Source organism: Abramis brama (assembly GCF_963993115.1).
Source record: "Abramis brama genome assembly, chromosome: 13".
NCBI classification, from domain to species: Eukaryota; Metazoa; Chordata; class Actinopteri; order Cypriniformes; family Leuciscidae; genus Abramis; species Abramis brama.
The window spans coordinates 1,541,715-1,685,893 of record NC_139975.1 but is presented as its reverse complement, the minus strand read 5'-3'; the positions used below and the strand labels follow the sequence as shown (position 1 = coordinate 1,685,893).

General features: G+C 41.0%; 5 protein-coding genes and 2 pseudogenes across 10 annotated transcripts in view; 6 read left to right on the top strand and 1 right to left on the bottom strand.

Annotated features, from left to right (window-relative positions):
• Positions 1-3,179, top strand: part of LOC311094652 (E3 ubiquitin-protein ligase TRIM39-like) — a 5,894-nt pseudogene extending 2,715 nt beyond the window's left edge. Inside the window, exons 5-6 of the transcript XR_014609505.1 lie at positions 1-48; positions 1,003-3,179. The exon at positions 1-48 is cut by the window's left edge and continues 71 nt beyond it. The product of XR_014609505.1 is annotated as an E3 ubiquitin-protein ligase TRIM39-like (transcript). The remainder of the gene's footprint in view (positions 49-1,002) is intronic.
• Positions 3,180-16,958: 13,779 nt separating this feature from the next.
• LOC311094824 lies at positions 16,959-37,335 on the top strand (annotated as a pseudogene). Its single transcript, XR_014609504.1, has 13 exons — positions 16,959-17,569; positions 18,210-18,305; positions 18,516-18,765; positions 18,928-19,046; positions 20,026-20,522; positions 24,076-24,643; positions 32,761-32,910; positions 33,218-33,648; positions 34,527-34,622; positions 34,833-35,063; positions 35,141-35,163; positions 35,245-35,363; positions 36,513-37,335. The product of XR_014609504.1 is annotated as an uncharacterized misc_RNA (transcript).
• A 15,783-nt stretch (positions 37,336-53,118) lies between these two features.
• LOC311094653 (E3 ubiquitin-protein ligase TRIM35-like) lies at positions 53,119-60,188 on the top strand. The gene is made up of 6 exons (XM_084132750.1): positions 53,119-54,001; positions 56,102-56,197; positions 57,729-57,959; positions 58,037-58,059; positions 58,141-58,259; positions 59,542-60,188. The coding sequence occupies exons 1-6, from the start codon at positions 53,600-53,602 to the stop codon at positions 60,027-60,029; spliced, it is 1,359 nt and encodes a 452-aa protein (XP_083988876.1). The 5' UTR covers positions 53,119-53,599; the 3' UTR covers positions 60,030-60,188.
• A 12,950-nt stretch (positions 60,189-73,138) lies between these two features.
• On the top strand, positions 73,139-79,085 carry tmem107 (transmembrane protein 107). Of its 2 annotated transcripts, none has more exons than XM_084134046.1 (6): positions 73,139-73,206; positions 75,733-75,827; positions 76,384-76,451; positions 76,719-76,819; positions 77,880-77,976; positions 78,825-79,085. In XM_084134046.1, the coding sequence occupies exons 2-6, from the start codon at positions 75,741-75,743 to the stop codon at positions 78,877-78,879; spliced, it is 408 nt and encodes a 135-aa protein (XP_083990172.1). In that variant the 5' UTR covers positions 73,139-73,206; positions 75,733-75,740; the 3' UTR covers positions 78,880-79,085. The 2 variants fall into 2 exon arrangements, with proteins under 2 accessions (XP_083990172.1, XP_083990173.1); XM_084134047.1 differs by having other exon boundaries at positions 73,154-73,209; positions 75,720-75,827.
• A 418-nt stretch (positions 79,086-79,503) lies between these two features.
• Positions 79,504-85,274, top strand: aurkb (aurora kinase B). Of its 2 annotated transcripts, XM_084132511.1 has the most exons (9): positions 79,504-79,731; positions 80,086-80,124; positions 80,275-80,314; positions 80,539-80,572; positions 80,720-80,908; positions 82,289-82,427; positions 83,014-83,162; positions 83,311-83,485; positions 84,795-85,274. In XM_084132511.1, the coding sequence occupies exons 1-9, from the start codon at positions 79,726-79,728 to the stop codon at positions 84,975-84,977; spliced, it is 954 nt and encodes a 317-aa protein (XP_083988637.1). In that variant the 5' UTR covers positions 79,504-79,725; the 3' UTR covers positions 84,978-85,274. The 2 variants fall into 2 exon arrangements, with proteins under 2 accessions (XP_083988637.1, XP_083988638.1); XM_084132512.1 differs by lacking the exon at positions 80,086-80,124 and having other exon boundaries at positions 79,662-79,731.
• Positions 85,275-94,477: 9,203 nt separating this feature from the next.
• On the bottom strand, positions 94,478-111,894 carry LOC311095434 (uncharacterized protein). Of its 2 annotated transcripts, XM_084133913.1 has the most exons (6): positions 111,613-111,894; positions 106,074-106,139; positions 103,325-104,317; positions 96,119-96,741; positions 95,804-95,964; positions 94,478-95,611 (listed from the first exon to the last, which is right to left on the bottom strand). In XM_084133913.1, the coding sequence occupies exons 3-6, from the start codon at positions 104,304-104,306 to the stop codon at positions 94,723-94,725; spliced, it is 2,655 nt and encodes an 884-aa protein (XP_083990039.1). In that variant the 5' UTR covers positions 104,307-104,317; positions 106,074-106,139; positions 111,613-111,894; the 3' UTR covers positions 94,478-94,722. The 2 variants fall into 2 exon arrangements, with proteins under 2 accessions (XP_083990039.1, XP_083990040.1); XM_084133914.1 differs by lacking the exon at positions 106,074-106,139 and having other exon boundaries at positions 111,613-111,750.
• Positions 111,895-112,503: 609 nt separating this feature from the next.
• On the top strand, positions 112,504-127,688 carry LOC311095435 (uncharacterized protein). The gene is made up of 2 exons (XM_084133915.1): positions 112,504-112,622; positions 125,873-127,688. Exon 2 carries the CDS (start codon positions 125,884-125,886, stop codon positions 126,904-126,906), a length of 1,023 nt encoding a protein of 340 aa, XP_083990041.1. The 5' UTR covers positions 112,504-112,622; positions 125,873-125,883; the 3' UTR covers positions 126,907-127,688.
• The last annotated feature ends 16,491 nt before the right edge of the window (positions 127,689-144,179 follow it).

Below are 144,179 nucleotides of genomic sequence, written 5' to 3'. Positions count from 1 at the left end.
ACCTGCCGTTCAGAGTCTGGAAGAAGATGCAGGACATCGTCCAAAACAGTGAGTCTGACAGCAGGAGATCTGAGCTGGACATGATGGATGGAGAGTTAGAGGCTCTTCATGACAGAGAGAGATAGATTGCATGTTTTAGCAAGATGCTAATATGATTAACATGATGCTAGCATAATTAACATGTTAACATGGTGCTAGCATGATTAGAATGCTGCTACTGCGTTTTAGTTAGCATTATTGACATGTTTCAACACTTAGTTGGTCGCTATTAGCATGTAGCTATTCTGCTAGCATGTGAAGCATGATGGAAGTCCTTTTTGCTAGCATTAGTCAAAGGAGCCAACCACCATGTCTCTACGATGTTCTGTAGCAGAGATATGGGTCTTGCTGAACAGTTGCTAGGGTACTGTGTTTAGTTGCTAGGGAGTGGTTTGGTTACTTCAAAGGCTGCTTGAATGATATAAACCAACCGCAACTCCTCATGACATTCAGATTAGAAGATATCCCTCTTTGGAGTTGGGTTGCTAGGGTGCTCAACACTGGTTGCTAGGGCGTGGCTAGAAAGTGTTAAAGGTGATTCATGATTGTAAGTCAAACACAACAGACAGTCATAATAAACTAATTTAAAACAAAACACAGACTATAAGAGCCATTAAAATGAAGATGATCAGATGCTGAAGATCAGACACACACTTACAGTTCTTCATCATCATCATAAATCTCAGCAGATCTCAGTGATTTACTGTTATTTAACTTTCCCAAAGTATCAGTTTCTCCTGATGGACACAAATGTCTGAATCTCATATTTAATGTTTGTAGTTGATGCCGTTAAACGCTGATGATAAAGCGAGTGTGAAACTAATAACAGCACTGACAGTGATCAGAGGAAAGTGTGTTTGATCAACAGAACGAGTGTCATAACTCATAATAATCTGTGTTGGGTCACTCTCGATCATTATATGAAGATCAGAATAAAAGCTTCTGTTGATTGTGTCTCATCAGCTCCTGTGATTCTGGATCCAAACACTGCAGATTCAGATCTCGTCGTGTCTGATGATCTGACCAGTCTGAGATACAGCGGGATCAACCATCCTCTTCCTGATAATCCAGAGAGATTTGACAGTTATCCCTGTGTTCTGGGTTCAGAGGGCTTTAACTCAGGAACACACTGCTGGGATGTGGAGGTTAAACAGAGTTCAGACTGGAGTCTTGGAGTAACTACAGCATCAATCCAGAGGAAGGGAGGGCGTTTCTTCGACACTGATGTCTGGAGTGTGGAGTATTATCAGTACAGAGTGCCTTTAGGTTCTGGTTTTCCTGTTAATCAGAAGCTTGATCGTGTGAGAGTGAATCTGGACTATGACGGAGGAACGGTGTCGTTCTCTGATCCTGTAACTAACACACATCTACACACATTCACAACCACCTTCACTCACACACTCTTTCCATTCTTCGAGAGTTGTTCTGGCTCTCTGAGGATCTTACCGGTCAATAGTCAGTAAACGTCACTCCTGTAGATCTGGATCTTCCAGCTTTCATCATGTCTCCAATATTTAATCCATATCTCATGAGTAAGAGAGCTGTTGATCTGAGTATCAGTACGCTGGCTGTGATTGGGCCGTGATGATCACATGACTGATATCCAGCACTAGTTTGAGATTATTGTCTGATGAGGTCCTGGAAACCGCTTCATTATACCCGGGAAGGCATCATACAGCTAAACACAACACGACATCTTGTTAAAATGATGAGTAATCTCCATGGTGATGTGTGTCACAAGCTTTGATGTTTTGTACCCCTATATTTAAAAGAAATTCCCCCTAAATATGAGTGTTATAACATGCTTTAAGTGCTCTTTTAAATGCATTTAAATGTGTTTTCAATAGACTCACACACAGATCATGTGAGACGCTTCTGGAAATCAACATCATGATGGCCGAACACCAGTTACCGATAACATTGGCCTTTGCAGTGTTTATTTTGAGGTCAAAGGTCAGCCTGTGTGTCAGAGTAAAGACATTGACAGAATGATACATATGTATTGAATATTTTGGTATAAGACACTACAGAAAACTTCTGTAAAATTTCACTTGAGCTCATTTTTGTTCTTAATAAATTGAAATGCATGTCAGTGCAACTCTGAAAACTGATATTCTTCAAAGTAAAGGTTGCGAAAGGGTTTTTTACAGTGATGCCACAGAAGAACCATTCAGGATTCCCCAAAGAACCTTTAAGTGAACAGTTATAAGAAGAACCATGTTTTTCTAAGCGTAAAAACAAACAAACATTTTAATAGTCTAAAGAACCTTCTTCCATCTTTTGTGCAATGGATGTTAAAGGAGAACTCATGAAGCCATGGATGCCAATACATTACCTTTATATTTATATTTAAGAGTGCATATGTGACCCTGGACCACAAAACCAGTCACATGGGTCAAGTTTCTGAAATTGGGATTTATATCATATCATATCATATCATATAACACTGAATAAATACGCTTTCCATTGATGTATGATTTGTTAGGATAGGACAATATTTGGTCGAGATACGACTATTGAAAATCTGGAATCTGAGGATGCAGAAAAATAGAAACATTGAGAAAATCTCCTTTAAAGTTGTTCATTTATGTTGGCGATTGTGCTGCATTCACTCACACAAATACATGTTTTATATTTACGGTAGGAAATGTACAAAATATCTTCATGGAACATGATCTTCACTTAATATCCTAGTGATTTTTGGCATAAAAGAAAAATCTATAATTTTGACCCATACAGTGTATTGTTGGCTATTGCCACAGATAAACCCGTGCGACTCGAGACTGGAGACGTGATCCAGGGTCACATATAGACACTTACCCTGCTCTTCTTTAAAGGCTCCACACTCTCGGTGAATACGTTCCTCTAGAGTCTTCCTCTCCAAAGCTCTTCAGGAGACTCATGGCACGAGCCGCCATTGTTAAAGGAGATCCTTTCTCAGCGTCAAAGACAATCGAGGGAAACTGGGTTTAGTGTACAAGCAGTCATAAACATAGTTTGTATTTAAACACTTTGCTAATCTGCAATAAAAACTGTATAACTGAATGACAATAATCACCAACTTTGATTCCATGTACACTACAGGCCAAAAGTTTGGACACATTACTATTTTTAATGTTTTTGAAAGAAGTTTCTTCTGCTCATCAAGCCTGCATTTATTTGATCAAAAAAATGTAATATATATTATTACAATTTAAAATAATTGTTTTTTTTATTATACTTTAAATGATCATTTATTTCTGTGATCAAAGCTGCATTTTCAGCATCATTACTCCAGTCGATCACATGATCCTTTAGAAATCACTCTAATATGATGATTCATTATCAAAGTTGGACACAGTTCTGCTACTTAATATATTTTCATAACCTGTGATACTTTTTAGGATACTTTGATGAATAAAAAATAAATAAAAACAGAAGCAAATGTTTTAAAAATAGAAATCATCTGTAACAACAATATCCACTACTGGTCAGTAATTTTTTTTCTTTCTTTTTTTGAAATAAATCAATACTTTTATTCAGCAAGGATGTGTTAAATTGATAAAAAGTGATAGTAAAGAAGATTTATATTATTAGAAAATATTTTTTTATTTTTAATAAATGCAGTTCTTTTTAACCTTTTATTCATCACATATATTAGGCAGCAGAACTGTTTCCAACACTCATAATAAATCAGAATATTAGAATGATTTCTAATAATAATAACCATAAAAATGTACTATAGCTGCCAAATAAAACCAGAGAGAAATGTATTCATAAATCTTTAAAACTATCTAATTAAATCTTGGGCACAAAACAAAAATAAAACCTGGATAATATTGTATATATATATATATATATATATATATATATATATATATATATATATATATATATATGAAGAGTTCAGATGCAAAAGCCTCTAAGTGCCATCTGAAATTTTCTTCTAGAATGATCATTTTTATAAAGCTTGTATATTTAAGTTCAGTAATTTCACTTAAATGACAATTAGTATGTAATTTGCATTGCCATTTAAGTGAACTTAAATATACGAGCCTGATAAAAATGATCATTCTAGAAGAAAATTTCAGATGGCACTTAGAGGCTTTTGCATCTGAACTCTTCATATATATATATATAGGCTACAATGATAAATGAGACACTATAGAGTCTAGACCTTCAAACGTGTTAAATTATACTATCAATTGTTTATGTTTTTTTTTATTTTATTTAGTTTCCCAGCATAAGTTGCCAGAGTAACTGAGTTCAAACTATTTTTTTTTTTTTTTTTGTGATCAATTATTTATTTATTTTCTTACAATCATTATTTACACAATGGAGAGGAAACACCTTCACAAGATAAAGAGAAAACCTTAGGCTGATTACATCATCACTGAAAATAAAACAGAGCGCAATTAAAGTGTTGCTTATTCTGGTGTCTGTTTCTCTTCCCCTCCCCATATCCTACCCATCCCAAACCCACCCTCCAACCCCTAACAAGATTCGCTCAAGGTATTGAACAATTAATAAACAACAACAACGAACAACAACAATTTCCTCACGGACAATGTATGTGGGGGTTCTCTTACGAGAGTTCTCTCGTACTGCGTTTTATCAAAACGCTACGGGAAAAGTCTCTTTTCACGAAACACTGAAGCAAAAATTATCCTTTAATTTTTCATATATGTAAAACGCGTTGCGGCAGCAGCAGACAGCTGAAGCAAGACGGCTTGTCTGCTCATTGGCTGCTCTGCGGCAACTGCATAAGCCTATCGAGCGCAGGCTGATGCAACATCAGACCAATGAGGGCGCTTCGCGCCCTCCTCGCCACTTCCCGCCGAGACGGGCGTGGCTTACCTCTATAAAAGGAGCTCGAGAAGGCTGATTCACTCGATTTTAATCTCTTCAGCGAAGCGCATGCATCGCTGGATCACGGAAGCAGCGTCGTTTGAAGCAAGCACTTCAGCGGGACGAGCCCTCGAAGCCGCTGGCCTACGCCGCCTTCTACAGCCGTACCTGCTGCGCTTTCCGACGCCCATATCCTTTATTGTGCTCTGTTTTGTGTGTGTGTGTGTGAGTGTTCTCGTAGCACTCACCCCCTAAAAGAGCGGCGTCTTTCTAAAGATGCCTAAATCCTGCGGCTCGTGCAGAGCCCCACTCGCCGGGGGAGACGACCACGTCATCTGTGTTTCCTGCCTCGGTGAGGACCATGCAGCGCTCGCGCTCGCTGACGGCGGCTGCCCTCACTGCGAGCTTTTGCCTATGGAGGCTCTGAGGACCCGCCTGGCATCCTTCTCGAAGCCTGCATTCTCCGCCGCGATGCCGCGCCGTAAGAAGCGCCGCTCGCAGCGGGTCCCGGAACCCTCTCCACCCCGACCAAGCTCGCCGGTTCGCCCGCCAGCTTCACCGACCTCCCCCGAATCACTTCCTGATGCTCAGCGCCCGCAGCCTGCCGCCGCTTCATCAGAGGAAGTTGTTTCGGAGGCCGCGTCAGGGGAAAAGGATTCCTGTTCTCTCCTCGCTTCATGCAGTGAGGATTGGGCGAGCTCTGAGGACCTCGCGCCTCCTGCCCGAAAGCCCTCAGTGAGAGCCAGCATCGAGACGGAGCTCATGCGAGTACTCGCATTGGCCGTGGCGAGCCTCGGCCTCGAGTGGTCTGCACCGGAGCCCCCCTCTCGCACCCGGCTCGATGGTAGCTTCCTCCCAGGTGAGCGCAATTCTCCGGAATCTAAGCCCGCTTCTTTTCTTCCTGAGTTACATGAAGAAGTTGCGAAGGCCTGGAACGCGCCCTACTCTGCGCGTACGCGCTCATCTGTGTCGCCTGCATTCTCCTCACTGGACAAGGCGAATGAACGAGGCTACCTCTCTCTGCCGCCGGTGGAACAGGCTATAGCGACCCATCTGTGCCCGCCCTCTGCTGGACGGCGGACTAAACCGGTGTTGCCTTCAAAAGCCTGCCGCATGACGTCGACGCTGCTCGCGCGAATATTCTCCGCCGCTGGGCAAGCCGCGTCAGCGCTACACACCATGGCTACATTACAGATCTTCCAGGGTGATCTCCTCCGTAAATGGGACGAGGTTGGACCTGATGCTGTCTGTATTGCGGATTTGAGGAGTGCTTCGGACCTCACGCTCCGAGCCACCAAAGCTGCCGCACAAGCCATGGGACGCTGTATGGCTTCCGCCACTGTCGCTGAGAGGCACTTATGGCTGACGCTCACGGAGATGGCCGATTCCGAGCGCATCGCGTTTCTCGACGCCCCGCTGTCTTCCGCTGGCCTCTTTGGTTCTTCTCTCTCCGAGTTCGTGGAGAGATTTACCGAAGCCCAGAAAGCGTCTCAAGCCTTCAAGCACTTCCTACCGAAGCGCTCTGGTTCCGCGGCGGGTTGAGACAAACGGACCCCGCGAACCTCACAGCCTCAGCCCCCGCCTTCGGCCTCCTCTTCGCAGCAGCCTCAACAGCGCAGCTCGAGACCCCGCTCTCGATCGAGCGCCCGGCGCCCCGCGCGCGCGCCGCGACCGAGGATTGTGGTGAAACCAGAGGCCCCGAAGAAGTCCTAGCCCGCCTAGGAAAGCGCAGGTGTGTGAGTCCCGTTGCGGCCGGCCTCCCACCCAAGCGCCTCGCTGTCTCAGCCCCAAGCTTCGCGGCTGTCCCAGCGTTTTCTGCAAAGCGCAAGCCTGCACAAGTGCCCGCTTGCCTGCACTCAAAAGCCGTTTTTACGGCTACCCAGATATGTCTCGAAAAGAGTGTGATTTCTGGTGTCCCGGCCACGGCCGATGGTCCTATAAATGTAGTGTCGATGCCCACTCCTCTGTGCCCATCTCTACACATAAGCACAGCCCTGCACTCAGGGCTCGCGCAAATAAAATCGACTCAGGTCGATTGCGCCCCCCACATAGTAAAAGTGCCCACTACTCAGTGCCCACGAACACTATGTCTATCAGATCACAGGCTCTCTGTAAAAACGAGACCTGTGATCGCGCGCGCTGCTTACACAAGCAGCGCGCCCCAAGCAGTAAATGTGCCCGCTCCCAGCCCACATCTACTCGCACACATGAGTCCCATGGGGCTCGCGCAGCTCTCCCTCACTCAGTCAAACACTGTTGTAAGGTCGAGGGCGAGCGCTCCGCCCGCTGTATTAAGCGCGCCCCCCGCCTCAAATGCCGCAGGCATAACGCCTACGTTTGTGAGCCCCGTAGCACCTCTGTCGCACGGCGAACAGAGCGCGCTCTGTATCCGGCCCTTAGCCAACCATGCAGATGCATGGGCAGCGCTTCCAGGGGTTTCGGACTGGGTCTTAGGCATTATAAAGAGAGGCTTCTCGCTACAGTTTTATCGACGCCCTCCGCGCTTCACAGCGCGCGTCGAAACTTCGGTACCGCTGAATGTAGCACACCTACTTCGCGCCGAAATATCAAAACTGATAAGCAAAGGGGCGATAGAGCTTGTTCCCCGAGTTCAAAGCGAACAGGGGATATACAGCAGATACTTTCTAGTCCCCAAAAAGGACGGCGGTATCAGACCCATTCTGGATCTAAGACGACTGAACAGAGTATTAGTGAAACGCCGTTTCAAAATGCTCACAACCAGCAAAATTCTCGCGCATGTTCGCCGAGAAGACTGGTTCATGTCGATAGATCTGAAGGACGCGTATTTTCAAATACAGATAGCGTCACATCACAGGCGATTCTTGAGATTCGCCTTCGAGGGTCAGACATACCAGTATACAGTCCTGCCTTTCGGCTTGTCCCTGGCACCTCGTACTTTTACGAAATGCATGGACGCAGCGCTCGCTCCTCTCAGACTCAGAGGCATGCGAGTGCTGAACTATTTGGACGACTGGTTGATCCTAGCCCAATCACGATCTCAGCTCATAGAGCACAGAGCCATTTTACTCGATCACCTCGAGAATCTTGGTATCACGGTCAATTGGGCGAAGAGTTCACTGAACCCCAGCCAAACGATTCCGTTTCTGGGTATAGTTCTGGACTCACAGTCTATGACAGCGCGGCTGTCGCCACAGCGCGTGCTGAACATTCAGCGCGCGGCGATGTCTTTCCACCGCGGCGCTTTCACCCCGCTCAGAAAATTCCAAAGGATGCTGGGTCTCATGGCCTCAGCATCGTCAGTTCTCCGGCTGGGCTTGCTCCGCATGCGCCCGCTGCAGTTCTGGTTGAAAGCGCGGGTTCCGCGCAGAGCGTGGGTGTCCGGTCATTTACGCCTCAAGGTCGATCAGGACTGTGTCACAGCCCTGGTGCCTTGGATGGCGAACGACTGGTACCAATCAGGTGTAAGCCTGGGGACTTCCTCGAGGGTGAGGATGGTGTCTACGGACGCATCCACCTCGGGATGGGGAGCGCTGCTCGAGGGCAGACCGTCCTTCGGCCTATGGTCGGAACGGGAAAAGCTCCAACACATAAACTGCCTAGAAATGCTGGCAGTGCACAACGCGCTGACGCGTTTTTGTCCCCACATCAAGGACCAACACGTCATAGTCCGTTCGGACAACATGGCAGTGGTGTCCTACATAAATCGCCAGGGCGGTCTGAATTCCAAACCCCTGTACAGGCTGGCGAAACGCCTCCTGCTATGGGCTCAGCACAACCTGCGCTCGCTGAGAGCAGTACATGTGCCCGGGCTGCTGAATGTGGGCCCGGACAGACTGTCCAGGAACAACGTTCCTACGGGCGAATGGTCTCTACACCCACAAACAGTCCGGCTGTTGTGGGAGAGATTCGGCAAAGCGGAGGTGGACCTATTCGCGTCCCGCGAAAACGCTCACTGTCCCGCATTCTTTTCAAAGACCGACAGTGCGCTGTCCCAAAGGTGGCCGCGCTGCCCGCTATACGCTTTTCCCCCCATCTCCCTCCTGCCTCAGGTGTTGGAACGGGTCAGGAAAACGAAATGCCCAGTGCTGCTTGTAGCACCGTTCAGGAAGAACCAGGCATGGTTCCCAGTTCTGATGCAGTTAGCAGACATCGCTCCATGGCCAGTGCCGTTGAGGAGAGATCTCCTTTCGCAGGCCAGGGGCTCGATCTGGCACCCACACCCGGAACTATGGTCCCTTCATGTGTGGGCGCTCAACGGATACCCGTTGGTCTCGCAGAGGGAGTCATGAATACCATCACGGAGGCTAGAGCGCCGTCTACCAGGCGACTCTACGCTTCAAAGTGGTCGGTTTTCTCAGGCTGGTGTACAGCTCGGAGCCTTTCACCCCTCGAATGTGAGGTAACGGAGGTTCTCTCCTTCCTACAAGAGCTGTTGGATAAGGGCAGATCCCCTTCCACGCTCAAAGTGTATGTGGCGGCTATTTCAGCGTTCTCCGGTTCAACGCTGGGTCAGTCACTAGGAAGGAATGATTTAGTCATCCGCTTCCTCAGGGGAGCTAGGAGACTGAATCCACCAAGACCTCCGTCAGTCCCTATGTGGGACCTTTCTACTGTCCTGGTGGCCATGAAAGGTGCCCCTTTCGAGCCTATCCAGTCAATCAGCCTCAAACATTTGTCTTTCAAAACAGTGTTTTTGATGGCTCTCGCTTCAGTGAAGCGCATAGGCAATCTGCACGCGCTCTCCGTGAGCCCGACGTGCTTGGAGTTTGGTCCTAATGACTCTAAAGTCATACTCAAACCTAAGCACGGCTATGTGCCGAAATCCCTCAACACGCCTTTTCGGGCTCAGGTCATTTCCCTGGCTGCCCTGCCGGCGTCGAGTGAGGAAGGGGACTCGAGTTTTCTTTGCCCTGTTAGGGCTTTAAGAACTTATATGTCCCGCTCTGCTGCCTTTAGACAGACAGAGCAGCTCTTTGTCTCGTTCAGCGGACGTTCCAAAGGAACGGCTGTTTCGAAACAAAGTCTATCCAGATGGATAGTTGACGCCATAGCGCTGGCTTATACTGCCAAGGGCATTCAATGCCCGTTGGGAGTCAGAGCGCACTCTACGAGAGGCGTTGCCTCCTCGTGGGCTTGGTCCAGCGGGATTTCCTTACAGGATATATGTACGGCGGCAGGCTGGGCCTCTCCGTCTACATTTATCAGGTTTTATAACCTAGAGGTTCCCGCCTTACAGGCTAAGCTTTTGTCGGTGTAATCTAATTACAGGCGCAATGCGCTACCGACTATACTGGGCAGAACTGTGTAAGACCCACGTTTTCCCACATTAGTGCAGGCTCCCTACCCTGGCTATGTGATGTCATATTCGCGTCTGTGGACATGTCTATATAAGGACGGAGGAAACCCCTCCTGTCTTTAGACCCTCCCTGTGAGGTCATGTTAAGCCTGCGGACGCTACAGTATAGGGAATTAAGGCTTCCCCCCCTTATTCCCTGACTCTGTGTGAGTCTATCTGGTGATTATGCACTGTATGCCTGAAATAGCTTCCGGTGATCAGTGTTTTTATCCCAGCACGCACGGCGTTTTGCAAGGGGTTCCCGTAGCGTTTTGATAAAACGCAGTACGAGAGAACTCTCGTAAGAGAACGTACTCGGTTACTAACGTAACCTCGGTTCTCTCTAGAAGAGGGAACGAGTACTGCGTTCCCTTGCCGTGCGTTTGGTTCACTCTGGTTCGCTTCGGCGATCAAAATCAAGTGAATCAGCCTTCTCGAGCTCCTTTTATAGAGGTAAGCCACGCCCGTCTCGGCGGGAAGTGGCGAGGAGGGCGCAAAGCGCCCTCATTGGTCTGATGTTGCATCAGCCTGCGCTCGATAGGCTTATGCAGTTGCCGCAGAGCAGCCAATGAGCAGACAAGCCGTCTTGCTTCAGCTGTCTGCTGCTGCCGCAACGCGTTTTACATATATGAAAAATTAAAGGATATTTTTTGCTTCAGTGTTTCGTGAAAAGAGACTTTTCCCGTAGCGTTTTGATAAAACGTAGTACTCGTTCCTTCTTCTAGAGAGAACCGAGGTTACGTTAGTAACCGAGTACGTTTCCAACGACAAACTATCATCCTTTTGGCGGCTGTCAACCCAGCCAAAAGAAGACGCCTATTGTTGATAGTAAGCTTTAGAGACGATGTGTCATTAAGGAGAAGCAAGCATGGTGAAGGAGGGATGGGTCCTTTGATAATACTGGACATGATGGATGAAACACTATGCCAAAAACTATTGACCTCTGGACACTGCCACACCATATGATAAAAAGTAGCAATAATATTGTCTGGACAAAAATCACAATATGGGTTATCTCTGAGTTTCATTTGCTGTAATCTTCGCGGGGTTAAGTAAAACCTATGGATTAATCTATAATGTATCATTTGATGATCAGGGTTTCTAGATGATAGAGATATGTTTGACCAAACCACACGCCAATCTGGATCCTGGGAGATGTTAATATCTGTCTTCCAGAGTCTGAAAAATGATAAGGGCTTATATGAAGCTTTAGTTATAAACTTATATATCTCTGAGACAATACCATTAATTTTACCTTTAGTATCAAAGATTACATGAAGGGGGTGATTCCCCAACTCAATACCCCAAGGAACGCCCTGAGCGCGCATTGCTGCACGTAACTGTAAATAAAAATAAAAAGTGCCTGGTAAATTATAAGTTTGCTTTATGAAACAGAATCAACCGACAATAAGTCTGACTAACCAAAATAAGCCTGGCTTGTATTCTAATCTTGTTTTATGGAACAACCCTCAGACCAACAACATGAGAAACACTGGGGTATATTTACACTCAAGGGGAGATTGGTGAACAACACACACCTGGGAACAATCATGAACTAATCAACAAGAAAAGGACTACAAAACATGGAAATAGCAAAAGTCCACACAGGACAGGTATAGTCTAGGGGCTGCACTATGAGCCGGTTTAGGAGGATAGGCAGTTTCAGCGTGTCGGATGCGATAAAGCCTCCTTGCAAATGCATATAAGGCATGGTGTCAGAAGTATAAAGACAAGAGAAAAGCAATATGTCGAAATTTAGCCCACCAGAAAGTTTTAACTTTGATCGTCCAACGGAATGGCCAACGTGGCGGCAGAGGTTTGCGCGCTACAGGACTGCTACAAAACTGAGCAAAGAAGATAAAGAGGTACAGATAAGCACTTTAATATACGCCATGGGCATTGAAGCTGAGAACATTTTCAAATCGTTCACCTTCGCAGCAGAGGAAAGTGCTGAGGATTACGAAACGGTGCTTGGAAAATGTGATGAGTATTTCCTGCCGAAAAAGAAGGTGATACACGAGCGGGCGTGTTTTCACCAGAGAGTGCAGAGGCCCGGGGAAAAGGCGGATGCTACATCAGAGCCCTCTATGAACTCAGTGAGAACTGTGAATTCGGTGCAAGTCGAAACGAACATATAAGAGACAGACTTGTAGTTGGATTTCGGGATAAAGAGCTTTCTAGGAGAATGCAGCTAATGACAGCACTTACACTGGAAACTGCGGTGCAGAAGACGCGGCAGGCCGAGGATGTCGATCAGATCAGCCAGCAGGAGGGGCAGTCAACGAGCAGCGTGCAAGAGGTAGCCTCCCGGCGCTCAAAGGCAGCAGATCGGCCCTGGACGAGAGAGAAACACAAAAGAGCTGGTGAGAAAAGAAGAGAGGATACAGTAAATGAGTGTGGCAGGTGTGGTAAGACAGGACACAAAGACATCAGAAAATGCCCAGCAGCAGATACTGAATGCAGACAATGCAAAAGAAAAGGGCACTGGGCGAGAATGTGCAAATCGAAAACTGTGAGACAAGTGACGGCGAAAGAAGTGGGTGAAGAGAGCTTTACCTGGGCACAGTGAGTAATAACAATGAGTCAGAAGAAGCTAAATGGATTGTGTTGCTTAAGATAGGTGATACTCCAGTTAGTTTTAAGATCGATACGGGAGCGGATGTTACCATAATGAACACTGTGACATATGAAAAGCTTCGCCCAAGATCTCAGCTCCTTCATTCGAACATAGCACTAGACAGCCCAGGCGGATCACTAAATTGCATCGGACAGTTCACTGCAGAAGTGGAGCATAAAGGTGGAAAGTATGCCATTACCGTGTATGTGGTTGCGGGAGGAACTGTCAGTAACCTTCTTAGCCGACAGACAGCTGCTGAGATAAAAATACACCTGAAAGACGGCGCGGAGCCATACGCAGTACATACTGCGCGGAGGGTACCATTACCGCTGCTCCCTAAAGCTACAGCAGAACTACAGAGAATGGAGGAACAAGGTGTTGTGGAAAGAGTCACACAGCCTACAGATTGGTGTGCACCCATGGTACCGGTAATGAAGCCCAATGGTGCTGTCAGAATTTGTGTGGGATTAAATAAACTGAATGACAACATAAAAAGAGAGAGGTACATGCTTCCCACAACAGACGAGATTCTAGCTAAATTAGCAGGAGCAAGCGTCTTTACATCATTAGACGCAGCGTCAGGATTTTGGCAGATACCGTTATGTAATGAGAGCAGCTTGCTGACAACATTCATCACTCCGGTGGGACGCTATTGCTTTAAGAGGCTCCCATTTGGAATCAGCATAGCTCCAGAAATCTTCCAAAGAAAAATGAACAAGCTTTTAATGGACATGGAAGGAGTTTCTGTATACATGGATGATGTGATCGTGTATGGGAAGGATCGGGCAGAGCATGACAAACACCTGGAAAAAGTGCTGAATAGGATGGAAAGTGTGGGCCTCAAATTGAATAAAGATAAGTGCGTATTCAGGAAAGCAGAGTTGAGCTTCTTGGGTCACGTCGTGGATGCACAGGGTGTCAGAGCAGACCCTGAAAAGGTGCGTGCAATAAGTGATCTGCAAGAGCCGAAAAATGTAAATGAGTTGAGGAGGGCGTTAGGCCTCATAAACTACATGGGTAAATACATCCTGGACTTGGCAATGAAGGGAGGTCCTTTGTATGAGCTGCTCAAAAATGGACGTGCATGGACATGGGATCGGCTGCAGAAAAGCGCATTCAACACACTTAAAAGCTCACTCACAATAGCTCCAGTCCTGGCACACTATGATCTGGGAAAAGAAACAGTGGTGTCAGCGGATGCTAGCAGTTACGGTATCGGCGGTGTTTTACTGCAAAAACATGACGTCAGCTGGAAACCGGTCGCGTACTGTTCTAGAAGACTAACTGATTCTGAAACAAGATACGCCCAGATTGAGAAGGAATGCCTTGCAGGCGTATGGGCGAGTGAAAGGTTCCAGAAATACTTAGTGGGCATGGACACATTTAAATTGATCACTGATCACAAGCCGTTAATATCGCTAATCAATAGTAAAGACTTGGACACTGTGCCAGTGAGATGTCAGAGACTCTTGATGAGGCTCATGCGGTTTAATGCGAAAGCGGAGTATGCGCCTGGCAAAAGCTTGGTTGTGGCAGACGCACTGTCGCGAAGCCCACTGAACACTACAGAAGACTTCATGACAGCAGATGTGAGTTGTCACGTGAATACAATCATCAGATGTCTGCCTGTGTCACAGCGTATGCTGACAGAAATAAAAATGGAGACACAAAAGGATGAGCAGCTACAAACTGTGGAGAGATTCGTCACGGAAGGATGGCCGGAATATGCTAAAAGTGTTCCTGATAGTGTACAGAGTTTTTACAAATGGAAAGACTCTTTGTCAGTGAGTGAGGGACTGATTGTGCTGGGGAATCGCAGAGTAATTCCAAAAGCGATGAGACACGAGATGCTTAGCAGAATTCATGACGGACACCAAGGTTTGTAAAAATGCAGGGCACGCGCTCAAGAGACTGTGTGGTGGCCTGGGATTTCTGAGGATCTTAGGCGAAAGATAGAGACATATAAGTTTTGCACAGAAAATAAACGTGTGCAGCGCAAGGAACCTCTCCAGTCAACACCACTGCCGGAACGGCCATGGCAGCGAATAGCCACAGATTTGTGAATGCATAAATCGAAACAATATCTGGTGGTATCTGACTACTATTCGCGCTACTTGGAAATTCTTCTGCTATGTCACAACATCTGAACATGTTATTCAGAGACTCAAAGCGTTATTTGCGAGATTCGGCATACCAGAACAAATTGTTAGCGACAATGGACCGCAGTTCTCCAGTGAAGCCTGGAGAAGCTTTTGTGGTATGTACGATATTCACCACATTACATCGAGTCCGCACAATCCACAAGGTAACGGACATGCGGAACGGGCCGTTCAGACAGCGAAGCGCATTCTGAAACAGGATGACCCGTTGATGGCACTCATGTGTTTCCGAGCCACACCCGCCTCCTCTACAGGGGTCAGCCCAGCGGAATTGCTAATGGGAAGAAAAATCCGTACCACTCTACCCGAAAATCTGAGACCAAAGTGGCCAAACAAATCAAGTGTGAGAGAGAAAGACAAAGCAGCAAAAGAAAAGCAAGCATACTACTTTAACAGACGACATGGTGCGAAGGACTTACCTGTTCTTAGGCCGGGGAATTCAGTCTTGTTAAAGCTGGATGATGAATCTGAATGGACAGGACCCGCTACGGTGCCGGCAGAGAGCACTACTCCACGGTCATATGAAGTTTTCAACGAAAGGGGGAGAGAGAAACGGAGAAATCGCAGGCATCTTCAGTTGCTGCCGGACGGAGTTCCGGGAACTATTGTAAAGACAGTGGAGAGTTCAGAACAGTCACCACGGAAAGTTCAGCTTCAAAGAGACTCTGATTTTTCTGCAGAGACAATTGGAGTAAAACATAAAATCACTAGGTCAGGCCGAGTGAGTAAGCCTGCCGAGCGGTTGGACTTATGAAGAGAGTGATAATATACTGTCGGTAATAAATGTCTTTATTGTGTTATATGGCCAGGCTTGGTTATACCTGAACATAATAAGTAATATTCTGACATTTGATGTGAAGAATTAAGAAACTGACAGGTGATAGCAAAGACAGAGTAAAGTTGTGTTTAAAGAAAATATGTTCTGATAAGTGAGTTCTACAGAGTTAAATACATTGTCATCTTTGTTATGTAAGGTTACTGAAACATGATGTTATAATCATAAGATAAACAGAATTGTAACCTGAAGTATTTGACTAAAAGGGGGAGGTGTCAGGGTATTGTAAATTACCTCTTTAGTTGTGATGTTCTATCCAGCCCACTAGGGGGACTCAATGAGCACTGAATGCTAAAGTGACAGAGACAACGAATAACGGGGTTCCTTATGTAAACAAGCTGAAGACAGTATTGTTGTTCCATGCGGCTCTTCAATAAATATAATAGACACGATTAATGCCTCCTTGCAAATGCATATAAGACAGTCACTCCACTTGTTTCCACTACACAGCAAATGACTTTTAAAGACAAAATCGTCCGGCTTTTAGTAATGCTTATTTAGAATCATAACTTTGTATGATTTAGATATTATTTATGTAATTATTGTACCCTTAATCGATCACACATGTACCATTTTAGTTTATCAATTATTAGTACGCACAGTTTGATTGAATACATACATAAAGGTAATATAAATACGCTTTATAATCAATAGATAAAGCTATAAAATGAGCTTAAATGTTAAATTCTGTCTATACCTTTATCAACTGTATAAACTAACTTCACAACTTTTACTTGCACTGATATAGCAAGACTTTTTCTTTTAGTTGTCCTCTTTCATAGACAGCTATTTTCTTCTTGTTGTGTAGATTTGTTTAAATTCTTTATATTTCTCAATCTCTTAATATTCTGTAGTGAATCGCGCTGCTTCCCTCGTGAGAAATGAACCTCAGTTTCTCTCTTTCTCAGCCTGTGATTGGCTGTTCGCTACTGATGTCACTCCTAAACTCCTAAACTCGGGATCAAAGCCTGAGCTGACAGAGCATGTTGATGAACAACTCATGGTACCAGCTAAGCCAGGCTGGATTGGTTTGGTTTTGTCAACTCATCCTGTAACCCTGAGTTTGTTCATCATGGTACAGGACACTGATGTTGCTCTTAGACTTGTTTCAACACACCTTGATCAGAAGCTCCACCTCTTACAACACTAACCAGGAAGAGGCGGACTTGTTAGTTCTCTTTTCTGCCATACTGACTTTGTCTCGACAAAAGCAATAAAGAATCAGCGATCAGTGGAGTACGAAGGAGAAAACTTTACAGAAGATTTTGAGAAGTTTGTTTCTGATCTTTGTGATTCTCATGGTGATTTGTTTTTTAAACCGTCGTTCAGAAAGTGAAAGTAAAGTTTAGATTGCTGGAGCTCAAACAGTGAAAATGGCTTCACTAAATGTCTCTGCAGAAGAGCTTTCTTGTCCTGTGTGCTGTGAAATCTTCAAGGCTCCTGTTCTTTTATCCTGTAGTCACAGTTTCTGTAAAGAGTGTCTTCAACAGTTCTGGAGAACCAAGGGATCTCGGGAGTGTCCTGTCTGCAGGAGAAGATCCTCAAAATCTGATCCACCAGTTAGTCTTGTGTTAAGAAACTTGTGTGAGTCGTTCCTGAGGGAGAGAAATGAGAGGCGTTCATCCGGGTCTGAGGAGATCTGCAGTTTACACAGTGAGAGACTCAAACTCTTCTGTCTGGAGGACAAACAGCCTGTGTGTATCGTGTGCTTTACTTCACAGAAACACGTCAATCACACAGTCAGACCCATCAGTGAAGTGGTTTCATCACATAAGGTAAGACAAATGTTTCTTGATTCACATGTAAAGACAAGTCATAAAAGTCATTATTCTAATATTTAATAATTTTATTGTTGCTCCTCTATGCCTCGCCTTTCTGAAACGCGTTGATTTTTACAAAGCTCATCGTTCTGAAAAGCGTGGTGAAAAAATTCTGATGAAATTAGTTTTCAGCACGACTTAAATATGCAGTCGGCCCCGTCCGTTTTAGCGGCTGAAAAGCCGTTTGTCTGTAGAGGCGCACAGACGTGAACCAATCAGGCTTCAGTATTCAGTGTTGATCTGATTGAACCGCTGCAGTGATCAGGACTGGATGTGTTTAGTCCAGCTGATCTACATTATAAATGCAGTTTCATAGATCTGAGGAATTAGTAACTACGGGGGCAAATACATTTTCACGCCGGCCCAGTTGGTATTGGAGAACTTTTTTTGTTTCAATAAATAACATTGTCATTTACAAACTGTACTTTGTGTTTACTCAGGTTGCAATTTCTGAATCAGTTTAGTATGAGATGTGCACAAAAACTGAAGAAATCAGGATGGGGGCAAATACTTTTTCACGGCATTATATGATCGTCACTGTATTGTCTTCTCTTCACTGTAATCTGGAGTTTTATGTATTTTTGTTCAATTCTAGGAGGAGCTCAATACAGCACTGAAGTCCTTACAGGAGAAACTTGAACGCAATGAAGAAATGAAAGCAGAGTTTGAGAAAACAGTTCGACACATCAAGGTGAGGAAACAGAGACGAGAGTCATTTTCATTACAGCCGTTGGATCACTATATACAGTTATGATTTAATATAATGGATTCCAGTTTATTATTTCTGTAAATGACGAGCTTCTGCTTCTGGATCCGTTTTATGTCGGGTATCCGAGTGTATCTTGGATATTAATGGTGTGTGTCGATTGAGATGATTGAAGTGAATGTGCTGTGATTTCAGTCTCAAGCTGAGCACACAGAGCATCAGATTAAACAGCAGTTTGGGAAGCTTCATCAGTTTCTCAGAGATGAAGAAGAAGCTACAGTCACTGCACTGAGGGAGGAAGAGGAGCAGAAGGAGCAGAGGATGAAGGAGAAGCTGGAGGAGATGAACACACACATCTCAGCTCTTTCACACACAATCAAAGACATGGAGGAGATGATGAAAGCCAATGACGTCTGCTTTCTGAAGGTCTGATTTCAGATCATTGGTGGATTGATTGATGATTGATTGAGTTCTTGATGATAAATGGTGTGTTTGTTCTGCAGGAGTTTCCAGGCTCAATGGAAAGGTGAGTGATCTGCTCCTGTCTCTGGTCTCTCTGGTTCTGATCCAAAGCCACTGCAGTTCTGACTCCTGAATGTTCTTCCAGAGTCCAGAGCTCACAGCCGGATCCACAGAAGGCTTCTGGACCTTTGATTCATGTGCCACGATACTTGGGCAACCTGCCGTTCAGAGTCTGGAAGAAGATGCAGGACATCGTCCAAAACAGTGAGTCTGACAGCAGGAGATCTGAGCTGGACATGATGGATGGAGAGTTAGAGGCTCTTCATGACAGAGATAGATAGATTGCATGTTTTAGCAAGATGCTAATATGATTAACATGATGCTAGCATGATTAACAAGTTGTTAACATGATGCTAGCATAATTAACATGTTAACATGGTGCTAACATGATTAGAATGCTGCTACTGCGTTTTAGTTAGCATTATTGACATGTTTCAACACTTAGTTGGTCGCTATTAGCATGTAGCTATTCTGCTAGCATGTGAAGCATGATGGAAGTCCTGTTTGCTAGCATTAGTCAAAGGAGCCAACCACCACGTCTCTACGATGTTCTGGTGCAGAGATATAGGTCTTGCTGAATAGTTGCTAGGGTACTCTGTTTAGTTGCTAGGGAGTGGTTTGGCAGCTGCCAATCATGTTACTTCAAAGGCTGCTTGCCAGTATGAATGATATAAACCAACCGCAACTCCTCATGACATTCAGATTAGAAGATATCCCTCTTTGGATTTGGGTTGCTAGGGTGCTCGACAGTGGTTGCTAGGGCGTGGCTAGGAAGTGTTGAAGCAGACAGTCATAATAAACTAATTTAAAACAAAACACAGACTATAAGAGCCAATAAAATGAAGATGATCAGATGCTGAAGATCAGACACACACTTACAGTTCTTCATCTACAGCAGAAATCTCAACACATCTCAGTGATTTATTATTTTAACTTTCCCAAAGTATCAGTTTCTCTTGATGGACACAAATGTCTGAATCTCATATTTAATGTTTGTAGTTGATGCCGTTAAACGCTGATGATAAAAACGAGTGTGAAACTAATAACAGCGCTGACAGTGATCAGAGGAAAGTGTGTGTGATCAACAGGACGAGTGTCATAACTCATAATAATCTGTGTTGGGTCACTCTTGATCATTATATGAAGATCAGAATAAAAGCTTCTGTTGATTGTGTCTCATCAGCTCCTGTGATTCTGGACCCAAACACTGCGAGTCCAGATCTCGCCCTGTCTGATGATCTGACCAGTGTGAGAAACAGCTGGAACAACCATCCTCTTCCTGATAATCCAGAGAGATTTGACTGTTGTCTCTGTGTTCTGGGTTCAGAGGGTTTTAACTCAGGAACACACTGCTGGGATGTGGAGGTTAAAGAGAGTGAAAACTGGAGTCTTGGAGTAACTACAGCATCAAACCAGAGGAAGGGAGGGGGTTTCTTCAACACTGATGTCTGGAGTGTGCAGTATAATCAGTACGGAGTGATTTTTAGTTCTGGTTTTTGTGTTAATCAGGAGCTTGATCGTGTGAGAGTGAATCTGGACTATGACGGAGGAACGGTGTCGTTCTCTGATCCTGTAACTAACACACATCTACACACATTCACAACCACCTTCACTCACACACTCTTTCCATTCTTCCGGTGTTATTCTGGCTCTCTGAGGATCTTACCGGTCAATAGTCAGTAAACGTCACTCCTGTAGATCTGGATCTTCCAGCTTTCATCAAATCAAATCAAATCAAATCAAGTATATTTGTATAGCGCTTTTCACAATACAGATTGTATCAAAGCAGCTTCACAGTATTAAAATAAAATAATACAACAAAGTTTGTTTCTAGTGGAATTTATTGATTAATAGAATAAAATTAAATATCCCCAAAATATCCCCAACTGAGCAAGCCAAAGGCAACAGTGGCAAGGAACCGAAAAAACTCCATCAAGTGACCTAATGGTGTCCTAAAACTCCATCAGGTGACCTAATGGAGAAAAAAAAACCTTGGGAGAACCCAGGCTCAGTCGGGGGCCAGTTCTCCTCTGGTATTTATGAACTAGAGGCCGGATTGTAGTTTGAAACTGTGAGATTAACAATATTATATGAATGCCTGGCTGAAAAGATGCGTCTTTAATCTAGTTTTAAACTGGGAGAGCGAGTCTGAGCAACAAACAGTATCAGGAAGGCTATTCCAGAGTTTTGGAGCCAAATGTGAAAATGCTCTCCCTCCTTTGGTTGATCTGGATATCCTAGGTATGACCAAAAGCCTTGAATTTATTTATCTTAAAGAGCGCGATGGATTATAGGGTGATAGAAGATCCGCTAAATAGACTGGAGCTAAGCCGTTTAGGGCTTTATAAGTCAGTAGCAATACCTTATAATTAATACGGAACTTTATAGGTAGCCAATGTAGTGATGATAAAATCGGTGTTATATGATCATATTTTCTTGATCTAGTAAGAACTCTAACAGCTGCATTTTGGACTAACTGTAGCTTGTTAATTGAGGATGCAGGACAACCGGCTAATAAAGCATTACAGTAATCTAGTCTCGAGGTCATGAATGCATGAACTAACTTTTCTGCATCAGAAACTGATAGCATGTTACGTAGCTTAGCAATGTTTCTAAGGTGGAAAAAGGCTGTTTTTGTAACATACGAAATATGCTTTTCAAAAGACAGGTTACAGTCGAGTATAACACCCAGGTCTTTTACTGTAGAGGATAAAGTAACAGGACATCCTACGATGTCAAAGTTGTATTGTGAGAGGTTCTGTGGGCGGTTTTTTGAACCGATAAGTATTACCTCTGTCCTGTCTGGATTTAATAAAAGAAAATTACGCGTCATCCAATCTTTTATATCTTTAACACACTCTGTCAATTTGGATAATTTAGCGTTTTCATCCGGCCGTGATGAAATATATATTTGAGTGTCATCAGCATAACAATGGAAACTAATTCCATGTTTCCTTATAATATTTCCAAGTGGCATCATATATATTGAGAATAACAGAGGGCCCAACACAGATCCCTGCAGCACTCCATAGTTTACTGGAGTTATGATCGATTTTTCTCCATTTAAATAGACAAAATGGTAGCGGTCAGATAAGTATGATCTAAACCAGCTTAATGCTTGTCCTTGAACACCAGTATAATTTTGTAGTCGATCTAAGAGTATTGTATGATCTATAGTATCGAACGCAGCACTTAAATCAAGTAAAACTAGTATTGAGATACAGCCTTGGTCAGAAGCTAAGAGTAAATCATTTGTGATTTTAACGAGCGCAGTTTCAGTGCTATGGTGCGGCCTGAATCCTGACTGAAACTTTTCATAGATATCATTTTCTTGCAAGAAAGAGCCCAGTTGAGTGGACACAACTTTTTCTAGTATTTTAGACATAAAAGGTAGATTTGAAATGGGTCTATAATTTGCTAGATTATTATGATCTAATTGTGGTTTCTTAATGAGAGGTTTTATCACTGCCAGTTTAAATGTTCTTGGAACATGACCTAAAGATAAAGACGAGTTAATAATATTGAGGAGAGGCTCTTCCACTACAGGTAACACTTCCTTCAGTAGTTTAGTTGGTATAGGATCTAATAAACATGTTGTTGTTTTAGATGAAGTGATAAGTTTATTTAACTCTTTTTGTTCTATAGTTGTAAAGCACTGTAATTGTTCTTGAAGGGTGATAATTGAGGCTGAATTATAAGGTGCGATTGAGGATTGAACGTTTACAATTGTGGTTCTGATGTTTTCTATTTTCTCAGTGAAGAAGTTCATGAAATCATTACTACTAAACTGTAACAGGATATTTTGTTCGGGTGACGTCTGTTTATTTGTTAGTCTAGCCACGGTGTTAAATAAAAACCTAGGATTGTTTTGGTTGTTTTCTATTAGTTTGCGGAGATGCTCAGCCCTGGCCGCTTTTAGGGCCTTTTTATAACGTGACATACTGTCTTTCCACGCGATTCTAAAGACCTCTAAATTAGTTTGTTTCCATTTACGCTCTAAATTACGGGTTTCTCTCTTTAGAACATGCGTAGTATTATTGTACCATGGTGCTTTAATTTTCTCTCTGACCTTTTTTAATCTAATGGGTGAAACAACATCCAATGTTCTAGAGAGAATGGTGCTCATAGTGCTAGTTAGTTCTTCTAGTTCATCTGTTTGTTTGGGTTCAGGCAGCAGCTGAGACAGATTAGATAAGCAATTTGAGAAATTATCTATGGTGGATGGAAGGATTGTTCTGCCTGGTCGATAACGCGGCACCGCATGACATATTACAGCAGTACGTAATATGCAAGTTACCAAGTAATGGTCAGTGACATCATCACTTTGTGGAATGATATCTATATCGGTTGGATCGGTTCCATATGATATAATTAAATCGAGTGTGTGATTAAGACGATGAGTTGGTCCGGTGACATTTTGCTTGACCCCAAAGGAATTTAATAAATCTATAAACGCAGCCCCTAAAGCATCATTTGAATTATCTACGTGTATGTTAAAATCTCCAACAATTAATGCTTTATCTACATTGACCAATAGATCTGAGAGAAAATCTGCAAACTCTTTTAGGAAATCAGCGTAAGGCCCAGGCGGTCTATATACGGTAGCCAAGGCTAGAGATAATATGGATTTTTTTCTAACATCTAAGAGCGTAACATTTAGTACAAGTATTTCAAACGAAATAAACTTATAACCCGTTTTCTGAGTAACATTGAGAATATCTCTATAGACCGCTGCAACACCGCCGCCACGACCAATCAGACGGGGTTCGTGCTTATAGGAGTATCCAGATGGAGTAGACTCATTTAGACCGAAATAATCATTAGGTTTAAGCCAAGTTTCAGTAAGGCAAAGTACATCGAAGCTATTATCTGTGACTATTTCATTTACAATAACTGCCTTAGGTGTGAGTGATCTAATGTTTAGAAGACCTAGCTTTAGAAATTGTTTTTGATTACTAATAGCAACATTTTCTGGTTTAATAACAATTATATTACCACCATTACAAGATGGCCGCGGCGTGAGTGAACGTGTGTCAAGCTCTACTCAAGCATGCTTATTGCTATCATAGTAGCTTTGTAAGATCTCCTCTTTTTTCTTTTTTGACTGCTTTTCAATACATTGGCGTTAAAGTTTTTCATACAGCCTCACGTTTTCTGTTGTTTGGATTACACGATTGGCGCAATGGATGAGTCACATATCTCACTCCAAACTTTGTGGAATGCCATTACACAGAGTAAGACTGATATGCTGGATCATTTTGATGTAAAAATGGACGTCATTCATAGCAGACTGACTAGTATTCAGAATTCATTAAGTACTTTGGGAGATCAAGTTCATTTGTTAGAGCAACGTGTTGGGGCTAATGAGGACAACGTGCAAGTATGTGTCGATCGGATTCAACAACTGGAGAAAGACAACTCCTACCTGCTGGATAAAGTTGACGATTTGGAGAATCGAAGTCGACGTTCTAATCTCCGCTTTGTTGGAGTTCAAGAGTCATCGGAAGGCAGTGATATTGCCGGATTTATGTCCCGTTTGATTCCACAGCTTTTGGGTCAAGACAACTTTTCCACTCCGTTGATCATTGAATGGGCTCATCGCTCTCCGACAGTTCGTCAAAGCGATAGAGCCAGTCCTAGACCTATTATGATCAAGCTCCTTAATTTCCAGGACAAAGTGAAAATTCTTCGCATTGCGAGGGAGAAAAAGAAGCTTGAGTACAACGGGACACGCGTATATATCTATCCGGACTTCAGCGCTGACCTGATGAAGAAGCGCAGGAGCTTTGATCCTGTTAAACGTAAGCTTCGCGAACTTAATATGAAATACTATCTTAGATATCCTTGCACGTTGTGTGTTTTTGTTGATGGCAAACAGCAGTGTTATAGCTGCCACAAAGATGCTGAAGCTGTCTACATGTCACCTCAGACTTCACCAGAATAATTTATTGACTGTCTGAAGAGAAGCTTGATTTTTCGGATAACCGAAGTTTGTTAGTAGCATAATTATTACTATTGTGTGGAGGTAGTTTTGTGATGTGAAATTCTATTTTGGAGCGTTGGATTCTGTATTACCTCACACAGAGCTACTGTTTGGCATATAGCCTATATTTTTCTTTTGTTTTTTCTTTTCTTTTTTTTTTCTTTTTTTTCTGATTTAATTTTCATTAAGTTACATTCTTTTTATTTATTTTTATTATTATTGCTGTTTGAGTTGAGTTGATGAGACGGTTTTTGACCTATAGGGCCTATTATTTGGTTTACTCACTGGAATGCCCTGGAACATGGTCTCTGGGGCAGCTGGGTTAATCTTGAAGGGTGTCATGTTTTTATGTTTATATGTTTTGTATTTAAATGTCCTGTCTGTTTGTTCTGTTGTGATCAGTTTATTTGATAGTTTTTGCACCCTTGTAATGATTTTTTGGATTCAGTTATTTTTGTTCTTATATTTGACCAGTGACAGTATCATTGTTAGTTATTTTTCAAGATGGATAACGTTAAGGGATTAAAAATCATTCACTTGAATATTAGAAGTCTGGTGTGTAAAATTGATTTACTTCGTGTGTGGGTTGATTTAAATAAGCCTGATATTATCACTCTTTCCGAAACATGGCTCAATAGCAATGTTTCGGATAATGAAATTAACTTAACCAATTATGTTGTTTACAGATCGGATAGGTGCTCCAGGGGTGGAGGTGTGGCTATATATGTTTCTACAGGTCTTGTTTCTGAATTAATTCTACCTTCGATTGATCCTTTATATTTTGAATGTATTTTTGTTAAGGTGGTTTTCCATTTAAATAAATGTATAATCATCGGGAGCATATACAGGCCACCCTCTTCACCAGTGGAGTCCTTTAATTGTCTGATATCCACTATTAATTCAGTTTTTGGTAAAAATGAGCTAATTTTATTAGGCGATTTCAATAAGAATTGGTTGGATATGTCATGTAATAAAGAGAAAAATATATTTAATAATTAAAATCTTACCCAATTAATTACTGAGCCTACTAGAATTACTTCTCGCACACAATCTCTTCTTGATTGGATACTTGTCTCACACCCAAATAGATTTTCAAGGTCTGGTGTGATGTCTGACTGCTTTAGTGATCATTCGATTATATTCTGTGTATGGAAAATTAAAGTACCTAAATTGCCACCAAAATTAATTAAAATCAGACAATATAAAAAACTGAATTTAGATTTATTTATTCATGATCTGATTTCTATTAATTGGAATAGATATCATTTAATTCCTAATGTACAAGAGACGCTTGGGATTTTTTTTATACTGAGTTTATAAATGTTGTAGATAAGCATGCACCTTGGAAAATTGTTAGGGTTAAGGGCAATCATCTTCCTTGGATTCATTCGGAACTTATTAGTCTCTTTAGGCAAAGGGACAAAGCATGGACAACATTTCGTCAGACAAGAAGTGATGCTGATTGGGAAGTCTATAGGCATTTAAGAAATTTGAGCAAAACAAAAACTCGAAATGCAAAGTCTAATTATTATAAAGAATGTCTTTCTTTTCATTATAAAAATCCTAAACAATTCTGGAATAAAATTAAAAGCATTATTAATACATCAAATAAACATTCAGTTAATCAAATTAGAGTTAATAATAATATAATACTTCATGACTCCTTATCTATTGCGCAAGAATTTAACCAGCATTTTTCTTCAGTTTGGTCTACTTTAGTATCTGCCTCTTACTTGAATACTGATATTTGTAATGAGACTGCATCATGTAATAGTTCATTTTCATTTGAGAAGATTGCTCCAATTGATGTTCAGAGTGCTATTGATGAACTAAAAGTGACTAGTGGTGAAGGATTAGATGGAATTGAAAATAGGTATCTTAAATTAACTTCACATATTCTTATGTATCCACTAGCTGATTTATTTAATCTTTCTTTGTCTACATGTGAGTTGCCGGTGATCTGGAAATGTGCACGCATTACTCCGCTTTATAAGGGAGGTGATGTACTTGATATTAATAATTATAGACCAATATCTATTATATGTTCTATATCTAAAGTTTTTGAGAAATTAATTTATAAACAACTTTCAAATTATTTATCTATTAATAATATTCTATCATCATCTCAATCTGGTTTTAGATCTAATCATTCCACAACTACTGCATTACTTAAGTTTACAAATGATGTGTTTTCAGCCTCAGATAATGGAAAGCTCACAGGTGCTATTTTTCTTGATTTGACTAAAGCTTTTGATTTGGTAGATCGTTACTTGCTTTTAGATAAACTTCATGCCATTGGTTGTTCAAAAAATACAATTTTGTGGTTTAATTCATATCTGCACAACAGGAAACAATGCGTTGTCCTAAATGGGAATAAATCTGATTTTCTGATTCAGCAAAGAGATGTGCCTCAAGGTTCAGTTCTGGGACCACTTCTTTTTTCTATTTATGTAAATAATCTACCATTACTTCTTAAAAACTGTCAGGTTCAACTTTATGCGGATGATACTGTCATATATACATGCAATTCTGATCCTATACAAATTCAATTATCTCTTCAATCGGATTTTAATAGTTTACAAAACTGGCTTTTGGCTAACAAATTAGTGCTTAATAAAACCAAGTCATATACTATGATTTTTGGCTCTAGACATACACTTAATTCTAAAACCTGTTCTTGTGTTATATCATGTAATGACGGTACTCCCCTGCATAGAGTTGACACTATTAAATATCTTGGTGTATGGCTTGACTCTAAACTTTCCTTTAAACCACACATTAATCATGTTTTACGAAAAGTCAATGTTGGAATGAGTATTTTGCATCGATCTCGAAATTGCTTCTCTTATAGTGTTCGTAAGAAACTAGTTGTTCAATTAATATTTCCGTTTTTTGATTACTGTGATGTGGTTTATCAGACGGCATTAAAATCTGAACTTGTCTCACTTAATTCAGCATATAATAGAATTTGTAGATTTGTTTTAGGATGTTCTTTTTCCACTCACCACTGTACAATGTATGATGCACTTCAGTGGCCATCTTTGAATGTGAGAAGGCAGACGCACTGGCTCCAATTTATATTTAAATGTATTTACTTTGATTATCCTAGTTATCTACAACAATACTTTGTACTCTTTTCTTCAAACTACCAAGTTAGGCATTCTGTCCAGACTTATTTTCTCGTTCCTCGTGTTAAAAAATCAATTGGTAAGAGAGCATTTATGTTTAAAGCTGTACTAGACTGGAATAATTTACCTGTAGATATTAGATCCATTACTTCTTTTCGGTTGTTCAAACAATCTTTATTATCTTATTTTAAAGTAGATTGCACATGCTATCATTGAAACTGTCGTTGTTGTTATGTGTACTGTTGTCTTTTTTTTTTCTTTTTTTTTTTTGTGGGTGGTGTTTTATTGTTTTATTGTTGTTTGTCTGTTGATGTATTGTTATTTGTAATCTTGTTATGTTCTCTAAGTTGTAACTGTGTTTCATTGTAAGGACCCCCTCGAAAACGAGATGATACATCTCAAGGGGTTAATCCTAATAAATTCTAATTATATTTTTTCTAGATCCTGCAGTAGATTTATTATTTGATCTCACTAAACGAGGAATAGACACAATTTCTATGCAATGTTCTACACTATTTATATCAGTTAATTTGGTGCAGCAGAGACATTTTGGAGATGTTATCTGACAGAAGATCCGATCCGAATCTGCTTGGGTGTAAGCCATCAGCACGGTAAAGCCTAGGACGCTCCCAAAACAGATTCCAATTATTTACAAAGAGCAGTTTCTGCTCATTGCACCATGATATTAACCATTCATTTAGCGCAAATAATCTACTAAACTTTTCATGACCTAGTCGGTACGTGGGAAGCGGTCCTGACACAATGATCGTTATATCAGGCGATGTGCTGCGTACCGTATCGATCAGATTCCTGAAGTCTTTCTTCAGAACCTCTGTCTGGCGCAGCCTGATGTCGGCCCCTCCCGCGTGCAGGACCACAGTTCCGACGCGCTCGTTCAGAATCTCGGGAACGTGAGCAGCGATTTCAGAAACACGAGCACCAGGAAAGCAGTGACTATGCACCTTACTTTTATTTCACGAGTTCACATCTACATATAATTAATACAATGAGTTTATGCGTATTTGGCATGCTGTCCGGCGGGAGGGCTCCGAGCTCGGAGTTAGGCCCGGACCCAAAGTACTCCCCCAGTTGGTAAGTGTAGATGGAACTGGAAGTGTAGATGGAACTGGAAGTGAGGAGATGGGGTGGAGGAGGGATGCTGACAAACTTTCAATGAACAGAGATAGGTCTGCTGTGAATTTATACTCTGTCATTGAGTTGATTACTGATTAATCTCCAGCTGTGCATAATTTGGTTAATTATCTGAACCTGCTCCTCCCGAACTTTGTTAATTAAAACATCATTTAACGTAGCGTGTACGTGTCGAACGATGGAATCACTGATGATCACAGCATCGCGTTCTGTTTCGCGAAGAGGGGAGAAGCGGTTTTGTGTGGATATCTCGAAAACCGGGAGGGTCGGAGAGAGTTTTCTTGGTCTAGACCTGACTCGCTGAGTAACGCACGGAGTAGACGAGGTCGGAGTCAGCGGGTTAGTAACGTTAATCACTGATTTGTGTGCATCGGCGCGTGATGTTTCAAGAGCCGAACGCCGGTCTATCAGCTCGGCTTTTCTCACTAAAAGGTCGTGGATCTGTTTCTCAACAGCTTCCAGCTCAGACTGCAACGCGTGTAGCTCAAATGTATCCTCACCTGCACCAAAAGGTAGACTACTTACATCTGATATATTCGCCATTTTAACAGATGGACAGTAAGTTAAGTTAGCAACGACGCTACCAGTGATGCTATCAATATTAATACTAATTTATGGCTTAAGTCTTGGATATAATCCGTCTTTTTAGTGGTACGGGTGTGGAGTAGACGCACGATAGGCGAAAAAAAATGTTTGTTTATAAATGAGTGCGGAGAAGACGCGTTCAGCCGTGATCCACTGACGTAACCTATAAGAGTATCCAGCGTTGGATCATGTTTCCAATATTTAACCCATATCACATGAGTAAGAGAGCTGTTGATCTGAGTATCAGTACGCTGGCTGTGATTGGGCCGTGATGATCACATGACTGATATCCAGCACTAGTTTGAGATTATTGTCTAATGAGGTCCTGGCAACCGCTTCATTATACCCGGGAAGGCATCATACAGCTAAACACAACATCACATCTTGTTAAAATGATAAGTAATCTCCATGGTTATGTGTGTCACAAGCTTTGATGTTTTGTACCCCTATATTAAAAAAGAAAATCCCCCTAAATATGAGTGTTATAACATGCTTTAAGTGCTCTTTTAAATGCATTTAAATGTATTTTCAATAGACTCACACACAGATCCTGTGAGACGCTTCTGGAAATCAACATCATGATGGCCGAACACCAGTTACCGATAACATTGGCCACTGCATTGTTTATTTTGAGGTCAAAGGTCAGCCTGTGTGTCAGAGTAAAGACATTGACTGAATTATACATATTCATTGAATATTTTGGTATAAGACACTACAGAAAACTTCTGTAAAATTTCGCTTGAGCTCATTTTTGTTCTTAATAAATTGAAATGCATGTCAGTGCAACTCTGAAAACTGATATTCTTCAAAGTAAAGGTTGCGAAAGGGTTTTTTACAGTGATGCCACAGAAGAACCATTCAGGATTCCCCAAAGAACCTTTAAGTGAACAGTTATAAGAAGAACCATGTTTTTCTAAGCGTAAAAACAAACAAACATTTTAATAGTCTAAAGAACCTTCTTCCATCTTTTGTGCAATGGATGTTAAAGGTTCTTCATGAAGCCATGGATGCCAATACATTACCTTTATATTTATATTTAAGAGTGCATATGTGACCCTGGACCACAAAACCAACATGGGTCAAGTTTCTGAAATTGGGATTTATACATCATATAACACTGAATAAATAATTTTTCCATTGATGTATGGTTTGTTATGATAGGACAATACTGTATATGGACATTATCAAAGACTGATGGTGGATGATTTAAATATTGCTCTGTATTTTCCATATATCTCGTGGCGGCCAGTTTAGACCGTGATGATCACAGGTGGGACTATTTTATAAGATAATTTAGCTTTTTCTAATCATGTTCATGATTTGATTGTGTTCATGGAGCAAGTGCCACGAAAGTCACCGAGTTTTGTACCATTCTGATGAGGTAAAAAACATTAAAAAAATTCAAAGTTTAAAGTTTGTAAAAGTTTATAAAGATTTATTGAAGCTATTTAAATTACGTTACATTATTTGAAATTAATGAGAAGTACAAATATATCCATTTTTGCAATGGTAGGCCTTTCGCCACTGAAAGCTGATTGGCTGCTGGCCGTCATGTTTTTTTAAGTATCCGAGCCGAGGATATGTTAAGAAGTTCACCAAAGAAAATGGTCCGTGTACTTTTTGATAGTTTGTTTTTCAATTTGAAATGAGATCAGCAAAAACAAGAAAACGCACCTTTATTCGTTTTTTCCAGAAAAAAAACACACGAAAAAACGAGATTTCGGCTTGATTTTTCGTTGGTTCACGGGTCAAAAACGGATACATGACTTCAAAATTAATTTTGCACATGTGGGCGGTCATGAGACGCCCCTTACAGCTGATTGGTCAAGCAAATCTGAGCCTGTGACGTCATCAGTAGTTCCCCATGTCTGTTCAACAAGAACAAAATAATAGTCCTATGGCTCTGCGTACCGAAGCTGTACATTGGCCACACTCCACCCATTGGCCCTTGCCAATCATGGCCTCCTAATAATCCCCATCCACTGAATTGGCTCTATCAATCTCTCTCCTCTCTCCACCTTATTGTAGGAGATGCCGTTGTACTGTGGCTGCCGTCGCATCATCCAAGTGGATCCAAAAAAACTAACTACGCGCTTGTTTGTAAGCAGGTTGTGAATTATTAACTAGGTTAAGTATTCAATATGGCTGTCACGTGACAAAAGAATGAAGGACTCAGACCCCAAAGATGAACTAATCATTTCCTATTGGTCAGTGTTAGAGGATCTGTGTAACAGCTGAGGCTTAGCCTGACCGTTAGCCTGCCCTGGACCAGGCTAGTTTCCCAGCAGAAGTTGCCAGAGTAACTGAGTTCAAACTATTTTAAGTTTGCTTTATGAAACAGAATCAACTGACGATAAGTCTGACTAACCAAAATAAGCCTGGCTTGTATTCTAATCTTGTTTTATGGAACAACCCTCAGACCAAGAACATGAGAAACACTGGGGTATATTTACACTCAAGGGGAGATTGGCGAACAAGACACACCTGGGAACAATCATGAACTAATCAACAAGAAAAACTACAAAGGACTACAAAACACGGCACAGAACAGGAAATAACAGGACAGGTGTAGTCCAGGGGCCTGTGCTATGAAGCCGGTTTAGGAGGATAGGCAGTGTCAGCGTGTCTGATGCGATAAAGTCACTCCACTTGTTTCCACTACACAGCAAATGACTTTTAAAGACAAAATCGTCCGGCTTTTAGTAATGCTTATTTAGAATCATAACTTTGTATGATTTGGATATTATTTATGTAATTATTGTACCCTTAATCGATCACACATGTACCATTTTAGTTTATCAATTATTATTACGCACAGTTTAATTGAATACATATATAAAGGTAATATAAATACGCTTTATAATCAATAGATAAAGCTATAAAATGAGCTTAAATGTTCAGTTCTCTCTATACCTTTATCAACTGTATAAACTAACTTCACAACTTTTACTTGCACTGATATAGCAAGACTTTTTCTTTTAGTTGTCCTCTTTCATAGACAGCTATTTTCTTCTTGTTGTGTAAATTTGTTTAAATTCTTTATATTTTTCAATCTCTTAATATTCTGTAGTGAATCGCGCTGCTTCTCTCGTGAGAAATGAACCTCAGTTTCCCTCTTTCTCAGCCTGTGATTGGCTGTTCGCTACTGATGTCACTCCTAAACTCCTAAACTCGGGATCAAAGCCTGAGCTGACAGAGCATGTTGATGAACAGCATCATGGTACCAACTAAGCCTGGCTGGATTGGTTTGGTTTTGTCAACTCATCCTGTAACCCTGAGTTTGTTCATCATGGTACAGGACACTGATGTTGCTCTTTGACCTGTTTCAACACACCTTGATCAGAAGCTCCACCTCTTACAACACTAACCAGGAAGAGGCGGACTTGTTATTTCTCTTTTCTGCCATATGGACTTTGTCTCAACAAAAGCAATAAAGAACCAGTGATCAGTGGAGTACGAAGGGGAAAACTTTAGAGGAATTTGAGAAGTTTGTTTCTGATCTTTGTGATTCTAATGGTGATTTATTTTTTTAATTGCTGGAGCTCAAACAGTGAAAATGGCTTCACTAAATGTCTCTGCAGAAGAGCTTTCTTGTCCTGTGTGCTGTGAAATCTTCAAGGCTCCTGTTCTTTTATCCTGTAGTCACAGTGTCTGTAAAGAGTGTCTTCAACAGTTCTGGAGAACCAAGGGATCTCAGGAGTGTCCTGTCTGCAGGAGAAGATCCTCAAAACCTGATCCTCCAGTTAATCTTGTGTTAAAAAACTTGTGCGAGTCGTTCCTGAAGGAGAGAAATGAGAGGCGTTCATCCGGGTCTGAGGAGATCTGCAGTTTACACAGTGAGAAACTCAAACTCTTCTGTCTGGAGGACAAACAGCCTGTGTGTATCGTGTGCAGAGATTCAAAACAACACGACAATCATAAATTCAGACCCATCAGTGAAGTGGTTTCCTCATATAAGGTAAGACAAATGTTTCTTGATTCACACGTAAAGAATCATAACGAGTCATAAACACAGATCCGGTTACTAACGTATCCTCGGTTCCCTGAGATCATGAGCACTGCATCAGTAACTGACGTATGAGGAAAACTTAGTTTTTCCCTGAATACTGAAACCTGATTGGTTTTTGCAACAAATCTCACTCAAATTTGCTCTTTTAAAGAGGTCATGTGACAGTTCTGAAAAGAACATTATTCCGTGTATTTGGTTTAATGCGATAGCCTTACGGGGTTTAAGGTACAAAAAAGTCCTTTTTGTAATATTTAATAATTTTATTGTTGCTCCTCTATGCCTCGCCTTTCTGAAACGCGTTGATTTTTACAAAGCTCATCGTTCTGAAAAGCGTGGTGAAAAAATTCTGATGAAATTAGTTTTCAGCGCGACTTAAATATGCAGTCGGCCCGTCCGTTTTGGCAGCTGAAAAGCCGTTTGTCTGTAGAGGCGCACAGACGTGAACCAATCAGGCTTCAGTGTTCAGTGTTGATCTGATTGAACAGCTGCAGTGATCAGGACTGGATGTGTTTAGTCCAGCTGAACTACATTATAAATGCAGTTTCATAGATCTGAGGAATTAGTAACTACGGGGGCAAATACATTTTCACGCCGGCCCAGTTGGTATTGGAGAACTTTTTTGTTTCAATAAATAACATTGTCATTTACAAACTGTACTTTGTGTTTACTCAGGTTGCAATTTCTGAATCAGTTTAGTATGAGATGTACACAAAAACTGAAGAAATCAGGATGGGGGCAAATACTTTTTCACTGCATTATATGATCGTCACTGTATTGTCTTCTCTTCACTGTAATCTGGAGTTTTATGTGTTTTTGTTCAATTCTAGGAGGAGCTCAATACAGCACTGAAGTCCTTACAGGAGAAACTTCAACACAATGAAGAAATGAAAGCAGAGTTTGAGAAAACAGTTCGACACATCAAGGTGTGGAAACAGAGACAAGAGTCATTTTCATTACAGCTGTTGGATCACTATATACAGTTATGATCTGATATAATGGATTCCAGTTTATTATTTCTGTAAATGACGAGCTTCTGCTTCTGGATCCGTTTTATGTCGGGTATCCGAGTTAATCTTGGATATTAATGATGTGTGTCGATTGAGACGATTGAAGTGAATGTGCTTTGATTTCAGTCTCAAGCTGAGCACACAGAGCGTCAGATTAAACAGCAGTTTGAGAAGCTTCATCAGTTTCTCAGAGATGAAGAAGAAGCTACAGTCACTGCACTGAGGGAGGAAGAGGAGCAGAAGGAGCAGAGGATGAAGGAGAAGCTGGAGGAGATGAACACACACATCTCAGCTCTTTCACACACAATCAAAGACATGGAGGAGATGATGAAAGCCAATGACGTCTGCTTTCTGAAGGTCTGATTTCAGATCATTGGTTGATTGATTGATGATTGATTGAGTTCTTGATGATAAATGGTGTGTTTGTTCTGCAGGAGTTTCCAGGCTCAATGGAAAGGTGAGTGATCTGCTCCTGTCTCTGGTCTCTCTGGTTCTGATCCAAAGCCACTGCAGTTCTGACTCCTGAATGTTCTTCCAGAGTCCAGAGCTCACAGCCGGATCCACAGAAGGCTTCTGGAGCTTTGATTCATGTGCCACGATACTTGGGCAACCTGCCGTTCAGAGTCTGGAAGAAGATGCAGGACATCGTCCAAAACAGTGAGTCTGACAGCAGGAGATCTGAGCTGGACATGATGGATGGGTGGAGAGGCTCTTCATTAGATAGATAGATAGATAGATAGATAGATATATAGATAGATAGATAGATAGATCTAACACAATTAGCATTTTGCTAACATGATGCTAACACATTTATCATGTTGTTAACATGATTAGTATGTTATTAGCATGATGCTAACATTAGTATTTCGCAAACATGCTTTTAACCAAATGTTAACAAGATCAGCATGTTGCTAGCATGATGCTAACACAATCACAATCTTGCTTGCATGTTTTAGCAAGATGCTAATATGATACTAGCATGATTAACAAGTTGTTAACATGTTAGCATTAACATGTTAACATGGTGACATGTTTCAACACTTAGTTAATCGCTATTAGCATGTAGCTATTCTGCTAGCATGTGAAGCATGATGGAAGTCCTGTTTGCTAGCATTAGTCAAAGAAGCCAACCACCATGTCTCTATGATGTTCTGTAGCAGAGATATAGGTCTTGCTGAATAGTTGCTAGGGTACTCTGTTTAGTTGCTAGGGAGTGACTTGACAGCTGCCAATGATGTTACTTCAAAGGCTGCTTGAATGATATAAACCAACCGCAACTCCTCTATGACATTCAGATTAGAAGATATCCCTCTTTGGAGTTGGGTTGCTAGGGTGCTCGACAATGGTTGCTAGGGCGTGGCTAGGAAGTGTTAAAGGTGATTCATGATTGTAAGTCAAACACAACAGACAGTCATAATAAACTAATTTAAATCAAAACACAGACTATAAGAGCCAGTAAAATGAAGATGATCAGATGCTGAAGATCAGACACACACTTACAGTTCTTCATTACAGCAGAAATCTCAACACATCTCAGTGATTTACTGTTATTTAACTTTCCCAAAGGATCAGTTTCTCTTGATGGACACAAATGTCTGAATCTCATATTTAATGTTTGTAGTTGATGCCGTTAAACGCTGATGATAAAAAACGAGTGTGAAACTAATAACAGCATTGACAGTGATCAGAGGAAAGTGTGTGTGATCAACAGGACGAGTGTCATAACTCATAATAATCTGTGTTGGGTCACTCTTGATCATTATATGAAGATCAGAATAAAAGCTTCTGTTGATTGTGTCTCATCAGCTCCTGTGATTCTGGACCCAAACACTGCAGATCCATGTCTCGTCGTGTCTGATGATCTGACCAGTGTGAGAAACAGCGGGAACAACCATCCTCTTCCTGATAATCCAGAGAGATTTGACAGTTATCCCTGTGTTCTGGGTTCAGAGGGCTTTAACTCAGGAACACACTGCTGGGATGTGGAGGTTAAAGAGAGTTCAGCCTGGAGTCTTGGAGTAACTACAGCACCAATCCAGAGGAAGGGAGGGGGTTTCTTCAAGACTGATGTCTGGAGTGTGTGGTATTATCAGTACGGAGTGCTTTTAGGTTCTGGTTTTCGTGTTAAACAGAAGCTTGATCGTGTGAGAGTGAATCTGGACTATGACGGAGGAACGGTGTCGTTCTCTGATCCTGTAGCTAACACACATCTACACACATTCACAACCACCTTCACTCACACACTCTTCCCATTCTTCAGGTGTTGTTATTCTGGCTCTCTGAGGATCTTACCGGTCAATAGTCAGTAAACGTCACTCCTGTAGATCTGGATCTTCCTGCTTTCATCATGTCTCCAGTATTTAACCCATATCACATGAGTAAGAGAGCTGTTGATCTGAGTATCAGTACGCTGGCTGTGATTGGGCCGTGATGATCACATGACTGATATCCAGCACTAGTTTGAGATTATTGTCTGACGAGGTCCTGGCAACCGCTTCATTATACCCGGGAAGGCATCATACAGCTAAACACAACATCACATCTTGTTAAAATGATGAGTAATCTCCATGGTGATGTGTGTCACAAGCTTTGATGTTTTGTACCCCTATATTAAAAAAATAAATCCCCCTAAATATGAGTGTTATAACATGCTTTAAGTGCTCTTTTAAATGCATTTAAATGTATTTTCAATAGACTCACACACAGATCCTGTGAGACGCTTCTGGATATCAACAACATGATGGCCGAACACCAGTTACCGATAACATCAGCCACTGCAGTGTTTAAAGGGATACTCCACTTTTTTTGGAAATAGGCTCATTTTACAACTCCCCCAGAGTTAAACAGTTGAGTTTTACCGTTGTCGAATCCATTCAGCCGATCTCCGGGTCTGGCGGCTATTTCCCAAAAAAGTGGAGTATCCCTTTAAGCTCAGCCTGTGTGTCAGAGTAAAGACATTGACAGAATGATACATATGTATTGAATATTTTGGTATAAGATACTACAGAAAACTTCTGTAAAATTTCGCTTGAGCTCATTTTTGTTCTTAATAAATTGAAATGCATGTCAGTGCAACTCTGAAAACTGATATTCTTCAAAGTAAAGGTTGCGAAAGGGTTTTTTACAGTGATGCCACAGAAGAACCATTCAGGATTCCCCAAAGAACCTTTAAGTGAACAGTTATAAGAAGAACCATGTTTTTCTAAGCGTAAAAACAAACAAACATTTTAATAGTCTAAAGAACCTTCTTCCATCTTTTGTGCAATGGATGTTAAAGGTTCTTCATGAAGCCATGGATGCCAATACATTACCTTTATATTTATATTTAAAGGAGAACTCCGGTCAATTTTTGGTAAATTTGGAGTGCTGTCAATGCAGAGAACAACGACAAAAATCGGTGTTGCCAACACCGTGTTATCCTCTTTTTAAAATTTGCACCCTGTTGACTTCAGTGGGGCAAGTTTTAAACCTGCTTTTAGCCTCTTAACATCCTTGATGTGTCATTACAAGTGCCCAGCCAATGTGAGCGATTCCTTCAGAGTGAACACGGGTGAATCTGACTGCAGTAGATGTGAAAGATATGTATAAAAATGATGTTATTTAAGCCAGCGCAAATACCTGTGTTTACATCCTGTTTTCGGTTGAAGCCCAAAGTAGTCGATTGTCAAGTTCACGCGCATAGGTTTAGTTACCTATGATCACGCGCGTGAACTCGGCAATCGACTACTTTAGGAAATTTCGGCTACAGTAGGAAATTTACTAAATATCTTCATGGAACATGATCTTTACTTAATATCCTAATGATTTTTGGCATAAAAGAAAAATGTATAATTTTGACCCATAATGTATTGTTGGCTATTGCCACAGATAAACCCGTGCGACTCGAGACTGGAGACGTGATCCAGGGTCACATATAGACACTTACTCTGCTCTTCTTAAACGGCTCCACACTCTCGCTGAATACATTCTTCTAGAGTCTTCCTCTCCAAAGCTCTTCAGGAGACTCATGGCACGAGCCACCAGTGTTAAAGGAGATCCTTTCTCAGCGTCAAAGACAATCGAGGGAAACTGGGTTTAGTGTACAAGCAGTCATAAACATAGTTTGTATTTAAACACTTTGCTAATCTGCAATAAAAACTGTATAACTGAATGACAATAATCACCAACTTTGATTCCATATACACTACAGGCCAAAAGTTTGGACACATTATTATTTTTAATGTTTTTTGAAAGAAGTTTCTTCTGCTCATCAAGCCTGCATTTATTTGATAAAAAAAAAAAATGTAATATTGTGATATATTATTACAATTTAAAATAATTGGTTTTCAATTTATTATACTTTAAATTACCATTTATTTCTGTGATCAAAGCTGCATTTTCAGCATCATTACTCCAGTCTATCTCATGATCCTTTAGAAATCACTCTAATATGATGATTCATTATCAGAGTTGGACACAGTTCTGCTGCTTAATATTTTTTCATAACCTGTGATACTTTTTTAGGATACTTTGATGAATAAAAAATAAAAAAATAAAAAAAAATAAAAAAAGAAGCAAATGTTTTAAAAATAGAAATCTTCTGTAACAACAATATCCACTACTGGTCAGTAATTTGGGGTCAGTAATTTTTTTTCTTTCTTTTTTTTAAATAAATCAATACTTTTATTCAGCAAGGATGTGTTACATTGAACAAAAGTGATAGTAAAGAAGATTTATATTATTAGAAAATATTTTTTTATTTTTAATAAATGCAGTTCTTTTTAACCTTTTATTCATCACATATATTAGGCAGCAGAACTGTTTCCAACACTCATAATAAATCAGAATATTAGAATGATTTCTAATAATAATAACCATAAAAATGTACTATAGCTGCCAAATAAAACCAGAGAGAATATTCATAAATCTTTAAAACTATCTAATTAAATCTTGGGCACAAAGCAAAAATAAAACCTGGATAATATTGTATATATATATATATATGAAGAGTTCAGATGCAAAAGCCTCTAAGTGCTATCTGAAATGTTCTTCTAGAATGATCATTTTTTATAAAGCTTGTATATTTAAGTTAAGTAATTTCACTTAAATGACAATTAATAGGTAATTTGCATTGCCATTTAAGTGAAATTATTGAACTTAAATATACGAGCTTGATAAAAATGATCATTCTAGAAGAAAATTTCAGATGGCACTTAGAGGCTTTTGCATCTGAACTCTTCATATATATATATATATAGGCTACAATGATAAATGAGACACTATAGACCTTCAAACGTGTTAAATTATACTATCAATTGTTTATGTTTTTTTTTTTTTTTAGTTTCCCAGCATAAGTTGCCAGAGTAACTGAGTTCAAACTAAGTTTTTTTTTTTTGTGATCAATTATTTATTTATTTTCTTACAATCATTATTTACACAATGGAGAGGAAACACCTTCACAAGATAAAGAGAAAACCTTAGGCTGATTACATCATCACTGAAAATAAAACAGAGCGCAATTAAAGTGTTGCTTATTCTGGTGTCTGTTTCTCTTCCCCTCCCCATATCCTACCCATCCCAAACCCACCCTCCAACCCCTAACAAGATTCACTCAAGGTATTGAACAATTAAGGATTAAGGATTTTTTATTGTCATTCCAAGGCATAGTACATGATCTGAAACGAAATTGGGTACTGAGGTCCGGCTAAAATCACTCGCAATAAATAGCTAGAATACTCATCAATAAATACAATAATATAAGTTAGAAAAATCAAATACAGATAATAATGAATCACACAAACCCAAATATACACTAAAACCCAGAAAATTAGCAGCATGGTAAAGAAAATTAGCAGCATGGTAAACAAATAGCAGTGTAGTTTTTAGGGCAGTAAGTTCAGTTTGCCAGTTCTGGGATTGGCATTATTAAGAAGTCTCACGGCTTCTGGATAGAAGCTGTTTTTGAACCTTGATGTTCTGGTTCTGATACTGCGCAGCCTCCTGCTTGAAGGGAGATGTTCGAATATTCTATTGGCAGGGTGGGTGGGATCTTTCATGATACTTACAGCCCTAGTCCTGCATCTGCTGTTGTGTATGTCTCCGATTGGCGGGAGACTACACCCGATGACTTTCTCGGCAGTCTTTACCACACGCTGTAGGGCCTTCCTATCTGCAACAGAGCAGCTTCCATACCACACTGTGATACAGGATGTTAAGATGCTCTCCACCACACACCTATAAAAAGATGTGAGAACTGTAGTTCCTAAGCCAGCCTGTTTGAGCTTCCTCAGAAAATACAGTCTTTGATGAGCCTTTTTTACCAGGCTACTACAGTTGGGTTTCCACTTGAAGTCATCGTTGATGTGTACTCCTAGATATTTGTAACTGGAGACAACTTCCACCTCAGCCCCCTCAATGAAGATGGGTGGGGGGTGGTACCTATTTGTTTTCCTGAAGTCCACAATCATTTCTTTAGTTTTTTCCACATTGATGCAAAGGTTGTTATCCTTGCACCAGGCCACCATTTGTTCCACCTCTAATCTATAGGCTGCCTCGTCATTCTGAGAGATGAGTCCCATCACAACCGTGTCGTCTGCAAATTTGACAACATGATTACTTGGATGTCTGGCGGAACAGTCATATGTCAGCAGTGTGTACAACATTGGACTCAGTACACAGCCCTGCGGCGAGCCGGTGTTGAGAGCAATGGTGGAAGAAAATGTGTTATGGATTTTGACAGACTGTTTTCTGTTTGTTAAAAAGTCCAGTACCCAGTTACAACAACAACAACAACAACAACAACAACAACAACATAAAAAAAAATGTAAAAAAAAAAAGGAAAGGGGGGAACACACACACACACACACACACCTCTCAACCCTTTTCCATTACCACCCGTCCATCCTTCCTCCATCATTATGATATCCACACAGAGATCCACATAACATCATAGAACACAGAGCAGGACATTGGACATTGCGTATATCAAATAAATATCTCATAATTGAAAGTATCAAGCACGTCCTGAATTCTTCCTTCATATTATAAAGTCCACAGAGGTCAGTACAATATTCTAAATAATAATAAACAAAGCTGAATGAAGTATATGTACAACATAGAGCTAAACATTTAAACATTACACACTGTATACATTAGATGCACATTCCATAATAGAAAAAAAACAAAAAAAAACACCAAAGTTGGACAGCATATATAAAATAAAATCAGATGTAGACAATTAAAGAGAGAGAAAATCCGACCTTATCTACATCATTTCATTTATTTTCTCTAATAGCTCTGACCAACAGTCAATATTAAAGGTTTTGGCATAATGCAAACGTGCTGTAGAGAGCTCTAGCTGAACAATATCCCGGTAAGAAGAGAGCCATTTCCTCACGGACAATGTATGTGGTGGTTTCCAGCGACAAACTATCATCCTTTTGGCGGCTGTCAACCCAGCCAGAAGGAGACGCCTATGATGGTAAGCTTTAGAGACGATGTGTCGTTAAGGAGAAGCAAGCATGGTGAAGGAGGGATGGGTCCTTTGATAATACTGGACATGACGGATGAAACACTATGCCAAAAACTATTGACCTCTGGACACTGCCACACCATATGATAAAAAGTAGCAATAATATTGTCTGGACAAAAATCACAATATGGGTTATCATTTGTTTCATTTGCTGTAATCTTTGCTGGGTTAAGTAAAACCTATGGATTAATCTATAATGTATCATTTGATGATCAGGGTTTCTAGATGATAGAGACATGTTTGACCAAACCACACGCCAATCTGGATCCTGGGAGATGTTAATATTTGTCTTCCAGAGTCTGAAAAATGATAAGGGCTTATATGAAGCTTTAGTTATAAACTTGTATATCTCTGAGACAATACCATTAATTTTACCTTTAGTATCAAAGATTACATGAAGGGGGTGATTCCCCAACTCAATACCCCAAGGAACGCCCTGAGCGCGCATTGCTGCACGTAACTGTAAATAAAAATTAAAACGTGCCTGGTAAATTATAAGTTTGCTTTATGAAACAGAATCAACCGACAATAAGTCTGACTAACCAAAATAAGCCTGGCTTGTATTCTAATCTTGTTTTATGGAGCAACCCTCAGACCAACAACATGAGAAACACTGGGGTATATTTACACTCAAGGGGAGATTGGTGAACAACACACACCTGGGAACAATCATGAACTAATCAACAAGAAAAGGACTACAAAACATGGAAATAGCAAAAGTCCACACAGGACAGGTATAGTCCAGGGGCCTGTGCTATGAGCCGGTTTAGGAGGATAGGCAGTGTCAGCGTGTCGGATGCGATAAAGTCACTGTCAGGGTATTGTAAATTACCTCTTTAGTTGTGATGTTCTATCCAGCCCACTAGGGGGACTCAATGAGCACTGAATGCTAAAGTGACAGAGACAACGAATAACGGGGGTTCCTTATGTAAACAAGCTGAAGACAGTATTGTTGTTCCATGCGGCTCTTCAATAAATATAATAGACACGATTAATGCCTCCTTGCAAATGCATATAAGGCATGGTGTCAGAAGTATAAAGACAAGAGAAAAGCAATATGTCGAAATTTAGCCCACCAGAAAGTTTTAACTTTGATCGTCCAACGGAATGGCCAACGTGGCGGCAGAGGTTTGCGCGCTACAGGACTGCTACAAAACTGAGCAAAGAAGATAAAGAGGTACAGATAAGCACTTTAATATATGCCATGGGCATTTAAGCTGAGAACATTTTCAAATCGTTCACCTTCGCAGCAGAGGAAAGTGCTGAGGATTACGAAACGGTGCTTGGAAAATTTGATGAGTATTTCCTGCCGAAAAAGAAGGTGATACACGAGCGGGCGTGTTTTCACCAGAGAGTGCAGAGGCCCGGGGAAAAGGCGGATGCTACATCAGAGCCCTCTATGAACTCAGTGAGAACTGTGAATTCGGTGCAAGTCGAAACGAACATATAAGAGACAGACTTGTAGTTGGAATTCGGGATAAAGAGCTTTCTAGGAGAATGAAGCTAATGACAGCACTTACACTGGAAACTGCGGTGCAGAAGACGCGGCAGGCCGAGGATGTCGATCAGCAGATCAGCCAGCAGGAGGGACAGTCAACGAGCAGCGTGCAAGAGGTAGCCTCCCGGCCCTGGACGAGAGAGAAACACAAAAGAGCCGGTGAGAAAAGAAGAGAGGATACAGAAAATGAGTGTGGCAGGTGTGGTAAGACAGGACACAAAGACATCAGAAAATGCCCAGCAGCAGATACTGAATGCAGACAATGCAAAAGAAAAGGGCACTGGGTGAGAAAATGACGGCGAAAGAAGTGAGTGAAGAGAGCTTTTACCTGGGCACAGTGAGTAATAACAATGAGTCAGAAGAAGCTAAATGGATTGTGTTGCTTAAGATAGGTGATACTCCAGTTAGTTTTAAGATCGATACGGGAGCGCAATGGTGCTGTCAGAATTTGTGTGGGATTAAATAAACTGAATGACAACATAAAAAGAGAGAGGAACATGCTTCCCACAACAGACGAGATTCTAGCTAAATTAGCAGGAGCAAGCGTCTTTACATCATTAGACGCAGCGTCAGGATTTTGGCAGATACCGTTATGTAATGAGAGCAGCTTGCTGACAACATTCATCACTCCGGTGGGACGCTATTGCTTTAAGAGGCTCCCATTTGGAATCAGCATAGCTCCAGAAATCTTCCAAAGAAACATGAACGAGCTTTTAATGGACATGGAAGGAGTTTCTGTATACATGGATGATGTGATCGTGTACGGGAAGGATCGGGCAGAGCACGACAAACACCTGTAAAAAGTGCTGAATAGGATGGAAAGTGTGGGCCTCAAATTGAATAAAGATAAGTGCGTATTCAGGAAAGCAGAGTTGAGCTTCTTGGGTCACGTCGTGGATGCACAGGGTGTCAGAGCAGACCCTGAAAAGGTGCGTGCAATAAGTGATCTGCAAGAGCCGAAAAATGTAAATGAGTTGAGGAGGGCGTTAGGCCTCATAAACTACATGGGTAAATACATCCCGGACTTGGCAATGAAGGGAGGTCCTTTGTATGAGCTGCTCAAAAATGGACGTGCATGGACATGGGATCGGCTGCAGAAAAGCGCATTCAACACACTTAAAAGCTCACTCACAAAAGCTCCAGTCCTGGCACACTATGATCTGGGAAAAGAAACAGTGGTGTCAGCGGATGCTAGCAGTTACGGTATCGGCTGTGTTTTACTGCAAAAACATGACGACAGCTGGAGACCGGTCGCGTACTGTTCTAGAAGACTAACTGATTCTGAAACAAGATACGCCCAGATTGAGAAGGAATGCTTTGCAGGCGTATGGGCGTGTGAAAGGGTCCAGAAATACTTAGTGGGCATGGACACATTTAAATTGATCACTGATCACAAGCCGTTAATACCACTAATCAATAGTAAAGACTTGGACACTGTGCCAGTGAGATGTCAGAGACTCTTGATGAGGCTCATGCGGTTTAATGCGAAAGCGGAGTATGCGCCTGGCAAAAGCTTGGTTGTGGCAGACGCACTGTCGCGAAGCCCACTGAACACTACAGAAGACTTCATGACAGCAGATGTGAGTTGTCACGTGAATACAATCATCAGATGTCTGCCTGTGTCACAGCGTAAGCTGACAGGAATAAAAATGGAGACACAAAAGGATGAGCAGCTACAAACTGTGGAGAGATTCGTCACGGAAGGATGGCCGGAATATGCTAAAAGTGTTCCTGATAGTGTACAGAGTTTTTACAAATGGAAAGACTCTTTGTCAGTGAGTGAGGGACTGATTGTGCTGGGGAATCGCAGAGTAATTCCAAAAGCGATGAGACACGAGATGCTTAGCAGAATTCATGACGGACACCAAGGTTTGTCCAAATGCAGGGCACGCGCTCAAGAGACTGTGTGGTGGCCTGGGATTTCTGAGGATCTTAGGCGAAAGATAGAGACATGTAAGTTTTGCACTGCGAATAAACGTGTGCAGCGCAAGGAACCTCTCCAGTCAACACCACTGCCGGAACGGCCATGGCAGCGAATAGCCACAGATTTGTGAATGCATAAATCGAAACAATATCTGGTGGTATCTGACTACTATTCGCGCTACTTGGAAATTCTTCTGCTATGTCACAACATCTGAACATGTTATTCAGAGACTCAAAGCGTTATTTGCGAGATTCGGCATGCCAGAACAAATTGTTAGCAACAATGGACCGCAGTTCTCCAGTGAAGCCTGGAGAAGCTTTTGTGGTGTGTACGATATTCACCACATTACATCGAGTCCGCACAATCCACAAGGTAACGGACATGCGAAGCGCATTCTGAAACAGGATGACCCGTTGATGGCACTCATGTGTTTCCGAGCCACACCCGCCTCCTCTACAGGGTCAGCCCAGCGGAATTGCTAATCCGTACCACTCTACCCGAAAATCTGAGACCAAAGTGGCCAAACAAATCAAGTGTGAGAGAGAAAGACAAAGCAGCAAAAGAAAAGCAAGCATACTACTTTAACAGACGACATGGTGCGAAGGACTTACCTGTTCTTAGGCCAGGGAATTCAGTCTTGTTAAAGCTGGATGATGAATCTGAATGGACAGGACCCGCTACGGTGCCGGCAGAGAGCACTACTCCACGGTCATATGAAGTTTTCAACGAAAGGGGGAGAGAGAAACGGAGAAATCGCAGGCATCTTCAGTTGCTGCCGGACGGAGTTCCGGGAACTATTGTAAAGACAGTGGAGAGTTCAGAACAGTCACCACGGAAAGTTCAGCTTCAGAGAGACTCTGATTTTTCTGCAGAGACAATTGGAGTAAAACATAAAATCACTAGGTCAGGCAGAGTGAGTAAGCCTGCGAGCGGTTGGACTTATGAAGAGAGTGATAATATACTGTCGGTAATAAATGTCTTTATTGTGTTATGTGGCCAGGCTTGGTTATACCTGAACATAATAATTAATATTCTGACATTTGATGTGAAGAATTAAGAAACTGACAGGTCATAGCAAAGACAGAGTAAAGTTGTGTTTAAAGAAAATATGTTCTGATAAGTGAGTTCTAGAGAGTTAAATACATTGTCATCTTTGTTATGTAAGGTTACTGAAACATGATGTTATAATCATAAGATAAACAGAATTGTAACCTGAAGTATTTGACTAAAAGGGGGAGGTGTCAGGGTATTGTAAATTACCTCTTTAGTTGTGATGTTCTATCCAGCCCACTAGGGGGACTCAATGAGCACTGAATGCTGAAGTGACAGAGACAACGAATAACGGGGTTCCTTATGTAAACAAGCTGAAGACAGTATTGTTGTTCCATGCGGCTCTTCAATAAATATAATAGACACGATTAATGCCTCCTTGCAAATGCATATAAGACAGTCACTCCACTTGTTTCCACTACACAGCAAATGACTTTTAAAGACAAAATCGTCCGGCTTTTAGTAATGCTTATTTAGAATCATAACTTTGTATGATTTAGATATTATTTATGTAATTATTGTACCCTTAATCGATCACACATGTACCATTTTAGTTTATCAATTATTATTACGCACAGTTTGATTGAATACATACATAAATGTAATATAAATACGCTTTATAATCAATAGATAAAGCTATAAAATGACTACATGTGAGCTTAAATGTTCAATTCTCTGTAGCACTTTGAGATTCTTTTATGAAAAGTGCTTTACAAATAAAATGTATTATTATTATTATTATTAATATTATTAATTCTCTCTATACCTTTATCAACTGTATAAACTAATTTCACAACTTTTACTTGCACTGATATACAGTAAGACTTTTTCTTTTAGTTGTCCTCTTTCATAGACAGCTATTTTCTTCTTGTTGTGTAAATTTGTTTAAATTCTTTATATTTTTCGATTTCTTAAAGGTGCATAACGCAAGTCTCTGAGTTGTTGCAGAACTATGCCCCCCTCTGGCGACAAATGAAACTGCAACACTGCAACTGAACGCGCATGACGTCACGCCCAGTCTCAATTCGGCCCGAATCCCTCTTATTTATTTTACTGTACAGGATTATAGAGGCAATCGCAGTGATCAGAGAAGGGCTCATTCAGCCCATCAGGCAATTGTTTAAGCATGTATGGGTTAGAAAAACGGGTATTTTTAACATGAAAAGTTGCTTAATGCACCTTTAATATTCTGTAGTGAATCTCGCTGCTTCTCTCATGAGAAATGAACCTCAGTTTCCCTCTTTCTCAGCCTGTGATTGGCTGTTCGCTACTGATGTCACTCCTAAACTCCTAAACTCCTAAACTCAGGATCAAAGCCTGAGCTGACAGAGCATGTTGAAGAACAGCATCATGGTACCAACTAAGCCAGGCTGGATTGGGTTGGTTTTGTCAACCCATCCTGTAACCCTGAGTTTGTTCAACTAGTCAAGTCAAGTCATCTTCATTTATATAGCGCTTTTAACAATGTAGATTGTTTCAAAGCAGCTTTACAGAGATAAACGTATAATTTAAGGTAACAGAGATTGTTTTGGCTTTATAGCGGTTCTTTAATAAAGTTATTTTCCAGCGAAAGTTAGTTTTGATTGATTCGCTTCCGTCGCAACGATCATTCGTTATTAAATTAGGGGCCGCTAAGACGACACCATTCTCTCTACACAGACTTTACACGCGAACCTGTGAGAAACGCTGATGGCGTTCACATGCGCATTAAGAACTGGTTCTATAGTTATGTGCGTTTGAATATATGTGCGCAGGTTTGGAATTCCCTACAGACCAAGTCTAAGCAAAGTACTGGTGTTTTTTATTTTTATTTTATTTTATCACTTCGGGGTAGGTACGCGAAACTGCTTTATCTGGAGTGGTAAAGGGATCCTCCATAGGGAGAGACTAGTTGGCACTTCAGCACTGCGTTGTCATCGGGTCCAGGCGAAGGTCCTTCGTCAGATCTGGATACGGCCTGGATCCGGCAGGCTGCGGGAAAACCTCGGGATAAACAAAGACACTAAAATTAGCGTAGATGCCATTCTTCTTATGATGTAACGAGTACATCAGGATTTATGGGAAGTGTTCCTGGTTCCGGCTGACCTGATCTATGCAGCCTAACATTGAGTTATAGAAGTCTATAATGTATTATGTGAATGCTAGGTCAAAGAGATGTGTCTTTAGTCTAGCTTTGAACTGACAGAGTGTGTCTGCTTCCCGGATAATGGTAGGAAGATTGTTCCAAAGTTTTGGTGCTAAATAGGAGAAGGATCTACCGCCAGCAGTCGATTTTGATATTCTAGGTATTATCAACTGGCCGGGATTTTGAGATCGCAATAGACGTGACGGACTATAATGCGTTAAGAGCTCGCTCAAGTACTGCGGAGCTAAACCATTTAGTGCTTTGTAAATAATAAGCAATATTTTAAAATGTATACAATGTTTAATAGGGAGCCAGTGCAGTGTTGACAGAACCGGTCTAATATGGTCATACTTCCTGGTTCTGGAAAGAACTCGAGCTGCTGCGTTTTGGACCAGCTGTAGTTTGTTTATTAAGCGTGCAGGGCAACCACCCAGTAGAGCATTACAGTAATCTAGCCTTGAGCTCATGAACGCATGAACTAATTGTTCCGCATTTGTCAATGAGAGCATATGGCGTAATTTAGATATATTTTTAAGATGGAAAAATGCGGTTTTACAGATACTAGACACATGACTTTCAAATGAAAGATTGGTATCAAAGAGCACACACACACACACACACACACACACACACCCAGGTTCCTAACCGACGACGAAGACTTGCCAGAGCAGCCATCAAGTGTTAGACAGTATTCTAGGTTATTACGTGAGGAAGTTTTTTGTCCAATAATTAGAATCTCTGTTTTTTCAGAATTTAGAAGTAGGAAATTATGAGTCATCCAATTTTTTATATCAGCTATGCATTCCGTTAATTTTGTAAATTGGTAAGTTTCGTTAGGTTTTGAAGAAATATAGAGCTGAGTATCGTCGGCATAACAGTGGAAGCTAATTCCATGTTTCCTAATGATATCTCCTAATGGAAGCATGTACTGTGTGTGTGTGTGTGTGTGTGTGTGTGTGTGTGTGTGTGTGAGGGTAGCATGTACAGAGTGAACAGCAGCGGTCCTAGTACTGAGCCTTGTGGTACGCCATACTGAACTTGCGATCAATGAGGCATCTCTTCATTTACTGCTACAAACTGATAACGGTCAGATAAGTATGATTTAAACCATGCTAGTGCAATTCCACTAATCCCAACATAATTTTCTAGTCTATTTAAAAGAATGTTGTAGTCAATAGTGTCAAATGCAGCACTAAGATCGAGTAACACTAATAGCGAGACACAACCACGATTGGATGATAAGAGCAAATCATTTGTGACTCTAATGGCGCTTTTCCACTGCATGGTACGGCTCGGTACGGTTCGACTCGGCGCGGAACGGTTCGGCTCGCTTCGCTTTTCCACTGCGTGGTACGACTCGACTCAGTACGGCACGGTTCAGCTCGCTTTAGTTCGGTTGCTTTTCCACTGCAGTTAGTACCGCTTCAAAGTGGGTGGGACTGATCGTTATAGTTGCCGTCTCTACTACCATGACATCATCATATTAAATGCGAATTTTTCATTCCGTGTTTCCCCATCCGCTCCTCGGCAACCAACGAGAGGAATGTGCACCTCGTCCACTGACCACGATTCAGCCATTTCTTTTTTGGAAGTTTATACTCTTTTTTTGAAGCAAATACTTTTAAAACAGGCGCTACAGCGTGGCTGTTGTCTACTGGCTATTTAAATCTAGCGGGTTTAGTGTCTCGTGTCGTAAATACAATGACGCTGGTAGAGATGATTCTGTCTGACCAATCAGTGATCTGCAGTGTTTTCACGTCACATTTTAGTATCGGTACGGTACGCTTGGAACCTCAACAGAGGTGGTACCATTTAAAGCGAGCCGAAGCGAGCCGTACCGTACCGTACCATGCAGTGGAAATGCGCCATAAGTGAGCCATACTGAACCAAGCCGTACCATACCATGCAGTGGAAAAGCGCCAAAGCGTGCCGTGCCGAACCGAGCCGTACCGTACCATGCAGTGGAAAAGCGCCATAACGAGAGCAGTCTCAGTACTATGGTACGGTCTAAATCCTGACTGAAAATCCTCACAAATATCATTTCTTTCAAGAAAGGAACACAATCTTGTGAAGATACTGCTTTTTCTAATATCTTTGACAGAAAAGGTAGATTCGAGATCGGCCTGTAATTGACTAATTCTGTAGGATCAAGTTGCGTTTTTTTAACAAGTGGTTTAATCATAGCCAGCTTAAAGTTTTTTGGTACGTATCCTAGAGACAAAGATGAATTAATGATAGTAAGAAGAGGATCTATGACCTCTAGAAGCATCTCTTTCAGTAGCTTAGTCGGTATAGGGTCTAACATACATGTTGTAGATTTAGATGAATTAACGAGTTTGCAAAATTCTTCCTCTCCTATAGCGATAAATGAATCAAATTTTTCCTCAGGGAGACTACAGTGCTCCCCCTGATGCGATACTGTAGTAGACTGTTGCATAGTTATCATTTTGTCCCTGATATTATCAATCTTATTAGTGAAGAAGTTCATAAAGTCATTACTGATGTGTTGCTTGGAAACTTCTGGGCTTGAAGCTTTCTTTTTAGTTAGTTTAGCCACCGTTTCAAATAAATACCTAGGGTTTTGTTTATTTTCTTCTAATAGGGTTGAAAAATAAGCAGATCTAGCAGCTTTTAAAGCCTCTCTGTAAGTAATCGAGCTCTCCTTCCATGAGATGCGAAATACCTCTAGTTTTGTTTTCTTCCAGTTGCGCTCCATTTTTCTGGCTGCCCTCTTAAAGGGATAGTTCACCCAAAAATGAAAATGCTGTCCTCATTTACTCACCCTCATGTTGTTCCAAACCTGTATGACTTTCTTTCTTCTGCTGAACACAAAAGAAGATATTTTGAAGAAAGTCGGTAACCAAACGACTGATGGACCCCATTGACTTCCATAGTAGGAAAAAAAATACTATGGAAGTCAATGGGGACCAGCAACTGTTTAATTACCAACCTTCTTTAAAATATCTTCTTTTGTGTTCAGCAGAAGAAAGGAAGTCATACAAGTTTGGAACAACATGAGGGTGAGTAAATGATGACAGCATTTTCATTTTTGGGTGAACTATCCCTTTAAGGGCCCGAGTGTGCTCGCTGTACCACGGCGTTGGACTATTTTCTTTAATCTTCTTTAAGCACAACGGAGCAACTGTGTCTAAAGTGCTGGAAAAGAGAGAGTTAAAAGTTTCTGTTGCAATATCTAGTTCTTCTAAGCTATCCGGGATGCTGAGATGATGAAACTGATCAGGAAGATTATTAATAAATCAATCTTTAGTAGCAGAAGTGATAGGTCTCACATATTTATAACACGGAGTCGGCTTTGCAGCCTTAGCTAAATGTAATTTACACAAGACTAGATAATGATCTGAGATGTCATCGCTCTGCTGCAGAATTTCAACGGCATCAACATCTATTCCATGTGATAATATTAGATCTAGAGTATGATTACGACAATGAGTAGGTCCTGACACGTGTTGTCTAACTCCAATTGAGTTTACAATGTCTTTAAATGCCAATCCCAATGCATCTTTTTCATTATCGATGTGTATATTAAAATCACCAACAATTAGTACTTTATCTGCAGCCAATATTAATTCTGATAGAAAGTCCGCAAATTCTTTGATAAAGTCTGTATGGTGCCCTGGTGGCCTGTATACAGTAGCCAGCACAAATGTTAAACGTGATTTATCATTCACTATATATTTTTACATTAAGCACCAACACTTCAAAAGAAGTATATTTAAAACTTGATTTCTTAGTGGTTTTGAAAATATTACTATAAATTACAGCAACACCTCCCCCTTTGCGTTTCAGACGAGGCTCATGTTTATAACAGTAATCTTGCGGGGTGGACTCATTTAAAGTAATGTAATCGTTTGGTTTTATCCAGGTTTCTGTCAAACACAGCATATCTAGGTTATTATCTGAAATCATATCATTAACAACGAGTGCTTTTGGAGTAAGCGATCGAATATTCAGCAACCCAAGCTTTAGCATTTGCTCATCTGTATTATAGCTGTTTTTTATTTGTTGAACATCAATTACATTTTTAACCTTAGATGGGTTTAAACGTTTTTTGGATTTCCAAGTTCGGGGAACAGACACAGTCTCTATATGATGATATCTAGGTGAAAGAGTCTCTATGTGATGGGATGTATTTGACCTTGGTGACGAGAGGCCGCTAGCAGACGGTGGGTTTAGCCAGTCTGTCTGCTTCCTGACCTGAGCCCCAGATTGTCATGTTTGAGCTCTAAGACTATGAGCCATATTACTAGAGAGAAGAGCAGCACCATCCCAGTAGGGATGAATACCATCTCTTTTCAACAGGTCAGGTCTGCCCCAAAAACTTTTCCAATTGTCTATGAATTCTATATTATTAAGCGGACACCACTTAGACAGCCAGCGATTCAGTGAACACAATCTACTAACTATCTCATCACTCCTGCGAACAGGAAGGGGGCCAGAGCAAATTACAGTGGTAAAGGCCACTGATGTTGTTCTTTGACCTGTTTCAACACACCTTGATCAGAAGCTTCACCCTCTTACAACACTAACCAGAGAGAGGCGGACTTGTTATTTCTCTTTTCTGCCATATGGACTTTGTCTCAACAAAAGCAATAAAGAATCAGCGATCAGTGGAGTACGAAGGAGAAAACTTTACAGAGGAATTTGAGAAGTTTCTTTCTGAACAAGTTTGTTTCTGATCTTTGTGATTCTCATGGTGATTTGTTTTTTAAACCGTCGTTCAGAAAGTGAAAGTAAAGTTTAGTTTGCTGGAGCTCAAACAGTGAAAATGGCTTCACTAAATGTCTCTGCAGAAGAGCTTTCTTGTCCTGTGTGTCGTGAAATCTTCAATGCTCCTATTCTTTTATCCTGTAGTCACAGTTTCTGTAAAGAGTGTCTTCAACAGTTCTGGAGAATCAAGGGATCTCAGGAGTGTCCTGTCTGCAGGAGAAGATCCTCAAGATCTGATCCTCCAGTTAGTCTTGTGTTAAAAAACTTGTGTGAGTCGTTCCTGAGGGAGAGAAATGAGAGGCGTTCATCCGGGTCTGAGGAGATCTGCAGTTTACACAGTGAGGAACTCGAACTCTTCTGTCTGGAGGACAAACAGCCTGTGTGTATCGTGTGCAGAGATTCAAAACAACATGACAATCATAAATTCAGGCCCATCGGTGAAGTGGGTTCATCAAATAAGGTAAGACAAATGTTTCTTGATTCACATGTAAAGAATCATAACGAGTCATAAACACAGATCGTTCCGGTTACTAACGTATCCTCGGTTCCCTGAGATCATGAGCATTGCATCAGTAACTGACGTATGAGGAAAACTTAGTTTTTCCCTGAATACTGAATCCTGATTGGTTTTTGCAACAAATGTCACTCAAATTTGCTCTTTTAAAGAGGTCATGTGACAGTTCTAAAATTAACATTATTTTGTGTATTTGGTTTAATGCGATAGGCTTATGTGGTTTTAGGTTCAAAAAAGTCATTATTGTAATATTTAATAATTTTATTGTTGCTTCTCTATGCCTCGCCTTTCTGAAACGCGTTGATTTTTACAAAGCTCATCGTTCTGAAAAGCGTGGTGAAAAAATTCTGATGAAATTAGTTTTCAGCTCGACTTAAATATGCAGTCGGCCCCGTCAGTTTTGGCGGCTGAAAAGCTGTTTGTCTGTAGAGGCGCACAGACGTGAACCAATCAGGCTTCAGTATTCAGTGTTGATCTGATTGAACAGGACTGCAGTGATCAGGACTGGATGTGTTAAGTCCAGCCGAACTACATTATAAATGCAGTTTCATAGATTTAAAGGTCCCGTATTATGCCCCTTTTCACAAGATGTAAAATAAGTCTCTGATGTCCCCAGAGTGTGTATGTGAAGTTTTAGCTCAAAATACCCAACACATAATTTTTTACAGCATGTTTAAATTGTCATTTTTTGGGGCTCAGAAAAAGTGTGTGCCCTTTAAATGCAAATGAGCTGCTGCTGGACGGCACAGGGGGCGGAGCTTCATGAGCTCGCGCTCAGTCTCTCAGGACAATCTCATCTCACGGATTGATGATAATATCAGAAACTCTCAGTAACGGTGTTCATTTCGAGTCGGACAATAATGCTTACAGAGTCAGAATGCTGTATAGAGATTGAACAGGTATAGTTTAGTAGTTTAATTACGGTTATAACATATTTGTCATCTGCTTGTATGTATCCATTATTAATAGCCTACAAGTCTGCTGTTTCGGACCAGGTCCGAATGATGATCAAACATATAGTGATGAGTTTAATAAAGTTTATTGTACATCACACAAAAGATGAAGCGTCAGTTTTACTTCAGAAAATCACCGTAAGAGCTGAGTAAACACAGTATAAGAAGTGCGCAAGTACACGAATTTCGGTAGGTTCAACAGGTTCCTTGCCACTGTTGCCTTTGGCTTGCTCAGTTGGGGATATTTTGGGGATATTTAATTTTTATTTTATCAATCAATAAATTCCAGTAGAAACAAAACTTGTTGTATTATTTTAATTTAATACTGTGAAGCTGCTTTGATACAATCTGTATTGTGAAAAGCGCTATACAAATATACTTGACTTGACTTGACTTGACTAGAGTTGAGGAAGCATTTTCTTTAAAAACAAAATAATTCCACCTCGTCTTCAGCGGCTGCCTCAGATTTCGGGAGTAAATAGAGAGAGCTATGTGGATTAATACATCCAGCCACACAACACCTACAACGCTTGGGAGACATTCTCGTCAGTGCAGCAGCTGTGAACTCGATCAGGGCGGGGCTATGTTGAAACGGCAGTGTCTGTCAACACTCGTGGGCGGGGCCTGTGCTTAGTGACGTCACTAAAACAGCATTCTGAAAACAGGTCATTGGGAGACACTGCTGATGATTTATGGGGATTAATAAAAAAGGAGTGAGTGGATTTTTACCACTATTGGCTGGTTGTGTACACACACTGCCAACACACATTTATGTCCAAACAGCATGCAAAAGTGAATTTTGCATAATAGGGGACCTTTAAAGAATTAGTAACTACGGGGGCAAATACATTTTCACGCCGGCCCAGTTGGTATTGGAGAACTTTTTTGTTTCAATAAATAACATTGTCATTTACAAACTGTACTTTGTGTTTACTCAGGTTGCAATTTCTGAATCAATTTAGTATGAGATGTACACAAAAACTGAAGAAATCAGGATGGGGGCAAATATTTTTTCACTGCATTATATGATCGTCACTGTATTGTCTTCTCTTCACTGTAATCTGGAGTTTTATGTATTTTTGTTCAATTCTAGGAGGAGCTCAATACAGCACTGAAGTCCTTACAGGAGAAACTTAAACGCAATGAAGAAATGAAAGGAAAGTTTGAGAAAACAGTTCGACACATCAAGGTGAGGAAACAGAAACGAGAGTCATTTTCATTACAGCTGTTGAATCACTATATACAGTTATGATATGATTCTATGTCGGGTATCTGAGTTTATCTCTAATATTAAAGGGGTCATACAATGGCATTTTTGTACAAGCTAATATGATTCTTTAGGGTATAAATTAAAAGTTTGTAATATACTTTAATTAAAAATTCTCATTAGTATTGTAAGAAAACACTCATTTTACCTGGTCAAAACTAGCTCTGTTTTCAGCACGCCGTTTAAGTGCATGTGTCTTTAAATGATAATAAGCTTTGCTCACCCCGCCCCTCTGTTCTGTGCGTACACCGTTTGTAACACAATAACTCAATAACCATAACGCGGTGTTCGTAATAAATGTGGGATTATGAATTATATTGAGAACGTTGTACATAGAAAACATGCCGTAATGTACCCTGAGTGTAAACAGCCGCATTCATCGTGAAGCGTGCAGCAAACGATTTGCAAAGATTAATATAAATATTAATATAAAGGTTAATAAAACGTTACACTCACTTCTTCTGGAGGTGCAGCAGGAACACGAATAGTTGGTACCGATCCTATTTTCAGGAGCAGCTTCTTAGCAAAAACAGCTTTATACTGACCCTCGTTTGTAAAGCAGTCTGGTGTGTGAAATGATTCTCGCAAACATGAAAGCATTGACGTTGATCGTGGGGAATCCCCGCGTCAATGCTTTGGGAATATTCCATCAAAACATCAAAATGATGCTGTGTTCCTTATTACACCCAAGAACAGCACGCCACAATCGCTTAGACGCCATTCTTCTCCAGCATATCAAAAAAAATCGGTGTTGCCTACACCGTGTTATCCTGTTTTTAAAATTTGCACCCTGTTGACTTCAATGGGGCAAGTTTTAAACTTGCTTGATGTGTCATTACAAGTGCACAGCCAATGTGAGTGATTCCTTCAGAGTGAACACGGTGAATCTGACTGCAGTAGATGTGAAAGATATGAATAAAAATGATGTTAATTCAGCCAGCGCTCATACCTGTATTTTCTTCCTGTTTTCGGCAGAAGTCCACAGTAGTCGATTGTCGAGTTCACGCGCATAGGTTTAGTATCTATGATCACGCGCGTGAACTCGACAATCGACTACTGTGGACTTCTGCCGAAAACAGGAAGAAAATACAGGTATGAGCGCTGGCTGAATTAACATCATTTTTATTCATATCTTTCACATCTACTGCAGTCAGATTCACCGTGTTCACTCTGAAGGAATCGCTCACATTGGCTGTGCACTTGTAATGACACATCAAGGATGTTAAGAGGCTAAAAGCAGGTTTAAAACTTGCCCCATTGAAGTCAACAGGGTGCAAATTTTAAAAACAGGATAACACGGTGTAGGCAACACCGATTTTTGCCGTTGTTCTCTGTACTGACAGCACTCCACATTTACCAAAAAATGAGCTCAATGTTAAAATTGACCGGAGTTCTCCTTTAATGATGTGAAGTGTTGATTGAGATGATTGAAGTGAATGTGATCTGATTTCAGGCTCAAGCTGAGCACACAGAGCGTCAGATTAAACAGCAGTTTGAGAAGCTTCATCAGTTTCTCAGAGATGAAGAAGAAGCTACAGTCACTGCACTGAGGGAGGAAGAGGAGCAGAAGGAGCAGAGGATGAAGGAGAAGCTGGAGGAGATGAACACACACATCTCAGCTCTTTCACACACAATCAAAGACATGGAGGAGATGATGAAAGCCAATGACGTCTGCTTTCTGAAGGTCTGATTTCAGATCATTGGTTGATTGATTGATGATTGATTGAGTTGTTGATGATAAATGGTGTGTTTGTTCTGCAGGAGTTTCCAGGCTCAATGGAAAGGTGAGTGATCTGCTCCTGTCTCTGGTCTCTCTGGTTCTGATCCAAAGCCACTGCAGTTCTGACTCCTGAATGTTCTTCCAGAGTCCAGAGCTCACAGCCGGATCCACAGATGGCTTCTGGAGCTTTGATTCATGTGCCACGATACTTGGGCAACCTGCCGTTCAGAGTCTGGAAGAAGATGCAGGACATCGTCCAAAACAGTGAGTCTGACAGCAGGAGATCTGAGCTGGACATGATGGATGGAGAGTTAGAGGCTCTTCATGACAGAGATAGATAGATAGATAGATAGATAGATAGATAGATGGATGGATGGATGGATGGATAGATAGATAGATAGATAGATGAGTTTGATGTCTGTTAGGAGGTTACAATTAAAAAAAATTAGTCTCAAAATAATAATAATAATAATAATAATAATAATAATAATAACTAGAATGTACATTTCCTGAAGAAAATGTGAGTGGTGCTTGCAGTGGCAAAACTTGAAACTAGGCAGATGCTAACACAATTAGCATTTTGCTAACATGATGCTAACACAATCACACTGTTGCTTGCATGTTTTAGCATGATGCTAATATGAATAACATGATGCTATCATGATTAACAAGTTGTTAACATGATGCTAGCATAATTAACATGTTAACATGGTGCTAACATGATTAGAATGCTGCTACTGCGTTTTAGTTAGCATTATTGACATGTTTCAACACTTAGTTAATCGCTATTAGCATGTAGCTATTCTGCTAGCATGTGAAGCATGATGGAAGTCCTGTTTGCTAGCATTAGTCAAAGGAGCCAACCACCATGTCTCTACGATGTTCTGGTGCAGAGATATAGGTCTTGCTGAACAGTTGCTAGGGTACTCTGTTTAGTTGCTAGGGAGTGGCTTGGCAGCTGTCAATGATGTTACTTCAAAGGCTGCTTGCCAGTATGAATGATATAAACCAACCGCAACTCCTCTATGACATTCAGATTAGAAGATATCCCTCTTTGGAGTTGGGTTGCTAGGGAGCTCGACAATGGTTGCTAGGGCGTGGCTAGGAAGTGTTAAAGGTGATTCATGATTTTAAGTCAAACACAACAGACAGTCATAATAAACTAATTTAAAACAAAACACAGACTATAAGAGCCAGTAAAATGAAGATGATCAGATGCTGAAGATCAGACACACACTTACAGTTCTTCATCTACAGCAGAAATCTCAACACATCTCAGTGATTTATTGTTATTTAACTTTCCCAAAGTATCAGTTTCTCTTGATGGACACAAATGTCTGAATCTCATATTTAATGTTTGTAGTTGATGCCGTTAAACGCTGATGATAAAGCGAGTGTGAAACTAATAACAGCACTGACAGTGATCAGAGGAAAGTGTGTTTGATCAACAGGACGAGTGTCATAACTCATAATAATCTGTGTTGGGTCACTCTTGATCATTATATGAAGATCAGAATAAAAGCTTCTGTTGATTGTTTCTCATCAGCTCCTGTGATTCTGGACCCAAACACTGCGAGTCCACGTCTCATCGTGTCTGATGATCTGACCAGTGTGAGATACAGCTGGATCAGTCAACCTCTTCCTGATAATCCAGAGAGATTTAAGTGGTATTCCTGTGTTCTGGGTTCAGAGGGCTTTAACTCAGGAACACACTGCTGGGATGTGGAGGTTAAAGAGTGTTCAGGCTGGGCTCTTGGAGTAACTACAGCATCAAACCAGAGGAATGCAGGATTCTTCGACACTGATGCCTGGAGTGTGCAGTACAGAGTGCCTTTAGGTTCTGGTTTTCGTGTTAATAAGGATCTTGATCGTGTGAGAGTGAATCTGGACTATGACGGAGGAACGGTGTCGTTCTCTGATCCTGTAACTAACACACATCTACACACATTCACAACCACCTTCACTCACACACTCTTTCCATTCTTCCGGTGTTGTTCTGACTCTCTGAGGATCTTACCGGTCAATATTCAGTAAACGTCACTCCTGTAGATCTGGATCTTCCTGCTTTCATCATGTCTCCAATATTTAAGTCAAGTCAAGTATATTTGTATAGCGCTTTTCACAATACAGATTGTATCAAAGCAGCTTCACAGTATTAAATTAAAATAATACAACAAGGTTTGTTTCTAGTGGAATTTATTGATTGATAAAATTAAAATTAAATATCCCCAAAATATCCCCAACTGAGAAAGCCAAAGGCAACAGTGGCAAGGAACCGAAAAACTCCATCAAGTGACCTAAAGTGACTTTTTTTTGTTTACTCATATCACATGAGTAAGAGAGCTGTTGATCTGAGTATCAGTACGCTGGCTGTGATTGGGCCGTGATGATCACATGACTGATATCCAGCACTAGTTTGAGATTATTGTCTGATGAGGTCCTGGCAACCGCTTCATTATACCCGGGAAGGCATCATACAGCTAAACACAACATCACATCTTGTTAAAATGATGAGTAATCTCCATGGTGATGTGCGTCACAAGCTATGATGTTTTGTACCCCTATATTTAAAAAAAAAGTCCCCCTAAATATGAGTGTTATAACATGCTTTAAGTGCTCTTTTAAATGCATTTAAATGTATTTTCAATAGATTCACACACAGATCCTGTGAGACGCTTCTGGAAAAGACACAGATGGTAAAATAAGCTCTCATTTATATATTCAAGATATCTGAAATATCTTGAGACTTCGACATGAGAAATGAGCTCAGATTAATTGATTAATTGTTCAGTTATGATGTTGTTGTCATGAACCGGTCTCTTCCTTCTGTTTGTTTTCCTTCATTCACACATGCGCACACACATACAGCTGATTCCTATTATCTCAGCGCTCGCGCTGCGCACACACTCAATCATTCCCATTCATGTTTTTCCTTCCTCTCCTCACCCGCAGCTGATACCCATAGTAATCAACACTTACACTGATTATCGTCTCACCTGATCCTTTTTCCCTCTAATTTCCTCAGCTACTTCTAGTCACTGTTTTCTCAGTCTCCTCGTCAGATTATTGTTGAACGTTGAGCTTTCGCTTTGTCTCTTCGTTTCTATCTCATCAGTATTTATTCTCATGAGAGACACCCAGTCTTGTCCTGTCCTGTCCTGTCCTGTCGTGAGTTATATGTTGGAGATTCATCATTGTTCTCTACCCAGTTCACCTACTGTCTGTGGACCGTCACCTTCCAGCCGTCTGTGAGTAGCTTGCACCGGGCTCGGGGACGGAGTTCAGTTGCTGCTCGTCTATCTCCTGGCACTGGAACCACAGCTCCTACCTTCTACCTGTCAAGAATTATTATTTCTGTTAATTACAGATCTGCGTCTGTTGACGGCAGTCTCCTTGTTTGAAGTTACGAAGCGATAAACTTTACTGCTTTACCTCTGCTTTTGGGTCCTCTATATGAACTGTGACAGAATAATCTGACCACGATGGACCCAGCGGGGGAAGGACCATTTCGTGCGGCTATTGAGGTGCAGGGAGTCATGCTGGGCAGGCATGATGCGGAGATTTCTGATACTCGTCGCTCCGTGGAAAGCCTGACTGCTCAGGTTGCTGACTTGACTGCGCGTCTTCACTATCATCTTGAGGCTTCCGTTCCTCGTGGGACTTCAGCTGAACCCAGGATTAACAACCCTCCCAGCTATGCCGGTGAGCCCACACAATGCCGCTCTTTTCTCACTCAATGCAAGGTTGTGTTCTCCCTGCAGCCTACCACCTATGCACAGGATCGAGCACGCATCACCTACGTGATCTCACTACTGACAGTAAGGGCGCGTGAGTGGGGAACCGCCGTCTGGGAGATGGATACCGACCTGACCGATCGTTTGCAGCTGTTTAAAGAGGAGATGATCAAGGTGTTCGACCGCTCTGTACACGGTCAAGAGGCTTCTCGCCTGCTCGCAGTGCTTCAACAGGGAAGACGTTCTGTAGCTGACTACTCTATAGAGTTCCGTACTCTAGCTACCTCGTCTGGCTGGAATGAACCTGCTCTTATTGCTCACTTCCTTGAGGGGCTCAACTCCAACTTTAAGGACGAGATTTATGCCCGCGAGATTCCTGATCAGTTTGATCAGTTGGTGGAGCTGGCAATCCGTCTTGACAAGCGCTTTGAGATGCGTCGTCACGCTCGCGGTCTGAGAGCCGAGCGACCTGTAACTCCGCCCACTCCTTCTGTTCCCGTTCGGAGCAATCATGAAGCTGAGCCAATGCAGCTGGGCGGTATTCGCATCTCGTCGGCTGAACGTCAGCGACGGATAATAAATCATCTCTGCCTCTACTGTGGCTCTGACGGCCACTTTGTATCCTCCTGCTCTGTAAAAGCCAGAGCTCGCCAGTAACTAGGGGAGTTCTGGCGAGCGCAACTACTCTCTTCCCCACGCCCAAAACCAAGACTCGCACTACCCTTCCGGTGACTCTCCGCTGGTCTACCTTTTCTGCTTCTTGTTTGGCTCTCATAGACTCTGGTGCTGAGGCTAGTTTTATTGACGAGAGGTGGGCACGTGAACATGACATCCCTCTAACTGACCTTGAAGACTCCACCTCTGTGTTCGCTCTGGATGGTAGTGTCATTTCTAAGGTTCGTCGCATCACCCGGCCGGTGAGTCTCACCATCTCAGGGAACCATCAAGAGACAATTTCTTTTTTTATTTTTCAATCCCCTTTTACACCTATTGTTTTAGGCCACCCATGGTTAGCTAAACACAATCCCCATATTAATTGGACTAACGGTTCTATCCTTTCTTGGAGTCTATCGTGTCATGTTGATTGTTTGGTGTCTGCTATTCCTCCTGTTTCTTCTGTTTCTGTGTTTCAGGAGGAGGCTGGGGATTTGTCTGGAGTGCCGGGGGAGTACCTCGATCTGCGGGCGGTCTTCAGTCGCTCTCGGGCCACTTCTCTCCCTCCCCATCGACCGTATGATTGCGCTATCGATCTCATTCCTGATACTACTCCTCCTCGCGGTCGGTTGTATTCTTTATCTGCCCCGAACGCGAGGCTTTAGAGAAGTATCTCTCCAAGTCCATTGCGGCTGGTACCATCGTTTCTTCCTCCTCTCCCGCTGGTGCAGGATTTTTTTTGTGAAAAAGAAGGACGGGTCCTTACGTCCCTGCATAGATTATCTGGGGCTGAATGACATCACAATAAAGAACCGCTATCCCTTGCCTCTCATGTCTTCAGCCTTCGAGATCTTGCAGGGGGCGAGAGTTTTCACAAAATTAGATCTATGCAATGCGTACCATTTGGTTCGCATCAAAGAGGGAGATGAATGGAAGACCTTGTTTAACACGCCCCTCGGTCACTTTGAATATCGGGTTCTTCCTTACGGTCTTGTCAACGCCCCAGCGGTCTTTCAGGCTCTCATTAACGATGTCCTGAGAGATATGCTTAACATCTTTGTGTTTGTTTACATTGACGACATACTTATTTTCTCACCCTCTCTCCAAGTGCACGTCTAGCATGTTCGTCGAGTCCTGCAACGTCTCTTAGAGAACCGCCTCTTTGTAAAGGCTGAAAAATGCACGTTCCATTCTCAGTCCGTTACGGGTCTGTCGTTTCCGCCGGTGGGATAAGTATGGACCCTTCCAAGGTCGAAGCCGTCACTGACTGGCCAGTGCCCGATTCCCGTATTGCGCTTCTTAGGCTTTGCTAATTTTTACCGACGATTTATTCGGAATTTTAGTCAAGTGGCTGCTCCACTTACTGCGCTCACCTCGGTCAAGTCCCGTTTCACTTGGACTGAGGCGACCCAGTCTGCGTTCGACCATCTGAAGACCTTATTTACCACCGCTCCTATTCTTATCAATCCTGATATCGAGAGACAATTCATCGTTGAGGTCGACGCGTCGGATGTGGGGGTGGGGGCGGTGCTTTCACAGAACTCACCTTTGGACGATAAGGTTCACCCATGTGCGTTCTTTTCGCATCGTCTCTTATCCACGGAACGCAATTACAACGTAGGTAACCGCGAGTTATTAGCCATTCGGCTGGCGTTAGGTGAGTGGCACCATTGGTTGGAGGGGTCATCGCAGCCGTTCATTGTCTGGACGGATCACAGAAATCTCGAGTATATTCGATCCGCAAAGAGGCTCAACGCTCGTCAGGCTCATTGGGCGCTTTTTTTCTGTCGATTCAATTTCACGATTTCCTATAGACCTGGTTCTAAGAACATCAAACCTGACGCCCTATCTGACGACCTTTTCGGCTCCTCAGAGGACGCCTCAACCAAGGAGAACATTCTCCCCCGGGAGTGTGTGGTTGGGGCTACCCTTTGGGGGGTTGAACGGATAGTTAAACAGGCCCTTAACCGTGCTATTACTCCACGACAGTGTCCGAAGCAATTACTATTCGTTCCCGAACCCATTCGTCCAAATTGGCAGTTCATCCTGGCGTCAGGGGTACGCTTGCCGTCATTCGCCAAAGGTTTTGGTGGCCTACTAGAGAGCGCGATATCTGCCGTTTCGTATCCTCGTGTCCTGTCTGCGCCCAAACTAAATCTGGCAATTCACCTCCTGCCGGCTTACTCCGACCCCTCCCGACTCCGTCACGTCCTTGGTCGCATATAGCCTTAGACTTCGTTACAGGTCTCCCTCCATCCATGGGGAATACGTCATTCTCACTGTGGTGGATCGATTTTTCTAAGGCCGCTCACTTCATTCCACTTCCCAAATTACCCTCCGCTAAGGAGACTGCTCAGTCGGTGGTAAATCATGTCTTCAAACTCCATGGCCTTCCTACTGATGTTGTTTCAGATAGGGGTCTGCAGTTTGCCTCTCAGTTTTGGAGGGAATTCTGCCGACAAATTGGCGCCACTGCCAGTTTGTCGTCAGAATATCATCCCCAAACTAATGGGCAGGCCGAACGGTCTAATCAGATTTTAGGTCATATACTCCGCAGTCTAGCGTTCCAAAATCCTTCGTCCTGGTGCGAACAGTTGCCATGGGCGGAGTATGCGCACAATTCATTACCGTCATCCGCCACGGGGCTATTCCTTTTAATTGTTGCCTCGGCTATCAACCCCCGCTTTTTCTCTCACAGGAGCTCGGGGTTTCCGTTCCGTCGGTAGAGGCATTCATTCAAAGATGCCGTCGCACATGGAAGAGGGTGAGAACTGCCCTCTGTCGTACCAAAGCTCGCTCTCGCCGAGCAGCCAACCGTCGTCGCGTAAAGGCCCCTAGACACACCATTAATCTACCTCTGCAGTCCAGCTCCCGTAAACTCTCGCCTCGGTTCATAGGACCTTTTAAGGTTCTCAACCCCGTTACTGTCAAACTACCTCCTAGTCTTCGGCGCATCCATCCCGTGTTTCACGTGTCTTGCATTAAATCCGTTATTCGGATGCCCGCCCGCCCTGTCCCTCCGCCTCCTGCCTTTGTTGAGGGCTCTCCTATTTATACCGTCCGCAGGCTCCTTGATGTTCGCCCTCGAGGTCGTGGTTTCCAGTATTTGGACGATTGGGAGGGATACGGTCCTGAGGAGAGAAGCTGGATTCCCTCCCGGGACGTCCTGGACCGCTCGCTCATCGAGGACTTTCACCGCACTCGCCAGACTCCACCTTTGGGAGCGCCAGGGGGCGCTCGTTGAAGGGGGGGGTACTGTCATGAACCGGTCTCTTCCTTCTGTTTGTTTTCCTTCATTCACACACGCACACACACATACAGCTGATTCCTATTATCTCAGCGCTCGCGCTGCGCACACCCATTCCCATTCATGTTTTTCCTTCCTCTCCTCACCCGCAGCTGATACCCATAGTAATCAACACTTACACTGATTATCGTCTCACCTGATCCTTTTTTTTCCTCTAATTTCCTCAGCTACTTCTAGTCACTGTTTTCTCAGTCTCCTCGTCAGATTATTGTTGAACGTTGAGCTTTCGCTTTGTCTCTTCGTTTCCATCTCATCAGTATTTATTCTCATGAGAGACACCCAGTCTTGTCTTGTCCTGTCCTGTCCTGTCCTGTCCTGTCCTGTCCTGACGTGAGTTATATGTTGGAGATTCATCATTGTTCTCTACCCAGTTCACCTACTGTCTGTGGACCGTCACCTTCCAGCCGTCTGTGAGTAGCTTGCACCGGGCTTGGGGACGGAGTTCAGTTGCTGCTCGTCTATCTCCTGACACTGGAACCACAGCTCCTACCTTCTACCTGTCAAGAATTATTATTTCTGTTAATTACAGATCTGCGTCTGTTGACGGCAGTCTCCTTGTTTGAAGTTACGAAGCAATAAACTTTACTGCTTTACCTCTGCTTTTGGGTCCTCTATACGAACTGTGACAGTTCTAAGCAAAAAAAAAAAGTTAAAAATATGTATATGCAAATATATATATATATATATATATATATATATATAATGTATATTCAAATTTTGTCAAAACAGTTTTAAAAAATGGTTAAAAAAACATTTTCATTAAATCATATCTTCAGATATATATTTTTTGGACTATTTGACAAATGTTGATATTAAAAGTTTACAGTTTGTACCTGAATCTTTGTTTTTCATAGTGTGATTTTTGAGGAATTGTATTGAATCCAATTAGGGATAAAATTTGACCCGAACCATAAGGGGAGTACACAGAATTCCAACATAACACAAGGGTTAAAGTATAATAAATTGAAAACCAATCATTTTAAATTGTAATAATACATCACAATATTAAATTTTTTTTCTGTATTTTTGATCAAATAAATGCAGGCTTGATGAGCAGAAGAAACTTCTTTCAAAAATATTAAAAATAGTAATGTGTCCAAACTTTTGGCCTGTAGTGTACACTGTAGCTGTGTTATAAACAGGCACTTTGTGTTTGCTTTCTTAAAAAAAAAAAAGAATTTGGTATTGTAAGATTACTAAGTATAGTCATTTTATATAGTGGCTGATGCACACACCGGCCTCTGCCTTTAAGTGTGTCAAATAAAGGTGAAATCGGGTGATCAAAACATCCTTAACCATTTTAAACCCAGACACACTATATTATCATATCCGTTTCTGAGGCTGAAGATGTTCCCATACTTCTCAATCAGCTGGAAAAGTAATTGGATTACTATAAACAAATAGCACATGTGAAAATACAAATATCATGGAAATATGTATTTACTCCAGTTTAACTATATGTATCATATTATTACATTTATTATATATTAAATCTAAATGTTATATGATTATGTCAGTGCCTCGCTGATCTACAGTTACATTAGTGAAGACATTTCCTAGGATGGATAGTGGCCAGGATCCTGGTGGAAAATTTGCTGGATTTTTATTTCTGATCATAATCGGCAGCAGTAAACTATGGAAGCTTGCTTCCGCCACTGAATAATAAATAAATAATAATAACTGCGACTTTTTTTCTCACAATTGCGATATATCAAGTCAGAATTGTGAGAAATAAAGTCGCAATTGCGTGTTATAAAGTCAGAATTGTGAGATATAAACTATTCTGAGGTGTAAAAAAAAAAAAAGGTCCGTCTTTTTTTCTCTTAGAATTGGACTTTATATCTCACAATTGTGAGAAAAGATGTCAGAATTGCGAGATATAAAATCGCAATTGCGAGAAATAAAGTCAGTATTGCGAGATGTAAAACAAGCTTCCATATATGTTTTTGTGACTTCCATATTTTGTGACTTCCATATATGTCAATTGCGACTTTATATCTCGCAATTGCGACTTTATTTCTCAGAATTGCGACTTTATTTCTCACAATTCTGACATCATATCGCAATTCTGAGAAAAAAAAGTCACAATTCTGACTTGATATATTATATCACAATTGTGAGATAAAAAGTCGCAATTATTATTATTTATTTATTATTCAGTGGCGGAAACAAGCTTCCATATCCATAGTATAGACCATGAAGTAGGAGGATTTTTTTATTATAGTGTGAATTATAACAATTACATTTATTTAGGTTTACATTTTTAAAACCCTGTCCTGTCAAACTATTAACCCCCAAAAAAGAAAGAAAGAAAAAACTAAAATAACCGGGGAAAAAACCCCACTCAAAACAAACACAATGTTTCCTTTTACAACCCGAATTCCAGAAAAGTTGGGATGTTTTTTAAAAAAAAATTGAATAAAATGAAAGAAAAAAAAAGACTTTCAAATCACATGAGCCAATATTTTATTCACAATAGAACATAGATAACATAACAAATGTTTAAACTGAGAAATTGTACAATTGTATGCACAGAATGAGCTCATTTCAAATTTGATGGGCAATAAATGGCTGAAAAAGCAAGAAATTTTGAAAAGATTCAGCTGGGAGAACATCCACTATATATCCTAACTAATTAAGTTCATTGATATCAGGTCTATCATCTACAGTGCATAACATCATTCATCAAAAGAAACTGGAGAAGCACTGAGGCTTTCCTCTGAATATTTCGGGATAAGCTTGAAGAGTGTCGAGAACAGCGCCATCTTGAGGCAGGTCACATTCACTGCAGCCATGTTAATGAGCAGCTGTTTAATCCATTCAGCACAAATAAAAGCCTGACAACGCTAAATATTCAGTTTTCTGATCATATAATTCACATATTAAAGTGTGGCAATAAATTAAATGTTACAATTATATTAATACTACTTATAAAAATACCAACAGAATTGCTTGATGCAAGTAAATTTTGGTCTAATTATTTTATGGTTTCTGCTGCTTATGTGTCAGAATATATGAGCATGTAACATAGGCTATAGGCTTATTTATATATATATATATATATATATATATATATATATATATATATATATATATAAATAAGATGACCATTAGATGATATAAATAAGATGACCATTAGATGACAGGCAGACTAGTCTTTGTGAAGGACGCATGAATCAAGCCACGTACAAGGTTGTCCTGGAAGAACACTTGCTTCCTTCTGCTCTGACAATGTTCCCCAACTCCGAGGATTGGGTTTTCCAGCAATGCCACACACACAGCCAGGTCAAGGTGTGGATGGAGGACCACCAGATCAAGACCCTGTCATTGCCAGCCCAATCTCCAGACCTGAACCCCATTGATCAAGAGGAAGATGGATGGTCACTCACAACCCATCAAACACAGCCGAGCTGCCTGAGTTTCTGCACCAGGAGTAGCTTAAAGTCACCCAACATCACTGTGAAAGACTGGTGGAGAGCATGGTTATTCCGAAAATCAGGGTTATTCCCAGAGAATGTGTAATAAGGGGAGAACTTCCACTCTCAGTAAACTTCCGGCTTCTGAACTGGTTGCAGTTCCACTCTGGCTCCACATGAGGGCGCTCACAGGACGAGTGCAGAATGAATGGAGGTCTATGGCGCTATACCCCTCAAAATCCACTTTTCTCAGGATATAATTTGTTTGTCTACTAATTTGAATGTTGTATTCGAAAGGAGATGCAGAGAAATTACACATTGCTGGGTGTTAGATTTTTTAGAGTCACTTATTTGCTTTAAAAAGTCTTTTAAAATGTCAATGACGTCATACACATCGTACGACCAGAGATACTGCTTTACGGCAATCCTTCAGTCACTTTGGTGCTTTCGCGCTCTGCACTTTCTTTCCTCTCGAGGCATCGACAACACAGCTGACACAGGCAAACACACAACACAGCTGACACAGGCAAACACACAACACAGCTGACACAGGCAAACACACAACACAGCTGACACAGGTAAACACACAACACAGCTGACACAGGTAAACACACAACACAGCTGACACAGGCAAACACACAACACAGCTGACACAGGCAAACACACAACACAGCTGACACAGGCAAACACACAACACAGCTGACACAGGCAAACACACAACACAGCTGACACAGGCAAACACACAACACAGCTGACACAGGCAAACACACAACACAGCCGACACAGGCAAACACACAACACAGCCGACACAGGCAAACACACAACACAGCCGACACAGGCAAACACACAACACAGCCGACACAGGCAAACACACAACACAGCCGACACAGGCAAACACACAACACAGCCGACACAGGCAAACACACAACACAGCCGACACAGGCAAACACACAACACAGCCGACACAGGCAAACACACAACACAGCCGACACAGGCAAACACACAACACAGCCGACACAGGCAAACACACAACACAGCCGACACAGGCAAACACACAACACAGCCGACACAGGCAAACACACAACACAGCCGACACAGGCAAACACACAACACAGCCGACACAGGCAAACACACAACACAGCAGACACAGGCAAACACACAACACAGCTGACACAGGTAAACACACAACACAGCAGACACAGGCAAACACACAACACAGCCGACACAGGCAAACACACAACACAGCCGACACAGGCAAACACACAACACAGCAGACACAGGTAAACACACAACACAGCTGACACAGGCAAACACACGTGCTAGAAGAGCTTCTGTTTTGTTGTTTTAAAAGACCATCAAGCATATCTCTGGTCGTAATCAGTCCTTCACTGACCAATCAGCGTTCATTAGCAGAATGCTAGCGTGTTATGGGCAACAACAACTCGACCTGTAAGAATCGAAAGGACATAAGTACTCGTTCATTCAACTTTCGACCTATAACCCATGTTGAACTTGCAAAACCTACAATCAAATCTGAGATTTCTCAACGGCAGTCGGGTGAAAGAGACACATTTAGCCGTCTAGCTCCATAGACTCCCATTCATTCTGCACTCATGGGCGATCGCCCCCAGTGGAGCTCTGGTGGAACTACAACCACAATTCGGTACAATAGGACTTAATAGGGAGTGGGCAGGCTCTCCGTAGACGGGATATGTTAAGAAATTCAACAAAGAAGATGCACACCAATTTTCGACTTCATGGATCACGTGGTTGCAGAGTTATAATGGGCTTTTAGTTGTAACGCCCCCTATTGGTGGAATTGTGTGAAACTTGGTGTGCGTCCTCAGAATGTCCTGTAGTGTTGGTGTGTTAAGTTTCGTTAAGCAGATTTAGGTCAACTCGTAAAAACAACCATTGCCTGACCAATTAATTAACTTGAATTTGCAATGCTTTGACGAATCATAGTTCTTTTGGTGGCTGTTTCCCAGAGCTGTCCCATGATGCTGTGCGCCTACTATGGTGAACATTGGACCAACCGCCTTGGAGGAATTTAAGAAAATAGTTTTTTGGGAAAATTGTATAGGCGGAAATTAAAGGTGCTCTAAGCGATCCCGGGAGACGTTACTTCTTGTTGACATTCGAATTGTTGTCAAACAAAACGGAGGCTAGCTAGACCCTCCCTCTTCCTCATCCCGTCTCCTCCCTCCTCCCTTCCGGCATAAAGGAAAGTCAAAATAGTCACTACAAACAAAGTTAAGCTTTACTGATACTTCATTCAATGTGTAATGTCACCAAGTTAGATAAATGCTTTTATATATTGCAGAACAGAATGCAGAAAAAGAAACATTATCTTAAAATCGTTTCGCCACCTGAGGTTATAACTATAGCTCCCATACAAGGACGCAATAATAACAAGATAACGTTTGTAACAGTATTAGCATTTAATGTCCCATTGAGCTGTGTCCAGGCGTGCTCTTTTGCGCCATCTACTGGTAGATTATAGCGGGTACAATTGTTTATGTTTGGGTTTCTGCCCGAGCCCATTTTGCTGAGACACATGCTGTCTGCAGGCTGTAGCTGCCGGTTAGCTCCACTAAGAATGAAAGAAACGTGAAAATTTGAGATAAAATTATAAAATAAGAGAGAAAGAAGATAGAGAAGAAGATAAAGGATTATTTAGCCCCCTCCGGGATGTCAGCTCACGAGGTTCGTGTTCTTTAAATGTTTTTTCTGTGATTAATGTCTTATCAACGAAGTTGTAACATTGGATAAGAACAAGCTCTGATATCTTGGTTTTTTTTTAATGTTGTTTTCTTTTGTGAGCAGTTCTCACGGGTTGTCAAGACCAGAATAAACCCTGTTTTATGACTCTACATCGTGCGTTCGTTGATCCTTGAGGGTGCTACAACGTTAGCTTCGCGTTTCCCAGTGAGCATAAACAACGGCGGCGTCGTAAACAAATTTAGTCAAAGTTGTCAATAGCCTATAAATGAACATTCAAATTCATAACAAACAGTGGATGAAAACAATCATTCACACAAATTGTCGCCCTACTGTGAATTTGCTTGATCATTTGCAATAGAGATTGATCGCTAGCTGCTAGAAACATGTTGTATTCACCAAAGTTAACGCTGACTGCATAGTTCTAGCTAATGACATCCTTGTGTTGGTTTGGCGAACATGAACGTCAGTTTAGAAGAAAAATGGATTTACCTGTTCTGCAAAAACAGAGCAACTGAATGTCGGATTGGAAGCCGTTCTGCCGGCGGAGTTCTCCCACCTTTCGAAGGTTTTTCCGATGTAAATTCGGGACTTCGCGTGTCCCTCATCCTTGTCCCTCTTCTTTGCAATTTGTTCATCGGAACGTCGTCTCTTTGGTCGTGTGTCGGCCATAATTCAAACTTCCCTCTTCATGCTTCTCTGTTCTCTCTCCTCCACACACCCTTCACGTGAACGCGCACTAACCCCCCCCAAACCCCGCCCTCAAATACTGCTTGTCGGTGATTGGCTGGAACTCTGTTTGTTGTGTTTCGTGGTGCGGGTGAGCCCAGTTTGTTTTTGTTGCCGTTTGTGGAGCCTGTGGTGTCTAGAGAGACCGCGGTTTTTTTACAGTGTGTTCAGGGGACAGGCAGCGAGCGGATAGTGAGGAGATGTTTGCTGGATGTGACAAAAAAATTTTGGCCTAAAAAACGCGTTGCATCACTTACAGCACCTTTAAATCACAGATATACATAACACTGTTGAAGGGTTTGGTTCCCTTAGGATTCAAAAAGTTTGATCCGAAATGTGAATTGCTTTATCATAGCGCCACCTACTGTCGGACGAGCGTGTATGTGTGTGTGTGTGCGTGTGTGTCTGAGTATTTGGTGCACTATTTTGTGTCTCTGTGATTTACGATTTCTGATGCCCATTCATTTTTAAGGCAGAAAAATAAGGAAGAAAATCAGAACAAACACAATAGGGTTCCAGCACCTTCAGTGTGTGTGTGTGTGTGTGTGTGTGTGTGTGCTACTCCTCGTCGGCAGGGGGCGATATGAGCTCAGCATGGAGTTCAGACCGTTGCTGTAGTAACGCTGACATGCGCGTCTGTGGCTGAACATGTGAGTGTAAATAAATCTCTTCTCACTGAAGTTTATCTTCACTAATAAAGCGCAAGGGTCATTTAAATAACTGCAACACACATTCATAAAGTTATGAACAGATTTAGAGCGAGACCGCGACTAGAGGAGAAAGTAATGGACTGTATGATGTTATTGTGTTTGTGTGTGTGAGTTATGGATGTGTTGTTGTTGTTGTTCGTACTGTAGGTGTGTTTATCTGTATGTGTGTGTGTGTGTGTGTGAGTTATGGATGTGTTGTGTTCGTACGGTAGATGTGTTTATGTGTGTGTGTAGTATCGCTGTGTGTGTGTGGGTTATGGATGTGTTGTTGTTGCTCATTCTGTAGGTGTGTTTATCTGTATGTGTGTGTGTGTGTGTGTGTGTGTGTTCATACTGTAGGTGTGTGTGTGTGTTCATACTGTAGGTGAGTGTGTGTGTGTGTGTGTGTTATAACACACACACACACACACACACACACACACACACACACACACACACACACACACACACACTCTAGGTGTGTGTGTGTGTGAGTTATGGCTGTGTTGATTGATTAATTGATTGAAAACTTTATTGAACAACAACAACAATCAACACGAAGTGTTCAAAAGGATAAAAAAACACAAAAAAGCCCAAAGGCTTGTTTCCATTGTGGTCCTTATGATGGAAGATGAGTAACAGTACATGGACTAACAACATTGAGGACAAAGAAGAAAGGGAGCATACAAATAAATAAATAATAATAATACAAATAAAATAATACTGATAAAAACAAAAACAAAAACAAATGAATCAAGGACTAAATTCCCAGATAGACAAACAGACACACAAGCAGATAATACAGTATTCCTACTACTTCAAGGATTTCTATTTCCTTTCTTCTTCTTTTTTCTTTTTTTCCTTTATAAGTTTAATAACCAATTTTTATTGAAGATTTAAAATGATAATATGAAGAGCTCAACAGTTTAAGGTTTGAAGGTGAACTATTCCACAAGACAGCTGCAGAGAATAGGGAAGAGTACTTTCCCACACGGCTCCTAAAGCGGCAGGGCCTGTAACCTGTGGAGCTCCCCCTGGTGCAGTAATTGTGCGTATCACTAATTTTTGAAAAGTAATCACATAAATACTTGGGTGCCAGATTATTTCTTATTTTATAAACTAAACACAGTTTAAGTTGAGAAACCCTCTCCTCCACTCTGATCCACCCAAGACTGGAGAAATGGTCCGCAAGAAGATGAGTTCTAGGGTGTAATTTAAGGATCACTCTGATTAGTTTATTCTGACAGATCTGTAGCTTGTCTTTAAGGCCTTTAGTAATGCCTGTGTAGATGTACAGGCGTAGTCAAGATGACATTGAACAAGCGCATCGGCCAGGATTTTCAAGGTTTTACTATCTAAAAGGCTGGATATTCTTGCTAGGAACTTAGTCCTTTGGCTTACCTTTGAGATGATTTTTCGGGCCATAAGCTCACCTGATAATTTGTTATCTAGTACACAGCCCAAGTAAGTAACTGCTTCCTTGGCTGTAATTTCAACATTACCTACGACTACCCTAAACCCCATAGACTTTTTCAGTTTATCTCTGAACCCAAAAAGAAATGACTCTGTTTTGCTGAGGTGGAGAGACAGCTTGTTGTCTGTTAGCCAAACACTGAGGTTAAGGAGTTCTGAACTAAGCAGCCTTTCCACCTCTGATTTGTCTTTATAAGAGACTAGAATAGCTGAGTCATCTGCAAATAAAAACAAATTACCGTCTATAGCTGACGACATATCATTAACATATAATTAAAAAAAAGAGAGGACCCAAAATAGTCCCCTGGGGAACTCCACAAGTTAATCTAAGAGGTGATGACAAGGTCCCTTCCACATCTACCGCCTGTTCTCTGCCCAGGTATGACCTCACCCACTGAAGAGATGCTGGAGAAAAGCCTAGGGCTTTTAGTTTGTTCAAAAGGACATCATACTGAACCGTATCAAAGGCCTTTTGAAGGTCTATTAACACCGTGCCACAATAATTCCCCTTCTCTACCTCTTTCCTAATGAAGTCTGTAAGATAAAGCAGGCAGGTATCAGTGGAATGGGCCTTTCCAAAACCTGATTGGAAGTCAAATAAAAGATTATGTTCTGCTAAATAACTGTCTATTTGCTCATAAATTATCCTTTCCACAATTTTTTATATTGAACACAAGATAGATACAGGGCGAAAATTTCCAGGATCAGATTTGTGCCCCTTTTTAAATAAAGGTCTCACTCTTGCCACCTTAAATTTACTGGGGAAATTATTTTTTTCAATAGATAAATTAATAAGATAAGTTATGACAGGAGTGATTATTTCAGCAGCATCCTTAAGAAGGATGTTGTTGTTTTTCATACTCTAGGTGTGTGTGTGTGTGTAGTATCGCTGTGTGTGTACTGTAGTATCGCTGTGTGTGTGTGTGTGTGTGTGTGTGTAGTATTGCTGTGTGTGAGTTATGGTTGTCTTGTTGTTGTTTTTCATACTCTATGTGTGTGTGTGTGTGTGTGAAGGCATCGGGATGTCTGTGGTGAAGAGTCTCGTTCCTGCGCGCTTCCTCACACTCTCCGCACACCTGGTCATCATCATCACCATCTTCTGGTCTCGCGTGAGGACACACACACACACACACACACACACACACACACACACACACACACACACACACACACACACACACACACACACACACACACACACACACACACACACACAGCCATGTTTATGTGATTTGTGAGGACATTCCATAGGCGTAATGGTTTTTATACTGTACAAACTGTATATTCTATCCCCTTACACTGCCCCTATCCCTAAACAGGAAACATTCTGCATTTTTACATTAAAAAAAAACACTGCTTAGTATGTTTTTAAAGCCATTTGAAAAATGAGGACCCCCAAAATGTCCTCATAAATCACATATTTTCCAGAGTGTCCTCATTTGCAGGTGTGTTATCATAAAAATGTCCTCAGTTGTCATGAAAACAAGTGCACACACACACACACACACACACACACACACACACACACACACACACACACACACACACAGACAGACAGACACACAAACAAACACAGCTTCTGCTTAGGGAGTAAATTGACAGAACTCAGACAGTGTGTGTGTGTGTGTGTGTGTGTGTGTGTGTGTGTGTGTGTGTGTGTTACAGGAGAATAACATCCAGTCATGTCTGCCTCTGGATTTCACTGAGGAACAGTTCAGAACAGAAGACACACGGTAAAACACTACAGTTCAGAATCACATCTCTATTTGTCAGCTCATATCAATAAAAGTAGAGAAAATATCATAAACAAAAGCATAACGTACAAGAAACGTGTAGAAAAATTAACACAGGAATATAAATATAACACAATGTAGAAAATAGAAGTATATATATATAATGTCAAACAGCTGGTGTTTTTTGCAGGATGTAAGCGTTCAGTCGATCTCTGATGATGCTCTTGTGTGTGTGTGTGTGTGTGTGTGTGTGTGTGTGTGTGTCAGGCTGGTGGTGGCCCTGTCGGTGACTCTGGCTCTGTTCCTCATTGAACTGGCTGGATTTCTGTCGGGAAGCTCCATGTTCAACAGTAATCAGGCGCTTCTGTGTATCCTTACATCAGTCAGTCCAACACCTGAGCAATGAACCGCTTCACTGGACCATTCATCTCTGCTCTGAACGTCTCATCTGATTGGCTGAGGTGTTTCTCTGAACGTCTCATCTGATTGGCTGAGGTGTTTCTCTGATTGGCTGAAGTGTTTCTCTGAATGTCTCATCTGATTGGCTGAGGTGTTTCTCTGTACGTCTCATCTGATTGGCTGAGGTGTTTCTCTGATTGGCTGAAGTGTTTCTCTGAATGTCTCTGATTGGCTGAGGTGTGTCTCTGAATGTCTCTGATTGGCTGAGGTGTTTCTCTGAATGTCTCTGATTGGCTGAAGTGTTTCTCTGAATGTCTCTGATTGGCTGAAGTGTTTCTCTGAATGTCTCTGATTGGCTGAAGTGTTTCTCTGAATGTCTCTGATTGGCTGAGGTGTGTCTCTGAATGTCTCTGATTGGCTGAGGTGTTTCTCTGAATGTCTCTGATTGGCTGAAGTGTTTCTCTGTTTGGCTGAAGTGTTTCTCTGAATGTCTCTGATTGGCTGAAGTGTTTCTCTGAATGTCTCTGATTGGCTGAAGTGTTTCTCTGAATGTCTCTGATTGGCTGAGGTGTGTCTCTGAATGTCTCTGATTGGCTGAGGTGTTTCTCTGAATGTCTCTGATTGGCTGAAGTGTTTCTCTGTTTGGCTGAAGTGTTTCTCTGAATGTCTCTGATTGGCTGAAGTGTTTCTCTGAATGTCTCTGATTGGCTGAAGTGTTTCTCTGAATGTCTCTGATTGGCTGAGGTGTGTCTCTGAATGTCTCTGATTGGCTGAGGTGTTTCTCTGAATGTCTCTGATTGGCTGAAGTGTTTCTCTGATTGGCTGAGGTGTTTCTCTGAATGTCTCTGATTGGCTGAGGTGTTTCTCTGAATGTCTCTGATTGGCTGAGGTGTTTCTCTGAATGTCTCTGATTGGCTGAAGTGTTTCTCTGATTGGCTGAGGTGTTTCTCTGAATGTCTCTGATTGGCTGAATGTTTCTCTGTATGTCTCATCTGATTGGCTGAGGTGTTCTCCTGAACGTCGGCTCAGCTCTGGTCTCTCACTCCAGCGCCTGCGTCAGTTTGTCCTTCTTTGTGTTCCAGCAATGGCCCTGCTGGACCTACTGGATCATATTCAGCCTCTGCAGGTCCGTCTTCTCCTTACACATTTTCATTCATTAGTATTAAAGTGCCCTATTATTCTTGTTCAGATATTCCCTCTCATGCAGTGTGTATTAAAGCTGTTTGTGAATGTAAAAGATGCAGATAAATTTTAGTTTTTGTCTCCCAAAAGAACGAATCGATTCTGAACTGAAACGAGTCGTCAGTAATTCAGTCTCACTTTCTATGTAGGTTTGTAACTAATTAGCATAATGCCAGCCTGTGGTCTTGATTGGCTGAGCAGCGTCTCTTAGCTCCGCCCTCAAACACTGTAGTGTATCTGAGACTGGAAGAGTTTGGTTTGTGTTGTTCATGTGGAGAAGACGCTGTTTTCTGAGATTGATACGGTAAAACACACGTCATCGTTACTGTTCGTATCACTGAGATCAAGAGCTGAGATTCAGATATGATAATGAGCGTTTGCTTTCTGACCAATCAGAGCAGAGCAGCTCTCAGAGAGGCGGGGCTTAGAGAGACTGAAGCGTTTCAGACACTGAGAGGAAAGAGATTATGAGGACATTAAAGTGTTGTTGATCTTTGATGAATGTGAAGCTGTTGTAGGAGAAACTAAACAACATTAGGAGCCTTTAATAGAGTATAATAGGGGCACTTTAAAACCATTTCAAGTATTATATATTAAGCTTTCCTGTAGCTCAAATAGTTTTGACTAACAAGTGTCCAACAAATGCATGATTGTAAAATATAAATGCATTATTTCTACACATGCTTTGGTATATAAAAATGGTTAATGTATTGAATATGGACATTTTTCATCTGAATGGAGCTGCATTAGTCATAATTCGTCATTTGTTGTGTGTGTGTTTGTGTGTGACAGTGTGTTTCCAGCGCTCTTCGAGTTCTTTCTGCTCATTTCACTGAAGTCAGTGTGAGATTCTTCAGCACATGAAGACCCTGCAAAAGAAAACACTCGATTAAGAGTGTGTCGGACAGACAGAGACGGTCTCGTGTTCTCCTCAGTGTTTTACTCTCGTTAACTCTTCATCTGGAGATATGGAGAGATTTGTAGATGTTTCACTGTTCTGTGTGTTTTAGAAAGGAATTAAATGTACATTTTCACAGTGAATTTGTGTGCATTGTTGTCTTTTATAGTTTTGAGGACTTAATATGCTATTTTATACAAAGAAATTGTACACATATTTATTGAAGCCTATTTCTGCGACATGGAAATCAGAATTTCACAAAAAGTAAAAATTGTGATCTAAAATGTCAAAATGATGACATTTAAAGTTGAAAAAATGAGATAAAAATAATAATTATGAACTGATGACTATTAATGTCGAAACTATGACTTAGTATCTTATACTTTCTACTTTTTATGTCATAATTACGAATATATTGTTGTCTCTTGACTTATGTGTCGGAAATTAGATTTCACTACATACAAAAATGGTATTATACATTTATGTTGAGTACATGTACAAATGTACAGGAAATAGATATATATTTTAATTTCACACACAGTTTTAAATCTTATATGAATATGATGTGAAAATGTACAGTCTATGGTACTGTGCCGCTGTTTGTGTAAAAGCTCTGAGGCGGGGCCAAAGTGATTGGCAGGTCGCGGCCCAATGAATGTTCTCTTTAACAGGCCAATCAGCGATGAGTGTACGGCGGTTGGGCCAATAGCAGAACAGCTGGGTTTCATTTTAAATCCAGGCGGTTAAACGGAAGAGCTGAGCCGCAGATACAAGAACAACAGAGGAATCTTCATCATGCAGGTATAATAAGCGCATATTGATCATTTATTTTCAGTATAAATGCATTTATATATATTTATATGTGTATGTAGGAGATGTTAGTGTAGCGGAGGGATTGATCTGTATCAAATCAAGGTCTTAAGCGTCATTGTCCGAGTGAAACTACGAGTAACGTACTAAATTAACTCGGACGTTATATATTATATTAGTAATACTTGTATTTATTTTGGTTAAGTTACCCATATGTGAGCTGTCTTATTCTTATTGATATAAGTGCCTTATTTTTTCAGTGTTGTCTTATTTTTATTGATGGACGTGCTTTACTTGTTCAGTGTGTGCTGAGTTTTAAGATATTTTTGTGTTTCTTTTAATCAGAATAAAGAGAACAGGGAACCCAGAGCTCTGCAAACACAGGTGACACAAACAATAACATGATATTTATATTAATTTAGCGAGTCATAGTGCAGTTTACAGAGATCACGTGCTCTTCTTCTCCAGCTCTAACGTTACGTCACTGCTGTGTGTCTGATGCTCATGTTGTGTGTGTATGTGTGTGTGTTTCAGACAGCTGGTGAGATGAATCCAGACACACACACTGTTTCAGGTAAAACCTTGAGAATGTGCCACGAACAAACCCTCTTTATAAACTAACTATAAAGATGTGGATGATGGCACTATGGCTGAAGGTGGTTTCAAAGATACTTTACTGTGAAACTGTTCGGTGCACCAGATTATAAATGATCTCAATTCTCACAGACGTACTAAAACACCATTCTTGTTGCGTGTGATTGTTTAAACCATGATCACTGATAGATAGTCTTCTTTCAGGTCCTGGGAGAGTTCCAGTGAAGTCGAGCTCAAAGTGAGTTCACTGTAAAACTACTGTGTGAATATGAAGTTACACTTGATCAGTATCTTGGTGTAAGAGCGTTTAGATGTGTGTACTGGAGAACGAGCCCGAAACACTGAGGAAAAACATCAGTGTGTTTAATAATAACTGCTGTTCCAGGAAGTTCTCCATTAAAGACTTCGACATCGGGCGTCCGCTGGGAAAGGGCAAGTTCGGGAACGTGTATCTGGCCAGAGAGCGCAAGCTGAAGGCCGTCGTGGCGCTGAAGGTCCTGTTCAAGTCTCAGATGGAGAAGGAGGGAGTCGAGCATCAGCTGAGGAGAGAGATCGAGATCCAGTCGCACCTCAGGTGTGTGTGTGTGTGTGTGTGTGTGTGTGTGTGTGTGTGTGTGTTGAGCTGTGGATGCTATTCCTTCATGTCGATTTAGATTTAGTTTTAGTCTTTTGACTAAAATGCCATTTAGTTTGTCATATTTTAGTCATCTGAATTGTTTTAGTTGACGAAGTTCAATAATATTTTAGCCAACTAAATCTACAGTAGATTTAGTTGACTAAAATCTAATGGGTTTTAATTAAATTGTAATGCATTTATTTAGAATTTTTCTTAAATTTCCAAACCCGTTATATACTCTTGAGTAAACATCTAGGCCTATTAACCTTGAACATGTAATACAGACACAGATTTAACTGCTGTGACATTAAAAATATCTTAATTAAATAAAACCACCTCCTTCTTTTCAATGAATGATATATGCTTTTTTTTATAACAACTTGCATACATCATTCTTTTAAGCAGACATACTGTATTTATTTGTATAAATTAAATATAATTAATCCTTATTAAAGCAGTGAATGCTTTTCTCTTTTTCTTTAGTTGTTTGATTAATATTCAGGGCACAGACGGCATTAGGTTTATTACGCACTGTCACTTTAAGACTGAATGCGCTGATGCACATCTGATATTCTCACATTGTTTACGTTCTGTTAAGACACAACCGTCTGTGTTTATATATCTATCTATATATATATATCTATCTATATATATATATATATATATATATATATATATATATATATATATATATATCTCTCTCTCTCTCTCTCTCTCTCTCTATATATATATATATATATATATATATATATATATATATATATATATATATATATATATATATATATATATATATATATATAATCTCTCTCTCTCTCTCTCTATATATATATATCTCTCTCTCTCTATATATATATATATCTCTCTCTCTATATATATATCTATCTATCTCTCTCTATCTCTCTCTCTCTCTCTCTATATATATATATATCTCTCTCTCTCTATATATATATATATCTCTCTCTCTATATATATATCTATCTATCTCTCTCTATCTATATATATATATATATATATATATATATATATATATATCGTTTAATGACACCAGCATCAAGCGCATGACGACTCGTGTCCCGCCGGGTATATCAGCACGTGGCGCTTGTTCTGACTGGATCTCTTCTAAAATTGTCCGTACCTAAAATTTGTATCTAGTTTTTATTCGGTGACAAAAATGTTAATAGATTTTCTTCATTGCTTTTGTCATTCAAAGTTATTGTCTCGTCTGCGTCTGTGAAAAAATGTCGTTGACGAAAATGACAAATTATTGGTCAACGAAATTAATACTGGTTGTGATATGATCCTGATGTGTGTGTGTGTGTGTGTGTGTGTGTGTAGGCATCCAAACATCCTGCAGTTCTACAACTACTTCTACGACGACTCGCGTGTGTATCTGATCCTGGAGTTCGCGCCGCGCGGAGAGATGTACAAGGAGCTCCAGCGCTGCGGACGCTTCGATGACCAGCGCACCGCCACCGTGAGTGATCTCTCACTCTCTCTCACACACACACACACACACACCGCTATCATGGTCTGTCAGGGTTCGTTCAAGGTGCTCAAAGTACTTGGATTTTACGTTTTTAGTCCTGGGAAAACCCTTGAAAAATTCCGTATTTACGAAGAGGTACTTGAAAAATGCTTGACTTATTTAAATGCAATATTGGAATTTTTTTTTTTTAAACATAAATACAATCTTTTCACGCAAAAGTAACGCTGCAGGCCGTCTGATAAACCCCCATCTGGCCTTTTCTCGATAAGTATGTCAACATTATAATAGAAAATGTTATTTATTGAACTATAATAGCCATTATAAACGTTGTAATTAATATATACTATTAAATACGTTGTATTTTGGATACCTCATATCTGTAATTTGAGTTTAATAAATACTAAAGATATTGCTTGAGTGAGATCTCTGATTGTAGTCCTGGAAAACCAAAAAAGTAGTGCTTGGAAGTCTTTTTCCAGTATCTGTACGAGCCCGGTCTGTTGTGCGCACTGATGCTGATCTGTGTGTGTGTGTGTGTGTGTGTGTGTGTGTGTGTGTGTGTGTGTGTGTCCAGTACATGGAGGAGCTGGCGGACGCTCTGAACTACTGTCACGAGAAGAAGGTGATCCACCGAGACATCAAGCCTGAGAACCTCCTGCTGGGCTTCAGAGGAGAGCTCAAGATCGCAGACTTCGGCTGGTCCGTCCATGCGCCGTCGCTACGGTAACACACACACACACCCCATAATAATGCGTTTCTACAAACTCAAGGTCACTTTACAATATGATACAAAGAAACAGTACAGATAAACTGAACTGACCGACCGTTACAAGATCATGCAGTGCTTTGAACATGGTTGTGTGTGTTTCAGACGCCGCACCATGTGTGGCACGCTGGACTACCTGCCGCCGGAGATGATCGAGGGACACACACACGATGAGAAGGTGGACCTGTGGTGTATCGGCGTGCTGTGCTACGAGTGTCTGGTGGGAAACCCCCCGTTCGAGACGGCCAGCCACACCGAGACCTACAAGCGCATCACCAAGGTCGGCCTCTGCCTCTTATCTCTAGAGATGCACCCATATGAAAATATGCCTGATAATTCTTTATTTTTGAAAGCCGATAACCGATATATTGGCCGATAAATCTAAATCCAAATTTTATACAAATTGAGAGCCTGATTACAAGTCTCACCATGTTCCAAGTACACAACTATAACACTCTGATGATTTGATGTAGTCTATATGACTGCACATGTTGCACTGAACTCTATCTTCCTTTTTTTTAAAAGTGATTTCAATCATATTTCAAGCAATTTAAAAGCATCATGTTGAACAGTGCACGGGTTCGGGTTCTAAAGGCCCGGTTTCTCAATTTTTCTTAAGCTAAGACATTTCTTAGAGTGCAAGTCCAAATTCTAAACTTTTTCCAATATTTTTATATCAATTTTCTTTTACATAAGGAGAAATTTGCGTCATAGAACTCCTGCACATCTTACATGATAAACTCTTAATTTCCTCAAGTACATGTACAAATTGTATTTTTTATTTTTTTAGTAACAACAAAAACATCAACTTTAGAGAACTTGCAACTTGAGGATGCAAATCCTTATTAAAATAGTTATTGACAGATTTTTAAAGACATTCTTTTCAGTAATTTGCATTCTTAACTTTTGTCTTGTTCTTTTTAAGTTAAGAATACAAAAATGGAAAGTAAGAAAATTGAAGTTTAAATTAAATTCCATAAATTGTATGTGCAAGTGCAAATTCTTTTTTCTTTTTTTCTAATATTTTAATAACAAAATTGTTCAAGTTGTTATTATAAAACTTAAAGTGAGTCTCCATTTGTAGTTTTTACTGAAATTAAATTTCTGCAAAAACTCATATCACACAATCATGGTCTTATTTTTTTTTTTTACATTTATTGTTGATTGGTGTCACTTCAAAGAACTCGTGCAAGTCCCAAGTATTGCTAATACGTAATATGCTTTAATATTTTAAATGACCCAGTAACTTCTTTAAATATGATTAATTGGAGGTTTTGATGATTTCATAAAATTTTTATGTTATTTTCAAGCATTTGAGAATGCAAAGTATTCTTGACTGCTTTTTATTATTTTGTAGCTTTTGTTCTGGATGTTTGTTGAATACCCGTGTGTGTGTGCGTGTGTGTGCGTGTGTGTGCGTGCGTGTGTGTGTGTGTGTGTGTGTGTGTGTGTGTGTGTGTGTGTGCGTGTGTGCGTGTGTGCGTGTGTGCGTGTGTGCGTGTGTGCGTGTGTGCGTGTGTGCGTGTGTGCGTGTGTGCGTGTGTGCGTGTGTGCGTGTGTGCGTGTGTGCGTGTGTGTGTCTGTCTCAGGTGGATCTGCAGTTTCCTAAAGTGGTTTCTGACGGCGCTCGTGACCTGATCTCGAAGCTGCTCCGCCACAGTCCCTCCATGCGTCTGCCGCTCAGGAGCGTGATCGAGCACCCGTGGGTCAAAGCAAACTCACGCAGAGTCCTGCCGCCCGTCTACAACCCACAGGCCGTCGCACACCACTGATGACGTCAGCGCAAGGACCTGAGTGAGGCACTCGGAGCCGCTGGTTCACTTCACTGGTGGTTTGTACTGTCACACATAATGTCAAAAACACGTGTGTGATTATTTGGATCAAGATCTTTGACTGTTAATGAGTTTGAGATGTCTGATGTAAATGACCTGTAGAGTTTGTTCTCTGCTGTTTTACACACTCTTGTACAGCTGTAGTTCTGTTCTTATTCATGTGGTGTTTCTGTCTTCTATGAATGTGTGTCTTGTGCTGAACCTGTCAAATTATATTAAAGTAAGCGCTTTCTAGTGTGTTTGGTGTTGTGGCGTCTTGATTTGCACTGATTGTTGAACTCCTGTACTGATTATCACCAGTTTTGCCTGTTGGTGAAAATGTCTGTTTCCATCCAAAGTTGGGAATTTAATTTATGCACAAAATTGGAATATGGAATAAAACATTTTGAGAAAAAAGCAGCGTTTCCATCCAAGAGAACAAAATCGTTACTCCCAGATAGGCTATATAAACACAGAAGACAAAGTCATTTATTTATAGTGTTTTTTACAACACAGAGTTTCAAAGCAGCTTTACAGAGATAACAGGAAAATAATGCAACAACGTTTGTTTCCAAAGCAAGATACAGATATAATGTAGAATAACTGTTTTTAAGAAAAGTCACTGTACTGTATATAAATGCTTCTGTCTCAGAGCGCGCAGACACACTGTCTCAGTTCTGGAAGGCGATTATACCGAAACACTGACAGTTTCAGAACCGATGCTGTGCGACGAGATCTGGTTAGTCCAGTCATGCATCCCATCGCAAAGTCACGTGAATTTGCTTCCATCGTAGTTTATGGGCATGTTTTCTTATTCAATATTCCCATATTTGTGCATAAATTCAATTCGCAACTTTGGATGGAAACACAGATAGTGAGCATCTCAAATGTCCTTTAGGAAAGCACTAACTAGTTCACAGTGAGTGGACATTTAACTTTTATAACGTAAAATATCGCAGAATGGCAGCTCTGCTTTCCTTTCGCCTGCTGGCTCATTCAGATCCACAATTTCATATTCGTCTTGGTGTAAAAATGTTTTGCTAGTATACAGTGTGCAAGAAGAACACAAAGATAATTAAACGATATTTTGCTGAGTGCTTTTATTGTGTTGGTACCTTTGCAGGTTTAGGACAGCTGACTCCTAACTTTTTTAAAGTGGTCAGTTTGCAGCAGGGACAGAAATCATATTTTTCAATAAGATTAAATTGATTTTTACCTTTTATGGGCATTCCTTTATAAGGGCTTAACTCAATGCAAATTGTCAAATTCTTACATTAAATCAAATTCTGTTTGAATAATAAGATACAAGGACTGTTAACAATTAAATGAAATCAGTATCAACAAAATCAATCTTTGTGCTGTGAGGAAACGGAAGCGGATTTAAATGCTTTTACACTGTTTAAAGCAGCTCAAAGGGACATGAATGCATTTAACCTGTAGTTACAAATACAGAAATTGATGTTTTAAACATAAAACGTTGAATATTAATATTATAAAAAAAATTTTTTTTTAAAGAGATACTTTGTTAAATTAAAGCCGCCAGTAGGTGGCAGCAAATCTCTGTTATTGAGCGAGTCATTGAGTTTCAACCGATTCATTCAAACGGCTGATTCATTCAGTAACGAAGCATTTGCCTGCGTCCCAATGTGCATACTATCCATCCTAAATACTATGTGACATTAGTAATTTTCAATACTATATAGGGCGGATAGTATGCACATTGGGACGCAGTCACGCAGACTGTCGTAATGAGCGAGTCATTGAATCATTCATTCAAACGATTCGTTCATTCAGTAATGAAACACCACCATCGCCATGTGTTGCTCAGAGTGGCAGAACAGTCCTGTGTCTTTGTTTGGAACTATTTTCATTGGCGAAGTGAAGCAAAAACAGGCAATGCTGTGTCTAAAAAGTAAGTCACTTAATATTATCTTCTTGTTTATTAATCTGTTGTATAAAAGCAATATCACATTTGTAATCGTGCTGATATTTAGAGAGAAAAAAACGCCACTCTTCGTGTGATATTAACTATATTAAAGTATATAAATATAAAAGACATACAGAGGTATTTTTGCCATTATCTTAAATATTGAGTAAGAAATATTGAATTGCATAATGCATTTTAATAAACTAAATCACGCAGTGAAAGTATGCACAAGCACACTGCAGGGTTGCCAACTTTGGGACTTTGGCTGGAGGGAGACTCTGTAAAACTTCAGTGCGCGCGCGGAGAAAAATTTTGCCAACCCTAATTTTAAAAATGTCGGTCCTTGATTACTTAGTATAAACCCTGATTTATGGGAAAAAAAAAAAAAAAAACGAATAGAATGGAAATGTGTTTTCAAAATGTACAATTAATTTATTGATTGACCGATTGATATAAAAAAAAATAAGATAGAGGTGATTAAATAACAAACATGTAAAACAACAACATCTAAACAATAAGAAATCTCAAAACAAAAGGGACACATAATGGTTACTCCACCTTCCCAGAAAACCACAACACCAGTTCCCCACATTAGGCCTGTTGTAGCCTGTGCCACAGTGTTGGCCTGCTTCACCACCTCTGCAGGAGCTCGCATCTGAAGCAGGGTTCAATCCGTTCCGTAATGCGTCTGTCACGTGACAAATGAACGAAAGACTCGGAAGGTAAAGTAATTATTTATGTTCCCTGTAAATTATTTGACTGCATTATTAGTCCAGTCATTTTAAGCCAAAATGGGGGTCAACCTTGAACAAATTGCAACAGAAGCAAACTCAACTGATTTTGTATCCTCAATATGTCCTGAGTAAGAAAAAAAAAGTCCCGGAGAATCCCATTAGAGGAAAGTTTCGAAAAAGACCCAAATATCGCCTATTCATACTTTTTCTTACGTGAAATTTAAAAAAAAAAAGAAGAGAAAAATTTTAACCTTTAGATATCACCATGAAAATTACTGAGTTGATTACTTACATCAAGACAAACAAAAAATGTATTACAAGTTTTTTGAAATTGTTTGTTAACATGGACAAACGGTGCATAATCATATTACGTATGTGCTAATTTGCATAAATACCACAACAGATCTAAACATTGGGTCTAGCCAGGAGAAAATGTCTTGTTGAATCTTGTTGACATATAACAGTAAAATACTTGATGTTAAGGTCTGAATGGAACCCATTACGGCTACCCATGAGCATTAATACACAGAGGCAGGAAGAAGTACTTTAGAAACCAGCCACTCTCGGTGGAGAGCAGCTGTGCTCGACTGCAGAATCCGACACGTGCGCCTTGCGCTCGATTTCTGACATACGTCAGCATGACATCAGAGCCAGGCGGACCGCACTCGACACATTTCTAACCGGCATGCATCTCTGCACTTCTGCGCAGATTTTGCTCATCTCAACATACAGACCCTTTCCAAAAAATTAGAATATTACATGAAATCACACAGTAATTACACAGTAATCCCATGGTCATTGAACCAGGTTTTGGTTATTTTGGCAGTGTGGGCAGGTGCAAATCCTGCTGGAAAATGAAGTCAGCATCTCCATAAAGCTTGTCTGCTGAAGGAAGCATGAAGTGCTCTGGACATGTCCTGGTAGACGGCTGCGTTGAGTGGACAGCACAGTGGACCAACACCAGCCGATGACATGGCTCCCCAAACCAACACAGACTGTGGAAACTTCACACTGGACTTCAAGCCTCTTGGATTGTGTGCCTCTCCATTCTTCCTCCAGACTCTGGGACCTTGGTTTCCAAATGAGAAATCTCATCAGAAAAGAGGACTTTGGTCCACTGTGCTTTATTAAATCCAGACTCAACGCAGCCGTCTACCAGGACATTCCCAGAGCACTTCATGCTTCCTTCATTTCCCAGCAGGATTTGCACCTGCCCACACTGCCAGAAGAACCAAAACCTGGTTCAGTGACCATGGTATCACTGTGTAATTACTGTGTGATTTCATGTAATATTCTAATTTTTTGAAATCCTGTTTTCGTGGGTTTTATGAGCTGGAAGCCCAAATTATGTACAAATAAACAACGAAATACTTGAAATCGTTTAAGTTGTGGGCCCTGAATCTATAATCTATGGAAGTTTAACGTTTTGAATGGAATTATGGAAATAAATAAACTTTTCCATGATATTCTAATTTTTTGGAAAGGGTCTGTATTACCAACACTCCACTGCGCTTTGGTGGAGGAGGAGGAACTACAAACACTTGTGAAAAGTGTAAAAAAAAACAACAACTACAAAACATGGCGGATGTGCGCGATCGATGGTGAGAGTTTTAGAGAAGTTTAACCTGATAGAAGAATATTTATTTATTGTTGCAGATTGACTGCAGATTAACGTGCTTCTGCATTTCTCTCCGATACTGTAGGAAATGAAATGAAATGTGGAGTATTTTATCTTTGACAAGATGATTGACAGGTCAGTTTGCGTGACAGGATGCTTGTAACTAAGCGATAGAGAGCAACCATTCGAGACGCAGTTGTATGACGTGATAGTGTGTCCCGAAGCTTGTGTACTCTTCTGCTACACACTCAAAAGTATCCACTTTTTCTTCACAAAAAGAGTACATGCTTTTAGGGCGTAGTATAAGTGTGTGAACTGAGACTCAGCACAAGTGTGGTCTGCCTTGCTCAGATGTGAATGATGCTGACATGTCAAAAAACACTGCTTAATGTTCATTGGTTTAAACGACCGTGATGTATTGTTCTCTTTTAAAATGTTTGATTTTAAAACTCTGATATCATGTTTTTATTTGTATAAATGATATGTGAATATTCCAAAACTCTCTGTCAGTGCAATCACTATATGGATTATTTGATTATTGTCATATTTAAAAATAAAAACATGTCTGTAGGCTAATTAAAGTAAACATTATTGATAAAACACGTCTTTCAAATGGAAATAAATAAGTACTTTTGGGTGTCTTGTTCATTATATTTATTTTCATATAAAAGCAGCAGAACTTAAATAACATCCAGTTTATCATCAACACAAGTGTGATCCACCTTTGCTCTCACAGGCTTGCCTGAACTTTACATTCCTCCCCATCACTGCATTCGCCTACTCTCACATACATCACAGGGCTCGCTAAATTTCAAAATCACTGGTAGCCCTTCGGGCAGGCACGCTTCATATTTTGGTAGCCCGAAATTAATTTTACTAGCCCAAATAAAAAGACAATTTTTAATGTAGAATATTGGTTAGGAGTCAAAGCATGAATCAAAAACTTTTTCAAAACACAAATATCAATAATTGGATATAAAACAATCAAATTAGAATCATCAATACAAATATGCATCTGGTTCTAACTGAACTGAAGTGTGTGTGACCAGTGTGAACATGAATCAGTGTGTGTCTGTGGCTCAGCCCCCAATGAGGGTATGATAAAAAAAAAAAAAAAAGGTAACACTTTAGTTTAGGGTCTAATGCTCACTACTAACTAGTGTCATTAACATGCAGACGGCAGGGTTTTATCATCACGGAGGTCCCGAATGTGAGGTAGGCTAGTCGGGGGGATTCGGAGAAAATTTAGATTTCTCTGATCTACATATGTGCATTTTAAGATGTTTTGAAGGCCAAAAAAATTGGATAACAATAGCTTTAAACCCATGTCACGCAGCTGATTATTTTTCTCTCCTCGTCAGCATCACACTCTTTTTCTCTCCTCGTCAGCATCACACTCTTTTTCTCTCCTCGTCAGCATCACACTCTTTTTCTCTCCTCGTCAGCATCACACTCTTTTTCTCTCCTCGTCAGCATCACACTCTTTTTCTCTTCTCGTCAGCATCACACTCTTTTTCTCTCAGAGGACACACCCTGTCCTCTGTTAGTTCAGCATCACACTCTTTTTCTCTTTGTTTTTCTCTTGCTCTGTCTCTCTTCTCCTCCTAAAGCTGAGCTTTGACTGATATAGGCTTTTCACGTTTGTCTGTCAGTGAAGAAAGTAAACACAGGGTCAGCTGATAGGTTGATTTATGAATCATTTTCTCAGACGTGTTCATTTACTGAAAGCTACCAGGAAATCTAGGTAACTAAGTTTATTAAATTCATTCACATTATGTACACATTCATTATTGATCTTATTCCTAATTCAGGGCCGTAGACAGGGCTTTATAATCAAAGAGGTCCTACATGTGAGGTTGTTAGGGGGTTCAATGTCTTTATTTCTCTGATATGTGCATTTCAAGATGTTTGAAGGCCAAAAAAAGGATAAGAAATAGCTTTAAAACCATGTCAGCGGGCGGTAGATTATGTGTCAATACCTGCTCTCTCTTCTTATCCATCACTCTTTCTTTTTCTCTCAGTCTCCTCATCTTGCCCTGTCTCTTCCCCTCCTAAAGCTGAACTTTTTTAATTTACTGAAGGCTACAAATTATAGGCCCAGAGAGAAGGAAATGAATAGTGGAATAAAGTCGTTATTATTTTTTAATTTTGGTGCACAAAAACTATTCTCGTCGCTTTATAAACTTAAGATTAAGCCACTGGAGTCACTTGGACTATATTAACGATCTCTTTAATAACTTTTCTGGGCCAGCAAGTTTCAATCACTTAGCAGCCTATGGAGGAGTGATCCAGCTCTCAGATTTCATCAAAAATATCTTAATTTGTGTCTGAAGATGAACAAAGTCTTACGGGGTTGAACAACATGAGGGAGAGTAATTACTGACAGAATTTTCATTTTTGGGTGAACTAACCCTTGACCCAAAAAGTTAGTTATAAAACTTGCGCAACATTTTCTCAGCAAAGATCTCTCTATAAAGATCTGCAGGACAGATGGAGCCTCGAGTATCTTTACATTTCTGCAGTGAGAGACTTTATAAAGAGAATTTTCGAAATTTCATCATGCTTGAGAAAAGTAGTGAGAAATGTTCAAAATAAAACTGACTTTGAAGTACAAATTCAGTTTTTCAGCTTTATCTCTATGATGTATGATGTTGGTTATGCCAACAATATAAATGAATATAAATGCCAATGATTTACACTTTCTGTATTTTCAGATATAAGCCAGATTTTATGAACAAATGCGCAACCTTTCTTGCCTGATTTATGAACATGGTATCCGTGATTGCGGTATACTATTATTTTCCACAACATTTCTCCTCATTTATTTTGCCACTGTCACCTCTGGCTTGTTCAGTTCGAAAAACACGAATTATTTAACAATATTATTGATCTGACGGTACTGACGCCGCTGAGACTCTGGATGATCTTGTCTTGCACACAGTCTCTAGTTTGGTGGATCAGTCTGGTTCCTGCACCTCTAGAGGAAGAACACACTGCTCTCATTTTTGACATTCAACCCGTGTCGTGTGTGTGTGTGTGTGTGTGTGTGTGTGTGTGTGTGTGTGACCTGCTTTATGGCGTTGAACAAGGGATCCCAGGAAATCAATCATGGCTCTTTGTCCTCGTTCAGAACCCAGCAATGCAATGTTTGGCACCTCATTCTGAACACACACACACACACACACACACACCACTCAAAGCATTATATCCACCCAGTGGCGGGCCGTGCATTTCACACCTAGGCCTTCAGTGGTGTCCTACCTGAATTAATAACTTTTAATAGTGTAGCGCACAGACTCTCTATAATTGTTGTGAAATTGCTGTTTTTATTTTGCACCGGCAGTGATAGGGTTAATGCGGTGAGTTCGGGAAAGGCCGGGTAGAGAGAAACGAACGAGTGAGTTCGGCTTGTGTGTTTGTTCAGTTGTTGAGCCTCCCTTGTCAGACGTTACAACATTCGATGTGTGAACAAAACATTCGATCATAAATGTATAAGAAAACCATATTCATCACGGAAAAAACGGCAAAAAAAGCATTATACTCCAAAACTACTGATTATTTTTTTACACAAAATCCATCCTAATTTCTTTCCTCAAAAATAGTTCAATTGTACAGGTTATCTGTGTGTTTCAGTTCCAACAATAAGTATTTTCTATCGAGGCTAATGCTGAAGTCGAGCCTGTCCCGTCGTGTTTCTGACAGTCACCGCAAAACATGACGAGGTGTACAGCTGACCCAAGCTCTCACACAGATTTTAAAAGAAATCAATAAGATCAGTGGGTATTTTGCCTTCAAAATCAGACATGGCCTACATTACAGTCAGTTCTGTTATTACTTTTTTTTTTTTTTTGTTATTGCCATTCATTTTAATCTACAGGCGCCCGCACTGTCGATTCTGAAGGCCTCAAGGCAGATGTCTTTGGCCATGGCAACACATGATGGCTGAAATATGATTGGATAAAAGCGCTACAATAAACATACAGATGTTAACCTTAAGGTTAAGTGATGGTCAACTTTTAAAGTAATGGATCCTTAATAAATAAATATTTAATAAACAAATAAATGTTTTATTAGGGCTAAATATTTCTCACTTTAGATTAAGTCACACAAAAGTCAAGACAAGGCGAGTTTATTAATATAGAATATGTCATACACAATGGTAATTCAACATGCTTTACATAAAAAGGATTTACAACAAAGAATGTAATAAGAATAAGAAATAAGAAAAACAAAGAATAATACACTAATTAAAATTGATTTCAAATGTAATTAAAAGAATAAAAAGAGGACACATAATGATCTTTAATCCTACCATTATTATACATTATTCCATGAAAAGTGTTTCTATAGACACTAATCAAGCCTTAAATTTGCATCAATTCCCTTAAAACATGAGCATTTATTTACCATTAATTAATAACTTCTTAATGTTTTGATGAATATTAACTCCTTTAATACATGGTTTAAAATACATCAGATACAAGTCGTTAACAAAGGATGAAAACCCATTATCTAAGTCTTTATGAGCTAATTAAAAACATAAATTGTTTATTACAGTAACAATGAATGAAGAACTCACTATTTGTATATAGTCTGTTTATGTGTTAACGATAGCCTACTATTAATAATCTATGAATTAACTAACATTTGCAAATGATTTATAATAAGTTTATTAATGTTTAAGTGTTACCATGGAAGGGTGTAAGGGCCGTTCACACCAAGAACAATAACTATAACTATATCAGCATCTACACCAGCGGGCGATATCGTTCTGTTTATTATAAGCTTGTCTGTCTCTTTAAATGCTCGAGCTCGTCACAGCACGATGGATTCTGATTGGCTGCCAATTTTTATCGTTTATGAGCTGATAAAATCGCTCTGAAAGTGATTCCAACGATATTGTTTCTCTATGTCATTATTGTTATAGTTGTGGTGTGAACTCTGCTATTCTTTAATATTGAGAACTATTTTTGTGTACAGGCCTTAAGACACAAATTAATGGATTAAAAAACATATGATAATTAAAATTATAAATATAATTATATAGTGCAGATTATTAATAGTAGATTAGTAATTATGCCAGATACAGGTTAAACCCATACGTTTTATACAGAAAGCAAATGAAAAATAAACGTGAATTTAATTGAATTGGAAATAGAAAAGTCAAAGTTTTTTTTTTTTTACTGAAATATTTCATGTTTGTTTAAATGCAAACCAAATGTTTTCCCCATAATGTTACAGTTGGAACTAGCATAGCACAATACTTGTTATGTAATTTGTTATTTATCTTCATGTTGTGGTTGAAACATGTCAGTGGTAAATATTATGGGATAGAAAGACTTAAACTGACACTTCTTTTATATAAGTTCTTTTTAACATGAGAAAAATGGGCTGGTCTCAGGCATTAAACTGCTCTTGGTTGCTCTCCTACCCTGTGTTTGTTGTGTCAAATAATGAACTTAAGGCTCTGTATAACTCAGAGTTCATGCCCTGCTCATCTATTCTCACAGTCATTGACATTCCATCACTTGTGTAGGCGTACTGTGTTCGCCACTCTTCTGGCCTTTGTTTAAGGCTCAAACAAGCAGCTAGGTGCACAGTAGCTGTTTTACCATGGAGCATGAGTATAAATGATGTCGCAAATATGAACATGTGCAGGGGGATCTCTCCGAATGCATTTTTCTTATCTTCTGGGACAAGATATGGAATAATAACACGGTTGTTTATTTCCAAGCGTCTTTTCTGCCATAACTGCTGAAAATGGGCCCATGCTCCATCTTCAGGGGTCAGCGGGGATAGAAGGATCTCTGGGATCGGGATGTCGTAGGGAGATCTTCGCATGCTGTTCCAGTGATCTGGCAAAGGGATCGGCTCACATTGAGCAATATTGAAAAACGCTCTGTCTTTCGGTTTAATGGTCCCCTGAGCAATTGCAAATGCAGTTTTGGCATCAATTCTGCAGTTCCACGGAGAGTAGAGAATGGTGTCTGTGATGTAAGGTCTGGGCACCAGAACACCTGAGGGCATAAACTGGTCAACAATACCGCCATGAGCCACAATCACAATGTCTAAGTGACCTCCGCCAGACTTTGTCAAATGCTCAGGAATGAGATCAAACCTCTCCTGGAAAAATCGTACAAGATTCACAAATTCAACCTGATGAAGTGTTCCCTCAAGCCAGGAGAGAACTCTGTTGTCTCTACATGTTCTTATGATATAATCCATTATTTTCCGTACATTTTCACCCATTAAGAGAGAATATCCCCCCAAGTTCTTGATGAGGATCTTCATTCTGAACAATTCCTGGATGATTTCACTGTATTGAGAAAAGTTTTCATTCAGTCAGTCGGTTTCCTTCAGACCTTCATTATTGTTTGCGTTTTCAATATTGCAGTAATGTACAATCTCAGACAAATACATATTGACATTTTGGCTTTGGCCAAGACAGATAAATTAGTATAAATTTAGTATACAATTTTATAAATGTGTAGAAAACAAAATATCATACTTTATTTCATCCAGCTGTTCCTTTAGCTCTTGTTGGCCGTACAGTATTCCCCTGGCTGAATCCCGTAAGAACTTGCTGGCCTTCGTGACCCGATTGCCCTGTACTAGTTCTTCACTCTTCACAATCAGGTCGCACAGAGAGATGCCTAAACCAATCACACCCTGTACATAGAAAGATACAATCACAAAATCACTGTCTAACATATCAATGCAATGCAGTGAATATTTCATATTGTTCTCCTGAATAGTCACTGCAAGAGAATTTCAAAGTCACAATTTTCTTAAAATGGGATGCTTGAGGAAAGAAAGCCGTTACCCTTAATCCTGCTTCAGCAGCTTTAGTGCCAATGAGTTCGATGTTCTTCACCATTTCTTTACCCAACACCTTCAGGCTCCTGATCTCAGGGGAACTATCGAATCTCAGAGCTTTGCAAATTAAGCGCGAGGCCTCGGCCGGAGCCAGTCCATCAGGTGTCATGTGACGAAAGAACGTGGCCCTGTTGAAACTTTTGAGAAAGTCTAGGGGTACAGGAGTATTACTTCTTCTGGCCAGAGCCCACATAAGTAGAGTGAGTATCTCACAGTCCAGCTCATCAGCATGAGGCCCGAGCGGCACTTCTGCACACCTGTCCTTCAGATCTCGCAGTAGATTCTGAATGTTCGTGCCAACCTTCTCATCTTCTTTAATTAATTCAATAGCTTTATTAAAGATACTGCTGGAGACACCTGCCTCTTTCGCTGTGGAAGTGGGGCAGACAGAGGTTAATGCTGCTGCAGATACTGAGGCTCTAAACACCTGAAAGATGTTGCTGCCCTGATGAACATTTTCCAGCTCTTTCGCCAGTTTCTCCAGCTCTCCTGCACAGTCCTTTCGGTTCTCCAGCCAGCGGAAGAGCGATGCACATAAAGTATCTGCTGCTTCCATGATTAGAGCAGGAACTGTGAAAAGAGAAAATTACATTCATTTCTCAAAAATAATCATTTGTTAATTACAGTAACAATGAATGAAGAACGTCTAGGTTACTAATGTAACCTCTGTTCCCTGAAGGAGGAAACGGGATTGTTACGTCAGACGTGAACTGATGAATTCTTGTCTAGACTCGAGAGCCCAATCATCTTTGAGTGTAAACTAAACGAGCCAATGGACATTGCCATGTGAGCTCTTCATCGTGCACCCGCCCCAAAAAAGAGCGTATATAAGGAAGCGTGCTTACACACACACTCAGTGTTGCGCTGAGGAGTCGAGATGGTGTGTTCTACGTGCAGCACTTGACAAAGAAACTTGCATGCATGAGAAAATAAAGCGTGGGACGTGCTCGCGCTGCCGGGCTCAGACCCAGGGGACCCATCGAGCTCTCAATTCTAGGCTAACGATTGCGTCATAACGTACGCGACTCTCTGGAAATGACTGTATATATACAGGAGGAGACGCTCGCAGTCAGTCAGGGGGACGTGGAGGCATAAAGTTTCTCCTGCTCCAGCTCATGGACAGCTCCTACTCACACTCTCAGTCTCTACGAGATTCGGAAGGGAATGATTCAGATTTCTCTCGGCACAGCTACTAGAAGACAGACGGGTTGCTCACGTCACATCTACGTCGTCGAGCTCAGTGTGAGTCTGCGCAGTCGCTCAGCCATCAGGAAGAAGAGCTTCTAATTTGCTTCACTTGTCTCCACTGAAACCTATGGGGTCGCTGTGTCCAGTTTATATACTGTCTATGCTCAGACCTGACGCCGTTCAGACATCATGCGATCGCGACTTCAGTTCTCTTTCGCAGATTATTAGGTTTGAATAGTCAAAATGATATGTAAAAATGCGCGTCCTTGGCGATTATTCACGTAAACACAGTCGGGTATGTCTTTAGTGAACGTAAACCGTTTGTCAAAATAAATCGTATATGTTCCAATGTATTGGATACGTGCAGGTCCGGTAGCGTAAGGGCCGGACCGGTAGCGTAATATTCTGTAAAATAGACAGTCACCCAATGCTTGACTGAATAAATTTCATCTATTTATTAATAATCAGTCTCTAGTTCATTTAAGAGTGAAGACCTTATTGTTTCAGCTACAGAAGGTCTATTTAGATTTCAAAAAAGAAATTAAGCAGTTTATTTTATTTGTCTCTTATAGTATTTGTCATTGTTTGTAATTTGCTTTCTTGCTTATTTTTAATAACAAAGATACAATTAAATTAAATATCAATATTATAATTATAAAATTACATTTAAAAAATATTAAATGACTTGTATCATGAAATGAGATTTTGGTCATCCCAACCTGTTCAGAGTTGTGAAAGGTCTGCAAATGTTAGCATGATTGATAATAATGTGATTGTTGCAAACATCTCGGTAAGGACGTTCACACTGACATGCAATTATTATTATTATTATTATTATTATTATTATTAATAATAAAGGGGAGGCAATGGTCAAAGCAGGGCAGGAACATGCTGGTCATGTGAAGTTTTAGCTTTTAAAATTAATTTATAAAAAATTATTTGTAAGTTCTGTCATATTTTCCAATTACTTTTACTGTTTTAGTTTTTTTGCCGTGGTATCGATTCAGTATCGGTATCAAGGTATTTTGGTCTGGTATCGTATCGAAGTCATAATTTTGGTATCATGACAACACTAGTCAACACTGCACTGGCTCCCTATTAAACATCGTATACATTTTAAAATATTGCTTATTATTTACAAAGCACTAAATGGTTTAGCTCCGCAGTGCTTGAGCGAGCTCTTAACGCATTATAGTCCGTCACGTCTATTGCGATCTCAAAATTCCGGCCAGTTAATAATACCTAGAATATCTAAATCGACTGCTGGCGGGAGATCCTTCTCCTATTTAGCACCAAAACTCTGGAACAGTCTTCCTAACATTGTCCGGGAAGCAGACACACTCTGTCAGTTCAAAGCCAGAGTAAAGACACATCTCTTTGACCTAGCATACACATAACACATTATAGACTTCTATAACTCAATGTTAGGCTGCATAGATTTGGTCAGCCGGAACCAGGAACACTTCCCATAAATCCTGATGTACTCGTTACATCATGAGAAGAATGGCATCTACGCTAATTTTAGTGTCTGTGTTTATCCCGAGGTTTTCCCGCAGCCTGCCGGATCCAGGCCGTATCCAGATCTGACGAAGGCCCTTCGCCTGGACCCGATGTCAACGAAGTGCTGAAGTGCCAACTAGTCTCTCCCTATGGAGGATCCCTTTACCACTCTACAGATAAAGTGTTGTCGGGGAAATTCGTTTCGCGTATCTACCCCGAAGTGACAAAATAAAATAAAATTCTGAATCAAACCTATAAGGAAACACCAGTAATTTGTTTAGGCTTGGCTTGTAGGGAATTACAAACCTGCACACATATATTCAAACGCACATAACTATAGAACCAGTTCTTAATGCGCATGTGAACGCCATCAGCGTTTCTCACAGGATCGCGTTTAAAGTCTGTGTAGAGAGAATGGTGTCGTCTTAGCGGCCCCTAATTATGACCGCCGCTAGCGTAGCTTGCGAAAGCGGTCATATAGGGATTGTCAAAGTTTTTTTTTTTTTTTTTTCGGCATCTACTGAATTTTTCGTCAACGATACCAGGGACACCGAAACACCGGGGAACATGAAATTTGGTGGGCATGTAGCCCCACTAGACTTTTACGGAAAAATTTCGTTTGGTCCCCGGGGGCCACTCCCCCCCCGCGCTGGGCCCCCCCAAACCCAAAAAATGCAGTTTTTCCTACATAACTACCTGAACCGTGGCACCGAGGATGAAGAAATTTTTATGGTATGTTGGTCTTAAGGGCCCACATCAACCTAGCCCATAATCACTCATTTGTGATTTGCGCCCCTTTCATAAAAAATGAAAATGCAATATTATTCTGCTTTAATCGCCCCTATCTTCAGTTGAGATGTTCAGAACTGCACCATATTTCATGTGTATGATTAACTTGACATCCTCTGGGGGTATGCTAAGTTTCGTAGAATTTCATCCATGGGGGGGTATAAAATAAATTCATTTATGTGCACATTTAGTGACTGTACACTCATCGGCCTGTAGATGGTGGTGTTGAGCGAAGGGTTGCTGGTTTAGGATGATACTGTCACTAAGGTTGCCAACTGTCCCGAATTAGGCGGGACGTCCCGTATTTTGGGCCTAATTTATTTGTCCCGTGCGTGACCTCCCGTGTCCCGTTTTTTGACAAGCTGATAAACCACTGACTGATACAACAGCAACAGCAGCAGTGCTGACCACGACACTTGAGAATGATCACCGACACCTGTCATCATCCAATCACAGCTGTTTTTAATCACTGTTTTGAGACAAATCATTGTTTGATTTGCGAACATCCTCTGCCGTCTGGTCGCTTCCGCTTCAAGCCGGACTCGTCTCGCGCTAACGGTAATTTCCTTTCACTGTCCACGTTTTGATTTCGGCTAATCAATTTTGGCGAATGCAAACAACGTGATTATTGTTCATGAGTCTAACATTCAGCTACGCAAGAAAACATGTAATCAACCTGAGGGAATAATATGCTCAAAAAACATTTCTGATTATTATTAATGTTTTGAAGCTTTTAGAAAGTACATAGAAAGCTTTTGTAACATTATCTTAACACCGTGTCCTAACTACACGCGACGCGATAAAATTCCAGCGACAGGCAGTGTGTCTGTCCACACTAGACGCGACTGTGAGACGCCACAACGTCAATCAAAAATCACAGCCAATCAGAACAGCGTGTGGGCGGAGTCACGGCAAGTGCACAACACCAGAGAGTAATCTTGACGGCACTCGCAAGAAAATGGATAAGTAGCTAACTTACATAATCAAATTCACAAATATTACACCACTTAAAAAATACATACGCTACTGAGTTACTAAAACAATCTTTGTCAAATAATACACTTTTGTTCACAGTTTTAACGTTGTTTCCATTTGTTTAATTTCAAGATCTGAGGTGAATTATATCCATTGTTGCTTTAGCTACAAAGCTGGAGCACTAAATGACATTCAAAGTCACATTAGACGCTTTTAACATTAAATAAAGCACATAAACAGTACCTGAGATTATCATTGCCACGCTTTGTGGTTGTTGTTCCAGCGCGACGTTGCAGAAAAATAGAAACCGTTTCTAAATTAGAAACGTCGCATGTCACCGTCGCGCCTGGTTAGGACAAAAACTCTGATTAACATGGAAAAGATACCTTTTATCGCGTGTCGCGGCGTCGCGTCGCGTGTAGTTAGGACACGGTGTAACTGTCACTTTTGATTAATGTAATGCATCCTTGCTGAATAAAAGTAGGCAATTACTTTCTTTATTTTTTTTCCCAAAAAATAATCTTACTAACCCCAAACTTTTGAACTTTAAGCCTAGTGTATAATGTTAAAAAAGCTTTCTATTTTAGATAAATGCTGTTATTTTGAACTATGGTTTGTTTGTAATGTGACTTGTTTCATGTATGACATTAAAATTATTTTTAGAATTAAATACATAAATAGGTTAAGCAATACAAATGTGTTTATGTCTGATAACCTTTTAAACACAAACTTAACTGCAGACACTGAAATGACGTACACTGTGTGATACAGTACAAATATTTTGAGTGTCCCTCATTTTCCTATAAATAACCACGATTGTCCCGCATTTTCCTTTCTGAAGTTGGCAACCCTAACTGTCACACACACACACATGCAGGAATACAAACAAACGCAAGCATGCACACACACTGACATCCACACGCACAGACACACACCCATACACACACACATACAAATCCACATGCACAGACACACACACACAAACACACACGCGCACACACATGTACGCACACATACATACACGCACAGACACACACACACACAGACACACACATACACAAACACACACACATACACACACACACAGACAGACATGCACATACTACTACTTTTTTTAGGTATATACATAAACACGCAATACAGCCAAATTGCTCCACGTCATTTATTTTTGTGGAAAGCCAGTGCAGGCCTGAGCGGCGGTCATATTTTGTACCGCCATGCGGTACATCTAGTTTAATAACAAATGATCGTTGCGACGGAAGCGAATCAATCAAAACTAACTTTAGCTGGAAAATAACTTTATTAAAGAACCGCTATAAAGCCAAAACAATCTCTGTTACCTTAAATTATACGTTTATCTCTGTAAAGCTGCTTTGAGACAATCTACATTGTTAAAAGCGCTATATAAATGAAGATGACTTGACTTGACTTGACTTAGGAAATAAGAAAAACAAAGGCATTGATTAAAATGGATTTAAAATGTGATTAAAATATGTAAAAGAGGACACATAATTATGTTTGTTTGTTTGTTACATTTATATAGCGCTTTTTGTGAGACCTCAAAGCGCTTTACATAGAAGGTGGGGATCTCCTCAACCACCACCAATGTGCAGCATCACCTGGATGATGCGACGGCAGCCATATTGTGCCAGAACGCCCACCACACACCAGCTTACTGGTGGAGAGGAGACACTGATGAAGCCAATCAGTATATGGGGATGATTAGGAGGCCATGATGGACAGAGGCCAAGGGGCACATTTGGCCAGGATGCCGGGGTTACACCCCTACTCTTTTTCGAAGGACATCCTGGGATTTTTAATGACCACAGAGAGTCAGGACCTCGGTTTAACGTCTCATCCGAAGGACGGCGCTCTTTTGGCAGTATAGTGTCCCCGTCACTACACTGGGGTGTTAGGACCCACACAGACCACAGGGTGAGCGCCCCCTACTGGCCTCACTAACACCTCTTCCAGCAGCAACCTGGTTTTCCCAGGAGGTCTGTCTCCCATCCAGGTACTAACCAGGCTCAGCCCTGCTTAGCTTCAGTGGGCAACCAGTCTTGGGCTACAGGGTGATTATGTTGTAATCGTACCATTATTATACATTAATTCTATGAATAGTAAGTGTTCCTATATATAGTAATTAAGCCTTAAATTTGCATTAATTTACTTTATACATGACCATTTATGTACGGTGAATTAACAACTTAATGTTTAGATGAACATTAAAAAATCATTTAAAATTAAAAATAAAAAATTGTTAAAGGATGAAAAATCAAGTCTTTACATATGAGCTAATTAAAAAAATTATTTGTTAATTACAGTAACAATGAATGAAGAACTCACTATTTGTATATAGTCTGTTAATGTGTTAATTATACCATTAATAAAGACAAGTAGTATAAGAGACTTTTTTGATGAATAATGTGGTTTTCCAGATCTGTCTGCAGTTGTTTTTAAAGTTGCATTTTGTTCATTTAAATTGCTGAGTAATATTATATTTCATACTGTAATAGACAAAACTGTATATATTTATCTGCTATACAGTGCCAGCCTCCTCTCTGCCTGTTTTTAAAGCAATGCTTGCAGCAAATACTGTATATAAATTAAGCAGACTGAGTTGAGGTATTTTCTCGAGGACTCTGTTGATCAGGCGTGTTTACAGGCGTCAGCGGGATTTCAGGCGGACATTTTGACGTACCGGTAATCTTCAAATCCTTGCAGAACAACACCGGTTCTGATCCGAGACCCAGCTGGTACTGCCACACATACAGACGCTCGTTTGGCTTCAGCTCACGTGATCGTTCCTCTTCCACTTCAGTCTCTTCTTTCCAGTTTTCCAGTTCAGTCTTCACTCTTGAACCTCTAGATACTCCCAATAAGGTGAACTCGGCATTTGCAATTAACCCTGCAAGTGCTCCAGCTGTGATCTTGCCTGATGTTTGTATCTTCCAGTGTTTTGTGATCTGGGACATCTTCTCCTTATTGTATCCAACCCTTTTAGTAATTTTCTTTTGCCATGTCACTGGTGTGGGACTGTCATTATGTGCAGTTTCAATGTTCACCCACTTGCTGAATGCGGGGCCGCTGGTTATGGACAGCCCGCCTGGCAGGAAGTTCAGAACATTGGGGTGAACGGATAAGACATCAGTGCACTCATCTTTGTTGAGGTCGGTCCCTTTGTAGTATTCATTTCCCCAATCTAAGGTTGGCTTGAGGAAGTAGAAGTAATTTGGCAGACCCCAGTAATAGAGACCATCTCTGCAATTGGGATGCAGGGGAAATTCATCAGAATGTGAGTCTTTACTCAGGTCTGCTGTTCTTCTGTAAGTGCCCTTCTCCTGGAAGATGATGTAAAAGCAGCTGAAGGCTGACAGGTAATGGTCTCCGCCCCGACAGTTGGGATGAAGGGTGAAGACTGCAGAATCAGTGTCTTCTGTCAGGTCAGTGACTCTGCGGCAGGAATCACACTTAATGATGTAAAACCGGCCTTTTTCGTCAGCTAAGTAATGGTCTCCGTGTCGGCAGGCGGGGTGCAGAGCATGAATACTGAGGTCTGACCCTGCTCTGAAATCACTCGACCTCATATAGCAGCCGAGATCAGAGCGGATTATATAGCAGTGAGAGCTTGATCCACAGAAATCAACTCCTCCTGTTTCGCTCCTGGGAATAATACCTTCCATTTTGCCTTAACCTGCAACACAGGATAACAACAAAAAATTTGTGAATAGTTCACTGTTTTCTTTCCCAGCATTTACAGGGTTAATGAGGAGAGTTTAGGAAGTGCGTATGAGGAAATAGAAGAGCTGCGGTTCCTGATGTTATTGCTGTTCTGCATTAAAGCTTTAACAAAAAATCTCCTTTGTTTGTCTTTCTGAACACATTACAATACTTTTGCAATCACTTCACCAGAAATCTTTCTTCATCTGTACATTAATTATAACTTTTGTACAGGGAAAATAACTTTTGATGCATCGGTCTAATTTAATCATCTTCATCTATTAATATCTACAGATTTGTATGCATGAATTGTGCATTTCCAGTTCTCAAAACAGATTTTAGACTTTAGACAAATCAGATTTTAGACTAATAAATGCTTAAAGTATTATTCTTTCTTAGTTCATGTTAACTGAAGTAGGTAACTAATATATTTTTGTAAAGCATTACCCAAAGTTCTCTTTCCAAAACTGTTTGTGTTTATGCATAGTGTTTCTTGGGGTTTTCTTGTGCATCAACAAAAAGGTTTTTATGTATTTCTTTTAGAGATTATTTTGTCAGTAAATTTAGAGGGTTTTACATTTAGTTTTTGTTGATTGTAACATTGCATTTAATTCACACTTAAGTGTATTGTTAACTGACATTAAAGTATATTTAAAATCACATTAATTGCATGTCATTATATTGTGTAGTGCACTTTAAGTATATTTTAAAAACACTAGAAGCAATTATGAAAGTAGATATAAAGTTGTAATAAAGTACCAATTAAGTTGTTCCAAAAAATCACTCTTAATGGCAACTTATCACATTTTATTTCAACTTAATATATGATATATTTGAAATTAATTACACTTAATGTGCATTAAGTGCGCCGAAAAGATGGCATTTAATTCACACTTAAGTGTATATATTTAAAGTATATTATTTATGTAATAAGTACACTTTATAAAAGTACACTTAAGTGCACTTTTTTTTCACAAGGGGAGGACTGATGGTAGGCTATAAAAATCAGCGTTTCTGTGTAGGTGATGACAACCATCTTGACAGCAGCAATCAAAGCATCGCTAATTACGGTAGACCTTAATTTGAGATAGTAAATTTGTTCCTAATCAAAGGGAATACTCGAGCACAGAACAGCTGGGTGAGTTTTGTATTGGCTTATTGGATACAGTAAATGAAGACTGTCAACTTATTTTCAATATTATTTCATCACCCAAAACACTCCCACTCTCTGCTGTATATTCATAACCAAATTTTTCAAAACCAACAACCAAGCCACATAAACAATGCCATTGGCACTAGTCTACATTGCAGACATGTCTCTTATTGCACATAACTTTCACCTTTTTGCACAATCTTGAAAAAAGTACTATTGTTGAAATTCTCAGATCAAGCAAACTTTAACGCACCCTTATCCACTACCTGCTAACGTTAGTGAACCGCACCTGAGCAAGCACACTTCGCAGTTCCTCCGGAAATGCATTTATTATCTCTACCCTTTATACATATTTTTTGCTGTCCTGTCGACTTCTTGCTAACAAAGTTACACTACAAATACATTTCTGTTTAAAAAAGTATGGTAACAAAACGGCTTGTAAAATTTATTTTAGAAGGCTTTTTTTTAATGAATTATTCTTAAATCATGTAAGAAATGGCTTATAATCACAAGCACAGGAACACAAATACTGATCTTCAAATGAGCTCTGAACGCTTTTTATTAGAAACACACTCACCTAGACGTGTGTATCCAGCAGTGGATCTGACGGGCAGCTTCAGTCCGAGAGAGAGATATCTGACTCCTTAAAAAAAAAAAAAAAATCTTGTTTGAAGCAAAAACTCACTTAATTTTTTTTTTCTTTCTCAGGAAACCAGTCATAATTTCTTATGTAATTTTACTCATCTAGTAAATGCTTCTTGATTTAAGAATATTTAGATATTTGGACTGGAAACAAGACAAAAATACTGAGTAAGAAAAGCATGTTTTGCAGTGTAGGGAACGAGCTGTTTATGTGCTGAAGGGGAAATGGCCACAGCACACACTGATAAACCAGATAAAGATAAAGTCTGCAGTGTTCAGCTGCTCTTTAAGATGAACTGCAGTAAAGTGTAGGAAATGCTCTTTAACAGCGCCACCGCTGACGCGCCGTCACACCAACACTTGAAGAGCTTCTTCTAACTCAGAGCACACTCGATGATGATTGCAGAGCAGAACAACACACACTCGGCTCTGAAGCGAAAGCTTGAATGTGCGAGTGCAAGAACGCCTCCTTATATTCCTCATATACTTCTCGGGCCGGGTGTGCCATGGCAAATCTTGCACAGCAATGTCCATCGGCTCGTTTAGTTTACACTCGAAGATGATTGGTGAGATCCCAGTTCATCAGTTCACGTCTGACGTAACGTCGAATGTGACTGACTGACAGGGAACTCGCTATTTGTAGATAGCCTTTTAGTGTGCTAACAATACTATTTATTTATGAACTATGAATTTACTAATAGTTTGCAAATAATTTATGATCACTTTATTATTGTATAAGTGTTACCACTGAAGGGTGTAAGACAAAGTAATCGATAAAAAATGATGATGATCAAAAAGATTAATACAAAATGATTAATAGAATTATATAATGCAGAATATTAACAGTAGATTATTAATTATGCTGGATACAGGTGAAACTTTTACAAAGAAAGCAAGTGATACAAATAACAAGCTTTTTATAGCAGCTTTAATTTTGTCACTTTTTTTAAAAATTGCTAAAACATGTAATGTTGTATTTTATAGCACTATACTGTAGTGCAGAAGTCTGTCTGTAATAGTTGTGAATTGTGTTTTCTTCAGCATCAGCATTTACAGGGTTAATGAGGAGAGTTTATGAAGTGCGTATGAGGAAATATAAGAGCTGTGTGGACTAATGTTCCTGATGTTACTGATGTTCTGCATTAAAGCTTTCAACGAAAAGCTCTTTTGTTTGTCTGTATTAAGACATTACATTAGAGGAGAGTGGGGGACGATTTCTCAGTTTCTCAGAGACTGTTTTTATTGGAAAGCCAACATTTTTATATGTGTATTTCTGAAATACATTCGGCTACATGGACACCGTCACCTCTGATAGCAGAGCACACTAAATTATAATGTAGACACATGCATTTTCTGTAAAGCTGCTTTGAAACAATGGCGTATGATGACATATATTTATTCAAAAGGCACAATATATCATCTAAAGATTACAGTAATGCATGCCTGATGTTATTTAATTCTACAGGTTGTAGATTTTGCTCTGAGCCACATAGACACAAAATAATTCACGATTCGCAAAATGCTCTACAACCAGAATACTGTCCTCAGACAATTAGCAAAGTCTATTTAGGAAATTAACCCCTTTAACACGAAGTGTACCGCCAGCGGAAAAAAATCATAATCAAATACTTAGCAACCAGTAAATGGAATAAACACAAACTAGGTTTATCATTTTAAAGCTGAGAAACTAACCATTTCAACAACAAATTAGGTGTCATTTGAAAGCTTAGAGTCTGAACTTTACAATCAATGTAGTAATTTCATTAACTCCTAAGTAGTGCTGAGTTATTTGCTGTTAAATAGAAAATAAAAATTTCATAATTTATGAAATACTTTTTTGTACTATATGTACTGCAATATGTCAAATACATCATACAGCTCAGATAGTCATGTGTCATTGGAACAGTCTTATAGAGTATAATACAACTAGCATAATTGTTTTTGCTTTTTACTAAACTTGAGCGAGTTTTTGTATGTGAAGCCCTGCAAGACCCAATAATATACAGATGCGTAATTTATGTAAAGTCAAGTCAAGTGTATTTGTATAGCGCTTTTCACAATACAGATTGCATCAAAGCAGCTTCACAGTATTAAATTAAAATAATACAACAAGGTTTGTTTCTAATGGAATTTATTGATTGATAAAATTAAAATTAAATGTAACCCTGATTCTCAATGTGATGAATTGCAGACGTGTTTCAACGCACCCTAGCAACCAGATTGAGGTAAACTATTGTTTTTGTTTGCTCCCTCGAGCGAAGGGGCCATTTTCGTTTTCTCAGCCACTACGCACTCAAGCTGTATCAGGCCTGCAATGGTGGGATATGTAAACATTCAAGTGCACTAATGCTATTGTGACCGGTCTTTTCTTTTTCATTTTGAGTGTATTTTTGGATGTGTTAAAAATTTAAAAGGGTTATTAGAGTTTATAAAAGTTATACAGAGTTATAAGTTAATTTGATAGTATAACTTAACGTTAAACAGAAATTAGAAAGGATTTATGCCTATACGGTTAACTCTAGTGGGTTAAATACATTCAGACAGTGACTTAATATTGATGATCCTGCCGTGATACTGTAAAAAAGTGCTTAGGTACTGTTAAAAGTAAGGCAATCACAGAGGGTTGTATTGGTTTTATTTTGTTTTGGCATATTTTATTTGGTTTTATTTTCATTTACATTGTCAAATTCAAATAATTAATCTATTTCATTTCATTTAAATACAAAGTCTCAATTTAATTGACATTTGATACAATATATATTGGTTTAAACGTTATTTTGTGAGTGTGTGTGTTTTTGCAGTTTAAAAGTGATTCCCTGGAGGTTAATTTATATTAGAAGACAGGGTTAAAAGATCATTTAGAAATAAAAGAACTCAGGTCCTTATCAATAGACTCTGGCCTAGTGCAAATGGTTGGTGGATAGGGGCTACATAAATATCCCCAAAATATCCCCAACTGAGCAAGCCAAAGGCAACAGTGGCAAGGAACCGAAAAAACTCCATCAAGTGACCTAATGGTGTCCTAAAACTCCATCAAGTGACCTAATGGTGTCCTAAAACTCCATCAGGTGACCTAATGGTGTCCTAAAACTCCATCAAGTGACCTAATGGTGTCCTAAAACTCCATCAAGTGACCTAATGGTGTCCTAAAACTCCATCAGGTGACCTAATGGTGTCCTAAAACTCCATCAAGTGACCTAATGGTGTCCTAAAACTCCATCAGGTGACCTAATGGTGTCCTAAAACTCCATCAAGTGACCTAATGGTGTCCTAAAACTCCATCAGGTGACCTAATGGTGTCCTAAAACTCCATCAGGTGACCTAATGGTGTCCTAAAACTCCATCAAGTGACCTAATGGTGTCCTAAAACTCCATCAAGTGACCTAATGGTGTCCTAAAACTCCATCAGGTGACCTAATGGTGTCCTAAAACTCCATCAAGTGACCTAATGGTGTCCTAAAACTCCATCAGGTGACCTAATGGTGTCCTAAAACTCCATCAGGTGACCTAATGGAGAAAAAAAAACCTTGGGAGAACCCAGGCTCAGTCGGGGGCCAGTTCTCCTCTGGCATTTATGAACTAGAGGCCGGATTGTAGTTTGAACTATAAGATTAAAAGTATTATATGAATGCCTGGCTGAAGAGATGCGTCTTTAATCTAGTTTTAAACTGGGAGAGCGAGTCCGAGCAACGAACAGTATCAGGAAGGCTATTCCAGAGTTTTGGAGCCAAATGTGAAAATGCTCTCCCTCCTTTGGTGGATCTAGATATCCTAGGTATGACCAAAAGCCTCGAATTTATTGATCTTAAAAAGCGCGATGGATTATAGGGCGATAGAAGATCCGTTAAATAGACTGGAGCTAAGCCGTTTAGGGCTTTATAAGTCAGTAGCAATACCTTGTAATTAATACGGCACTTTATAGGTAACCAATGCAGTGATGATAAAATTGGTGTTATATGATCATATTTTCTTGATCTAGTAAGAACTCTAGCGGCTGCATTTTGGACTAACTGTAAAATGTTTTCATTTAATGTTTTCACGTTTTCACTCGCAACATGCTCTGATAGTGGAAAATGGCAGATCATTATTTACTGCAAATTCCGACAATTAAAAAGAGCCCAAACTCAGCATAATCCATTTCTCAGATCTAAAGATATCCCTCGTGGAGTTGTACAGGCGCACATAGAGTCTTCTATACATTTACTTGCATAAATTGTGGAAAATGGCACATCAATATTTACAGCAGATTGTTACAATTATAAAGAGCCCAAAACTCTCCATCACTCAGATTTAAAGATATTCCACATGGATTTCTAATAGATGAATCCTCACATACACATACAATCAAGAATATAGATGGACCATGGATGTGACGTTTTCAATCATAACTCCATGAAACATGCATAAATTGTGAAAAATCGAACATTTACAGCAGATTCTCAGGATTAGAAAGAGCCAACATAACCATTGCGTTGATCACATGATATTGTTCATGGCGGAACAATTAAAAAAAAAAAAAAAGTCCATTAGGGAGTGTCAAGGACTGAACAAAAAAGCTATCTTGGTTCCAAATGCTGTAACTTTGATTACCTTATGCTATCACCAGCGGCGCTGCTAGCAGTTGTGGGCCCTATGAAAGAATATGAGGTTGGGGACCCCTACCGCACCCATTCCTTTAATAAAATCGATCTCTGGGGCCCCAAAAGTACGTGGGCCCTTAGAATCATCCAAACAATTTTATAAATTCCTTCCAAGTGTCAAAGACTGCTCAGTAAAAAGGCTACCTTTGTTCCAAATGTTGTAACTTTTGTTTACTTTATGCAATCTCCACAAAATTTGCAGCTCAGATGTAGAACGTCACCAAAAAAATTGTTTCCTCCTACCGTATTTCCTTCCTGAGTTATTGCATGTTAAATAAGAAAAATATGCAAAATCATAATAAAAATTATATATATATATATATAGTCTTTTATCAGCTGTTTGAAACGTGTTCTATCAAACGATACTAACTTTTTGACTCTTCTTGCTATAGTTTTGGAGTTATGTGTCTTTACTTTTGTGTGTGTCACTCAGAAAAAAACAACTTTAAAAATGCTTTCAGGGTTTAAGGGGATAATTATCTAATTAAGAAAAAGTTAAATAGTTAAATACAGATTAGAACTTGAAGCTAGATGAAGAGATAAAGTAGACAGGAGAATAAACGAGTAGTCAAAAAAACTATTCAAATCAGCAACGGTGGATATAAAGAATATACTGTGATGTTTGACATTTAAGAAAATCCAGATGAAGTCCTGAAAGTTCATCTAATAAACCCTGCCAGTGTCGGCAGAGCAGATATATCAGGGCAGACTTCAGTACTTTCACTGAGATCATGAAACAAACAATCGCAAACTGAGGTTTTGTTGCTTTTCTTTCATTCATGTTATACATTTAATGTTATTAATAGTGGATAAATCTATGAACAATGTACTTACGTGTCTACTGTATCAGAGAAGTAATCAGTCTTCTAACGCCAGCAGCCTGAGAACACGAACCTTCACTTGATTTGACTGAAATACAGAAACCACTCCTTAACAACTTACAAGCTCAAGTGTGTGTCTCGATGTCCTCTGGATATTTCTCAGAGTATGAGGATGTCTGTGCTGTGCAAAACTTTGTTGGGACGTTTTATAGAGCTAGATCTAATACGGGAACCAAAGCTATTCAGGGGTGAGTTTACCGAAAGTATCGTGAGCCAAATATGGTTTGCATGACTCAAAAAATCTTTATCTTGAGCCAAACATTACGTCTTTGAACAGGAAACGCACCCCTGTCTGAGTTAACTCACAGGATGAGTTTCCCATAAAATTTGTAACTCACTGCAGTCAAGCCAGCCGCCAGAAAAAACACTTGCACATATTACTATGATTATGGTAATTTCTTCATCTATCTATCTATCTATCTATCTATCTATCTATCTATCTGATACTGTATATTTCTTTCTTTCTTTCTTTTTTATGTCACATATTACTACTTCAGAGGCCTATAAAGACCTAATTTCTAATAAGTAGAAAAACACTCTATGGCCAGCTCTTACAGTTTTTCTCAGTGCGTTTTTCACATCATCCCTAACATGTGCAAAATAATAAGTGCATTTCTCAGAACAATTTGTACAAACTGCAAAAAAATGATAAAGAAACACAGGAAACACCCGTAAGGCACAACTTTGCCCGCAGCACTGCTCTAGTGCTGTCTCTACACATCCAGATGTTACTGTCTGTCGGCCCACATATTCCACATCACACCGGATATTTTCCCTTCCAATGCAACATGGAAAGAATCTTTTGGAATGCCTGATCCATCCTCTGCAGGCGTCTACTGTCCTCACACATGCTGCATCCACTGCAGCCAGCAGGGTCATCTGTGTGTGTGTGTGTGACGATCTGACACCTTCCACCTCATGCTGAAAAGAACTCCTCAATTGGGTTAAGGAATGAAGAATAAGGTAGGAGGAATTCTATGAGAATCCTCGGGTGGGTCACAAACCATTGCCTTATGATGTTTGATCGATGGAAACTCACATTATCACAAATGACCACTGTAAGAACTGATTTTCCTGTTAAAATAAAGCTCACCCTGCCATTTATTTTCTCTCAGCACTCCTGTATATAGTCACTATACTGTAGTGCAGAAGTCTGTCTGTAATAGTTGTGAATTGCTGTGTTCTTCAGCATCAGCATTTACAGGGTTAATGAGGAGAGTTTATGAAGTGCGTATGAGGAAATATAAGAGCTGTGTATTGACTGCTGTGCCTGATGTTACTGCTGTTCTGCATTAAAGCTTTCAACGAAAAGCTCCTTTGTTCGTCTTTATTAACCCTTGTTCATATTTTAGTTATCCAACCAGTGTTTGTGGGTCTGGTGGACCCGCTGCATTTTGGGGTTTTTAATTCAACATAATCAAACAATTTATGTTAAAATACTCAACAGATGTTTACTTCATCCCAATTACAAGCAATATAAACAGCAAATATGGTTAAATATGGTTAATATTTCCTCTTTAGCTTTGTTAGATCACATTTAAGAATTGCAATCTTGTGCGGGAACGGCAGGGGTAGAAACACAAAACTCACTCTTGCACTCACACTCTCTCACACTTACACACAATCGCTCTCTCACACACATACACACACACACACACACACACACACTTGGATACAGTATGTGGTTTACGGGGACTCTCCATAGGCGTAATGGTTTTACTAATGTACAAACTGTATAATCAATCCCCCTACACTAACCCGACCCCTAAACCTGCCAATCACACACACACACACACACACACACACACACACACACACTCACACACACACTAACCCGACCCCTAAACCTGCCAATCACACACACACACACACACACACACATACACACACACACACACACACACACACACTAACCCGATTCCTAAACCTGCCAATCACACACACACACACACAAACACTAACCCGACTTCTAAACCTGCCAATCACACTCACACACACACACACACACACACACACACACACACACACTAACCCGATTCCTAAACCTGCCAATCACACACACACACACACAAACACTAACCCGACTTCTAAACCTGCCAATCACACACACACACACACACACACACACACATACACTAACCCGACTCCTAAACCTGCCAATCACACACACACACACACACACACACACACACACTAACCCGACTCCTAAACCTGCCAATCACACACACACACACACACACACACACACACACACACTAACCCGACTCCTAAACCTGCCAATCACACACACACACACACAAACACTAACCCGACTTCTAAACCTGCCAATCACACACACATACACACACACACACACACACACACACATACACTAACCCGACTCCTAAACCTGCCAATCACACACACACACACACACACACACACACTAACCCGATTCCTAAACCTGCCAATCACACACACACACACACACACAAACACTAACCCGACTTCTAAACCTGCCAATCACACACACACACACACACACACACACACAAACACACTAACCCGATTCCTAAACCTGCCAATTACACACACAAACACTAACCCGACTTCTAAACCTGCCAATCACACACACATACACACACACACACACACACACATACACTAACCCGACTCCTAAACCTGCCAATCACACACACACACACACACACACACACACACACTAACCCGACTCCTAAACCTGCCAATCACACACACACACACACACACACACAAACACTAACCCGACTCCTAAACCTGCCAATCACACACACACACACACACACACACTAACCCGACTCCTAAACCTGCCAATCACACACACACACACACACACAAACACTAACCCGACTCCTTAACCTGCCAATCACACACACACACACACACACACACACACTAACCCGACTCCTAAACCTGCCAATCACACACACACACACACACACACACACACACACACACACACACACACACACACACACACACTAACCCAGTGGTTCTTAAACTTTTTCGATAATTCCTCACTTTGGACAAGGGGGAATTTTCAAGCCCCACCTGCCCCCATCGCCCCAGCATGCTAAAGAAATAAAATGTTCAAATTTATTGAATTAACAAGTAGTATCAGTATAGTAAGTTATATCTAAATACAAACTAACTATCTACATCAAATAACAGCAAGTTCAAAAATAGAGGAAATAAAAGTGCAGCTGTGTCAAAATGTGTATCAAGTTCAAAAATAGAGAAAATAAAAGTGCAGCTGTGTCAAAATGTGTATCAAGTTCAAAAATAGAGAAAATAAAAGTGCAGCTGTGTCAAAATGTGTATCAAGTTCAAAAATAGAGAAAATAAAAGTGCAGCTGTGTCAAAATGTGTATCAAGTTCAAAAATAGAAAAGCAATAAAAGTGCCACTTTGCAATCTGTTAAAAAAGAAAAAAAGATAAATCCATTTGGCAAGACAGGTCTATTTATCCCTGCATTAGTGGCTGCAGTGAGCCTGTTTTGCATTGCACAGTTTATTTACTGCCCACACTAGCCTTCTACCGAAATATAGATATAGCTACACATATCTATGGGCGCAAAAGTTTGTTCCGCTAAAATTAATATGCCGACGTCATGTCAATCATTATTTTGGGGGTGGGGAGGGGAATTCCTGTAATACTTGGTGTCGCCCCCAGGGGTGATCGGTCTAGTAAGCGGCAACACACAGCTATAAGGGCGGTTTGCTCTCACACACGCTGCATTTATAGTCACACATACACACACACACACACACACACACACATGCGCGCGCAGTCACTCTCTAGTCTAGTGCGCGATTCTGGGAGATTGGGATCTCATTTGCGGGCGTCAAGGAGCCGTTGTGAATAAAGGCATAAAAAGTCAAATTTCCTCTCGTTTGGCGCGCCCCACCTTTCACGTTTCTATTCCCCACCAGCGGGGCCGCCCCACACTTTGAGAACCACTGGGTTAAGGGGACAATATGTGGGGGACGATTTCTCAGTTTCTCAGAGACTGTTTTTATTGGAAAACCAACATTTTTATGTGTATTTCTGAAATACATTCGGCTACATGGACAGTCACCTCTGATAGCAGAGCACACTAAATTATAATGTAGACACATGCATTTTCTGTAAAGCTGCTTTGAAACAATGGCGTATGATGACATATATTTATTCGAATAGCATAATATATCATCTAAAGATTACAGTAATGCATGCCTGATGTTATTTAATTCTACAGGTTGTAGATTTTGCTCTGAGCCACATAGACACAAAATCATTCATGATTCGCAAAATACTCTACAACCAGAATACTGTACTCAGACAACAATTAGCAAAGTCTATTTAGGAAATTAGGAATCTTATAAGGAAAAATAAACTAGTCAGAAATACAGATAAGAATTTGAAGCGCAATAAAGTGTTAAAGTAGACAGATTAGTCGAAAAACGAGTAGTCAAAAAAACAGTTGAAATCAGCAATGGTGGATATAAAGAATATACTGTGATGTTTGACATTTAGGAAGTCCTAAAGATTCTTGGAAGTTTATCTAAAAAACAAAAAGAAAACCCTGCCAGTGTCGGCAGAGCAGATATATCAGGGCAGACTTCAGTACTTTCACTGAGATCATGAAACAAACAATCGCAAACTTGTTGCTTTTCTTTCATTCATTTTATACATTGAATGTTATTAATAGTGGATAAATCTATGAACAATGTACTTACGTGTCTACTGCATAGATATCAAATAAAGGCTAGATGTCTCGTGCGCGCTGCTGGCCAATGGAGGTCGACGTCCGCACACGGCAGCCATCTTACCACAGGGTGCTCGCTCACTCGTAACATGGTGCATGTACTTTTAAATAACCATAACTTGCTCAATTTTCTACCGATTTTCAAACGGTTTGGTTTGTTATAAACGTCAGAGATGTAGTTATGACACTACATACATACACTGCATACATATGAATAATTATAACATACATGTTCAAGCATTCGGAATTATAGCCACGTTAATAACGTTTGTAAGAAACCAAACCGTTTGCAAATCCGTCAAGATTTCAGCGAGATAAGAAGATTTGTGTGCATGCTGATCACTCACCTTAATTCACAGCTTCACTGTGTTAAGATGGCCGCCGGTGATGCCGGAAGTGACTCCGCCTTAAGACATCTAGGGCCCTATCTTGCACCCAGCGCAATTGACTTTGTACACCGACGCATGTATCATTCCTATTTTGCACCCGCGCAAAGCGCGCTTTTCCCTCCACAGAAGCACGTCGCTAAACTAGGGAATGAACTTGCGCTCCCTGGGCGGTTCAGCGCAAAAAAGGAGGCGTGTTCCGGCGCAAACGTTCCTTCATGCTCTTTTGCAGGTTTAGAAAACAATTGCGCCACTAAGCAGGAAAAAAGAGTTTAAAGTCAGTGGCGCGTTGCGCATGTTATTCATATGCTATTTTAAGGGCGCATGCTTGGCCATAATCAATGTAGCGTGTGCACAACGCGCATACACTTTGATTCTCTCATCTACACAGAAGCAGCAGTTTTCATTTTTGCAAATCATACATTATTACGATAGATAGATAGATAGATAGATAGATTTATTATTTAAATTTATTATAAAAGCATACATCTAGCTTACACATTTACCCAAATTATCATACGCCTGTTTAACCGAAGTTAATTTGGGCGTGTTTCTCCATCCCCAATGTCACTTCTCTCTTTTACGGCCGTGACGAGAACGTTGCTCTCCTCGGCTGTGAACCGCTCCTGGCGCGCGCCTGGCAAATCCGCCGTTATAATAGGAATCCGGTATGGAAAAAGCGCGCCTGCTCTTAAAGGGAATGTGAGATGACGCTCTGATTGGTTTATTTCACGTTACGCCCAAACCACACCTATGAATAATGAAGCTACTTCAGACCAACACATTTTAGATATGTGCCTGGCGCAAGAGTCATTCATCCCGCCGGGAAAATAGCAACAGCGCCAAGACCCGCCCACAGAGTTACTTGCGTTTTTCGCTTGACACTTGCATTTCAGATCGTTAAAATAGGGCCCTTAGCCTTTATGATATCTATGGTCTACTGTATCAGAGTAGTAATCAGTCTTCAAACGCCTGCAGCCTGAGAACACGAACTTTCACTTGATTTGACTGAAATCAAGCGTAGCGTTAGTTCTAGCAAGTCACGTTAGCCAAGCTCGCATCAGCTGATCCACATCTACCTAGGAATACGACACCTGGCCTATCACCATATACATAAGCTCCTTCAGTATTATCAGCAGCTATCGCGTTTCTCAGGAGCTAATTAAATGGGTAAATTCGGCAGGCAAACAACATCATCTCACAAGGAACCGTGCAATCGGGAATTTAGCAAGAGGAATTCGTTCCCCACAAGGATTTCACCTCAGATTCATCTTAAACTTGAACACGAGATTTGCCGCATTGATCGTAAGTTGCCTGATTCGAAGTGACCTCACCCAGCAAGCAATTTTGCGTCTAATAGACGTCTAATAGCCGTCAAAACACAGCCCAGACGTCTAGGCTAAAACAAGGCTAATTTTGGGCTGTCAGTGAAAATCTAATAGACGTCTAAACATAGCCCAAGAATAGACAGCTATTGAATGACTACATACGTCTAATAGACGTCTAACCACAGCCCAAGAATAGACAATTAGACAGCTATTGAATGACTATATTTATACGTCTAATAGACGTCTAACCATAACCCAAAAATAGACCAGTCATCAATTAGACAGCTATTAAACGACTACATATATACGTCTAATAGACAGGCAATATGGGTCTAGGCTAAAACAAGGCTGATTTTGGGCTGTCAGTGAAAATCTAATAGACGTGTAACCATAGCCCAAGAATAGACTAGTCATCAATTACACTACATATACATGTAATAGACATCAAAATGAGGCATAAGGATTCTTTTCACTCAAATATAACAGGTTCTCATAAATGAAAATCCATCCAAACTAATTGATTATAAAGGGATTTATTTAGAACAATTATATTAACAACTTAGACAACATTCAAACATAAAAATGAACAAATAAAATATTGGAAAATATGTAAAACAACTTAAGATACTAAAATTTTTAAGAATTAATTGTTAGCTTTATATCCATAACCACCACCCCCTGCTCTCCCTGGTGCTTGTTTAAAATGACCAGAAATTGCATCTTTTATTTCCCATTCAGTCGCCGAAGGAAAGTTGGTCATCACTGCGTCTGCCAAATGAGAAAAAGAAAAAAAAATTTGCTCAAGAAAAGCATTGTTGACAATCATTTTTAACTAATTACAGTCATTCACTTTTGCTAGGATGCACACTAGAGCTGGCCAATATAGAGTTAACAGAATATAGATTGAGACTATATAATTTAGATCAATATAGACAATAATTTCTATCAATATTATTAATAAATTAATATCAATAATTGAAAATTTTTGCCTGCATAATGGTGATGCACTAATTATATATATATACACACACACACACACACACATATACATACATGCGTGTATATATATATATATATATTTTAGGGGTGTAACGATACACGTATTGAACCATTCTGTACGAGGCTTTTGGTTCGATTTCAGTACGGATTTTTAAACAGAACTGTTCGTTAGATAATTTTTACTGCTGACCAAAATGTTTTAATTACAAATGTAGGCACGTCAAAAAGCACGCTCATAATGTAAGAGAAATCATAACAAATCGTGACAACAATCGTGCTCTTTCAGGTAGTGACCATAGACCTGCATTATATGACTGACTGACAGACAAGAACAGTTTGACCTAAAAATATCAAAATTTAAACTACTTCAGAAACAAAGACACCTACATCTTGGATTCCCTTAAGGTAAGCTAAAACATGCCAAAATTTAATTTCAAAGTGAACTATCCCTATAAATCATTCTTTATCACTTACTCATATAACTCTAATGAACATAAAAAGATACTTATAGGGGTAGTTCACTTAAAAAAAAATCATGTAAGCATTTACTCACTTTCACTTGGTTCCAAACCTGTATGGCTTTCTTCTGTTGAACGCACAGAGTGTGTTGGTAGAATGTTGGTAACAAGACATTTAAAGTGTAAGTTGCAGGTTAACCACCACAGCCAATTAATGTGTAAATTAAAGTGCTCTATATGTATATATTTAATTATTTCTGTCTTAAAATGCGTTAAAATAACATTTATTGGGGTTTCTTCAAAGGTAGCGTGTTTTTTCAGTTACTGGGTGATGACGTCACAAGAGGCACTCGCAACCCATACTCCGCTAGATTCCCACTGTATTACGGCTGTTTGGAGAACGACTGAGGATGTGGGAAACCATCAAATTCTTTATGGACCACGGCCCTACAATTTTTAACCGGTCAGGCGTGAGAGAGGGGAGCCATGGCACTCAAAGAGTTATTAATGCTTGGTGTGAGGAGAATTAGTGGAGGGTTGGCCAGGTGTCCTGGTGAGTAGCGTTAGCTACGTTAGAGCTAGTCTAGTCTAACCTGGTGCAAACTTAACCCGGATAATATAACGGAACAAGCAAGTCTTTTCAAAATATCGCCGTCATGTAGAATAGCAAGGAGGGACAACGACTGAAGACATTATTTACTTACAGTAAGTCAGTCCAAATCAGAGCTGTAACGTTAGAGATGAACACACTGCACAGGCACCAATCGCTAGTCTCATCGACGCCTCAAACGTCATGTAATACCCTTCCTCAATCCACGCGTTATCAATTTCTCACGATTTAATTAGCGATGTTTATTGTCAGAAAAGAAAAAGAGAGATTGATGTCCCCATCACTGTGTTTGTGTGGGCTATGCCACCCAGTTGAATGTGGAGAGTGTGTGCTGCCGTGAGGTGAGCGCGTTTAGGAGTTTAGTGGAACAGCTCGACCTGCGACCGGCTGATCTGACGTGCCTGAACCCGTTTGTTTTGCGAATAGCGTATTCTCATTTCAGGCAGGATCACGGTCCCCTTGAAGTCAGCACACACGAGTATGTTTACAATTGAGTTATTTTATCCATCATTTTTTTTATCAAATAAACCAACTTTTCTGAAGTTATGTAAGGCGAATATAGCTGCTAGCGTACGGTAACTCTACTAGTGAGTTCCTCTTATGACGTCACGCCCCATCTAGTGGAAGGGAGCGGGAGCGGTTAAAACCACTGTTAAAAGGAGTAGGGTATAAACGGAGGTCGGAGCCAGCTGCAAATGGGTGGGTAGCAGCAAGTGGGTGGAGCTTTAGCCGCAAGTGGGCTGTACAAACTTCCAGAGGATTTTGATTGGTTTATTTAGTATCACCTGTGTTGTAGTAGCTATAGAGTGCCGAAGTTATGACGTCATTTTGTAGGACAACCCGGAAGTTAGCGCGCATGGGTTCCCTCGATCGAAAAGCAATGCATTTTCCCCATAGACTTTTGGAAAATCGCAAAAAATAAGATCTGTGTTCAACAAAGAGTTGTGACCCTAACACGTTTTGTCTATCAAGATAATCTTTACAAGTTAATCCAAAATGTATACATTTTGAAGCCTAAATAAAGCCGTCAGATATAAAATGCTAACGGTAGGCTATAAACGGACTACAGCACACCATGGTCGCGGATCAACGTCATCATCAAGCTTCCTCAAACTTTATTTAAAAAACACGCTCGCTCATTATGATCTGCGCTGTGTATGAACCTATTTTTTACAGTCTATGGTATGAACACTTATCCACTTTTTCATGAGAAATATTGCCCATTCTGTTTTTCAAAAAATGTTAGAAACTAATTTTGTTTATGCGTGCCTCTCTGAGATTTTTTTTTTATCTTTTGTTAATGTTTTATTTATTCGTTTGTTATTTTGTTAGTTTATATAAACCTTAAAGGAGAAGTTCACTTTCAAAAAAACTTTTGCTGATAATTTACTCACCCCCATGTCATCCAAGATGTCCATGTCTTTCTTTCTTCAGTCGCAAAGAAATTAAGGTTTTTGATGAAAACATTCCAGGATTTCCCCCCATGTAATGGATTCTATTGGGACCCAAACGGTAGAAGGTCCAAATGACAGTTTAAGTGCAGCTTCAAAGGGCTTTAAACGATACCAGATGATGAATAAGGGTCTTATCTAGCGAAACGATCGGTCATTTCCAAAATAAATAAAAAAGTTTAAGTTTTATAAGCACAAATGTTCGCCTTGCTCTGTTCTGTGATGCGCGTTCGTGACATCACGTAATACGCAATTACGTTGAAAAGGTCACGTTTGAAAAATTTCTGTCCTGAAGAAAATGTTCTTTTTGGCTTTTTAATATTAAAACACCCAGGATACGCACACGAAATGGGCATTTTAAACGATAAACTGACACAAATACATTTGAAAATGTGTATATGGTCCTCCTTCTGCACATTTGTAAACACGTCAAGCGTGACCTTTTCAACGTAATTGCGTATTACGTGACGTCACGAACGCGCATCACAGAACAGAGCAAGGCGAGCGTTTGTGCTTATAAAACTTAAACTTTTTTATTTATTTTGGAAATGACCGATCGTTTCGCTAGATAAGACCCTTATTCATCGTCTGGTATCGTTTAAAGCCCTTTGAAGCTGCACTTAAACTGTCATTTGGACCTTCTACCGTTTGGGTCCCAATAGAATCCATTACATGGGGGGAAATCCTGGAATGTTTTCATCAAAAACCTTAATTTCTTTGCGACTGAAGAAAGAAAGACATGGACATCTTGGATGACATGGGGGTGAGTAAATTATCAGCAAAAGTTTTTTTGAAAGTGAACTTCTCCTTTAATATTATTTTCTTTGTGATTAAGATTATTATGCCTGATCATTGTGCCCCAAATAAACTTTAAAGATTATCTTTCACTGTATTATGTTTGATTGTATGTTTGCATACCATTTGCTAATTCGCCAGGAAAAAATGCGCTTTTACCATCTCAGAAGCACTAACGTTATGGCCGTATCAATTTCCAATCTTATGTCCTTTTTCTTAGACGATAGATCGAGGAGAGAACCACTATAAATCTGGACATGAACAGTGCAGCTTAGATTCTGGTTTACTTGCCGGTATTGTAAGGGCCAGCATGAGGGACAAGGTTAATCGAGTAAGTAAAACTAGGGAGAGATAGAGGAGTTATAATAGTGTTCTATGTATTTAAGATAACTATACAAATAATCTCTGAACAAGCATAACACAGTTAAATTCCAAACATTTAATATAATAGTTATATATAATTATATATGTTGAATTTAAAGAGAATTGTCAATAGGAAATGCTTATTATAATACATTATAATTAAACTATATATGTTCCCTAAATAAACCATATACTCATTTTGTTAACATTTTCTATATATTTTTACCTGGTAATCCACAAGCCCCAATGTGAGAGCCAGTGTAGTAAATTATATCTCACATTCACATTACTGTGAGCTGACTGGAGTGTAGTTACAATAGTATACAAGTAGTATACAATAGTTTAACATTTAATTTGTGTATTTGTCAGACAGGCAACTTACAGTGCATTAAGGCTATACATATCAGCGTGTTCTCTGGGAATTGTCCACGTTTATATAGCACATTAAATATAGTTAACATTTACTACTAAAATAACAAAGATTAATATCATTACCTGCCTTAACTGCCGGTAATGCTGTTTACAAATACAATCATATTATTATAGGTGGGTAAAAGCCAAGTTCACAAGGTGCAGGACCCACCCTTTCTATAATTATATCCAAACAAGTTACAATAAAAGTCAATAAACCAGGTATTATTTTGAATATTTTAATTAAACACATTTCTTAACGTAACGTTAGCCTTTAATAAAACTGCAGCGGATCTAATCTATTAAACAGTGGCAAAGTAAACAAGCTTTTAGATATTTTAAGACAAAGACAAAAGGTATTTTAGCTGTTGATTTGGTTATGAAAAACATTTATTCTTGCTACTGCTAGCCTTTTTTACTCCATCTGGCACGAACCCGTCTCCGCTGGGTAACATCGGACGGAAAACAAACGAGATTTCATTCGATGACTTGTGGTTGCATCTCGGGACAAAACAAAAATAACGTTATGTAGGCTATATTAACTGAAAGGTAAACTTCTAAGAACGTGAAGCTGAACGTGAAGCTGAAACGCGGGCTCGTGAGAGATTTCATGTTTGTCATGATGACGTCTAAAGTCCCCGCCAAAAGATATGTAGTCCCTTTTAGCAACTTGTTAGCAACCACCGTTTTTAAGACACAATAAAGTTTAAAAAAATCACAAGCAGGTTATAACTGGTGTGTTTTATGCCATAGATCAAAACGTGAAAATATTTAGAGGCTTTGTTAACCACAGACCTTATTTCAGGCGATTTAGCAAAAACCCATTCAAAAAACCCATAGACTTTAGGGCGAGGGAACCGGTAGTGCTAAAATGCTAACTCACTTCCGCGTTTTGGCCTACAAAGTGACGTCATAACTTCGGCACTCTATGCCGCGACGAGATAAGAACATCTCAACTTTTCAGAATGCCGCAAGCTCACCGCAGGTCATGTGACAATAACCAACCGATCAGCTTCGGCCTTTCCGTAACAACATCGAAAGCTCGGCCGAACAGCTGATCATAGCTGTACAGGGCGGGTTTTTATTTCTCATCTCCATAAATATATCTAGTAGTGAAGCTAATACAAGGGCTAGAAATCAATGAATCCTTTCCTGATACTTCCTCGTCATCATGGAAAGCGCTCAGCGAAGTTCATGGTTGCATAGCAACGGCAGACGCAAGCGCTTGTGGAAAGGAGATAGCGGCGCGGCCGCCCTTTCCAGGCGTTTTTAGACGCGATATGTGAACGGCCCCTTACACAGTACCTGCATTTGTGACACGTCTTCTCTATTGAAGCCAAATATTGCCATATTTCAGACGTACAGTTCTTTTTAGCCACAGGTTCTTCGCTGTTGTCATTTTCCTCGCTTGTCTCTACTCCCGCCATTAGTTTTTATTTTCCACTCTCTGCTCTGAGCCACTAGGTTCCCCTTTGGGCCCGATCAAGCCAATAGCATAATAGCACCTACTGGGGAGGCGGGTATAAAGATAGTAAGGCCACATTTGATTGGTTGAATTTGGATAAACAACCTATGCATGCATCATGCATGCAACACACTTGGCTTGGCACGTAAAATAAATGTAATTTATGCACTAAAAATTATCCAAAATACATTTTTGAGCAAGTACATAACCAGCCAGTGTTCAAAACTATCTGCTTGCCTTAGCTCGATTCTCCATGCCGAGGCACAACTCGCGTAAAGTTGATAATTCGGCGAATAACTGCAATTGCAGATTTCGAATAGAGATGGCGACAAAGAGGAAAAACTGCGGACTGCAGCTTTAACTGTGAGTGTAATCACAATATCTAATCATTTCTGTAATACATTTTCATTTGAATTTTGCAACTTATAAAACGTTAAAATATATATTTAAATGATATGTTAAAAGCAGTGTTGGAAATAGCAAATGTAAAGTATATTATTGAATTTGAATTATAATTTTGCTCTAAACATTGCATATTGTCACAGTTTGGGTTTTGTTTCTTGTTCCTGGTTCTTGTCTTGTCATGTGATTCCCAGTTTGTCCATGTGCGTTATTGATGTTATTCCTGTCACCTGTTGCCTTGTTAATTAGTCATTATGAGTTCATTTGTCCCAGCTGTGTCTCGTTTCCCTGACCTGTTGTGTGTATTTAAGCCCTGTGTTTCAGTCTGTCGTTAACCTTGTATGTTGGTTGTTCTGTTCCTGAGTTCTTGAAGTTTAGAGTTTGTTTAAATAAAAGACTCCTGCTGCATGTAGATCCTCCATCCTTCCCTGCTTCAACCTGCAGCATTGCACATATGCTATGGAAAATGTAAATTTAAATACAGAAATGCATTGCAATTTTACTAATTGCATTGTCATTTTGCAAATAACATTTCAAATTGAATATTGCTGCCCACATGCCTCCACAAAAGTGCTAAAGAAAACAGCAAATCACAACTATTCTACACATACTGCTGCGCTACACTATAGCGCTGTATTTAAAGGAGTGAATCTTCACATGTGACCTTGACTAATTTAAAGAGTGTGGGGGAAAATAGCTCAAAACCATCTATAAAACAATTACAATTAATGGCAAACCATTAGATCTGAACATTTATTTATTTGTTATCCTGTGTTGCAGGTTAAGACAAAATGGCAGGTATTGTTCCCAAGCACAAAATAAAAGGAGTTGATTTCTGTGGATCAAGCTACTACTATTACATAATCCGCTCTGATCTCGGCTGCTATATGAAGGCAAGTAATTTCAACAAAGGGTCAGACCTCAGTATTCATGCTCTGCACCCCGCCTGCCAACATGGAGACCATTACTTTGCTGACTATTACTACTTTTACACCATTAAGGGTAATGAATACCGCAGAGTCAGTGACCTGACAGAAGACACTGATTCTGTAGTCTTCCCCCTTCATCCCAAGTGTCAGGGCGGAGACCATTACCTGGGAGCCTTAGGCTTGTTTTACATCATCTACCAGGGAAAGGGCACTTACAGAAGAACAGCAGACCTGAGTAAAAATTCTGATTCTGAAGAATTTACCCTGCATCCAAATTGGAGAGATGGTCTCTATTACTGGGGTCTGCCAGGTCACTTCTACTTCCTCAAGCCATTCTCAAAGTGGGGAGTTGAATACTACAAAGGTACCGACCTCAACAAAGATGAGTGCACTGCTGTTTATTCCGTTCACCCCGATGTTCTGAACTTCCTGCCAGGAGGGCTGTCCATAACCAGTGGCCCATCATTCAGCAAGTGGGATAACATTAAAAGTGTAGATAATGACAGTCCCACACCAGTGACATGGCAAAAGAAGGTTACTAAAAAGGTTGGATACAATAAGGAGAAGATGTCCGAGATCACACACAACTGGAAGATAGAAGCGTCAGCCACGATCTCAGCTGGAATACTTGCAGAATCAATTGCAAAGTATCAGTTCACCTTTTCGTCAGAATATGGAGGTTCAAGTGTGAACACTGAGAAGGAAAGCTGGAATGAAGAGACTGAAGTGGAAGAGCAACTATCATTTGAGCTGAAGCCACATGAGCGTTTGTATCTGTGGCAGTTCCAGCTGGGTCTCGGATCAGAACCGGTGTTGTTCTGCAAGGATTTGAAGATTACCGATAAGCCGGACCCTCCACCTGAAGTCCCGCTGCCGTCTGCCTAAACACGGCTTCAAGAAAATACCTTAACTCTGACTTGCTGCAAGCATTGGTTTAATTACAGCACATACAAAGTATAAAATGAAAAAATACTTATTATAGGAATAAAAAAACAGAAATGCAGCTTTAAAAATAAATGCCGACAGATCTGCCGCATGTCATTTATCAAAAGAGGCTACGTTATATAGTATATTAGTTTTCCTTATAGATTTGCAATCGAATTCTACTAAAATGTTTGATGCATAAGTCATAAAAAGCTTGTTTTTTATTTGCTTTCTGTGTAAAACTTTGGGCTTCACCTGTATCAGCATATTTAATAATCTACTGTCAATAATCTGCATTAAATAATTATATTAATCATTTTGTATTTTAGATTTTAGATCATCATATATTTTAGATCATCATAAGATTTTTATAAATTACTTTGTCTTACACCCTTCCATGGTAGCACATCAGTTATATTAGTATTATTAATAGTATTATAAACACATTAAACAGTCTATATACCAATAGTGAGTTCTTCATTCATTGTCACTGTAATTAACAATTAATTTTTTAATTAGCTCATATATAAAGATTTAGATAATGTTTTTTTTTTTTTATCCTTTGTTAACAACTTGATAAATAGGGCCTACACCTATCTGATGTATTTTAAACCATGTATTAAAGTTGTTAATGTTCATCTAAACATTAAGAAGTTATTAATTCATAGTAAATAAATGCTCATGTATAAAGAGAATTTATGCAAATGTAAAGCTTAATTAGTGTCTGTCATCTATGTGTCCTCTTTTTATTATTTTAATTACATTTTAAATCAAATTTAATCAGTCTTATTCTTTGTTCTTCTTATTTCCTAAGCACTTGTTGTGATTAGTTTGATTATTTTAAAATAATTTTTATGTAAAGCACTTTGAATTACCATTGTGTATGAAGTGTGCTATATTAATAAACTTGCCTTGCCTTGACGTTTGTGTGACTGAATCTAAAGTGAGAAATATTTTGCCCTAATAAGAAATTTATTAAGGATAAATGTAAAAATCCTTATTCCAGATCCCCAAACATTTCTTCTCTTCCAAACTCCAGCCATTCTTCCTCTTCTATACTGCCAGAAAACAAACAAATATCAGTCTTTATTAAAATGTATTTGTCACAATAATGATGTTCGTCGGCCCAACTATGGAATCCAATGGTGTGGGTGAAATAATGTGTGTATGTTACGCACCGCTCTGAGACATGAGGGTAGAGGATCCAAATGCAGCTTTATTAGGATTAATCCAGACACGTAATCCAAGAAACAGGCAATGGTCAAAACACAGGTAAGCAGTCCAAATGAAAAAACAAACAAACCAGGAAACACAGGCAGGGGTCAGAGGCAGGAGAATAATCCGAGGAACAGGCAGGGGATCCAGGAACCGAGAAACGAGAAACCATGAAGAAACGCTCAGGAGTGCAGTGTAACAACATACAAAACTTCGCAGTGAGTGAAGAGGTGAACCAGGCTTATATGGGGTGAACTAAACAAGAAGATGAGATACAGGTGAACGTGATAATGAGTGCTGATGAGTCCAGGCAGAGAATGATGGGAGATGTAGTCTGTGAGTGAATGTGAGAGTCTGGTGTGGAGTGCCCTCTTGTGGCTCTCAAGGGCACTCCAGCTGGTGACCGTTACATAGCCCCCCCTTTAAGGAGCGGATTCCAGACGCTCAGAAAAACAGTTCAGGAAAGTGGTGGAGCAGAGGAGGACCCGGGGGCGGGATGGAGGGCCAGGCCCGTGAAGTGGAAGAGGACCTGGAGACTGCGGCCAGACGGGAGGCCAGGGCGAATCAGGCTATACAGGCGACCAGGGCGGATCAGGCTGTGCAGGTGACCAGGGAGGAGACAACGGCCAGGGAGGAGACAACCCTTCAGGTGGCCAGGGCGGAGACGACCCTTCAGGCGGCCATTGCACAGGAACAGACACCGGCTCAGGAACAGGAACAGACACCGGCTCAGGAACAGGAACAGACACCGGCTCAGGGAAAGGAACAGACACCGGCTCAGGAACAGACACCGTGGCAGCAGCTATCTCTGCTGAGGCCTCAGGTTCAGGCGTGTTGCCGGCCATCTCTGCTGAGGGCTCAGGTTCAGCCCTGTCGGCGGCCATCTTGTCCTGAGACACTGGCTCGGCGGCGGCCATCTTGTCCGGAGACACTGGCTCGGCGGAGACCATCTTGTCCTGAGACACTGGTTCGGCGGCGGCGGCCATTTTGTCCGGAGACACTGGCTCGGCGGAGACCATCTTGTCCGGAGACACTGGTTCGGCGGTGGCGGCGACCATCTTGTCCTGAGACACTGGTTCGGCGGCCATCTTGTCCGCAGACACTGGCTCGGCAGAGACCATCTTGTCCTGAGACACTGGTTCGGTGGCGGCCATCTTGTCCGGAGACACTGGCTCGGCAGAAGTGACGTGAACAGCCTCTGGATCGGCAGAAGTGACGTGAGCAGCCTCTGGATCGGCAGACGTGACGTGAGCAGTCTCTGGATCGGCAGACGTGACGTGAACAGCCTCTGGATCGGCAGACGTGACGTGAACAGCCTCTGGATCGGCAGAAGTGACGTGAGCAGCCTCTGGATCGGCAGACGTGACGTGAACAGCCTCTGGATCGGCAGAAGTGACGTGAGCAGCCTCTGGATCGGCAGACGTGACGTGAGCAGTCTCTGGATCGGCAGACGTGACGTGAACAGCCTCTGGATCGGCAGACGTGACGTGAACAGCCTCTGGATCGGCTGACGTGAACAGCCTCTGGATCGGCTGACGTGAAAAGCCTCTGGATCGGCAGACGTGACGTGAGCAGTCTCTGGATCGGCAGAAGTGACGTGAACAGCCTCTGGATCGGCAGACGTGACGTGAACAGCCTCTGGATCGGCAGACGTGACGTGAACAGCCTCTGGATCGGCAGACGTGATGTGAACAGCCTCTGGATCGGCAGACGTGACGTGAATAGCCTCTGGATCGGCTGACGTGAACAGCCTCTGGATCGGCTGACGTGAACAGCCTCTGGATCGGCAGACGTGACGTGAACAGCCTCTGGATCGGCAGACGTGACGTGAGCAGTCTCTGGATCGGCAGAAGTGACGTGAACAGCCTCTGGATCGGCTGACGTGACGTGAGCAGTCTCTGGATCGGCAGAAGTGACGTGAACAGCCTCTGGATCGGCTGACGTGACGTGAGCAGTCTCTGGATCGGCAGAAGTGACGTGAACAGCCTCTGGATCGGCAGACGTGACGTGAACAGCCTCTGGATCGGCTGACGTGAGCAGCCTCTGGATCGGCAGACGTGACGTGAGCAGCCTCTGGATCGGCTGACGTGAGCAGCCTCTGGATCGGCAGACGTGACGTGAACAGCCTCTGGATCGGCAGACGTGACGTGAGCAGTCTCTGGATCGGCAGAAGTGACGTGAACAGCCTCTGGATCGGCAGACGTGACGTGAACAGCCTCTGGATCGGCTGACGTGAGCAGCCTCTGGATCGGCAGACGTGACGTGAACAGCCTCTGGATCGGCAGGCGTGACGTGAACAGCCTCTGGATCGGCAGACGTGACGTGAACAGCCTCTGGATCGGCTGACGTGAACAGCCTCTGGATCGGCTGACGTGAACAGCCTCTGGATCGGCAGACGTGACGTGAACAGCCTCTGGATCGGCAGACGTGAACAGCCTCTGGATCGGCAGGCGTGACGTGAACAGCCTCTGGATCGGCAGACGTGACGTGAACAGTCTCTGGATCGACAGGCGTGACGTGAACAGCCTCTGGATCGGCAGAAGTGACGTGAACAGCCTCTGGATCGGCAGACGTGACGTGAACAGTCTTTGGATCGGCAGACGTGACGTGAGCAGTCGCTGGATCGGCAGAAGTGACGTGAACAGCCTCTGGATCGGCAGACGTGACGTGAACAGCCTCTGGATCGGCTGACGTGAACAGCCTCTGGATCGGCAGAAGTGACGTGAACAGTCACTGGATCGGCAGACGTGACGTGAACAGCCTCTGGATCGGCAGACGTGACGTGAACAGCCTCTGGATCGGCAGACGTGACGTGAACAGTCTCTGGATCGGCAGACGTGACGTGAACAGTCTCTGGATCGGCAGGCGTGACGTGAACAGCCTCTGGATCGGCAGAAGTGACGTGAACAGCCTCTGGATCGGCAGGCGTGACGTGAACAGCCTCTGGATCGGCAGGCGTGACGTGAACAGCCTCTGGATCGGCAGAAGTGACGTGAACAGCCTCTGGATCGGCAGACGTGACGTGAACAGCCTCTGGATCGGCAGACGTGACGTGAACAGTCTCTGGATCGGCAGGCGTGACGTGAACAGCCTCTGGATCGGCAGACGTGACGTGAACGGCCTCTGGATCGGCAGACGTGACGTGAACGGCCTCTGGATCGGCAGAAGTGAAGTGAACGGTCTCTGGATCGGCAGACGTGACCTGAACGGTCTCTGGATCGGCAGACGTGACCTGAACGGTCTCTGGATCGGCAGACGTGACGTGAACGGCCTCTGGATCGGCAGACGTGACGTGAACGGCCTCTGGATCGGCAGACGTGACCTGAACGGCCTCTGGATCGGCAGACGTGACGTGAACGGCCTCTGGATCGGCAGACGTGACGTGAACGGCCTCTGGATCGGCAGACGTGACGTGAACGGTCTCTGGATCGGCAGACGTGACCTGAACGGTCTCTGGATCGGCAGACGTGACGTGAACGGTCTCTGGATCGGCAGACGTGACGTGAACGGTCTCTGGCTCGGCAGACGTGACGTGAACGGTCTCTGGATCGGCAGACGTGACGTGAACAGTCTCTGGCTCGGCAGACGTGACGTGAACAGTCTCTGGATCGGCAGACGTGACGTGAACAGCCTCTGGATCGGCAGACGTGACGTGAACAGCCTCTGGATCGGCTGACGTGAGCAGCCTCTGGATCGGCAGACGTGACGTGAGCAGCCTCTGGATCGGCAGACGTGACGTGAGCAGCCTCTGGATCGGCAGACGTGACGTGAACAGCCTCTGGATCGGCTGACGTGAGCAGCCTCTGGATCGGCAGACGTGACGTGAACAGCCTCTGGATCGGCAGACGTGACGTGAGCAGTCTCTGGATCGGCTGACGTGAGCAGCCTCTGGATCGGCAGACGTGACGTAAGCAGTCTCTGGATCGGCAGAAGTGACGTGAACAGCCTCTGGATCGGCAGACGTGACGTGAACAGCCTCTGGATCGGCTGACGTGAGCAGCCTCTGGATCGGCAGACGTGACGTAAGCAGTCTCTGGATCGGCAGAAGTGACGTGAACAGCCTCTGGATCGGCAGGCGTGACGTGAACAGCCTCTGGATCGGCAGACGTGACGTGAACAGCCTCTGGATCGGCTGACGTGAACAGCCTCTGGATCGGCTGACGTGAACAGCCTCTGGATCGGCAGACGTGAACAGCCTCTGGATCGGCAGACGTGACGTGAACAGCCTCTGGATCGGCAGACGTGAACAGCCTCTGGATCGGCAGGCGTGACGTGAACAGCCTCTGGATCGGCAGACGTGACGTGAACAGTCTCTGGATCGACAGGCGTGACGTGAACAGCCTCTGGATCGGCAGAAGTGACGTGAACAGCCTCTGGATCGGCAGACGTGACGTGAACAGTCTCTGGATCGGCAGACGTGACGTGAGCAGTCGCTGGATCGGCAGAAGTGACGTGAACAGCCTCTGGATCGGCAGACGTGACGTGAACAGCCTCTGGATCGGCTGACGTGAACAGCCTCTGGATCGGCAGGCGTGACGTGAACAGTCTCTGGATCGGCAGAAGTGACGTGAACAGCCTCTGGATCGGCAGACGTGACGTGAACAGCCTCTGGATCGGCAGAAGTGACGTGAACAGCCTCTGGATCGGCAGACGTGACGTGAACAGCCTCTGGATCGGCAGGCGTGACGTGAACAGCCTCTGGATCGGCAGAAGTGACGTGAACAGCCTCTGGATCGGCAGGCGTGACGTGAACGGTCTCTGGATCGGCAGACGTGACGTGAACGGTCTCTGGATCGGCAGACGTGACGTGAACAGCCTCTGGATCGGCAGGCGTGACGTGAACAGCCTCTGGATCGGCAGAAGTGACGTGAACAGCCTCTGGATCGGCAGGCGTGACGTGAACGGTCTCTGGATCGGCAGACGTGACGTGAACGGTCTCTGGATCGGCAGACGTGACCTGAACGGTCTCTGGATCGGCAGACGTGACGTGAACAGCCTCTGGATCGGCAGACGTGACGTGAACAGCCTCTGGATCGGCAGGCGTGACGTGAACAGCCTCTGGATCGGCAGAAGTGACGTGAACAGCCTCTGGATCGGCAGGCGTGACGTGAACGGTCTCTGGATCGGCAGACGTGACGTGAACGGTCTCTGGATCGGCAGACGTGACCTGAACGGTCTCTGGATCGGCAGACGTGACGTGAACAGTCTCTGGCTCGGCAGACGTGACGTGAACAGTCTCTGGCTCGGCAGACGTGACGTGAACAGTCTCTGGATCGGCAGACGTGACGTGAACAGTCTCTGGCTCGGCAGACGTGACGTGAACAGTCTCTGGATCGGCAGACGTGACGTGAACAGCCTCTGGATCGGCAGACGTGACGTGAACAGTCTCTGGATCGGCAGACGTGACGTGAACAGCCTCTGGATCGGCAGACGTGACGTGAACAGCCTCTGGATCGGCAGGCGTGACGTGAACAGCCTCTGGATCGGCAGACGTGACGTGAACAGCCTCTGGATCGGCAGGCGTGACGTGAACAGCCTCTGGATCGGCAGACGTGACGTGAACAGTCTCTGGATCGGCAGACGTGACGTGAACAGCCTCTGGATCGGCAGACGTGACGTGAACAGCCTCTGGATCGGCAGACGTGACGTGAACTATGGCGCTCGAAATGTTTCATTCGGCGACGAGACTGACAAGCACGACTGATAACACACGTGTATACGTGCGTGTACGTCTCCATTTGTTTTATATGGAGACGTACACGCAAATATCACGTCACGTAGACACGTCAATAACGTGTAGCTGTTGATCGTTACAGACGTGACGACGGCGTCACGTTAGAATTTAACGTGTGGATAACGTCTGCACGTCTTACGTCTGTACGTCTGCCCGTCTGCACGTCTGCCCGTCTGCCCGTCTGCCCGCCTAATTTTCCTTATTTTCTCATACATTTAGGCTACAGTTATAGACATTATAGATAATCTTATTTTGGCAGTTTACTTAGGGCTACATTGGATTTATTTATTTCTATAATGCTGAATGTCTGTTAAGTACATACATTTTGTATCCCAATGATAGATAAAAGTATTGTCATGTATACGATGAGAGACAAATAAAATGGGCTAGTAAAATTCAGAAAAAGTGGGTCATATAATTATTTGTTTGTTTAAGATTTGTTAAAGCCCTGCAGCAGCCGGTCTGCATGCCTCAAGTTCATTCATAGATGCTGCATTTAGAAGGCTATTAATTAACCATTCAGAAACCACTTTAAAACTTACTGGATTTTAAACTAAAATGAATTATCATACTTCTGATTTCCGGTTACAGCTATACTTATTCTGAACAGGTCATTAATCATTCAATTTAAAATCGTTTAACATAAATATACTATTTAATAGAGCTACACTAGTTTTTATAAAGCCTAGCACTCTATTAAATGTAGCCTAGTCATACTGCACATTTTTTTGCTACTATGTTAAGAGCATACAAATATATCACCCAACTCAGGCAAAACAATTGACAGCCCTGATAAATAAAGTAAAAGGCTTAAACGGATGCATCTTGTTTTCACCTGCAGGAAAAACAAACACAAAAATGACTGTAAATGAGCACTAAAGTCAGTAGGTGGCAGCAGAGGGACACTCATCTGCTCATTAGCCATGTCCACTCCTTGATATACTTGTAGGAAGTTTCAGTAAGTCTTGGGTCATTTATTCCTGTACATTAACGCCTGAATTTATATAGCTGTATATAAAAAAAAAAATTATGTGTGTTTTTGCCTTTAAGTAGATGGTAAATAATGTTGAGATTATCAATTTCACTTTTGCACAACAAATAAATAGAAATTTAGGTATGTTGCAAATTTGCGACAACAGGCATTTAGGGTAATTTTTTTTACAAAATGGTAAAATTAATAAAACACATTTTCCCATCTCAGGTATGTAGATTTTATTCATGGCACAAAGTTGTTAGAATTTATAAACTTTAATTGACAAATTAATGAATCTTGACAACAGCAAGAAACAAAACACTCTCCTACTCCCTAACATTGACAGTATGACAGTAGTTTTTATACATTCCATGTTACACTCTGTTTAACTCTTTCCTTGTTTCTCCAGTGCATACATTATATATTCTTATAGTGTTATATCCTAACATGCTACTTTTTGTGAAAAAAAAAAAAAAAATTTTTTTTGCCTGAAACCATCTAAATACAGCATTATTATAATATGTAGCCATTAGCCCAATCCCGCCGTTATGGCCCAATGTCGCAAATTTGCTACAAACAGAAATCTACAAAGTACGTAAAAAATATTCGTCACATGAAGTCTATATGAATAACATAGCTATAGAAGCAATCAATAAGCTGGTACATATTTTTATCTTAGCACAACTTAACTCATTTTGGGCAATTTCTCCACATTTGCGCCCTTGATATGCGGATTTTGCAAACCAAAATATTTGCTTCGGTGAACCGGATGTAGTTCCCACTCCGACCGCTCCTACGAGAAACCAGTGCGTGCAAAATGTTCCTAGGTATGTATCGAATGTGCACAAACAGGCATTGGGGGAAAACACACGCGATCTCGCCTGCAGTCTGAATGGAAGGGGTTTGTTGCAAATTCGCGACAGTGGGCGTTAAGGGGTTAAGGGCTCAATGCATTAACAATTTCTGAAAGGAGCAATGTTCGATATAGTATACTTTTGCTTTTGTAAAATATTTTCAGTGCTTTAAATGTCTTACAGATTTGTATTATATGGGGGTTCTGCATCTTTGGAAGTTATTCCACTAACACAAGATAAATAATGAGTGAAATGTATGACTGAATGATTTTTTTATATTTTTTTTTATGTCAAAACGAAGAGTTTGTAATGTAATTTGTAGCATCTTTTAATAACAGAATAATAGACTTAAATAGTCAGAGTATGACTGCTTCATTCTATGGTATTGCCTGCATGCTGGTCCTGTTCCTGTCTACCTATTTATACATGAGATACAAATACCTTTACTCTGCTCTTAAGCACACACAATAATCATAAATGCTACACTAAATCTTTAAATCCTGGGAAATAAAGTTTGTTACATAAATAAGAATTACAGTAAAAAACATTCACTTAACAATTTCACAGGTAATGAAGTACATGTTATACAATATGCAGTGTTCAGTATTTTCAGATTTAAACTATGGCTACGATTTATATTTATATTCTTTATATCACAATGACATACATATGTATACATCAGTGATGCGCGGGTTGATCCAAGAGAAAAGGTGAAGACTGGGGAGTGGAAGCTGTGGGAGTGTGGGAGACATTTGCCGAAATAATGAAAGATGATGACCAAAGTGCTGGCTTTGTCATGTGTACTTCTTGCGATGCTATTTACACATTTGATAGCCACAAAACTGGCACGACCAACCAGGCACGACGCCAGGATTCCAGTTTTGGATGGGCCAGACCAATTGTGATAAAAAACGTTATCCAATCACTGCTTAACCTAATAAAAAAATACTGACTAATATAGCCTATGTTATATTATCTGTGCGTATACATAATATAGATTTTAATAGCTTGATGCTCTTTAAATATTTTGTTGCATTGTTAAAAGTAAATCCGCGATCGCTCTCCATGGTTCTGACCAAAGAAGAGCGCTTTAGAATCTCCATTACGCATCATACACATCATACCTGGGCTGCATTTTCCGATAACCTTTAGCACGCTACGGAGACTCTTAAGGTATAACTTAACTAAAGGTATACTACCACTAAAGGTATAGGCTATCATTGCTAGGCGTCTTCAGGGCTATCATCCACTGGCGAGGCAGAGGCGCTGAAATGCAGAGGCGCTGGCGCCCTCCTAGCAACGGCGCTGTTTTTGGTAAAACATGATTTTGACGACTTCATTAAGTTTTGTTTTATAGAAAACTCTTTTTAAAAGATTTTCGTTTTGTATAAATTGTATCTTAATTTTGATCAATGTTTTATCAATCAATTGCCTGTATTTAATGAATAAGAAGCAAATATATAGCAGACAATGTAATAAGGCGAAGGCACGATCAATTGCATTGCATGTGAACTGGAGGGCGCCGAAACTCAGCTTGTGCCTCACAGTTTTAAGAAATATAGGCTATATATTACAGAAAGCTTGAAATGTCTACTTTTAAACGAAAATATTAAAACCACATATTTTCAAACCAGCAGGCCATTCTGGGTTGAGCGAGCGACCCTGCGGAATATTCAGAAAAGCTCTCTCCGCTCACGAGCTCTGATCGGAACAAACCCGAACCTCACTGCTGAACTTGCGCAGAAACATCAAAATACTAGACATAGCCAGCTTTTTAAAATTGTTTTTAAAACTAAACATTTAGACTATTTTAGTAGCCTACAAATTATGAGCTTATTGACGATTTTTTATAATTCTTGACAAAATTAGAATAGGTTATTGTGGTGTATTTAATACCATTAACATGTGCATTAAGGTTGACCCTGAAGACTTGCCGTTGTTAGCTAGTGTGTGCTTTCTGCGCATGTCATAACAAAAGCAGAGCCTGTAATACCCTCATGTTGAGCCTGTTGTGTTTCGCCCAGCTTTCTCTTATAAAGTGGTAAAATGCGTGCCTTGTCTAATTATTTAAGTACACCACATAACTGGCGACGAGATAAATCGGTTTAGTTTGTGAAAATGGCGCACTTTTCTCAAAGACCGGACGAGTTCAAGCCAGAGCATGAAGCGTGGTCTGCCTACGTTGAGCGCATGGAGTTGCTGTTCGAGGCTCATGATGTGGACGATGGAAAGAAAGTTCCCGTATTGTTGAGCTCGGTCGGTGCAGCAACATATGGCCTTCTACGCAACCTGGTCCAGCCTGACAAGCCAAAAGACAAAACTTTTAATCAGATTGTGACCATTCTAAAAGATTACTATGAACCTAAACCATTGGTCATCGCCGAGCGTTTCAGGTACCGTAAATGTGTCCAGAAAAGCGTCCAGACAGTGACGGAATATGCTGCTGAGCTGCGCCAGCTCGCTGCGAGGTGTGATTTCGGGGACAGGCTGGATGAAGCTCTACGTGATGGATTTGTCAGCGGAGTCAGTTCTGAGGCATGCCAGCGCAAATTACTCTCAGAGGATAGACTGACTTTTGCGAGAGCTGTGGAGCTTGCTGTTAATATGGAGACAGCCCACCGAGATGCGCAGCAGTTGCGGAAAGGTGATGATATCACCGCTGTTCACAAGGTAAAGGGGAGACGGTGCTCGCCTTCAAAACAAGAAGGGTGCTATAGATGTAAAGGAAAGGATCATAGCGCCAGTGATTGTTACTACAAAAATGTAAAGTGTCATAAATGTGGCAAAGTCGGGCATATTCAGAAGGCATGCAGGACTGGGGGGCGGACACGTGAGAGGCAGGAGAAAAAGGGAAAGAGAAACAGTGAGCGAAAAGAAGAAAAAATGACAGGCTACGTACAAGCTGATGAAATAGAAGATGAAATTCTGATGTTTTCTGTGTTCAGTGCAAGTGGTGCTGGCCGACGGCCATACAAGGCAATTTTTGATGTAAATAGAAAAAAAGTGCCGATGGAAATTGACACAGGGGCTGGAGTCAGCATTATTTCAGAAAATGTGTATGAGCAGTCATTCTCACATGTGCCACTGGAGGGCAGCAGCGTCGCACTGAAGGGCTATTCAGGAGAGACCATTCCAGTGAAAGGACAGTTCATTGCAAAAGTGACTTATGGAAATCAGATTGCTGATCTACCGCTCATAGTAGTGGCTGGAGGAGGTCCTTCGCTGTGTGGACGTGAATGGCTAGATCAAATCAAACTGAACTGGAAAATGATTAAAAAAGTCATAGAAAATGTTACACACCCAACAACTAAACCCAAGTCAATTCAAGATGTGTTGAATAAATATGCTGATGTTTTCAAAGACGAGTTGGGTACATTAAAGGGCATTAAAGCAGCAATTTCTGTGAAGCCTGACGCAGTTCCAAAGTTCCACAAAGCCCGTGTCCTGCCCTTCGCAATGAAAGAAAGGGTAGAAAAAGAACTGGAACGCCTGGAAAAAGACGGTGTCATCAGCCCTGTGAAGCACAGCGAGTGGGCTGCTCCAGTGGTCCCTGTAACCAAGCGGGACGGTGGACTCCGCTTGTGCGGCGACTATAAGGTAACTGTGAACATGGCTACAAACACTGAAACATACCCACTACCACGCATTGAAGAGATTCTGGCAGCATTATGTGGGGGGAAGATATTCTCCAAAATTGACCTGGCAGCCGCTTACCAACAAGTCCTCCTAGATGACGAGTCAAAAAAGTATACAACTGTGAACACGCATAAAGGACTGTTTGTGTACAATCGGCTTTGCTTTGGCATTAATTCTGCTGTCAGTATTTTCCAAAGGATCATGGAGAACGTGATGAAGGACCTCAACGTCGTGGTCTATTTGGATGACCTGCTGGTGATGGGCAGGGACGAAACTGAGCATCTGATGAACCTGGATAGAGTTCTACAGCGGCTGCAAGAAAATGGCCTGAGAGTAAAAAAGGCAAAGTGTGACTTCGGCAAAACACAAATCGAGTACCTAGGGCACATGTTGGATGGAAAAGGAGTCTACCCTTCTAAAGACAAAGTCAGAGCAGTGCGTGATGCTCCAACACCCACAAACATCAAAGAGCTCAGAGCTTTCCTGGGGTTAGTGAACTATTATGGTCGTTTTTTGCCGCAGCAAAGTACTGTTTTGGCCCCACTTTACAGACTGCTAAGGGACCAAACAAAATGGGGGTGGAGTAAAGTGGAACAGAGCGCTTTTGATAGGTGCAAAGAAATGTTAACCAGTAGCCCCGTTTACATGGAGCATTGTATTCCGATTATAACCAGTCTAAAAGTCCAATCAGAATGAAAATGCTCCATGTCAACACCTCAATCGGAATAAAAATGCTCAAACCGATTGAAATTTCAGTCGGATTGAAGGGGGTGGAATAAACCTTTTCATGAACCGATCAAACGAAAGATTACACCATGTAAACGAGCTGATCCGATTACTTTGAGCGTACGTCTTTCTGCGCATGCCTAGTTTTGCGCCAGATAATTCTGTCAGCTAACATAATGCATTCTGTTTGTGATCCGATGTGGATTCTGATCACCGTATAAGGTAGGAATATACCCGATGCAAAAAACTATGCACGCTAACCATTACCATAGTAAACATGGTAAATATACGCTTGAAGAAATCAGACAAATCATAATCCTGTTTTTATTTTATCTGTCAGTAGCCTATGTCTCGGACTATCCTTTTTCTCTGACTGAAAATATAACTGTATCCTTCTGGGAGAGAGTGCTAAAGCTCCTCAGGTCATATTTTTGCTGGCATATTTGTAGAAATTATGATGTCCTGTAACTACCAAATAAACAGAAACAGACGCGTACGTTTGTCCTCTTTCTTTTGTGAACGTTCACAAACGTCATAAAAGGTAAACCACTTTATTTCTGTGTGACTAATGTGCAATTTTGACACAAATTAATTTATTATGATCAATGTATCGCTTTTTATTGTAAACCTGTGGTAAAACATCTATTCTTGGGTTTTAAATATTCAATTAAACAACAAAAATGCCAGCAGTCGCTCTTGTTTTGCGATCACGCTGTTTCCAGTGATTTCTTTCTGATCAGTTTTCTGATAAAACCTCCTTTTTTTCTTTTTTTTTTTTTTTTTTAACAATAATGATATATATTTAATTATATGCTATAATGAGTGTGATATGAGTATGAGAATGAAAAACTGATGCAAATACAAAACAAGACAATAATAAACAAAGAACAATACACAATACAATAAAACTTGGAAATAATGAGCTTCCAGATTCGGCAGACAAGCTGTTTGTGCGCATGTCAGAAAATTATTTCGATTGAAAGCGTCAGCACATGTAAACACCAGATCGGTTTAGATAACATCCCATGTAAACAGTCAACCGGAATCCGTCAATCAGAACGATCTCAATCAGAATAGCAAAAAAGTGTGCATGTAAACGGGGCTAGTGATAAGGTGTTAGTTCACTATGATCCAAGCCTGCCGCTTTCTCTCGCATGTGATGCTTCAGCGTACGGAATTGGAGCCGTTATTCAGCACACGACACCTGATGGACAAGAACATCCAATAGCCTATGCTTCTCGTACGCTCTCACCGGCTGAGAAGAACTATTCACAAATTGAAAAGGAGGCGTTGAGCCTAGTGTATGGAGTGAAGAAATTCCACCAATATCTGTGGGGGCGGAAGTTCAACTTGATCACCGACCATAAACCTCTGCTCACGCTGTTTGGAGAACATAAAGGATTTCCAACAATGGCGGCGGCACGTATACAGAGGTGGGCTATTATACTGTCTGCCTATGATTATCACATAATCTACCGCCAATCAGAAGAACACGGCAACGCAGATGGTCTGTCTCATGTTCCACTGCCGGAAACTACGGACGCAGGAACAGAGACAATGACAGCATACCTACATGCACTAATCTGTGAACACCTGGAAGATGCACCACTGAATGCAAAACAGATTTCCAAGGCAACACGCAAGGATGCAGAGCTATCTAGGCTGCACAGATACATCATGGAAGGGTGGCCAAAGGAAGTATCAGAGGAACTGAAAGTGTACTACAAAAAAAGAGAGGAACTATCTGTTGAGCAAGGTTGTGTTCTATGGGGGACAAGAGTAGTGGTGCCTGCAAAGCTGAGAACAGCAGTGCTTAATGAGATCCACAGAGGACACCCTGGTATTGTAAAGATGAAGACCATTGCAAGGCAATATGTCTGGTGGCCACATGTAGACATGGATGTTGAGAAGACCTGTAAGCAGTGTGACAGGTGTCAGTTGGAGCAGCGTATGCCACGCCTAGTTCCTCTGCACCCCTGGGAGTTTCCGGGAGAGGTTTGGAAAAGGCTCCACATTGACTTTGCAGGTCCGTTCATGGGTCACGTTTATGATAGTTGTAGACGCATATTCTAAGTGGCTGGAGGTTTTTAAGATGGCACAAATAACATCCTCCGCAACCATTTCAAGGCTTCGGAGACTTTTTGCGTCATATGGTTTACCAGAGCAAATTGTCACAGACAACGCCACGACTTTCACGTCAGATGAGTTTCAGCTGTTCATGAAAGGGAACGGTATCCTTCACACAACTGGTGCACCGAGGCATCCAGCTACCAATGGCCTCGCTGAGAGGTATGTTGCCACCTTCAAAGCCGGCATGAAGAAGCTGGATGGAGAGGGTTTGAGTGTTGAGGACAAAATCTCACATTTCCTACTGCGATATCGCACAACTCCCAATAGTGCGACTGGAGAGTCACCCGCAGATTTGCACCTGAAGAGACATGTGCGCTCGCGGTTGGACTTTCTAAAGCCAAACATCGCCATGAGAGTGAGGAGGCGGCAGTATCAGCAGAAGGAGGAACATGACAGTCGGGCTACCGAGAGACAGTTTGGGGTGGATGATCGTGTGTATCTACGTAATACTGCAGGGGATAAACCCAAATGGATCCCAGGAGTAGTTACACAACAGACAGGTCCGGTGTCGTACCGGGTGCAAGGAAAGTTCACTGACCAAGTGTACAGGCGTCATGGAGACCAGTTGCGACCTCGATACCCTCCGGGCGTTTCAGACCCAGAGCCTCAAGGAGCAACTCATTTAGCTGAGCAGGAGAGTGACCTTGCTGTGCCAGTCTCTGCAGCACCTGCCCCACCACCTTTTACGTTGGACCAGCCCGTGCTCCCTGATCCAGAGACTTTGACTTTGAGGCGTTCAGAGCGCATGATTAAGCGGCCGTCACGTTACAGAGATTAAATATAGTATGATGCTGGGACTTGTTCAGTTATTAAGAGGGTTGAGTTTATTGTAAGGTTAAACTTGCTCTGTTTAATGTGCCGGTAAATTAACTGAAGTGAAATCACTATTCTGTGTAAGAAGTGTTGTTTTAAGTTGGTGTTATAGTTTATGCATTTTGTGGAGATTACCTTTAATTTTAAAGGGGAGGTAATGTGTAACATGTGCATTAAGGTTGACCCTGAAGACTTGCCGTTGTTAGCTAGTGTGTGCTTTCTGCGCATGTCATAACAAAAGCAGAGCCTGTAATACCCTCATGTTGAGCCTGTTGTGTTTCGCCCAGCTTTCTCTTATAAAGTGGTAAAACGCGTGCCTTGTCTAATTATTTAAGTACACCACAGTTATATAAATTTTTTTTTATTTTTTTTTAAATTCCAATGATGCTACGATGAGCATTTACTAGGCTACTTTTAAAAAATGCGGGTCAGGAAGCGGGTCGTTCTTTTTTGCAGTCCGAGTTGCGGGCGTGTTAGTTGAAAACGTCGGTCGGGTGCGGGTTGTTTATACATTGACCCGCGCATCACTGGTACACATACACACACACAATATATATGTAGGCCTATATATATGTGTGTGTGTGTGTTACATTCTCTATAAAGTATATTTACTGTATTACTGTATGTAAAATGCAAGTGGAGTAGCCTATACTGAAAATAATGTCTGATTACACACCTGTTCTGTCTACAAACGTTTGAATGATTGAAGACAATGTTGTTCTCCCAACATTCAGCTTTACCTTTTGACCCTCAGTCTGTAACGTCATGATTGATAACATTGTCTGCCAGTGTCCTTTTTTTCATTAGAAACATGTCCACAATCTTGACCTCTTCCTCTGTTTTGCCTCCGTACCCTTCTTCCACCACACATCATTACTCCTCTTCTTTCCGACTGTTGACCCTGTTTGTTTCTGTGTTGTTCTTCCATTATCTAAATGTGTGACACTGAGTTGTGCTCTGTCAATATATTCTTGTCAAATGAAGTTTCAGGGGATGCACCTCTGAGCTATATCAGAGACCTGGTTGATTTAATGCTTTACATTCCCCTTGTATCAGAGCTAATTAATCAGAGCTAGTGAAATGCAAAATTTAAAGCCAAGACACTGTCATTAAAACATTAAAATGTAGCATGCCATGGGAACCAAAAACAGCA

Excerpts from the sequence above, each read along its gene's own strand:
- LOC311095434 (XM_084133913.1), bottom strand. The coding sequence starts at position 104,306 with ATGGAAGGTATTATTCCCAGGAGCGAAACAGGAGGAGTTGATTTCTGT. Across the intron at positions 95,965-96,118 it reads CTGCTGAAGCAGGATTAAGG|GGTGTGATTGGTTTAGGCAT; the intron begins GTAACGGCTTTC and ends TTCTATGTACAG. Across the intron at positions 95,612-95,803 it reads GAACAGCTGGATGAAATAAA|TGAAATCATCCAGGAATTGT; the intron begins GTATGATATTTT and ends TTCTCAATACAG.
- LOC311094653 (XM_084132750.1), top strand. The coding sequence starts at position 53,600 with ATGGCTTCACTAAATGTCTCTGCAGAAGAGCTTTCTTGTCCTGTGTGT. Across the intron at positions 57,960-58,036 it reads ATGACGTCTGCTTTCTGAAG|GAGTTTCCAGGCTCAATGGA; the intron begins GTCTGATTTCAG and ends TTTGTTCTGCAG. Across the intron at positions 58,060-58,140 it reads TTTCCAGGCTCAATGGAAAG|AGTCCAGAGCTCACAGCCGG; the intron begins GTGAGTGATCTG and ends ATGTTCTTCCAG.
- tmem107 (XM_084134046.1), top strand. The coding sequence starts at position 75,741 with ATGTCTGTGGTGAAGAGTCTCGTTCCTGCGCGCTTCCTCACACTCTCC. Across the intron at positions 76,452-76,718 it reads TTCAGAACAGAAGACACACG|GCTGGTGGTGGCCCTGTCGG; the intron begins GTAAAACACTAC and ends TGTGTGTGTCAG. Across the intron at positions 77,977-78,824 it reads ATCATATTCAGCCTCTGCAG|TGTGTTTCCAGCGCTCTTCG; the intron begins GTCCGTCTTCTC and ends TGTGTGTGACAG.
- aurkb (XM_084132511.1), top strand. Across the intron at positions 82,428-83,013 it reads ATGACCAGCGCACCGCCACC|TACATGGAGGAGCTGGCGGA; the intron begins GTGAGTGATCTC and ends GTGTGTGTCCAG. Across the intron at positions 83,163-83,310 it reads GTCCATGCGCCGTCGCTACG|ACGCCGCACCATGTGTGGCA; the intron begins GTAACACACACA and ends TGTGTGTTTCAG.
- LOC311095435 (XM_084133915.1), top strand. The coding sequence starts at position 125,884 with ATGGCAGGTATTGTTCCCAAGCACAAAATAAAAGGAGTTGATTTCTGT.